The 121,896-nt window shown below is 38.9% G+C and overlaps 3 protein-coding genes and 1 long non-coding RNA gene across 4 annotated transcripts; 3 read left to right on the top strand and 1 right to left on the bottom strand.

Annotated features, from left to right (window-relative positions):
* Positions 1 to 721: 721 nt before the first annotated feature.
* Positions 722 to 8,816, top strand: LOC102051539 (transthyretin). Its single transcript, XM_005439519.3, has 4 exons — positions 722 to 896; positions 1,692 to 1,831; positions 6,503 to 6,638; positions 8,536 to 8,816. Exons 1-4 carry the CDS (start codon positions 828 to 830, stop codon positions 8,641 to 8,643), a joined length of 453 nt encoding a protein of 150 aa, XP_005439576.1. The 5' UTR covers positions 722 to 827; the 3' UTR covers positions 8,644 to 8,816.
* A 1,917-nt stretch (positions 8,817 to 10,733) lies between these two features.
* Positions 10,734 to 17,539, top strand: LOC102051370 (transthyretin). Its single transcript, XM_005439518.3, has 4 exons — positions 10,734 to 10,864; positions 12,604 to 12,734; positions 15,310 to 15,445; positions 17,223 to 17,539. The coding sequence occupies exons 1-4, from the start codon at positions 10,796 to 10,798 to the stop codon at positions 17,328 to 17,330; spliced, it is 444 nt and encodes a 147-aa protein (XP_005439575.1). The 5' UTR covers positions 10,734 to 10,795; the 3' UTR covers positions 17,331 to 17,539.
* Positions 17,540 to 18,596: 1,057 nt separating this feature from the next.
* On the bottom strand, positions 18,597 to 55,823 carry B4GALT6 (beta-1,4-galactosyltransferase 6). The gene is made up of 9 exons (XM_055704291.1): positions 55,567 to 55,823; positions 36,342 to 36,458; positions 35,863 to 35,976; positions 29,231 to 29,355; positions 28,597 to 28,713; positions 26,802 to 26,989; positions 24,374 to 24,496; positions 23,399 to 23,500; positions 18,597 to 22,221 (listed from the first exon to the last, which is right to left on the bottom strand). The coding sequence occupies exons 1-9, from the start codon at positions 55,679 to 55,681 to the stop codon at positions 22,074 to 22,076; spliced, it is 1,149 nt and encodes a 382-aa protein (XP_055560266.1). The 5' UTR covers positions 55,682 to 55,823; the 3' UTR covers positions 18,597 to 22,073.
* Positions 55,676 to 58,352, top strand: LOC129735549 (uncharacterized). Its single transcript, XR_008731260.1, has 2 exons — positions 55,676 to 55,791; positions 57,188 to 58,352. It is a non-coding gene; the product is annotated as an uncharacterized LOC129735549 (long non-coding RNA).
* Positions 58,353 to 121,896: the final 63,544 nt, after the last annotated feature.

The following is a 121,896-nucleotide window of genomic DNA, read 5'->3' as shown; positions in this document are numbered from 1 at the left end:
GATGTTAATGTAAGCTACCCATCTATGCTAGTTGCCGCTTCTTCTGGGGTACATGGAGCAAGAGAGGACTCATTTTATTTTTCTGAGACTTTTATCTTTCCCAAGGGAACAGATCTCTCCAGTTGTCTTCCCAGTGACTAAGAGAAAGTCTTTACGTCTACCTGAAGATTAGGCAAGATGAATCCTTAGGAGCTTCTGTTGAGAGGCAGATATTGTCAGATTCTATCTAAACTAGGTTTCAAAAAGAAACATTGCTCCTTTTCAACAAGCAGGGGAACTGCCTGGGAATCTGTCTCCCAGTATGGACCATTAGCACTGCTTGAGCCAGACAATGAACAAACCTCCATTACCCATATACTGAGTCTGCATCTATATGTGGGAACTGGTCTCCAGAAAGCACTGAACATTGAGAAGAAACACGGAGCAGGCACAGAGAAAGCATTGGGGCATTATTGTGCACAACCTGAGGGCAAGGTAAAGAAAATCTCCTAGAACTGGTTGGATTCTGAGCTAACAAAGGTCATTTGCATTATTTTCTGGAGGGCTTTCTATGAGTCTAATCTCTCCAGGCAAGGGTCATGTTTGTGTCCGTTACTTATTCTCTTTGCTTTGGTGATCCTGTAGTCTTTCCATTGACTGCAATGGCAGTGCTATTCATGGACTGACTCTAGGATTGGACTGTTTACTAAGAAAATAATCAGAATCAGCAGATTTGGAGTCATATGGGCACCCAATAAGCAGCCTGTTTTGTTGTCAGATTGGCTATAAAATCCCAAATCCCCTCAGCTCCTAGCTGCTGGCACCAAGGCTCACTAACAGCAGACAGAATGACCTTCCACTCTGTGCTCCTTGTTTTCTTAGCTGGACTGGTATTTTTCTCTGAAGCTGCACCACTGGTGAGTCTTCTTTTATTCAAACTCAATCATTACAAGAATGATAATCTAGAGTTTCTAGATGACTAGCATCCTCCTCATCCATGAAATTCTGTAACCATTAGGCTTTGCTGGAGTGTTATTTTACTACCATTTTTAAGTGGCTTCTTCAGAATTCTTAAAACTTTATTTTGCCATTTACCCATCTATTTTAGGTTATTATGAAAGGGTCAGGGGTCTAGGAGGTGTGACCTTTTATTTCTGTCTGTTTCTGTCATTTTGTGACTCACATCCCATAACTTCAATATAGACGTAACTTTACCTTCTTCACCAAAAAAATGCTTCTTTAAAGCACTAAAAAAATATTTTTTGAAGAATGACTAAGGATTTCTTAAAGTATAATGAAGCTTAAGAAACAAATATTCTTTCAGCCCTATGGATCTCATAGGTATTTCTCGTTTAGTTTCCTAGGCTAACACACTCTGCCTGCAGTTATAATAACTAACTACTGTTTAATTTGTGACCTCATTAAAAAGGTATACTTTACAACATTTTCCCAGGGCCATACGCAGCTCTAAATATTTATCAAGCAATCTGTTTGTGTATGCATGTGTGTGTGCATGTAGTAAAGTTATTAGCATCAAGCTCTAAGACACTCCACTATAAGAAACAGATGTTTGTGAACTAACTTTGAATACCATTTGGCAAAGAGCTTGCTTTTAAGTCAACGTTAATTCTGCAATAAGAACTCATCTTTGGAAGAAGGTTTTTGCAGGGCTGGTGAACAGCTCCTATACAACCTCTCCTGCTTTCCCCAAGGTCTCCCATGGCTCTGTTGATTCCAAATGCCCTCTCATGGTGAAAGTGCTGGATGCAGTCAGAGGAAGTCCTGCAGCTAACGTAGCTGTTAAAGTCTTTAAAAAGGCTGGAGATGGAAGCTGGCAGGACTTTGCTACTGGGTAAGTTACACGGTCTTATGGAGCCATTTCCAAAGTGCCTCAGGCAAGCAATTGAATGGAGCTCTGATTAAAAAAGCAGTATGTTTTTGAGCACATTTCACACTATCACTGTTAACAGCATGTGAATGCTGGTCTAAAATCCATCAGATTCAATTCAAGAAGAAATTACTCACAACTGAAATACATGCTAATCACAAAAATATGTTGAGATGCTCATCTTATCTTTGTAAGGGAGTAGGTTTAGTCATTATTTTTCTCCTAGCTTCAGTACTATATTTCTTTTCTACAAAAAAACCCAACAAACCCAAAAAAACCCAAACAAACAAAAAAACCCCTATTTACCAGAATTTTGTAGGCAATCTGGACTAACCTACTGTCTTCATATGCAATGGATATAGAGCTTTATTTGCAGCAGTCACAAACAAAATCCTCTCTGCGAGCACATACAAATAATGAGCACATTCGTCATCTTCTCCTGCATAACAAACAAGCTGGTTGGAAGAAACTCCTTGACCAGAGAGTTTTAAAGAATCCCATCGTAATACAATATAAAAACACAATCTCAGCATTTGTTTGTGGTCATTTCCATAGCTTTGCATGGCTTTTGCTAGAATGACAGCTTAATGCTTGCAAAGCATCCTCAGAACACCACTGAGGGGCAGGCAATAATAGCATTATCTTCAGTCTGTGGGAAAAGTAAGGGTAACAAAGGAATACAGCTCACTAACATTCAAATAGGTGAGGCATTTGAGTTTCATTGTGATAACTCATTGAATCACCTTTTTAAAGAAGTCAAGAGAAACCTCCAGTAACAGCAGAATAGTCAAGCACAGAATGCCAAGCAGAAGCATGGACAGCAGCCACCAGAGCATCCAACTGTCTTACTAGGATTTTTATAGCATGATTTACATAAAAGCTGCAGGGGGGAAAAAAAAACCAAGAAACAAACAAAACCATAAGAGAGGAGAAGACTACAAGAAGGACTTTCTCTACAAAGGACTTTTTCTCCATCTGAAGGGTTGATTTTTATAAAACTTTTCCCCATTGAAAAGGAACAAGAAAGGTTAGATTGAAGGAGAAATAAAACACCTCCACTTACAAATGCTGAGTGTTAACCTAGGAACAAAGGATTCTCAGAATGTATTTATGTACTTTAATAAAAAGAGAAACCCCATGAAAAAATGACACATTGTTTTCAAGGAAAGCAGAGACAAGGACAGTGTCTTGTCCTTAGCAAGTATTTGCCATTATTAGGAAACTCAGATTATTTCAAATGTTTCATCAAGTGTTCTTGAACATGTAACAAAATACAATTTACAGAGGAATAAGATAAATGCAACACCGGTGTTAAATGCCCTCACTTTTTGGGCCTGTTTTCTTGTTGTGTTTACAATGCTGCTCTCAAGAAGCCCAAGGAGACAAACCCTGCAGTTATTCTTAGCCAACCTTTGTTGACACTTCATGTCAGTACACACCCCTGAGAAAATCAAATCACTTCTTAAATATAAATTGAGAAGATTCACCTTAGGCAAGTGAGGACCATTTTTCTGGGGGAAGATAGCGGAGGAACATTAAATTACTAATTTTATTGCAGGTAAAGATTTTGACCTTTCCTTTGACTTGCATTTTAACCAAGGCTGCTTCAGCGATACCCCTGACTTTAGCTGATGACACTTGTTTGAACTGGGTTTTTGCATGTGATTGACGTTTTTTTCTTTTTGGAAAACCAGAGTTTCTCTGTGTTAAACCAGATAAAAATCTGACTGCAATTAAGGAACACAATCTCTAACTACTCCTGTCAAGTTAATAATATATTGAAGTTACGGTACCTAGCAGATGCATATGGAAAAGCTGCCTTTTCTACAAATGTTATTTTTTTACCTTTTTGTTTGTTTGTTTTTACTTTACTAATGCACTTTAGGGAATTAAACAAGTGCACCTAGCAACTGGTGAATTTGGAGTAATAGTATTTAAAAGGCAGGGAGGAAGTCAGCATAGCAACCGCTGACTTTATTAAGAGGCTTATTTCAATATTATCAATATTAAAGAGCCAAAAATTTGTAAGAGGTAACTCGAGCTGCAACACACTCTGAGGAAGGCTTTAGGGCACAGAGACCTGGGAAGCATGTGATCTGGGTTCTATATGAGCTCCTCCTATGACTAGTTTTGACCTTCTTACTACTTCACATTTTTGGAAGTCTAGGTCTTACCATGTAGTTCAAGAGTTGTATTCACCAAACGCTTGTAGGTCATTAAAAAGAAAAAAAGAAAAAAAGAAAAAAAGAAAAAAAGAAAAAAAGAAAAAAAGAAAAAAAGAAAAAAAGAAAAAAAGAAAAAAAGAAAAAAAGAAAAAAAGAAAAAAGAAAAAAGAAAAAAGAAAAAAGAAAAAAGAAAAAAGAAAAAAGAAAAAAGAAAAAAGAAAAAAGAAAAAAGAAAAAAGAAAAAAGAAAAAAGAAAAAAAGAAAAAAAGAAAAAAAGAAAAAAAGAAAAAAAAATCTGTCTATGTGAAGTGGTTCTCCCCCCACCCCTTTTTTTTTTAAACTCCAAAATAATAACTCATGATCCTGAGATATTTCTTCAGCAGTCTGCATTTAAAGGCAGAGCTTAGCTCAGTGCAATATGTCCCCCAAGAGTTCATAAATGTCGTGGCACGTGTGGTATAGATTTAACCTTGATACAATATAAAACTAAGGTCCAGACAGTGAAAAAGAGGATCAGGACTGCAGGTAAGGCTGGAGCCATAGCAACTTAACCAGTGGTTTGCAAATTTTTTGCTGGGAAAGCACAGCTTTTTCAAGCTAATTGTCCATCTTACAGCAGATGCCGGTAGTTCACGTCCTATTAAGAATAAAAAAACCACACTATAATTATTCCCCCACTCAGACAGAAATACAAATGCTATTCAGAAGGAATCACTTGTAGCACTTTGCTACCACGGCCGAATGCAGGGCCACCTCTGCCTTGTGCTAGCCCCATCCAAACTCTGAATTGCACACTGTCCTGTTGGCTGTCAATGCAGCAGTAATGCTGAAGGGTTTGCTTGTGAGACAGCTCGCACTGCATGGCTACTACTCAATAACTAAAAGTTATTGGAGGAAAGTGCCATTAACTCCTGGTAGTGGGCAAGAGTCTCCAAGTGAACTCTTGCTTCCAGTTTCCCAACTGTTCTGGATCTTTAACATCTGCAACTCTGGGTCAGCACCCATCAGGGAAACCATTCAAGCTGCATCCACAGTTTTCTCAAACTAAAACTTGTTTACCTGAAAAAAGATTTTGAGGCAGACACCATTTTTTCTTTTAATTGGTTTTTTGTCTAGACTATCGAACTTGTAAGAGATGCATGAATTGTTAACTTATATTGTTAATTATTGTTAACTGAACACTTTTGCAGGATCTCAGCAATTCTGTTTCATGGGTTCAAGGACACTCACAATTTAATTCTTCCTTTTACCTATTGCCTTTTATTAAGGCAATATAGTTTAAGCCAGGAAGTGCTAATTAAACCAAAAGAAAACAGATGTGTACACTTCACAAATTGCCTTTGAACCATGTTTCAAACCAAAATAAAGATGACAAATAAGATGAAGGAGGAGGCAGCAGCTGCAAAAGAAAAGCTGCAATAGCACACCTGATTCTGTCTCTGATAAGCAGCATGTCACTGCTTTCTCCCCTCCCTCTCTTCCTCCTTAGATTTTTCTGTTTTCTGCCCAGACAGCTACTCCTTGCTGTAAGATGGAAAATTTCCACTAATTCATCAAGTTCTTCAAGCTTTCTTCATTTTCCCTTCAACTATATCATGTGGTTATGAAGTGCTATAAATATCAAATAAATATTTTCAGCAGGAAAAAAAAAACCCTGGTAAAAAAACCAGAAATAAAATAAAAGGTGGGAAAATAGATAAATGGGGTTTAGGAGCTGAGTATATAAATATTTCAACAGCTGTCCTACAAAGCTTGCTCCTTTTCAAACAGATAGGGTGTAATGCCAGCTGTATTTCCGTCTTCTGGATTTCATTCACCCACATTTTTTTGTTATGAGCAGAGTGCATAATCTCTTTGAGCTGGGAATTCCTATTGCTAATTTATATGGCACCCAGTGGCAGAGGCCCCTGCTTTTTGACCAAGGCGTTGCAATTCAAATGAATAAAATCTTGTGATGATTAAATTGCTTTTCCAAGACACTAACACTTAGGGTTACATAAAACTGCATCAGTGTATAGGGGTAAAACCTACAGCCTCAGTGCTAATAACTAGAGAACAAAATAATTTTCCACTAAAATCTCTCTTCTCTCTTTAATTATAATTTGCAATTTGGCATCTTGCCTTTCATCATGACAACTAAGCTACTAACATTTGGTTCCAGAGGGCACTTAAACACAATATTAAAAAGAAGGACCTTAACTATAATCCCTGCCATAGCAACAGAAATGACCAAAACAGCCAGCCAGCTTTGATTTGCGATGTATATGGATGAGTTGGTAGCAAGGACAGACTTTGCAATACGGAAACATACACTACATAGGAGGAGGGAATTATTTCCGATGATTAGAAACCATTCAGTGTAGAATGTGGCTGTGCAACACCTCTGCTATTTGATATTCTACATGAGCCGTTTCTGTTTAGCATCTAAATGACAATATAAAATATTGATGTAGACGCGTTACTATTACAGGAAAACCACAGAGTATGGGGAGATCCATGAGCTCACAACAGAAGAACAGTTTGTAGAAGGAATATACAGGGTTGAGTTTGACACCAGCTCTTACTGGAAGGGACTTGGGCTTTCTCCATTCCATGAATATGCTGATGTAAGTATTTGCACACATACCTAATAATCTATATACTGTGTAGTGACATGAGCTGGAAAGAACAAATACAGTTCTTCAGTATTGTACAAATAAAAGGAGCAGCATCGTTCCGTGAAATGGTTCACTGCCACTTAACATTGGGCAAATAAAGGCAGCATATAGCCAGCTAAGGCAAAGGAAGTAGCCAACTTCTCTGCAAATACTGATGTGGCTCTTCTAAAGTGGAACTGTGCCCATTCACCCATCCAGACCATCAGACACCTTTGTTCAGAAAGAGTTACATTATTCAAAAGTACACGGTGTTTAAAAAAACAAGGGAAAAAAAAAGGGGGGGGGGGGGAATACTGTTGTTGTTGAAGGATTTGGAAACCTTAATTTTATAGGAAATAAGCTATTCTTTAATCAGAGGTATTTCCCTGTATCGGTCACCTGAAAATCCCTGAATTCTAGTATGACCTGTAATTACAGGGAAAACGAATTCTTTCTGATGTGGCTTTTAACAACAAGAAGATGCTCAGTACTGAAATATGCAATAGAAAAAAAAGGCATAAAAATATAAAGAAATAACTATAGTAGTTAAGAAAAAGCCGTCTGTTTCATCAATAGTCAAATTTCATAAGCAGGCTAGCAATATAATTGTGTCTTGTGCTTCCCTTTGATTTCAGCTGTACATTGATTTATTTATTGTATGCTCTATTCTATTACATTTACTTAGCATTTCAAAAAAAGTTTAAATTCTTCAGGCCCAATCTGCCATTAAATTTAAGTTTCCCGAAATTAAGTAGTCTGGAATTGCTACAGGTTGTGTTGTAGAACATTTTAAATCGCAATTTTATGAAGCTCTGTGGATGACTAAAACAAATGACTGAGGCCCAGGTCCACAAAAGTCTGAGGAGCAGCTTGGGTCATTTATGTCTAATAAACAAGCCTCAAAAATATTCCCAAACCATTTGGATGCCTGAAAGTTGCTGGGGCCTAGAGAAGGGGCTTCACCTCAAAAGGTGCTTAAAAGCACCTGATTGAGACCGTTCCAGCTAGGCTGTTAGAGAAGATTTCCTTTGACGTAATAGCCCACAGGTCAACAAATCATCCTGGGAAGTGGGCAGGGTTCAATGACTGCCTGTGCACAAGGTAACTGAAGGCTGTAGCTCTCACAACCCAGCAGCTTAGACTTTGGCAGGACCAGGAAGTAGGATGGAACTCTCCAGTCCTCTTGCAGAAAGTACGTCATAGTTCAGAAAATACATTAAATATTGGGCAAAATAAAGCCAAAGAATGAGGGAGCTCAACCCAGGTGGTGACACTTTCCAGGGAACTGAGGGTCCAAAGTTCCAGGGACCGATCTGGAAAGCAGCAAATTTGAATTGTCTTAGACAAGGGTCGCTCCTTGTTCTGGCAAGTCTAGCTACTCAGTTCTTAACGCAAGAACTGACCCACCACCAGCTGTGTTAAAAACAGGAGTGAGGCACTGAAGTACAGAAAGCAGCTTTGGGCTTCAGCTCCCTACTTCCCTTGGCCACCTCACACAGAGGTTGTATTTAAGTTCACTAGATGAGATTTCACCTCTCGATCTTTCTTACTAGTTGTCTGAGAGACCTCTCCGTCATCCTCCCATTCCACATCACAGACTAGTTTGCCTGACTCAGGTATATGCATCTCCACCTAGCTTCACTGCAGCTGAGGTTCTTTGTGGACCTTGGTCCAAATTTCAGATTTCTCAGTCTTCAGCAAACATCAGAAAGTAACACTGAGCATTTGGCTTCAGAACAGTAAAATTACGGACTGGACAGAACTGCTAGAGCATTCTGCAGAGGAAATAGTGCGTGCATCCTAATTCTTAATATGGTAGTTTCAAACATACATTGTTCATTGTGATCACAAGTTTTCTCTTTTCCAGGTGGTGTTCACTGCTAATGATTCCGGTCACCGCCACTATACCATTGCTGCTCTCCTCAGTCCTTTCTCTTATTCAACCACCGCTGTTGTCAGTGATCCCCAGGAATAAACATGTACTGTCGTTACACAAACACCTTCCTCTGCTAGAACTATTGTAGGCTTTTAGGAGAAAGGTTTTTCCTACTGCTAATGCGTAACTTTTTGCTACATTAGGGGGTTTTTTTCCATTTTGTAACCTGGCAAACTTCAGACAAGTCAATAAAATGTTACTTCTTTAAAACAGTTTTGATTCTATTGGTGAAGTTTTATTGTATTCTAAGCTGTCATGATTTGCATTCAAGTGCGATGGACATCTGGAAAACATGCGTGGCATGGCACTTGCTTTGGTTTTGTTATCTTCTTCCACTACCTTAAAAAAGTCTCATCAAATGCATTAGATCAAAATAATAGAGTTGTGCTACCTTAAAAAATTTGACCAAACACATGTACTCAAAATAAAAAAGTCATCCATGCTACTTGTACTTTACACACAGAAGAGAGAGTCCCACCATCGACTAGGTCACAGTGTATATAGGAGAAATTCTGAATACCTAGCAGCAGAACAAACAAAGCAGAAAGACTGTTGAAATATATATAAGCAGAGAACTGAAAGAGTTAAGATCTATGTACTTTTACTTAACTTCAGGCAAAGCTCAACACTGTCATTTCAAGAGGCAAGTTTTCTGCTCAATCTAGGAAGTTCTGAAGCAATTTTAATTAGCACCATTTTTAACAACTTTGATCTTTAACCCAGCTGGCTACTGTATTCAAGTGCATTCCAATTAAATCTGTAGTAAGTCAAACCTATAGCCATCATTAATAAAACAGCCCTAAAACAGAAGCAACATCTTAATATTCTCTTCATATTTTTAGAAACAGGAAAAGGTAAGCTGCGATACAAATGACGTTGTTGATAAACTGACCAAAGAATCTGGAGGGCTTTAGCAGTGATTTCTGTAGACTGATGGCCTATTGCATTTAAAACATCTTGAAGCAGAGAAATTGTTTTTTAATGGGATTACAGACACTACAGAGATAGTCACCGAAATCATGCCATTCAGAGACCATCAGCACTCATCTGCCACTGACCTTGGGAGCTTATCTCTACACCCAGAGCCTTCTGGGATGACTGCATACCAGGTGAATTCCAAGTTACAAAAGCTTGCCTTTAACATTTCACTATTTGGTTCCTTTTTTCCTTGATTTCTGGACACTATCATAGTTACACAACTCTTGTAAGCAGTGCAAATAATTTCAAAACAGTGCCCTTCCTAAAGCATACAGATTTCATGGAACTTCAAAACCAGTAGGTTTGATTTGCAGTGAGCTGTGCCCAGCCCTCGAAATAGGACATAAATATGTTCATGCAGGTGTACTCATTAAAAACTAACAAACTACTCTGCACAGTCATCCATCTGATGACAGGATAAAACTAGCAAGAAAGTCTATGTACAAGTGTCTAACCAAAGATCAGAAAGACAAATTAAATTTCAAAAAGTAACATTTCCCTAAAATGAAGCACATGCTTCTGGTGGGAGCCGATTTGCAGTTGTACAGGGAACATTCTGAACTTTCTAAGTTCAGAATCTAAGGATCAAGTAAAGTGATAGAATTTAAAACAGTTTAACTGTGTTTCAGAAATGGGTTTGTAGGTACCTGGTTATCATGCTGGAAATAAAAAGTAACATATTTTTCCTCTGGGGGGAACGTGTAAGATAACTAGATAGCCCACACGTTATCCACCTACCTTTTACCAGTGGTGGGGAGAAAACCAGAGAAATCTCTTAATAGCTAAACATGGGTGAGTCAATTAAGACAAGCCATAACCACAGAGAAATTCTCACTGAAATTGACAGGTAGACAAGAAATTTGTATTTCTCTCAACTATATGAGATCTATACAACAGTATTCCTCAACAAAAAGAGAAAAAGGAAACAGAATAGATGTTGTTCCCAAGAAAATAGATCGCTGCAGTTGAGCTAGGCAACATTCACAGTATTTCCACAGGCAGTGATAGAAGAGACTTATTTTTGCAGACAAGGTTCATGTTTATATGGGTTACTTATTTTCTCATTGTTTACTAAGTAAATAGTATGAATTGGCATGTTGAAAGTCATATGGGTTCTCTGGTAAGTAGCCTCAGTTTAGAGGCCTTGATATAAAAATCACAAATCTCATCAGTTTCTACTCACTGACACTGAGGCTTCCTAGTGGTAGGCAAAATGGCGCTTCATTCTGTATTTCTTGTTTTCTTAGCTGGCCTGGCATTTTTCTCCGAAGCTGCACCACCGGTAAGTGTCTCAGGATCGAGGTCCTTCATACTGATGTAGTCCCAGCTTTTTTTTTCTTTTATATTTAATTAGTATAAGTGAAAAAAAAAGAATATTTCATGTTATTGCAATTATTTTAGTTTTCCAGTATGTATTGACTGTAGTTCTCTCCTACTGCTCTATCTCTGGTCCTTCTTTCTCCTTCCCTAGTGATTAGTGAGAGGGCTTTATGGTTACAGATGCAGCACTTGTCATTAGACTCAGTGACTGTGTGAAAAACAATGTAAGACAAGAAAGGAAAAAAATATACTCACTACGCAAAAGCCTTGGGCCTGTTGAGAAGTAACTAACAGCCCTTAAAACACAATGAACAAGCTCCTGGTGTGAGGGATTTCATCTGCTATCATTGAGATCCATGCTGGAGAAAGCCCTTCTCTAGTCCTCTCCCTTACTCTTCTACCCACTACAGCTCTATCCCATGCAAGCAGGGAGGAATCTCAGCACGCATTGTTGCTAGCAAAGGAGAGAGTCAAAGCCAGGATCCCACTTCCACAGGGCTCATTTATTACAGCAAAGCAAGCTACAGACATGCTTCTGCCCAAAATTCTCCTAGAACAGGGCCTGTTGAGGGAACTTGGGAACAGGGAAGACTTGTCTTCCCCCCTTGCTTCTTCCTTTCAAGCTCTGATCTTTGCAAAAATGAATACCTGACCTACCGTTGCAAGGAAGTAAAGTGTCATTGAGCTCCCAGAGTGTAAAAGCCAGGAAAACAGGTGGTGGCACTACAGCCCCCTTGCCAGTGCCTCAAAAGAAACACTAGCAAGGAGCCTCTGCATTCCAGAAAGGGAACCCGGGGAGTCGGGGCACGCTGGCGGTACAGATAACTGTGACAACAATACATCGGTCCGATATAGGGCAGGATTCCTGCCCAACATCACAGCTCAGTACATCCCAGAGGCCTCTAAGATTTTATCACCGACATCATGATTCATTTTAAAATTATTAAATAGAGACCAGTGCTTGCTATTTTGAGATCCTCCCTGATTAGCACCTTCCACAAAGCTCTATTTCCTCACTTTTCAGCTACAAAATTAGGTAATGGAAGGTCAAAGCCCTGATTCAACTCAGCACTAGGTAAAACATCAGGGAATAAGCACTGCTTTTGATGAACATGTTGGGAGTGAAACTACAGCCGACCCATCTTTGAAGAAAGGTTTTCCTCTCCTATCCCCACATAGCTGCCAGGGGCTGACAAATCTGATCCAGCATGCTGCTAGGAGGCAGTCTGTATGCGCTGCTCATCAAGTTTACAGCAGAATTAAGTCCATGGCAAAAAGCTATCAGAGGCTCTCAAATCCAGAAAGCTGTGCTCAGATTGCCACTCCAAAATACAGAAAATGAGTTGCCAGTTTTTAAACATTCCTACTGCCTTTGATGATTTAACTATTTCCTGATGAGGTCACAGCTTAGTTACAACTTCACGCTGGAGATGATGTGTAGCTAAGCCATGCCAAAGAGAAACAGAAATGTGCTCACACATACAGCCGCAGGGCCTCCCCAGTGCTCCTGCCATCTCCCTCCCTGCTTCCACTGTACCCAGCCCACAGAAAGCTTCAGGCTACGTTTCTGCAGTACACAGTGATCTTGTTGAGAAAATATGGTATGTTCTGTAGATCTAAAGAGTAATAATTCTTACTGCTTTATTACGCACCATCGGATACCTTTCTTAAAACATAAAAATTCTCTCTTCCTATCTGAAGGACTCTGCTGACTCCAAGCATCCTCTTTTTATAAAAATTCTGGATTCAGTCCGAGGAAGTCCAGCTCCAAATGTTCCAGTTAAGTTATATAAAGAAGCTGCAGATGGATCTCAGGAACTATTAAGTTCAAAGTAAGTCATACCGAAATAATGAGTGAAAGAAGGGAAAGGCAATTTCCCATTCACATTCATTTCACATTCCCATTTCACTTAGTGAAAGTTTCACATTCACTAAGGTAATGTCTTTTTTACTCAAGTAACATAAGATGGAATGAATTTGTTGCAAATTGTCTTTTAACTGTGCTATACTTTCAACAACCCAAATAGTTTTATAATGCTTTGTAATTACTGTGAGCACAAGAAAGTATTTTAAACTATCTTTTAATTCAACTATTGCTTCTCTTCAATTTCATTACAAAGGATTGTATCACTTTTCAGTTTTTAGCATTGTTACTAGAAGAATCAGGCAGACTCTTAGTTTGTTTGAAACTTAATGTTCTGGTTGAGAATCCTACCTTTATTGGCTATTTTCCTTCTTTCTAAAGGGATTTTCATTTTGTACACCACCACAGCTTTAAAAAGAAAACAGAACTGTTTTGAACATATACCACATCATATTTGATAGCCTTCTTTACTTCAAGAAAAAGGAATCAGTAAAAAGGAGAAAATGAGAATAAAGCTTTCTCACCTCCTCCTCCACAGAGAAGCAATTACACCTAAAATAGAAAAAGGATCTCCCAGATATTTAAACATTGTCATGACTCTAAAAAAAAGAAAATAATTGTAGAATTTCAAATGTAGATGACTTTTTGAAATTGCCCTCAATTTTAGTATATATTAACACTTTAAAAACTTAAAAGCAATTTTGAGTTAATCGGAAATCAAAAAACTTCTTACAGGATACACAGAGTGAACACTACCTATTCAACATTCTACTTTCACACTTATCTCCTCAACACAGTTGCAAAGTCTCACCTGAGACCTATCCAGGTGTGTTAACAGTCTGTTCTACCTAAAAATGTGAGAGAAGGCTCATAAGAGCTAAAACTGACATTGTGTAGGAATTTCAATAGCAGGATCCCAGACTCAGATGCATTTCTACAAAGTTCATGAGAAACTATATGGAAGTGGCTCTTTGGTGTCATAGAGCAGTGGGCTGGCAGAAGCAAGAGTGCTCTCATATGTGTCCTTGAAAAACAGAGCTACAGTGAAGGCCGCACATATTTGTACAAGGTGGAGGAAAAAAAATCTTTCCATATTGTCCTACTTAAATTGCCTCCCACCCATCAAGTAAGATAGCTTTACACGTATTCTGCCACTGGAAACACATTACATTTTCCATTAAGAGGGTGTTCAGTTTACTTATCTTCAAATCTGAGCTTAGAGTCTTTATTATACTTAGCTGAGCAGCTGGATGTTGACTGAAGCCTTAAAAACATACTTAACGTTTGAAACAAGGAACAAAGTAACCTTAAGATGAGGTACACGAAAGTCATTTTAATATTAAAGCAACCTCTCCAGCTTCTTAATTTGTAAGTAACTGAATTGTAGCAAGATTCTGAAATAACTGTTCTCAGTTAAAAAAACCGATTTGGTTTTAGTCAAGAAAGCTTATTAGAGAAATGAACAGTTATCTAACAATGACCAATCTATGACAAAGAACAGAGAATTTGAATACATGAAAAAAAATCTGGTAACTTACTACAGAGCAACTTGTAAGATACAAATGGTGCTCTATGACTTCATAGTTATAAGCTATATTAAAGGACAAATCCTAAGTAATGCATTGGATAATGACACAAAAACATTCAATTATTTTTCTCTGCATGCAGTTTGAACAAAATACGTACAGATTTGCCAGCTAGAACACAAAACATTGGTTTGTGACTACTAAAATCAGGCACTAAGTGGCACTGTTACTTGCAGACAACCCACCCAATCAAACCCATGGTATTATCTAACTTATTTCACAGAAACAGGTTTCAACCATGAGACATGTTTGAGAGACAGCATTCAATATTGGTTCTGGAGCCCTAAACTGGTTGGTGTTCAAAGGTGTATAGTTTCAAGGCAGTACTATGTCCTTGGATAGCACTGATACCATCTTCAAATCAAACAAAACCATCTGTTTGTTGAGACTGGAAAACCAACTGATCAATACAGACAATAGGGAATTCCATAAGGCTGACACTGCTGGTTGACCTACACTCATTTCAAATAGCAGATCTCAAATTTCAAATAGCCAACTGTAAAAAATATTCATACTTATGAAACAATACATTTAAATAAGAAGATTATGGAAAAATCAAGAGAATTGACCCTACGTACTTGCACAGTAATTGCATCATGGAGTTTCCACATTCCTTGCAGTAGTGGTGAAGTCTTACCTCTGAGTGGATTCATTTAATTAACCACAATACTCTGCCAGGAGTCTGAACAATAACGCCAGCTTTTGGCTCACCCCCAAACTATTCAGAGTAGTGACACGGGCAGGCAGCCATCTGTTGTGGTGATCGTGGAAGTAGCAAATGCCAAGATAAGCTCTGAAGCATCCATAATACAGATAGACGTAAGCCATTCCAGATCAATAGAAGTATTCATCACATTACTCAGGCTACACAACATCACTGAAGTTCGTTGCCAAGAACTGCATTTTTCTCAGGCTTTTAATGAAATTATAGACACACATTTTTCTGCCGTCACACAGACAAACCAATGACAACGGAGAACTCCATGAGCTCACAACTAAAGAACAATTTGTAACAGGAATATACAAGATTGAGCTTGACACAGCCTCTTATTGGAAGAGACTGGGCTTGAATCCCTTCCACCACCATGCTGATGTGAGTATCCATTTTCTCCTGTACTTTAGTTGCAAATAAAGATACTTTGTATGTCTAGGCTTCAATTACTAATCACATGTGTTGAACTTTCTTTTTACTTTAAAATATTTTCACATTAACACTTTAAATCCAGTCTCAAAGCTTTGTAGCAATATGCTCATGAGAGAGCCTAGTTACTAGCTTCCCCATAACTCTTCAATAAGCTCTTAGAAGCATAACTAATGAGGTTTTCCATCCTTCTACCTCCACTTAAGCCTCTGATTCCTTCTGTGACTATCTAGACACCTGAGGAAGAACAAAAGGTGGAGTACTCTGTTAAGCCTTGTGGGAAAAGGATTTTTTTGCCTTTTGGATCCAGTTTTTCTATGGCTGCAGACAAAACTTACAATTTAGATTTGTAAAGATAATGGAAGTATAAACTGTGTTCTGGATGCTTGGATCCTCAATTTACAACAGAAAAAAGTGTAACAGGCCTTGGGACAGATAAACTGGTCAGATGAATGTGGTCCAAACCAGGTACCAACGGAGGCCAGCTGCAGCATTTGGAACTCCTTGCTTTTGGGAAGCAAGGGAAAGAGGGAAGATTGTCCCCTTCCCATCAACAGAATCAGCCCTTTCACATGGCCTTTCAGTAGTGGCAGCAGTGCTGTACAAGCTGTTTGCTGGGTCATGACAGATCAGTGAGCACCACCAACTGTACGGTTTGCAACTGCTGCTCCGATAGCCATTCCTCATCTCCTTGGAGAAAAGGTGGCCAACACCTGGGTTAAATTTTCTTTCTGCCTCCCCGAAATGGATGAGAGATGACATTCTTATTCTAGACAATAATGAAGGTTAATACTGAATAGTCTTGCCTTCTATGGTAACTGAAATAAAAGAGGCAAGATGAAAGATTACAGCATGCAAGTAAATTGATTATACATCAAGATAATGTTTAACTCTATATTCCAGACTAGAAATTAATTTAAACCAGAGTGCAAGAGCCTCCTTTCTTAAAAATAAGCTTCAGGAGGGACATTTTGCTCAGTTCACTGGTTGCTTCATAGGCATCTTTTTTATTAATGTTGAAATGAGCACAAACTATGCATCACAGAAGGTTATTAAACTGTGTATGTTGTAAAAGTTGACATCCATCGTCTCACAACACAAAATAATCTACTATGTAGAGGGAGGAATCAAAGGACAGGAGATGAACCGATGGGAGAGGTAGCAAAAGGGCTGCGGTAAATCATTCATACATAAGGTTATTACCACACTGTAGCCAAAAGGACTAATGCAGTCATTCTCTACTAGATATGTAAAAGTAAGGTTAAAGAAACATTGGCCTAATGATAGTTACTGTAGCACTATGTTTTATTCTGTTTCTCAAAGTTCAGAATTTCATAAAAGCAGCAATAAATACAATACTTGAAAGATGTTGGGTTTTTTTTTTTCTAATAAAGACAATCAATGGGGTTCCGTGTAGATCTTCAATTAAAAAAACCCCATCTTGTTGCCATGTTGCTATTTACTGGTATGAACAAGGAAACCCCAATATGGATAATAAATACCATTTTATAAAACTTTAAATAAGTGACATGAATGCATTTAACAAAGGACATTTAACCAGCGGAAAACCTCTGTGTGACAGGCAGTCACAGATCACAGTGATCAAATCACCACAAGAGAAGTTATTTCCAAAGTTTTGTGGGAAGTTAGATAAAATGATCACAATGTTTCCATCTAGGCTCATATCTAGAGATCACTTCTCATTTCTCTTGTTCTTTCTTTTTTCCAGGTGGTGTTTACAGCTAATGACGCTGGTTATCGACATTACACCATTGCTTTTGTCCTCAGTCCCTTTTCTTACTCAACTACAGCAGTAGTCAGTGAGCCAATGGAATAGAAGCTGACATTAAGCATGAAAATTTAGATGTGTAAATTAAAACTTCTATAAATGATAAGAACTTAGTTTCCGACTGTATAAACAGCTTAGGATTTCATAGTAAGTCACTAAATAACAGTCAAGTTGTTTATTCACTTTATTAACTTTAGGAAGAACGTGTATTGGCTTTCTTTTCAAATACTCTTCTGAATAAAAGTATTCTGTAAGTATTGCTCTTCTGAATAAAAGTTTAGGGTTCCAAAAAGCCACATTACACTTTTAAAAAATGCACTGAAATTCCACTACTGGGATTCTGAGAATAAACCAAAGTCTTCCATGAAGTTAATGAACTGCATTCCTATACTTGCAAAGGAAACAAACAAAACATACCTAAAAGGTGTCTTATGAAAAGTAAGCACACAGTAAATACAATCCACCACCTACTGTCATCTGTACCTTACTACTGACATCCACAATAGATGAAATCACGTAGGACTACCACCCAGGGCCCCATGCAATCATCAGGTAAACTCACATCCCAGTTCTGATTTTTAAGATACAGAAGCAAAAGCAGCTTAAAAATGACAGCAAGGTAGAAGACACTTAAGGATGCTAGATGTACTTAAAAGGCCTTCTTTCCTGCATTCCAAGATACTGTAACTGGTGACACTTTCAAGGAGAGTACATACTCAGCGTTGCAGAAAAGTATATGCAAACATACTTGAAGAAGTTTATTCATATATTTTCATAAAATCCTGCAAATACATTTGTCCCCAGTTGAAGCACTCCCAAAAATTACTTGCATAGCTCTAACACAATTGGACGCTTTCGTAATAGCTGTAAAATACACAGAAAAGACAGATAGTTGATGATTCCTGGGAAAACCAGCTCCCTATTTAATGCCAGGAGAAATATAGATGAATACTATTTCCCATTCTTGTAATCCATATATGAGGAAGATTACTTCTAAACAGAAGTATATAGAAGAGCCATTAGGAGATTCAACAGAAGAGCAACCCTATCTTGGAAAAGCATGCAAAAACATTGAGTAATTTAGCCTAATAAAAACAAAACCTGAAAGCATATGAATACCAATAAAGGGAAAACAAATTTTTTAGTCCAAGGCCTGATCCCATCTCAGCCTAACTTGACATATTTACTGGCCAGGTATCCCCTCCTTTTGTTGTTACTTTGAGGAACCCAGCACTAAAGAACTGAGCACTTTGTCTATAAAAAAAATACAAGAAGGTATGTTCTCCACAGAACCTTGGAATAAACAAACCAACACCATCTTTAGAACATTATATTTCATAAAAGACAATGATAAAAAAGTACAAACATTTTCATGAACAACAAAAAGCCGAAACTATGATAGTACACAGGAAATTCCCAGCATTTGTTTCAGTGCATTTTTCATTAAGCCTCTCTTACATACCTCTACAAATAAAATAATCTTAAGTACACTTCCTCTTGTTGATACGCAATGGATCCTTTTAATGTTTTTAAATAACTGGCTTGTTAGTAACCCACTACAATGCAGTCATTAGTAAACATAATGATAGAAAAATAGATTGGCAAGATCCAAGAAAAAAGTACAGTTTGCACTTGCTTTTCAATATACTGTCTATTGCAAAATGGATTTTATTATATTTTATATTCTACTCCTTAAATTTGAAATACAGCAAATGGGCTTAAAAGTATCTTAGCATATCAATCAGATTCCACTGTTAATATTTCTGTAATGTTTTTACTTGTTAATTTGCAAGACCTTCAGAATCTTGTAAAATACTACCTCTCTCTCTTCCTTCTCCCTCCATGCTCACTCCTTGAAGAGTTGTCCTTCATTTACCTTGTCAGCAATGCAAAAGCCAATGTGATTGGTTTCTCTCTGCGTTTTACAAGAATCATGAAAATATCAAAAGGAATGTGCACAACTCTTAAGCTCTGCATCGCATTTATTTTGTTTGAAGGCACTGTCTATGTTAAAATTTACTACAGAATAGTACTGAGTTCAAGCAGGTGGTATACAAACACTATTTTGATATAATTTAAGATGGCAATTTTTAAAACTTCCCAACAAAGTGATAAAAGGTATTTAGAGAAAAGTTTTGGTTAGCAATTTGTGATTTAACATCCATCACTTTGGGGCACCAAAATGTAAACTTTTTAAGAACTCAGCTATATGACATAATCCATTCACATATTGGTTTAAATCACATTTTTCTAAGACCATACATGATTAATCACTTAGAGCTGTAAAATTATATTAGTTCAGCCACAGCATATGTTATATAGTGTGTATATATGTATGTATCTATACATATATATGCATTAGAATTTTTTAAAATTGCACATTAATTGCACAAAATGCCTAACAAATGGGCACAAAAGCATGCTTCAGAAAACAGTATAGACCTACAGTACGAAAGGATGTTTCATAATCATAGGTGTTAAATTGTAGGTGAACTTGTACTGAAAACCAGGAATCACTTCAAAATTACATCAGGGACTTAAAGACTTATTCAACAGTTCTTAAAGAATTGTATTAGCCTATTATGAAATAAGACTAATTTTATTTTGAAGATATAATTGTTCATACAATGTACTATTTCCCCTTCATCCATATGGTTCAGAATATCCTATACACTCAGTTATAGAAAAATATATCAGGAGGTGATCAAACCACTTAAGCATGCTTTTGAAGGATGTTTTGTTCACTTTATGCGTGCTTTTTGTTATTTTCATTGCATTACATCATTCCCAAAGCATATTAGATTAACTGGTAAATTTTAAGGTAATTCCAATGCAGTTTAAAATAACCCTTACAATTGTTCTCAACTACTTAAATTAAATCATTACATTTCTACTAAATATCTGGGATGCCTACAACTAAGCTCATAACTTTCCTGAAGAACGGCTAAGGGAAAAATTTGCTGCTGGGATGTCAAAGAAATAAATGGTGTTCATGGCAAACAAACTCAAATATACAAAGCACCACACCATCTGTGGCAGCAGTTCAGGAAAACAACACACAGTAATGAGTTAAAGTTAGTATTCTTTGTCAACACTCTTACAGAACACTTTATGGATAAACAATCCTTATTATATGCCGCTTTCCATTCTTCATGGGAGCAGAAGTCAGTCTTTGGTTCCTAAAGAGTTAAGTAACTGTGACAAACAAAAGTTTAGTAGATCTTGGTCAATATCTTTGCATTAACATAGAAAATAAATGGTCCAGTCCTTTTCCTCAGTATTAACAAGGGATGTAAAAAAATATTAGGAAAAGATAATAATGCTTAGCAGTGGGATACTTTTAGGTAGCATAGCATTACAAGCAAACAGAAAATAAGATATGTTTTTCATTATAAGCCAAGGAAAGAGGCTAATTACTCATACATATAACACCACAAAAATAGAGAAACAGACAGGACCAATCCTTAGTGGGACTGTGCAACCTCAATCTCATTGAAAGTCATCGACTTGAGGATACTTAGTGCATCATAGAAGCACTCAGCACTCTACCAGAATAGGCCCTTAAGTAGCTATACTGATTAATATATTATGAGTGGAATTTTAAAAAGCACTTGGGATTGGCCTGCTTTCAGGTCCGCTTATGTCATCATCATCATCATCAGCGGAACAGTTTGACCAACACCGTGGTTCTGAAAACCCCACACTGCAAGCATTAGAACTATTAGAACTAAGTTTTATTATTTTCTTAAAAATCTAACTTTAATATTCTTCCAATGAAGACACATTTTTGGCTCTTCTGATTTTGGAGGAATAAAAGTGCTGTCTACTAGGATTTTTTTTAAAAAAGAACAATACCAAAATACTGTATGCACCCAGACACATTGTTTTAGGCATTAAAATCCCTGACATTGACACAAGTGGCACACTTGGAAACAGTTAAAGAGTTCCTGTAGATCATAATACGCAACAATCGCAAGATTTTTCGTAATACACATGCAATATGCATATAAATAGGTTTTAGATGGCAGGCAGGGTATCATACAATTTTGCTGGCAATAAATAAAATTAAAAGCTTTCTTTCTAGCAAGTTCATATATGAAATTGATTTTTTTTTTCTATACTGATATGCAGGAGGCCTAGAGCTCAAAACTAGTATAACAGTTTACAGTCATAGCTGGCCAACAATTAATATTTCCTTCATTTCACATAAGGTATAACCTTTTTTTTAAGCATACTTACATTTTACACTTGTTCTTTCATGCTAATAAAAACATTCCTATAGAATTCAAACAAGAACACACTCAAATACATACTGAAGCATAAAATATTGAGCAATTTAAAAGCAATGTACACACATTAATTTACATCACATATTTACAAAACACATTTTAAAAAGAAACAAAAGCATTCATTTAAATAGGGGGGGTGTGTGCAGTTCAGTATAAAAAAATTCCTGGAAGAAGAGGCCTCTGTCCCTACTTCCAGAGAAGCTACAAGTCTGTTTTCTGCAGTTTTATCTAGTTGAGTGGTTAAGATAGAGAATATGAAGAATGAAGGCTTCAACAGTAGTCTCATGCTGTAAACATCTGAGTGGTGGCTGCTGGCTTTTCTTTCAAAACAAAATGCATGGTACAGACAAACACTTCTCATCCCAAATATGCATCATCAAATGGTCAAAAATCTCTATTTGTAAGCTGCTGTTTGTTGGTTTTGTTTTGTTTTACAGTGTCTATTAGTAGCTTCCAGTGTTAAAAGTTCATTCTGGTAGGGTAGCTTGTCATTCCACTTCCATCAATAGTCTCTAACAGGAGCAAGTTCTGGTATGAGATTAACAGTTATATTTTTATACAATCTACTGACAAGTATTTTAGGAGTATATATTAAATTGTTCAACCCATCAATATACTGACGTTCTCTGGAATACCTCAGAAGTTTATATCTGCAGAAGGATTTAGAAGAAGAAAACATGAGAAAGATTTGCAAGAAGCAATTCAATTGATGTTAGGCATGACACTGTCATTTCATTTTGAAATATGCTTCACATTCTGAAACCTCTCAGCCCTCTGGTATTACCGAATTACCTAACTAAGCCTTAAAAGCAAGCCACTTTCTGTTTTTAATACACTTAAGATTTCTGTTCACATATACAAGTTAACATTAAGACTAAATAATTTTAATTTTGCTATAAAACTCAACTATGGAGCTTAGAGAAGATTTAAGAACCTTCAATGTTCATTGTACATTTAAATGCCTGAATTGTTTTTCATTTAATTCTTGAGACTCCTGCACTTGCAAACATTTCAATTTGAGGTGATTAGAAAAAAGTTCCTTCCTCTCCTCCAGATTACTGATGCATACATTTTAGTTTCATATGATGTATTTACTCACGTCTATTGTACATATGTATTTAAAAATTGTGAATAAAGCAAAATATAAAGATGTTCCCAGAAAGAGACCACCATTGATAACAGAATTGAGCAGTATTTCCAATTATGTGAAAACACATATCATAAACCCTTTATTTTACATTTCACATTCTAATTTTTAGGTCTAGCTCATCAGCTGCTTTCTGGTTGCTATTCCAATCTAGGGCAGCCAGAACCTACTGGCCAGTTAAAGTATTCTGCATCTTTGCAGCAACAGAAAGGAACCCCAAAAGAAGTTCATGTCAATGTAAGCAGGAAATTAGAAGACCTGTATCTCAGAAAATAATAAAATATGATGGAAGAAAGCAATCCTTGAGGAGTTTTAGAGTCTGTTTTCATGCAGGAGTCATTTTCCCCAGCTGTACTACTTCCTTTTGCAGAATATCCAAATTAACTAGCTAATGGAGCCCTGCCAGTACTAATGCGCAAACTATTAAGGAACAACATTCTGCATCAAAGATTATGACAATAATATCTTCTGACACACCAACTTGGTCTCTCTCACGGTTAAATAAACAGTATCTGAACAGCAAGCATAATGTGTTTAAGAAAATACAAAGTTTAGCACTAAAGAGGGAATAACACTGATAAGCACTGACTTCTTATTTGTGTGCAGAAGATTTGTATGTGTGTAAGAAAAAATTCTACATCTTTAAGTCTAATATTTGAACAGTTCTTTGTTTTTCTTACCGTCCTAAAAACTGGACTTCACCTCTGTGATGATGAGGAATGGATTTGTACTTCCCTAAATCTCCCTCTGGTCTCGTTACATTGTATCCAGCATAGTGAACCCTGCAGTATAATACATAAATATTTGTATGAAAAGTATTAAAAAGATGTTTTTACAAGTTACAGCAAAAGTTAAAAATATGCATCAAATCTTTCAAAGTTAAGTATTCCCATTCACTGACATTCTCCCCCTAAAAAGTCCCACACTCCTAACCCTACAACTAAACGATCTGGCAAAACCAGTGAAATGTGAAATAATAGTTTCATAATTAGTATTTCCTGCTTTGTTCTTAAAGCATAACAGCATAAAAATATGAAAATCCTAAGGAAAAAGAATAAAAGCATACAAGCTCTTCCTTTAAAATATGTCTCTTCATATATAAATTCATGCAGACACTGTTTCAACAGCTTAACTGGAACATTTTACACTCGTTTACTATGAGCAGTTAGTAATAGTGAGCATTGTTGTCCACTGTCCAATTTGTGACTGTCAATATAGTCACAACCTAACCCCTCTCTCAAACACTGCTCCTAGACAGCAAAGGTACTTAAACTCATTCTTACTCTACATGTCTGTGGGATGCTATTCCATTATGCTAGCAGCAAGAGAGATGTAACTTAAAATCAAAAAGCAACACATAGAAGACTAGAAGGAATGAGACTAAATACGCTTAATACTGTTATCTGTTGTTATATCCATTATTTGTTACAAGACCTCTCTCTTAAGAGCCTGTTAACTGTCCCCAGGCCAAGAAAAACAATCGTAATGCTTATCCCTTCAAATGGTATGTTCTGATATTTCTAAAGTGATCTCTTCAGAAATTTTAGGATTTGTTCATTTAAAACAAATTAACAACTGACAGAAAAAACACCTGATTGTTCTCAAAGGGTATACACCACAGATCAAGGAGAAAGACATAGGCACTGAACACGCACCTGTTCCAAAGATCATCATCTTCTCCACCCCATCCCCAAAATGCATTTGGAAATCCATTGATCTTCTTGAATTGTTCCACTGTCAGGCCACTTACACCACCGAAGAACTCATTGTATGGGAGACTGAAAACAAAAGACAAATTCTGCATTATTAGCTGAACTTACGATAGGTAGCCCTCCCTTTGAACAACACCTTTCCAGAAAACAAGAACCCCAAACTAAGGACACAAACAGATGCTGTATGTATTCACTAAGGGAGACTGGTTCACAGATCACTGGCATTAAGTAACATATGTAGAAGTTCAATAAAATGTTTGCAGTAGTCTGATTTGCATAAAAGGTACTCTTAAACTGTAGCTCACATTAGTGTCACCGCATGAAACAGAAGTCTATCACGTATTTCAGATGGCTGATTTAGACCCATAGCTGTTGTGTTAAGTGAAGCCCTCAAACGACTGTATTTTGACCCTGTTCAGCTGAAAGAACAGCTCTTTAAACAACTGAAATATTGCAAATCAGTAATGCATCAATTCAGTAATTTTAATTCATAACTATATTCTACAGAACTGTTGAGAGGAACAGTTTAACAGTACATATTAAACCACAGTGAAACACACACTTATTTAAGAAACAGTTTTCCAGTTTTTAGAAGTTACACTTTTGAATCAGAAGGATCTATAGGCTTTTTTGTCAGTAAGCATACAGTAATTACTAACACTTATTATTAAGTACTAAGCAGTTGGCCAACAAGAACAGCCACTATAGCTATATCACATAACATACTAAGGCCCAGGCAATGTGATTTCCAGTTCTCCAAACACTCTGTCAATCTAAATATAATAATAAAAAAAAATATTTAAGTATCTACATTTATTTCCATCAATATTGACTTGTACCCTTAAGCCAGAAGCTGCTGGAGTGAAGCGTGTTCCTATTTCAGAAACAGCACACAATTTCATCAAATAAAAGTAACCGAATATATTTCTCAGGAGATGCTTCCAAATCTGGGACCTTCAAGGAGTTAGGACTATCTACAAAAAGATTTACCATTGCTTAGGACACAATTGCCACACTGAAGGACAAATAACTCCAGAATGCAAGGGGAAAGAAAAAGAAATACACAGTCATGTAATTTCTGATCTCTGTGGAAACACAGGATTCAACCAAACCTTAACAGCTTTTGGGGAACGTTGTTACCATATATCCCTTTCAACACTTAACTGAAATAACAGGTGTTCTAAAAACCCAAAAGAACTCCAACCCCTGCCCCTGTCCCCCCAACCAACCAACCAAAACTCACCAACAACCCAAAAATGAACCCACCAACCAAAATTAAAAACAACTGGGGTATGACAGTTCATGGAACTGTTTGGGGTGTTTATTCATACGTATGTAAGTGTGGTACATGTGCACTTTTTTGTATATATACAAAAATATATATTTAATATTATATTTTATAAATGTGTACTTATATATACATCTATTTTGTAAATACATATTATGTAAATATTTATCTGTATTTAGACATTTTATAAATTTTTAGGTGTACATATAAATACACAAAGTATTTTATAAATACATATATAAACAGATGAAACCTCTTATATAATCAGGTGTGTTTATTTATATATTTTTAAACACATATAAAATCTTTAAAGGTTTGACTGCTGATTGGCTGACAACCTGAAGACCACACAGAGTCATGTTTTCAACGCATTGCTTTTGATCTGTCACAACTGACCAGGCTGTCAAGCTGATCAACTTCACAAATAAGGTTTCAGGATGGCAAATACACACATGTAGGATGCAATAAGCTACAGGTTTACATGAAGTCATTGGAAGAGTGTCATGAGACAGCAGAGTGTTAAAAAGCAAGTGAAACATCATTAATGTAAAATGGCAGAAGGAAAAGACAAAACTGCAGGACTCACTACATCCATCAAATATCAATAGTGACTGAATACAAGACACGAAATGGTCTAGCAGTAAGAAAAATCTTCTGTTTAAAAATCAGTACAAAGCAGAAATAAAGAAAAATTTTTCTTGTGGTAATTTGGTGCAGATTATCTGCTTAACCTTGTAAACAGCCACTGCAAAGTCTTATGTAGCAAAAGAATATTTCTAACAAGCAAGTTGTTTTTCCCCCTTGACACACGTAACTTTTTTTTTTTTTTTTAAGATCAACCTCACTGCAACAAGTTCAACACTGAAAATTATAAACAAAATCTTCACACTAGCAATATATCAAATGTAGACACTAAACTTAAATATTCCTTTTAATAACTAGATATTCATTTATGTAAAAGACATGGTAGGAGGCTGTTTTATTGGTTTCACCTACTTCATATACTGTCACAAAAATTCATACACAGTTTAAAGAATGTTTCTGGGTCTTTAAGAAACAATGTGAATAAAGCTAATTACTTACATGTACATATATTTGTCCAGCTTTGCTGCAAAATGGCGTGGCATTTCTCCACATCCATAATAATTTCGGTCATTTTCAGGTAAGTGATCCACATCATGAAATATTATGCAGTCCCAGACGGCATCTTTCATAGCCTCTTTGAAGCCAACATTAAAGAGCATTGCTCGATTAAAAGGTTGTGTACCTGTCTTCAAACAAAAAACAAAGAAGACATTGTAAGGATCAAGAAGAAAAAGAGAAAATTTCAATACTATGAGAAACACATCCTCCACAACAAAAAAAAAAGTCATTGACAAAGATGACTGTTATTCCACTGGCTAAGCAGAGCAGTAGCTCTGGTTAGTATCAGCTACATCAACCGTATTTTGTGATTTAGGAAGTCCAAATGTTCTCCCCTCTTACACAAAACTTAACGGCACTAGCAACACTGAAGTATAGAGATATGGGTGGTTTGGATTAATACAGCTTGACATTATGAGTTAAAAAAATACTGACATAAACTAAGAAAGAAACATTCTGTTCTGTTTCTTGTTAAAACAATCAACTAGAATAGAATAGACTATTTCAGTTGGAAGGAACCAACAATGACCATCTAGTCCAGCTGCCTCACCAATTCAGGGCCAGACCAAAAGTAGTATTATTAAGGGCCTTGGCCAAATGCTTCTTAAACAGTGGGGCATCAACCACTGCTCTAGGAAGCCTGTTCCAATGTTTGACCACCTGCTTGGTAAAGAAATACTTCCTAACTTCCAGTCTAAACCTTCCCTGATGCAGCTTTAGACCATTCCCACACATCTTATCACTGGGTACCAGGGAGAAGAGCTCAGCACCTCCCTCCCCACGTCCTCTCCTCAGGAAGCTCTAGAGAGCAATGAGGTCACCCCTCAACATCCTTTTCTCCACACTAAACAAACCCAGAGTCCTCAACCACTCCCCACAGGACGTGCCTTCCAGCCCTTTCACCAGCTTTGTTGCCCTCCTCCTCTGGATACACCTTTCTTGAGTTGTGGGCCCAGAACTGCACACCGTACTCGAGGCGAGGCCACACCAACACTGAACGCAGCAGGATAATCACCTCTTTTGACCAGCTGGTTGTGCTGTGTTTGATGCCCCCCAGGATGCGGTTTGCCTTCTTGGCTGCCAGGGCACTCTGCTGACTCACACTGAGCTTGCTGCCAACCAACACCCCCAGATGCCTTTCTACAGGGCCCCTCTACAGCCACTCCTCTCCCAGTTTGTACTTGTGCCTGGCTTTACTCTCCTAGGTGCAGAATCCAGCATTTCGACTTGTTAAATTTCATCCCATTAATCAAAGCACAATGCTCCTCTATCTAAATGCTTCTTGAAGGCATCCTGTCCCTCGTGAGAGTTAATAGCACCTCCCAGTTTGGTATCATCAGCAAATTTGCTAACAATGCGCTCAACTCCTGCATCCAGATTTTTGATAAATGTACTGAACAGAACTGGCCCTAGAATTGAGCCCTAAGGAACAGCACTGGTGCCTGGTTACCAGCCAAACGTAGCCCCATGTTTTTATCCTTGAAGACTTAAAAAGACAACAGATTCAAAGAGACTGTGATATCACATATGAAATACCAGCCTGTATTCGAAGCAAAGCAACCATGTATCCGGCCACTAAACTGGAGAATGGAGCTGAACTTTCCTTTTTCATTTTAAGTATTAGAACAGTGGAGTAAATTTTTAAATTCTGAATTCATTCAAATCTTGGTAAGAATATCAAATCTCTTTTTAGTAAGGAATCTTAAAGAGTCACCTTTCAAGTAAATGCTGTTACCTGTTCAACAACATAGAAGGCAAATTCCAGCCGCTGCTTCTGCAACATAGGTATCAGATGACGGAAAAAAATTGGAAGATGCTCATGGCGATTTCGAAAAGGAATAAGGATCGCCACCTTCAAAAAAATCAAATAGATTTTAAGCTACTATATTAGCATTTTAATTTCTAATCTTTCAATACAGATCAAGTTTCCCATGGCTTTCACAGGTTTTTCAACTTTTACATTTAAATTGGCTCTGTGTTTTACACTTTTGTTCCAGCTAAGAAAGAATTAGAATTTTGCTCAAACAATTAAAAAAAGAAAAAAAAAATCTGAGTAAAATATAAGTAATATTTTCCTTTTTTGTTCACTTGCTTCTAATTATACTTCAAGCAACACACACATAGGACAAGTTGGCATCCACATGATAAAGATGTTTAGTAACAACAGTTAATGAACCTCTGTAAGTTCTCTTAACAATCCATTTCAAGTTTTTTTCAAGCTTTAGTCTCTTCTTGAGCACAGATACATATCTTACAACATACTACATATTACATAAAATATATAGCAGTAAAAGACTGAGTGCTTGCAATGGTAAACTATTCTTACACACCAACAGGAAAAAAAACCCAACAGAAAAGTAGCATCTCACCTTCCATCGTGGCTTACAGTCTTTTGGTTTCCAGTGTCCTCCTGGTTTAATGTCTAAATCTTTTGAAAACAGTTGCTGAATCTCATCAAAACTAATTTCACTCATATTGACATCAATAAGGCCTCCTACAGAGAGGAAAAAAAATTAGTTACTAATTTCAATTAGGACATCAGATCTAATGTTACAAGGTATAGCATAGACAAACAGCATCAGAAAATTGTAGTTACACTACCTACAGATAAAAAATAAACAACTTATACTGCACTCTTAATATTCAGTTTTTACAGACCAAATTTCAGTATTTCCCAATATAAACATCCTTCAATAAATCCTATAAGCAAAATAATAACTTCAGAGGACACAAAACAAGCCAAGTCATTTGAATTCTGTAACTATTCCAGAAAATTAGCCACATAACAAAAATTAGTTTCAAGTACGTTTTTAACAATTTCACATCATCTGCACTACTGAACTGATACTTAAATTCTGAGTTTCTTCCTACCTGCACCTCCACAAAAAAAAAAAAATAATGCATCACTACATGCAACAAACTTCCTCCATTTAAATTCTAGGTAATAATGCACATTTCACATACAGCCTTCATCCACTAATTCACCACTGTCCACATCAAACCAATTTATAGTAAGTGGTTAGATTTGAGAATTACCACTGATAGAACTAATTACTCCAACGGGAAAAGCATTCATAAATGACCACTGATGAGAGTGGAATTCACTAAGATATTGAATAAATACCACAATATGTTACCAAAAAAATCATGTTAGTACTTACTATGAGAAAATATTTACACTTAGTTGATAGCTAAAAGTTGTCAGCCATTAGCTTATGCATGTATATAATTTCAAAATTGGAAATAATGTTTCACAGTAAATACCCTCAAAAGCAGAAATAGAAGGAATCATGAAAATCTAGGGAGAAGAGTAGTGTAATACTTAATAAACATAAGCTCAAGTTGTTCTTCAGCAATTACAATGCTAGATCGTCAAATAAAACTCTTGCAATAACTATCTGATAGACAACATAAAATATGCTACTTATTATTGTCTAAAAGGTTAAGTCTTTTGGTAAGGGTTGGAATTTTAAAGTCGATGAAAGAAATCACTCCCATTTTCTCCCCTGTGTCCATACCCACAAGACCCGATTTGCGTCCAAATGATTGCCTCACGATGTAACATTGTACTGATTAGCTATCTACATCTTTTGGAAAGACTGAAACTTTTGGAGCATACTAGGAATAAGTATTGCTTTCAGAAGGCAGAAGATACTGCAAGAGCTATTTTAGTTTTGGAGATGATTAAATGTCAAACTACTTGTAAACGTAGAAGGTAACTTTAAAAAAAAGGAAAATTATAGGAAAAAAAGGATCAAAACCAGCACAATAAAGAGATTTTTTAACAGATTTAAACAAACCAACTTTGATTATTTTAAAAGAAAAAGGAATTATACAGAGCTTTCAATTAAAAAAAAAAACAAACAGAAAAAAAACCAACAACAAAACTTAGATTATCATTATGGTTGTATCTGAAACTCTTCAATAACCTGAAAATGAAATCTTACAAAAAGCAGAAACAAAAGCAATCAACAAAGGACCAGTATATAGAGTATAAACATGTACAAATTAAATTTAAAAAAAATAAACCATTAAATCAATTTCAACTATCAAGAGACAGAGAAGCAACAAGAGACTTTGTTTATTTATAGAATCTAATAGGAAAATAAATAAAGGTCAATTAGTATGAAAAGAAAGCAAGCAACACATGGTGCAAAGGACTGCGCTGCCTTAGACTCCAGAGAAAAGTTTAGATTTGATCAGACTTTTAGAGAGTTTAGAAAAAAAACCCACAAAAAAAAAAAACAACAACAAAAAAAACCCCAACCCACAGAAACCAAGGAAAAAAAAAAAAAGGAATGGTGAAACAGCATTCATATAAGGCAGGTACTTCTAACTTGATGGGACATGATGAAAATCCATCCAGACTGTTTAAAAAGTTGCTACAGTAAACCATGACATACTGGTACTATCAAAAGTACACAAGAGATGGATAAACAGAAATCAGCAGTATTCTCCTGTCACTGGTGGGAGGCAGAAGGCATCTCAGTAAATGTCTGGCCTTAGTATTCACTACTTCCATTACTGGCTAGCATGCTGCACAAAACATTTATACAATCCACAAAAAAAGAAAGCTGAGGAAGCAGAAAGAATTTTGAAGAACGGAATCAGAAAACACAGTAATGTCAACAAATCAGATACATACTGAAATCAACAGAGTGAAATTAATTTAAAAAAGTATGGATTGTTACTGAAGGAGAAATGAAGCATACATGCACTAAACAGGAAATACCACGCTATACTGCAGTATACAGAAAGATATTTTGATGGTTTATAATGGATCTCTTATTAATATGGGACAATAAAGTGAAATGTAATTGCATAGAAATCACAAATTTCTTTCTTGAGTACATTAATGGCTGTTATATGAAAGACAGAGAAGGTAATTACTAGTTTGGTTTGTAACCAGGGTTTTAGCTGGTTATGATGCTTCAAAATGATTTCAAATTACAGTACAAAAATCAAGAACAAGAGCTTTAGAATCTATGTAGTCTAGAAAGGCTGAAAGTACTGGTTCAGCTACAAAGGAAGAGACTGACGAAAAAGTAAGTCTTTTGAAGACATAATAATTTGGTACATAGATGGTAACCAACTTTCTTCCAAGCATCAAGGCAGGCAAGCAGAAATCCAACTAACTTGCAGTGGGCTGAAAGCAGGTTGAGTATTAGGAAAAGCTTAACTATTCATTTGAAGGACTAATACAATATATTACTTGTGGGGACAGTAGAACTTCCTCCACTGATGACTTTTTTTGTGTGTGTTTAATACAGAATAGATTTTTCTAACATCTATTTTAAATGGTTTAGGTACATTCAATCACAGTGTACTGAGATGATCACACTGGAAGATCTGGGTATTTCTTATAGCTCATTAAGAGCCAGTTCTTAAGAAAACCATGAAGTGACTGCTTAAAAATTCTTAACATGAGGGGTTTATTTCATATAACTGAAAAAACTGATCTGCTTTCCGTCTACCTCTCAAGTCAGTGTTAAAATTATGCTAATCAAAGACACGTTTGTACTACTACTGTCTTGAACTAGAGGTGTCTTGCTTATGAATTAGCACAGCAGTGCTCAACCAGTGGGTTATAACCTGAAAGACTGAGTCACACACAAAATACCCTGGTTAGTCCTATTGTAAGAACACATGTACTTGGGACAAGACATGATTATACCATACTCCTTTCACGATACAAATCTGGAAAGTTGATGTAAAGAAGAGTAGTTGACTTCTGTAATAACCTTGGACTATTAAGCAGGTCAAAATAGATGTCAGTCAAGAAGCTTTCTTCCCTGGCTATCTCAGGACCACCTACAACATTTCACTGCATTAAATAATTTTCAGAAACTATAATCTAATAAAATAGATTTAATTAAATACATAAAATGATGATTAAAAAGGTATACACGAAAAACAAACCGTGAGGCATACCTCTCTTTGCTAAATAGTAACTTATCCAGTTATCCAGTTAGATATTTCCTATTAAAATTATGATTTCTCTATCAAATTAAGCAGGACAGAATAAGTACAAAGAGATGGGGAAAAAAAAAAAAAACATAAAAAGAGAACAGTAATAAGGGAACCTATAGACAAATTCTAGTAAAGTTACATATAGCCAATAAGGCTGATAGCAAAGATGGCAGAGTAGAATGCACTCCTACTATAGCAATTTTAAATACTTGTCACTGCAAACAAATCTGCATCAATGATTTAAGATAACATTCTATAAGAAGGCTGACCTATTAAGTACCTTCTAACTTGTCTCATCCCTCCACTCCGGGACAGCAAACTAATACACAAGTGGAACTGGCAGCAGAAGTCCATACAGCTTTGAACTAACTAACCTGGCAGAATTCAACTGCCAGATACTATTATATGCATTTTTCAACGAGCATAATCATCATTCTTGTTTCTCTGGTTATCCAGAGTAGGCATTTTTCAAACTTTTTATCTGTCTCCCAAAGTAGCTAAAATATTTACTATTGGAATAATTTAGTTTTATTTGTTTACATGTGCAATATTATAGAAATGAACATCCACATGATTTTTAAAGTCGAACCCTGTTTCTGGAGGGGAAGAGACTGAAATAAGGAAGTAATCACACTGTGGCTAACTGTAACTTGGCTTAAGACAGTTTTCTACATGATTAAGTTTATAAGCAACAGCAACTGATTTATGCTCTTGGCTCTATGTCTGTATATTTATGATGTAAGAGACAAAGTTTAGAATCTGGAGGTGCTGAAAAGACAGATAACAAGCACTGTTACTGTACTCTTCACTGGAGAAACTTCTCTGTTGGGATTAAAAAAGAAGTTATAATAGAACCTAGATTAGCCTAATAAAATCCACTAGTTTTCTTTGAAGAAAAAAAGATCAGCCATTTAGTTTGGCTGGCAACACTGGTATGATATGGAGCTCAACTGCTATAACAAATATTTAATTACTTGCTCATTGCTGAGTGACAGCACACAGCTTAAGTCAGATGTTAGTTCAAAAAACAAGAGGTTAGAATTCTGGAAGGCATCACAAGTATCTCCAGAAACTTTCAAATTTTCCCTCTTACAAATCAGTAGTTTACTTGTTTGATTTTAAATACAGCAAGTAAAATAAACATGCTAGCATAACAGATACTGCCAGATACTAATGATGTGTCACTTCTAGTAACATATTTACACTTATTTACAGAGAGTTGTTGATTCTTCTCTAATTGGTACCTTCTGACACCAAATGAGACTTTCCAATTTAACTGATTAGTTTTGAGATCTATACTTATGCCACTATTGGTTCTTCACTCAAAAATATTGTCTCTCTACAAAACATTTTCTAGAACTGAAGAAATTCTGTGGATTACTGACTCAAGTTATGATTTCTTCCAAATGTAAAGCACAAAAAAACCATTTATACTTAATCATCCCTTGCTTCCTACAACAACTCTGATAATACAACAACAATTCCTAACATTAAGAGAAAAAAAGCTGAAAACTCAATAGCAGTTTCTAAGAAGGAATTCTGTTTTAGCCAAGGGACTGCAATTTTATATAGGTTAAATATAAGAAATATCTCTAACAGCAAAAATCAGTGGTGAAGGTCAAATGGTAAAGCAGTCACCACCAGCAGTGATTTGCCTCTTTCTTTTTAATATTCAAAACTGATCTCCTACCTAACACTTCTTGATCTTTAAGGATAGGTTTCTCTACAAGCCAGGAGAGCAAACCGCCCAGAATTTTGTCTGAGTCTGAAGAATGGCAAGTCTGCGGGAAAGGGGAATTCACACGAAAATATACAATTCTTAACAAGAATTTTTAAGAATATTCCCAAATAAAGCTCTACTTTGTCTACACAAAGAAAATAAAAAAGTCATGCCGACAGCCTTTTGGCCACATTATTCAGTCAGCTTAAGGACACTGAATTACATACAATCATAGAGTGGTTTGGGTTGGAAGGGACCTTAAAGATCATACAGTTCCAGCCCCCCTGCCACAGGCAGGGACACCTTCCACTAGGCCAGGCTGCTCAAAGCCCCGTCCAGCCTGGCCTTGAACACTTCCAGGGATGGGGCATCCACAGCTTCTCTGGGAAACTTGTTCCAGTCTCTCACCACCACAGTGAAGAATTTCTTCATCATCAAGGAACTCTTCCAGTTTTGTGTAAAGCAGTTTGTGTAACTGCTTTAGTTGTGCAATACCTGCTTATAACACCTTCTACATACACTGGTATACTGCTACTCAGGACAGCTGTGATATTACAAGTTTTATAAAAACCCAGCAAACCCAAACAGCAATGCTACTCAAGTACTCAGTTTCTTATTTCTGCATGATTCCTCTGCAACTAAACACTTTCAAACAAAATAATTAGACGTTTAGATTCTAGGCTTAAAGATGAATTAAGTTAGGTTACCTAATCAAGTTCTATTCAATAGCTTGGGATCTTAAACATCTGGATTTCACAGGTTATTTTTAAAATTTCCTGATAATCACAACTTTTCAATTGCTATATAAGTACTCATTATGACAGGGCTTTAGCTCCTTTTTACCTCCATTAATTCTCACTTCACCATCTTATTCAGTTTCCTATATATTGAGGTAACTGTGACTAGCTGATGAAGATTTGAGAACTAGTTTCTGACTCATGAATCTTTGTATTAGGAATACCATTTCCAAAAAGCAAATTTTTAACTATTTATCAAAATATGCAACTCCGAATGCGTATTTTATATAAAGTTAGAGTATTCCTACATATTAATAAAAATATTTAGTATGTAATTTATAGAAAGTAAAATTATTTGTAAATAAAATTTAAAACACATTAGGTGATTAGTAACAATAACTGCAGGCAAAATTCCGCTAAGTATTATTGTCCATTCTTAGATGTATTTTATTCATTATTTTCTGCTATATATTTCAACTCCTTACAGTTACACTTTGCAGTAAAATAATTGCATTTCCTTTTAAGTACAATCCAATTTACGAGATAAACATTAAGGGGTCAGCTTAAAACTTACTCATGTAAGGCAGCTTCTCTGGACAAGCCTGGTAAGGAGAGTAAGTGAAGTTTTCTGGAAGATACATTGTTGTTTGAGCAACACAGTCACTAGAATTGTTTCCTTCAGGATAATCTTAAAAAGAGGAATTGATTTTTGAAAAACCTATGTTATACACTGAATTTGTAACACACCATCATGCAGGTGAGAGCATTAACTTTGTAAGTAACAAATTCCTAGCCACATGTTAAAAAAAAATATTACTATTACCACACTAAAGGAACAATAATTAAATTAAGAAAACTTTGTTACAGCTATGACAAATATTTCCTACTAAAGTGAACTGATAAACAGTAACTGTCTGGCCTTCACACCAGTTACAGAGAAGTAGCACTTGGGTCTAGGCTTTCAGTACCAAGACGAGTCATTAAGGTTTGGCCATTTTTATTTTTTTCCCTAATAAAACTCTTATAAAAATGAAATTAAATAAATATTCTTACCTGTGCCATTCAGTGTGGTATTTTTGTTAGTGTACAATCTGATCATGTGTCCTATTGTTTTTACATTTTCTCTCAACATTATACCACGAGCTTGTACCATGAAGAGATACGTGTTTGCTGGTAAAACAAAAAACAATTTTGAATTTGAATTACAATAAGGTACTTCCAAATTATTTTAACATCCATTTATAACGTGTTCAATATTTGTTGCTGTGTCTGAATCCATGACTGGTGAACATTAATCCTTCAAGATGAGGAACCACAGAGAGTAAAACTTAACAGCAACAAAACAAAAGAATAAAATGGGTTCATAACGACAGGCCTATATGAAAACCCAAAATTACAAAATGTCAATACACATTATATGACTGTCATTTCTCTTTAACTTACAAAAAGCAACTGACAGTGCCAAGAAACAATCAAATTTATCTATAAAAAGGTTGTCATACGTAGATACATCTCTCATATACATCATAGAATATAGGACAAAAAGCGTCTAGAAAGTATTTCAGTCCCACAGAACAGTCCCTCTTTTTACTCATTAGTTGACACAACTTTCAGTCAAAATGTACTGCTACTCATTCACCCCCAACAGCTGTTTCATTATACAACTGCTACAAATCACTACCAATCTCCAAGTATTAATGTTTGATAATTATATGTGGAGTATTTATTACAGGCATCAACGGTGAGTAAATCATCATTCTGAATAATTAAGCAACTCACTAACAACAACTGCATGAAGTAATTCCCTGTCTCAGCCTTGCACTCAAAGCCCCAACTCTGATGTCAAGACAATCCTTTGCCTGAACAGAGTATGTTAGAAAAGAAGCTGCATGTATATCTGAGTAAGCAAACGTCTATCCAGGACTCACAGAGCTCAAAAAATAATGTACAGGGAAGGGCAAATTCTTGGCAGAACAGTTTTTATGCTGATTAGCAAAAAGAATCAAAAGGATCATCTGTCACTTCACCTGTGCTAAGCACCCACTTGTCTGGCAGATATTTGGCTCACTGTAACTAGTAACCACCCTAACCAAAAAGGGCTGTGAGACTTTGGAGGAAAGAACCAAACAGAAAAGAAAAACAACAAATTAATCTTAATCTGGCCTGAAAAGATTAAAGAAAATTACAAAATTATCTCAGGAACTCCATCAGGTGACCCAGCACCAGTGGCATGACACTAACTCCAGATCAGTTAATATCTTCTTACAGCCCAACACAAAGAGACTAGAGCTACGGAGAACTGTTTATAAAGGACTGGGCATTTCCAGAGGAAAATACAGGGACTAATTCCACCACATTAGCAAACAATACTACTGACACTCACAGAGATACAAATACCAACAAAATCTTTTAAGGAGTATTATTTGCAAATTCTACAATAATATTTTTGTTTTTAAAAGAATGAATGGAGGGGCTCTCATGGCCTTCAAAGAACTCCTTATTAGAATGAAGAATATTATCACTAATAAGACAGGCTCTGAACATGTCAGGTGCTATGCGTGGTATGTAGTTCTCAAACTCTTAGCCAGCATGACTAGCTACTTTGATTAACAAGAGTTTACACATGTGTAAAAGTTACTCAGCTACTTGGATCCTGAAGTTGTCTCAACATCCTCATGCCACTAAAACAGAAAAAAAAAAAACCCAAAAAAAAACCTTGGCCTGATAACACAGGAAGGAAACCTAACAAGAATGATTCCTACTGGGATCTAAGGCAACTGGATCCAAGACAACAGATAACATTCATATTTCCTTACAGAAAACCTGCACAAAAACTTCTTGAATTTTCAACCCAATTCACTGTAAAGTAGTACTTTGGGGTTCTAATAATTTTCCTATATTTGTAGTTTTCCACTCAAACTCTGATTTTTTAGGATTAAAATGATGACATCTGTCTGTATTAAACATTTCCATTAATCTGTACAATTCTTGAGTTCACAGCAAGTTACCTACTCAAGAAACCTCCTTCTTTAGGAATCAATATAAAAGCAATTTGATCTGTTCCCCCCAAAACAATCATTTACCTTCCATTTCAAAATTCAAGACTACCCTGAAAGTAAAACTAAGTCGATTTTTGCCTTTCAAATAGGAAAAAAATTTCCCATATAACAAAGAATTACTTTATTCAAACTTTCAACATATTTTCAATTGGTATCCACCCTTCTTTTTTCTCCATGTATTACTGTACAGATCTTCTCTTCAATATCTTCCTCTTCCAACACTAAAATAATGTTCTTTTTCAGTACAAATCAGTTAGTAAATACTGACTTCAGAGATAACGTCCAGAAGATTGTGCTATGTTCTCCCTTTTAACGTAATACCAAAAGCCACTTATTTTGAGTTTTTCACACTGCAGAACTCACAACCAGGAGGCCAGTCCCCAAGCAACAGATAACTTTAGGAGAAAAAAGCCCACCAGTTCTATTGCTGAGATGCCGGTACTTGGTATGGAATACCTCTTTGGTCACTACACATCAGCTGTGCCAGCTTTGTCCCCTCCCAAACTCTTGCCCACCCCCAGCCTACTTGCTGTGGGGGACAAAGTGGGAAACATAAAAAGCAAATGCAGTTAAGCAACAGCTAAAACACTGTGTTTATCAACACTTTTTTTGGTCACAAGTCCAAAGCATGTGTCTTCAGAGACCTCTTTCTGATAGCCCATAAATCATTTCATTAGCTGCTTCTTGTTCCTTTTTCATCAACACTACAAGTCCCTGTCTACAAACTTGCTAAGAATACCATCTTCCTTAATGAGCAGATCATAGCTCTTTCTTCTGCTTAGGTGTTCACCACCCTTGTGAATTTTTCTGGCTGCTACCAAATCACACTGATTGCAAACACTTCAGTTGTTAAGAGAGGTAGATGTCACTACACACACAGTGACAGAAATTATGGACACTGTGCAGACAGTAAGTATACTCTCCAGACATGGTTGAGATGAAAGACCTGCTCCAGAAGTCATTGTAAGGAATATTAGAAAAATCTACTCAAGCATATTACTGTTGCAGTCTTATGAACATGATACAGTACAGAACTGAGACTAAGACCTTCAAACAAGTCCACAAGAAAGTCAAGAGGGCCACATAACTGTTCCAAGTTCCTATGGGAAACTTTACTGCAGTCCAGATAATGCAGACATAAACATTGATAAAACAGATTTTCCACAAAAGCATCCACCTCCCCTTTGTTGAAGGACAACTTGCTTCTGACAAAGAGGAGAAAAAGTAGAACACACACCTTTGTGAGAAACAAAGCTAGAAAAGATTTCTCTCAAAAGCAGGCATCATGAAAAGACAGAATTACAAAAACAACCAGGCAAAGTCTGCTGCCACCTTGGCCTAAGTATTCAAGAGCTGCCTCTTGCTAACAGGAAGATCTAGCCTTGCCATGTTTTTCATCAAGCTGTTCTTGCAGTCTACCCCAATCCAACACCTCCTCTTCCTGGCTGATCTCCTTGTCACCTCACAATCCAGCTATACACTAATATAGAAACACAATGAAACATCTTCCTTTCTGTGCACTCTTTGCCCCGGCTACCTGGGTCTCCAGCACAATCATGGTTACAAGGAATATAGACCTGACCAGTTTATTCCACTGGCATTCTACAGCTGCTTAGGTAGCAGCACATGCTCAAGTAGCCAATTAATTACTTCAGAAGCTAAAAGCATCAGGCAAAAATAAAAGATACTAATTTAGTCCTAAAATTAAGTCTCATCTACTGTCACAGGTTTGTTGGCAAAGACCTGTGGAAAAGAGCACAGTTCACATGTCACATCAACCAGCAGTGACAGCAACTAGCGTTCAAGAGAATCCACGAAGGCCAGAAGCATAACAGAGAAGCATCTCTTTTTCTGCTAGCATGGTGAGGGAAAAGACTGACAGCAGAATACCAAGGATGACTTCCACAACAATCCTCTTTTCAGCTGTCGTTGGTACTTTAATACCAGCCATCTTCCTGAGCTTGTCACAGGTTTCCACAAACCTTACCTATACCATCATAAGTATGACCCTTAACATGCTGGGGTGCCCCCTCAAGTGCCTGTACACTAATGCATGCACTACAGGGAATAAACATCATGACTTAGAGATCTGTGTGCAGTTCCACAGCTACAATCTTATTGGGATCACAGAGACATGGTGAGATAGTTCCCATGACGGGAGCGTTGCAACGGACAGGTACAGGCTGTTCAGGGACGACAGAAGGGTAAGACAAGGAGGGGGAGTCACCCTTTCTGTGAGAGAGCAGCTGCAGTGCATGGAGCTCCGCCTCAGGACAGAAGAGGAGCCGACTGGGAACTTACGGATTACAATTAAAATTACCTTTAATCCTAACCCATAAATGGGTGTCTGCTACAGTCCATCTGACCAGGAAAAACAAGTGGATCGTGCCCTCTACAGACAGATATGAAAACTGCCTTACATTCACATGCCCAAGTCCTCATAGGACCATGACTCCTATAGGTCTAGGATTTAGAGAACAAGTCTTACAAGGAACAGCTAAGGGAACTGGGATGGTTTAGTCTGGAGCAGATGAGACTCAAGGGGGATCTTACAGCTCTCCTCAGCTCTCAGGAGGTTTTACACAGATGGGGGCTGATATCTTCTCCCAGATAACTAGTGACAGAACAAGAGGAAATGGCCTCAAGTTATGCCATGGGTGGTTTAAATTGGATATTAGGAAAAAATTCTTCACTGTAAGGGTGCTCAAGCATTGGAACAGGCTGCCCAGGGAGGTGGTGGAGTCACCATCCCTGGAGGTGTTTGAAAAACACGTAGATGTGGTGCTTAGCAACATGGTTTAGTGATGGATTTGGCAGTCCTGGATTAACAGCTGGACTTGATCTCAAAGGTCTCTTCCAACCAGAATGATTCTGTAATTCTATAGGGGACTTCAACCACGCCAGTATCTGCTGAAGGGACAACACAGCCAGATCAAAGCAGTCCAGTAGGTTCCTGGAGTGCACTGGTGGTAAACTTCCTGACACAAGTGACAGAGAAGCCAAGGGGAGGTGCTCTGCTGGACCTCACACTCACCAAGAAGGTGGTGCTCATTGAGCATGCGAAGATCAAATGCAGCCTGGGCTGCAGTGACCATGAGATGGTAGAGTACAGGATCCTAGGGGCAGGAAGAAGGAAACGCAAGCTCACAATGCTGGACTTCATAAGAGCAGACTTTGGCTTCTTCTAATATCTGCTTGGAAGAATCCTATGGGATAAAGCCCTCAAAGGAAGAGGGGGGCAAGAAAGGTGGATAATATTCAAGGATCAACTCCTCCAAGCTCAAGAGAACTCCATCCCAATGAATACGAAGTCAGGCAAAAATGCCAAGAGGCCTGCATGGATGAACAAGGACCTTCTGGAAAAAAAAAATCAAACACAAAAAGCATACCAAAAGTGGAAACAAGTACAAATAATGTGGAAGGAATAGAAAAACACTGTCTGGGTATCCAGCAGTGCAGTTTGGAAATCTAAAGCCCAAATGGAATTGCATCTAACCAGGGATTTCAAAAACAACCAGAAGGGTTTCTATAAGTGCACAGGTGACAAAATGAAGACTAGGGAAAATGCAGACCCATTGCTCGATGAGACAGAGGACCTAGGTGCACAGGACATGGAAAAGGCTGCAGTACTGAATGCCATCATCGCATCTGTCTTTACCAGCAAGACCAGCCTTCAGGAATCCCAGGTCCCAGAGACCAGAGGGAAAGGCTGGAGTAAGGAAGATGTAGTCTTGGTGGAAGATGAGCAGGTCAGGGAATCTTAAGCAAACTGGACATAAGTCCACGGGCCCCAATGGGATGAACCCATGAGCACCAAGGGAGCTGGCAGATGTCATTGCAAGGCCACTCTCAACAATCTTTGATTGATCATGACAACTGAGAGAAGTGCCCAAGGACTGGAGGAAAACAAATCTCACTCCTATCTTCCAGAAAGGCAAGAAGGAGAACTCAGGGAACTACAAGCTGACAAGCTTCAACTTAATCCCTGGAAAGGTGATGGAGCAACTAAACCTGGAAACCATTTCTCAGGTACATGAACAGTAGGAAAATCATCAAGAGTATACAGCATGTCTCCACCAAGGGGAAGTCATGCTCGACCAATCTGATATACTTCTATGATGAAATGACTGGCCTCAAGCGAGGAGAGAGCAGCAGACATTGTCTGCCTGGACATCAGTAAGACCTCTGACATTGTCTCCCATAAGATCCTCATGGACAAGCTGTTGATGTACAGGCTGGATGAGCAAACAGCGGTGGATCAAAAACTGACTGACCAGGCCCAAAAGGTGAGGATCAGGAGCATGTTGTTGGAGGCCAGTGACTAATGATGTACCCCAAGGGTCAACACCAGGTCCAGTCCTGCTTAACATCTTCATTAGTGATCTGGATGATGGGGCAGAGTGTACACTCAAAAAGTTTGCTGATGACACCGAGGTGATAAGCCATGCTGCCCTCTAGAGGGACCTCAATAGGCTGAAGAAATGGGCCAACAGGAACCTTATGAAATTCAATATGGTGTGCAAAGTTCTGCACCTGAGGAAGAACAACCCCGTGCACCTGGTGCATGCAGCTGGAAAGCAGCTTGGCAGAAAAGGACCTGGTGGACACCAAGTTGAACATGAGCCAGCAATGTGCCACTGTTGCAAAGCTCAGTGGCACCCTGGACTGCATTAGGAAGAATGTTGCCAGCAGATCAAGGTGATTCTTCCCAGCCCTCACTCAGCACTGGTGAAGCCACACCTGGAGTACTGTGTCTAGTTCTGCACTCCACTGTAGAATAAAGACATGGACATACTAGAAAAAGTCCAACAAAGGGGCCATGAAGAAGACAAATGAATCTGAGCATGTCTCCTATGAGGAAAGGCTGAGAGAGCTGGGACTGTTCAGTCTGGAGAAGAGAGGGCTTAGAGGGATCATATTAATGTATATAAAGGGTAGGTGTATAGGTTGTGGGAAAATTACTTGGGGGGGGAATTAGAGAAAACTAGGACCTAACAGAAGCATAGGATTATAGAAAGTTTTTTAGAGTAAAATATAGCTATCACTTTCAGGGTGGTTGGCATGCACAGAATCTACTTTACTGCAGCTGCCTGAGCAACACACCTGCTGATAGGAGTAACGGCAGGTGGAACAGAGTGGAGACCCCACGGCCAGGCTCTGCTGTGCTCCCTGCAGGAATGGAAACTTGATGGCACCACACAGCTGATAAGCTGCACAGCAGTTGTCACGTGAACAGTATACGAGATGTCCACTGCTGAGCCAACCACTGTGGCAAAATTACTCTTCTCGGATGAAATAATCTCATTGTAACACTAACACACACCTCCACCAAAAAGTGACCTGCCTCCAAGGTACTACTACTCCTTACTGGGAACATGATATCAATTGGTAAAAAAAAAAAAAAAGTATGACTAGAGTCACTCAAGCTGCACCTGAATTTAAAGAAAATGGACTAGTCCTGGACTGGAGTAAGTCCAAAGGAGGGTCAGGAAATTGTTGTCAAAACTCCCAAACTACCACACACTGGTTCAGTGTTTTTTTACAGTTGTCACAAATGAGGGGACTTCTAACCAAGGCAGTCAGCCTTGGGAACAATGGGAAACAAAGAATGGATGATGAAAAGAACACTGTTAAAAGTTATGCCCATGGAAACCTCCAAGTGAGGAAGTTCTGGCTGCAGGAAGAGGTAAGTTGATACAAGTGTTGCAATCAAAGAAATCTGGTTGACAGTAGAACACAGGTAATGTGGTAGCAGGAGATCGTGAGCTCCAACTCAAACAGCCCCCCCAAAAGAGGGCAAATCCCTGACTGGAGAGCACACATAGTTAGTGAAAAACTTCAGCAGTGTTACCTGAGTATGCATACTAATTTATATTAGAAGCAAGAAACTTTTAACCTATCCTGTGATGAATATGCAATGTACTATGAAGTATAAAAAGTGGACAAATGCGGGGAGAAACTAGGAAACACTGCGTCGTAACTTCTGGGATCAGCTGATGGGCCAAACCTGTCTTCTCCCCCATAGGGATGCCTGCTGGATAAGAACTTTATTCTATAACTAGCTCATGCTAGCTGTTAAGTGTGTAGTTTTAAGCTTGTTTTACAGTCAGCATATTACCACCAGCAATCTTCAAACCTTACACTGTCACAAACTTGTATTTTGTAAAATAAAGATCTTCAGCTGAAGTTCATTTTTTATAAGTCTCCAGAGATCTGAGTAGTTGTGATAAGGGATTGGACTCAGTGACGCTGTCAGCGGAGATCCCTGAATAGATTGGTCGAATCACCCTCCAATACAGTGGGCTGTCAAAACACAGGTAGCGGACAGGCTGGTCAGACACAGGGGTCTCATCTTCCTTCAGAAACTGACAGGCTGATCAAATATAAAGGGTTTGAGGAAACCCCCCTGCTTCTTTACATGACATAGGTATATAATACATATGAAGGGAAGGTGCAGAGGACAGAGTCAGGCTCTTTTCAGTGGTGCTCAGCGACGGGAGCAGCAGCAGTGGGCACAAACTAAAACACGGGAGGTTCCACCTGAACATCAGGAAACTTTTATTTACTGGGAGGGTGACCGAGCACTGGCACACATTGCACACGGAGGTTGTGGAGTCTCTATCCTCAGATGCTCTAAAGCCATCTGGACATGGTCCTAGACAACTAGCTCCAGGTGGTCCTGCCCGAGCAGGGGGGTTGGACCAGATGACCTCCAGCAGCCTCGTCCAGCCTCAACTATTCTGTGATTCTGTGATCTGCTCCCACTGTAGTCTTTCTGCATCTGTACCAACCATCACTCCTGTCACAGTGCAAGACAATGCACAAGCCAGGAAGGCAAAATTCCACACTTAACCAAAGAAAACTTCTAACAGTGTAACCACCTAGAACTAGTTTCATTCATACTCTTCCTATTTCATTGCACATCGTCCACGGTAAGTAAGAAACAGCACTTCTGATGCAAGAAACACACCGAATCCAGACTGTCACAGTTTACAAGGTAAGCAAATGTTAAGTGTAGTGCAGGATATAAAACAATGCACCTACATAGGACACATTGGAATAAATACCATACTCAATGTTCCACCTAAAGCAACTGCAGCGTGAGCATGAACTCATACCTAATTCAGATGAAACTTTCACTAGTAATTGATCCAGATCTGTATCATCAATCATGAACACAGCCACACAACAGTCATCAAAAGTCCTGGGTTTAGGGCATTATTTAACACTCATTCTGATAAAGCATGTTAGGGCATTAAAGGGATCATCCTGTATTTCAGAGGAGATGTTAAAAATATCAGATGGATCATCTTTTTGTCTCCAGATTTTAGAGCTCATTAGTTATTAATAGTTTTATGTGTTAGACCGAAAACATTACCATTGGGGGGAGGGATGAATTAATTCTTAAAATATAAAAATATCTGTTAAAACAGCTCAATGTTTTTATGTCAGGTAGCTTCCTGTTATTTAAATATTCACCCAAGGACTACTTACAACTTTTTTAAAGAAAAAAAGTCTCTTCACAGATCACTCTCCATTAGGGAATCAAGCTCCTTCCAAGCAGTACACTTAAAATTAAAGCAATTCTCACAACACTGCATAGTTTATCAGCCCTTACCTTCACAGAAATAGCACAACACTCAGTTTTATATAAAAAATTAGTAATTTATCATGCTGTATAGGTACACTAAAGCAAAGCCAAAACAATGTACCATGCATTTAGAAGCAATCAATGTAGTAAATCATACAACAGAACAACTGAAGTTAAAACCCGATCAATGACTAACATTCTGAAGAACAGTAGGAAGTTAGAGCTGTGATTATTTTAACAAGACAGTCAGAAAAGCATTAACTAAATTACCAACTATGATATCTTAAATGCCAAGGAAAAGATGAACAGACTTGGAGATCATAAGTTTCATTTCAAAATGCAGCTTTTATCATACAAAGAAAACCCAAAACCCTAAAACACACAAGAAAGAAGCTTTATCTCAAGAATGCTTTCAAAGCAATTACTGAAAAAAGTTACCACTACACACCTTTCAAAAATTAGATGATCATCAGTGCAGCTATAGCAACATTATACACTGATCTTCCAGAAGGAAAAAAAAAAAAACAACACCAAAACAACCTGAAAAGCTCAGATAAGAGTTACTTCACAGAGAATCCAGGGATGCTGCAAAATTCAAATCCAATAAATGTATCTTTACAGAAAACAGGTGCCCCCAAAACTCATCTGCTAGTTAACACCTGTTTTCACAGGACTTTTGAAAAGCACATTCAACACAATGCATAAAAATTGATATGGATTCAACTAGGTTAACAAAATTCTCCACTAGTAATTGTAAATGGGGAATCATCTCATGGGGACGTTTCTGGAACAAGTCCCACGTGGATCTCTTCTCGTCTCAAGGTTATATGATATTATTCTCAGCAATACTAGAGTTATAAATACACTACTGGCAGAGTTCATGTGTGGCAAATTAACACAAAAGTGTTAAAGATTAAATTCTACAAACTACTCTGAACATACAATAAGTAGAGCTCAACTGAAGATTGCTTCCAAAACATTACAGTTGTGATTCTAGGAGCTAGGAATATTTTTCACAACTACAGGATAGGGACTTTAGTTTGTTAAACAGTCATTAAACAATTTTGCAGTGAAGAACAATACCCAAAGTACTGTAAAACTGCTGTAAACTGGATCCTAATCACAGACTGAAATACATAGCAAACATCAACAAATCCTATAGTAAGTGTTCAACTTCCAGTTTTGTTTGTTTGGTTTTTACACATTTACTGTTAGCCAGAAGTGGTTTTAAAGCACACAGAACAATCAGAGAAAAAAGCAGCAAAAAACCTGTATGCCTTCAAACATTTTTACTTGATTTGCTGTTGAATATTTAACACCAGTTTTTCACTATTTTTAATTTAACAATAAACCCCAACTTATTTCATAGGGATGGCGAGACTGCATTTGAGTCTGTACAGGTATACCTCCTTGTAAGCAAAATATATTAGAAAGATACAGATCACTTCAATCTGCTGAAAATAACAGCAACTACCCATGTTTTCGGAGCCCAATAAGGATCATTCATATGATGCAGATGTATGAATCTCTAAGAGCTACAACAGACAGGCTTCAAAATTGTTTTTATTGGTGGTGTTTTTTCAATACTCCAGATAATCTCTGTATACTCACTGCCACAAAGGACACGTCAAATGGATGAGTCCTCTGACTGCAAGTCTGAGAAATGGAATACATGTCAGTTCACTATTTATTGGAGCCAGTAAAAGAGGAAATCTCATTGATCAGTCTCCATTTATAGATGAAGAAAAAAAATTAAATCAAAATTTCTTTCTATCCTGGTTTCAGCTGGGATACAGTAAATTTTCTTCTTAGTAGTTAGTACAGTGATGTGTTTTGGACTGGTGTGAGAACAATGCTGATAACACACTGATGGTTTTAGTTGTTGCAGGGTAATGTTTATGCTAAATCAAGGACTTCTTGATTTCTTGGGCCCTGCCAGTGAGAGGGCTGGAGAGGCAGAGGAAACTGGGAGGGGACACAGCCAGGACAGGTGACTCAAGCTAGCCAAAGACGTATTCCATACCATGGGACATCATGGTGAGCATATAAACTGGAAGAAGAAGAAGGAAGAGGGGGACCATCTGGCATTATGGCATTTGTCTTCCTGAGTAACCGTTGCATGTGCTAGAGCTCTGCTTGGAGCCCGGCTTTCCTGGAGACGGCTAAACACCTGCCTGCCAATGGATGCAGTGAATTAATTCCTTGCTTTGCTTGCATGCACAGCTTTTGCTTTACCTATTAAATTGTTCTTATCTCAACCCTTGAGTTTTACATTCCTTTCTGATTCTCCTCCCCATCCCTCTGGGCGAGCGGAAGCAAGCAGCTGTGTGGTGCTCGGGTTTAAACCACACCACTTTCTCTAGCAGTATTTTTAAGCATGATAAATGATACGAAGTTTAATATAACTTCTAACAGATTTGATACTATTCTATCCTCCAATCTCAAGCTATTAGCTGATTATATAGCAAGGCAAAAATAATTTCTGAGAGCATATCCTACAGAAATTTAAAAATCAGCATCGCTGTAACCACCAACACTACAACTTAAATATTTGGGTTTTTCCTTCGCTTGAGTCAGATTCAAACAGGTAAATATTTTTCCTTTAATTTCTACTATAGCAAAATTTCAACTCCAATTTTAAAACACATAGTTAAATTTAAATAACACATTTTTTCAATGAAGACTGTTCTAGGCAGGTCACCTTTGGACATCAACATTTAAATGGTGATATTTTAAGCCTAAGCCTTGCCAATTCTTCCGTAACTTTGTTTTAATGAGTTCAGTTACTGAGAAAAGTAGAAAACTAGTATCTGTAAACTGAATATTCCAAGTATCATCATAAATTAAATTAAAAAAGAATACAGGCACAATGAAATGAAGGTAAAGAAGGACAACTGCAAATTTAAGAAAGTGAACTCACCATTGGGGATACCTTGCAAAAAAACATTTTTTACTTGAAAGTCCCAAAACCAACCTCTGCACTGTATTCAGAAGAATCTAGCACTGGATCTCACAAGATGCACAATTATTGCATGATACTCTCCATAATATCATTACATAATTTGAACACAAAAGATTACCCAAAACAGACTAAGCTGTACAAAAGTAAGCAGAGACAGTTACTTATAGAAACAGTCTTATTAATGCAAAGGCAGTAGATAAGCTATCTTTTACAACAGACAGATGTAGAAATGGTTAAAGCTTTGGCCGTATCAGTAAAGCACAATAGCTCAAATAAATATTTCCAGGGCATACAATTTCTCCTCCTCAATGGACAAGAAGAACACATCCAAATAATTGTCTGGCTTAAGTGAAAACTCATTTCCCATGAGGTCTCATAATTTGTCCTTCTGAAGTCAGCTGCACACCACAAGTGCTTGCATTATTTTTTTTCCGCTTTTCTGACTGAAAGTAACACCACAAGATGAACACTCCATGAATTCTTATGCAGGCAAGTTCCTTGACTAATAACTAGGTATACCTAAGGGCTTTAGAAAAACTATCAGATACACATGCAAAACAACTGATTCAGAAAGAAATATGCATGTTTAGTCAAAGCTTATCTCTTGGTAAAAATGAATGACTGAACTGCAATAACTTATTCAGCATCAGGTGCTAGGAATGACTGTGCTGGGCCAACATAATGGAAAAATCTTTGCAGAATAAGTCAGAAAACTTACCCATGAAACTGCCCGCGTTCATAATGATCTGAACCCTTTAGTCAGAATGCCAAGGAACTTTTGATCACTGGAAATCAGTGATCAAGCAGAAAAATGTGCAGAGGGGTATAAGACTTACACAAGAAAAAAAAAGGGAAGACCCTATTACTAAAGTCTCTCTGTTAAAGGGTTTGGTTATAATTTACGGAACTGAAGGGAAAAACTGCAATGCCAACAAGAAAGACCACTGCAGCTTATGAAAGTACTCCTGACTCCAAATTAAGCCTTTAACAACAGGTGCACCTTAATAAAGGAATATAGCTGAAAATAGCTCCCGAACACCAACCAGGTTTGTAGTACAAACATTCCCTGCAGGAATTATGAAACAAAGTGACAGACAAGTTTCATTCACTCAAGAAACTCACAAGAAACCCATGAGAACAATCCCCTAGAAAGGAGTAAAAGGTGGCGCTAGCAGCAAAAAAAGCCCCGTGAACATCTTCCACATCCTGCAAAACCCATCAAAACCCATCAGCCTTTTATCAGATATTTCCACACAGCATTAGAGGAGGAGAGTAACAAAGGATTTGTTTTGTTTTAAACAGGCTAGCTGTATTATTTCTATTTCAGTGCAGCCCTTGAGCTGCATTAAACTTATTGCCTTGAAGACACAGGCTCTATCACAAAACCCTTAGACAAAGTATTACCATCCGTGTATCATTGTGGCAAACAATCAACCGTATGTTGCCCCGTATTAGCAACGGCATAACCAGCAGATTAACAGAAGCAACTATTTTCTATTCAGCAACTTGTGAAACCGTATTTGGGGTACTGTGTCCAGTTTGGGAATGCCAGTAAGCAATAGAGATTAACATACCACAGCAAGCCCAGATGAAAGCTTCCAAGATGGAGCATATGATATATGAGTAGAAACTGAAATAAACAAGTTTTTTCAGTCTTAGGTAGAAATGGCTAAGGGAGGGATGATTTTTTTTTTTTTGCTGTCTTCAGCTATGTAGAAGTGTATAGAGATGATGAAATTGAATGCTTGGAGGTACACAGGGAAAAGACACAAGGCAATGAACACAAGGTGCAAGATGGGAAATTATGATTACATGTTACAATTTTCTCACAGTTGTCAAACACTGGAACAGGTTTCCTAGAGAAACTGCAGAATCTCCATCCCCAAGTTACCCAAAACTCAACTGGACATGGCCCTGAGCAATCTGATCTAGTAGGATCTGCTTTCAGCAGGAGGTTGGATCAGATGACTTCCAGAGGTTCCTGCCAATCTAAATTATTCTGTGATCAAATAGTAAGTCTTTAGAAATGCCAGAACTTCCACAGATGCCAGGAACAAAGGATATTAGCACAAAGGCTGTGCCCGTATCCATGGGCTCAGCACCTGGAAGCACTGGCAACCATTTATCTTGCTGACAGCATTTTCAGCTCTTTCCTCCATTTCTGCACACATTCAAAAAGGAGTGATATCACCCTTTCCTATTAGGAAAATTATTTCCTAATAACAGAATAGTAAACAAGTTGGTATCAAATTGTGAGTAAAACCAATGGAGACACTTCCAAATTCCAGCTAGCCTGTGCAGCTGCCCTTTGATTACAACTGCCAGAAAAGTAGTAAAGTTTTAATAAGAGAAGCAGAAGACCAGAAGAGAGAAAACAAACAGTAGCTGTTTTTAACTCTTCGACACCACTCCAACATTCAGTATTTCTAGTTACTGATGTCAAAGACGGACTGCATCTTCCCTGATGGCTGCACTGTTCCATAACTAGTTTTTATGAGAACTACAAAGGGCATCATGTCCAAGCTGGCCTAGTTAGGCTGCAATTTACTACAATATTTAGAGCTCTTCTACCCAATCCGGTAAAGGTTCTCTGCTAGAATTAGACAGAAAGAAATAACCCAGAGATGAGTAAGAGATCACTTTCTGAGATCAGTTATGCTGTCTAATGTGATTTCAGTTGTGAAGCTGATAGAAAATGGGAAAAGCAAAGAAAAAAAAAAATCTCTGGCAATACTCAGATCAGCTTGACAGTGAAATAAGACCAGCAAATCTTCTCCCAGTCACCACTCCCTTACTACTTTGTCTTATTTTCCTCACCTTTGGATTCTTTCCATGACATAAACTTGAACCTAATTATGTGTTCTGAATAGTTCTCGGCACCAGACATCAACTATTTGAGTCCTGTTTATTAGTACTGTTACCTACCACACGAGAAAAAGAACATATTGCTGCCAAAGATTCCTGCTCTCAGCTAGCTTCTTCAGTCTCTTAACTACAATATATATGGGTATTTGTAACTTCCAGTGAAGTTACAAGCCATCTTCACTGACCAATTAAAAACCAGCAAGTTCAGTTTGTATCTTTTCATTTCATGTAACAGAGAAGGAACACCAGGTAAAGTACTGTCAGAAAAGTGGCCTTTCTGGAGAAGTAGCACCCCGTTATCTGCTTCCATTAAACACATGAGAAATGTTTTCTATCATTTTACTTTGCCATCCTATTCCTCTAGGCTTTGCTTCAAAACATCCACTAAATTAACCGGGCAAAATGAAAACCAGAAAAATAGTTGTCTTCTATAATCACTAATTAGAAACTAATCTGCTTCCATGTTTGAGCTCCTCTGACTATCAAAAGACCACCTGGGTGCTGAGGCAGGGTCGCAGTCATCTCTACCTCATCCCATCTTCTATTCTTACAGAAGAGAGGAAAACAGGCACGTGAACCACCCCAACATGTTGTATGAATTCTTATATAAATATAATATATATAAATATATAAACCCTGTATTTTTAAATTATGTGATTATACATTGTAAGTCTCAAAACAGAACAGCGCCTGAAAACCTGAAATTTAAATGCTTTTCCTCTCCTCGTATTCTGAAATACATGGCATGGCATAAGTTTCTATTTCCCAAAGAACTTACATTCTGCGAGACCTCAAAAAAAAAGGGAAAGAAATCAGTGATGCACAAGTAATTATTGTGCAAATAAAAACATTTAAATATTTGACAGAAATTATTAAAGACCTTAAAATAAGTAATTAAGATTCTTCCCTCTAAACAAAACTGTCAGTATTCCAAATCAACCTGAACTGCATTTGTCATAAAACCTGCAATTTCACTACAAACTGCAGTAATTCTACTTTCTAATTAGTGTGAAGGACAGAAGGAATGTGATAATGACCTCTTTGAGAATTTCCCCAGTACTCATGGTTTACTTGTGCAGACATCTCCTCCCTTTGATAAGCCAAGCTTGCTAGGAGGGAATCCCACTCTATTAGCCCATAAGAATTCAAATTTTCACTCAGCTTTGTCATCTCAGGAAGCAATTCTGCTATATAACACACTTATTTTTCCCCTTCCACTTTTCAGTACACTGCTGCTCCATAAAACATTTGGGAATCCAACTTCTCCCTCTCTTTTCAGTTCCTCTGACCATCAGGAAGAGAAACCAGGCAGCAAGCAGCTCCAGTTCCCTACAACACAATTAGAACTCTCCTCCTCTCTGCCACTGTGACTTGTAGCTTTTTTAGGAAGAAAGTGTTCTTATGACCCAAAGTATCTTCACTAAAATGTATCCATACACATAAATTATGACAGATCCCAACTACGAACAGGTAAGGTGGCTAAACCTCCATAAGCAGCCTTAAGCCTTCCTTCTCTCCACACACAGCTTTGACTTAGATGCAACTATTTCATCACACTCAGGGGAAAGGAGCAAGCACACTGAATTCTATCACAGCATGCAAACGGCATGAGCATACAGCATAGTATTATTAGATGAATCATCTGCCTATAAACTTGGGGGGTAGGGTGTCACTGAGTTTTTTGAAAATCTTCTATTCTTATAACTTACATTTTCCTCAAGAATACTGCCAGGATGCCTGTTGGTTTTAAAATAATATTTGACCTTTGTTCTCTCCATTCTACACAGCAACGTTTCCAGAAGCAAATTCCTGGGAACTCACCACATCTGCAAGATGACAGGCTGAGATTATCAGTGTAAAACTCTCCTACTGTACTTTACCATTTTCTATATTCCCTCCCCCAGTAAGACCAGCATAGCATGGCAGCATGTCAAACTGGATCCAAGAAGTGCCACAGACAACAAGTAACTTCAATATCGTAAGGTTTTGGTTTGTTTAAACTGGATGAGTTCACAACACAGCTGCATACAGAATTAGGGCAGCACACTACTGATCAGTAGGCCAGAAAGAGCCATAATCTCACCCACTGAAGACACTAAACCACAGCTTGCAAGGGCTAACTGCAGTAGACATCTGAGATGGCAAGAGAAATCAGTTTCAGTATGCTTTTTTCCTTAAGGTTGATCAGACCTAATAACCCATTCCAAGAATACTTTTGGTGTATACTGTTGATTTTGTTTCACTCCTGGTACAAAGGAAACTGAACAGACACGTAAACCCCAAGACCTGAGCAGCAAGATGAGGTCGGGAAAGAAAAAACACTGGAGGCTCTGGTTCTGAACAAGATACTGCATAAGCCTTGTTTAGTAAGAAAAGACACCCATCGAAGAAGAAACATTTAAATAATGAAGTAAAACTCCAGCTGCATACATTATGCAAGATGTTAATAGTTTCACTTATAAAGATGTGGAAACTGCACTTTGCTTTCTAAATCATACACCAACTGCTTACAATTAAAGTCTGCTCTTGATACTGCACTCGTGTCTCGTAGAATATGTCTAAATGGACCCTAGCAGCATCATTCTCACAAGACTAAATTACATCCCTTTCAGTGGGGAAACACTGACAGACAAGAAACTCAAGAACTCCAATCCAAATCCATGATATATACCCTAATATTTTTTTTATATTTATTTGAACTGTAGTAGTAATTGACAGGCATGCCAATATTGTATGACGTGCTGTAAGTGTGGGAGAAGTAATTGTACCTTGAAAGGATTTTACAAGCTAAATGGAAGATTGTGAACAAGAGGAAGCCAAACAGCATAAAGACACCAGTCAACAGGAAACAATTCCTGCAAATTCAGTGGTCAAATCAATGTGGGCATTTTGTAGTGATGACTGCAGAGAGGAGCTTCAAGCACTGAGGACAAAGAGCAAGACAGTTTTACAGGTATTTAGGTAGCACCTGATAAGCAATAAGTGCAGGAGAAAGTGTCAATGTTCCCTGGAAAAGAGGGAAAGCATTGCCTAGCCAACAGACACCTAACACAGTGAAACACCCTACAGGATATGCAACCAGCTCCGAAAGGATCATCCAGTGAGAAAAAACCTGACGGTCTTCCCAGAAACAGCAGAAGAGCGAACTAAGGAAAACAGGGGTGGGTTTTTTTTCTGTCCGACACAAACTTGCACAGTTATTTTACATGGCTTTTCTTAAAGAAACTGTTTGTCTGCCCTCTGAAGTGGTTCTTTCAGGAGCATAAGTGAACAAACTATAAAACTTCTTCAGATAGATCCCACTGACATAAGTAAACAACAAATTTCAAATTACTTCTCAATTTCTGTTCACACGTGCTTTATTATTAAAGCAGTTACTAACGATTTAAAAGACGAATGCATTCGAGTAACTCCAACAGGCGGTTCCGCAGTCCTTCCCTGGTCTCTACCATGAATTTGTAACACGACGAAACGGTGAGCTGCTTTTTTGCCTCACTTTTCCGGCCTGGGAGGCAAGAACACCATTTACCTACCTCGGGATGGCAGCTGAATCTTCTAGAGCATTTGAAATCAACAGAACAAAGATGCGAGATTAACACGGGCTACCGCCGCCGCCCCGACCCTCCCTCGGCGGGGGGCTCGGCGTTTCGGCACCCGAGCCGCCCCTCGCCCGCCGCCGCTCGCGCCCCCCCCGCCGCCGTGCCCGGCGCCAGAGGCCGCCCCGCAGCGCCCGCCGCCCCCCGCCCGCGGCACCCCCCCCGCCCGCACCCCCCGCCGCCGAGGGGGCGGCTCCCAACTCACCGATCCCGGGGGCCACATAGATGAAGTAGAGGCAGGAGGAGGAGAAGGAGAAGAAGAAGATGAAGGCGAGCATGGAGCGATTGGAGACCCGCAACACCTTCCGGAGCAGTGGCATCCTCCCTCCGCGCCGGCGGCCGGCCGCCCCGCTCAATCCCGGCGAGCCGCGGCGGCGCTTCCCAGCGGGAAGACGCGGCCCGCTCCTCCCATGGATCGGGCAGCGAGAAGGTGACGAGGGGTCTCCGCTCGTCGCCCCCCCCTCCCTCCCTCCCTCCCTCCCGCCGCCTTCCCGGGAGCGGGCGGGCCGGCGGGGGCCGGCAGGGGCAGCGCCGCGGCTGGAGGAGGAGGGAGGGCGGCGGCGCGCTGCGGCCGGCCCGGCTGCCCCCCTGGCGGGCGGGCGAGCGGAGGGGGCCTGCCCTGCTTCGCGCTGCGCCTCCGGACGGGCTGAAGCGCCGCCGCGGCTCGCAGGTGGCGGCCGGAGCGGGGAGGGGCCCCTAGCGCCGCCGCGGGGCTCGGGGGCCGCTCCCGACGCTGCTCATGCCGCCGGGCGCCGCGGCCGCCCGCTCTCCCACCTGCTGCCCCCTCACCAGCGGCGGCGGCGGCGGCAGCAGCATCCCCGCCACCGGCGGGCAGTCACCTCCGCGCCCGGCCCGGCCCCGCCGCTCCCACCTCCTCCCGCACCGGCGGGGAGCGCGCTGCAGCCGCGCGACGCGGCCCGGCCCCGCCCCGCCCAGACCCGGCTACTGCGGCGGTTGGAGCGTGCGCGAGCCCCGGCGCGGCGGCGGACTGCAGAACTGCGGCGGGCGCGCGCCCGTCCCGCGCTCCGGCGGAGGGGGCCGGGGGGGCCGGAGGTGCCGCCGCTACACTGCGGCGGCGGCGCGCGTGCTGCCCTGCGCCCCCGGCCAATGGGAGCCCGGGGAGAAGCGAGCCCGCCCCCCGCGATTGGCTGGCGCGTGGACGGGCGTTTGTATCACCGGGGCGGGGGGAGGGGCGCGAGGCGGCCAGGCCCGGCGTGGCGGGGGTCCGGCGGGTGCCCGCGGGCCGGCGGTGCGGGCGGGAAGAGCCGTTGGGCAGAAGGGGGGCGCCCCGCGCCGCGCCGTGCCTGCTCCCCTTCCCGCTCCCCAGGCGCCCCCGTTGTGCCCGGCCGCCCGGCGGGGGTGCCATTCCCGCGCCCCGCCGCCTCGGCCTCTGGCGGGACGCGGCGGGGAGGGCCGCCGGACCCCTCGGGGCCTCGGCCCGCGGCGGCGGTGCTGCCCTGCCCGCCGCTTCCCCTCGCGGCCGGTGCTGCCCCTCGGCCGAGTGCGGCCGCAGGCGGGTCGCGTGGCACTTGAGCTGCGTCTAGTGCAGAGCAGTTGGGGATGGGGGTCGCCGCAGGGCAGATGAGTAAAGCGTTTCCTGAAGGTTTGGCCACACTTGCGCGTTCACATGTGCTGAATTCGGATGTGATAGCCTACGCGCTGCGTTAGCAGTCTGCCCTCAAGCCCGTTGCACGAAAAAGGCGTTTTAAAAGTCGGTAACATAAGCTTCACATCAAGTAGCTATTTCTTGCTTTAGCAACTAACCGCGGCTACCACAAGTTGCTAGGCGATGGGGTCGAGTCGGTAATCTCTCCATTCCTCTGCAGCACGCTGTCACTGACGGGAAGAGGTGTGCCAAGGGCTTGGCGGCGGGCCAGGATGTGCTTGAGTGCACCTGAGATGGCAGCGGAGTCCAGTTGTGTAAGAATCCAGAGCTGTGCTGTTAACGTGCCTGGACTTTATTCAGAGAATGAAGAGAACAGAGATGCAGAATTGCTTCCCCCCTCTTCCCCAAAATACAATTTCGTCTCAGACGTTATACGTGCACTATGATTTTTATGCAATGGGCATTAGTGACAACTACATTTTGTTTCAGCAATGACTGAGACAAGTTGGTTTTGTTCACCCAGCACAGCTTATGGGCAAGTAGAGTTTATCCTTTAGGCTGAGGGGATGACCTGATCGCTTCTTTCACTTCAGTCACAGGCAAAGAGCTTCCAAACACCCTGCACGTTTCCATATCAATATTTTTTTAACATAAATTTAAAAGCCTAAAGTCAGTTGACATGTAAATGTTGGAGCTAGAAATACAGAATTACAGGTTAATCAGTGAAGTAGTGATGCAAGTAAGTGATAATAATAACAAACCTGCCTGTTTACTTAAAAGACCTTTTTACTTAAACAGTCAAAAAGCGGTAGGTTACTTTGTCCTCCAGTCTTACGAGATGTTGAACAGGAACATTTCTATGTACAGTAGAATACAGTACGCACAGTAACAATCTGTAGCCACATCACGGAATTTCCTTATTGTCACTGCTTCAGAGCATAGACATACGAATTTCCCAGTAAGGGTTTCCATGGGAGAGAGAAATTCTGCTTCCTTCAGCTCTGAAACACAGATTTGTCAGTAATATTTTGATGGATGTTATTGCGATGGGTAAAAGATAGATAGACTGAGCAATGCATTTTGTCACAAAATTGTTTCTGAATTGCCAGCAGCGGCTATGTAACTTGATATATGACATTTATTTTATTGAGCAGAGTGTAAAACTAGCTATAAAAATACAACATTGAATTACTATATACATAGATGGCTCAAATTTGAAGCTTCATCTGACTAATACAGAGGGTCCTATAGACATAAACTTGGGATATGAAGAAAAACTGTATCTTTATGTCTTGCTACTATCTCACGTTAAATTAAAATTTGTGTGATGCAATGCTGTTACTAGTTTATTTTTATGTATTAAAGCTATTGATTTGCTCTAAAAACTGAGTGTTAATTGACATGTGCTTCTCTGGTATTCCATTTTTATTTGTGTTTTTGATGTTGTCTTGGAAGTTTTGTTTCTATGCTGCAAACATAGAGAAGGGCAGTAGAAGACCAATGCAGTGACAACTTGCAGAACCATGTTGGAGACAAGAGTGAGATCCATGGTACATGAAATCTTAAGACGGGCCCTAACTTTTTTTGGGGGGAAACATTAAATGGTGCCATACACATCACTGTCTCTGCATAAATAAAAGCAAGTGCCATGTCTTCAGCTCAACAGTATTAATTTTGTTTTAACTGCTTAGACTGTTAGCTGCACTTTTGTAAGACTTTAAATGCTACTGTGACGAGCCTGAGAAAACCTGTGGAATAATAAATTAAATATATAGAGACATTTGTGGAAGAATATAAAAATGGAATTTCAGAAGATAGAGGTATCATGTTTAAATAAATCTTCAGCAGCAAGACACTGCAGGAGCAGCAGCATGCCTCACACACAGTTGTGGTAGATGACTAGGCCCAGGTATCTGCTCTGAAAAGAATACTTGAAATGTCCTCCGTCTTCTTTAAATATTACTTTCTACAGTAAAAATGTTACCACACAATAAGTGGATCACTCTTTGAATGTCACAATATTGCAATGTACTTAATATTGTCAGAAAAGGAAATTCCATCAAATATGCATTGTGCTCTGCTCTATTTCATCCTGCAATGGAATTTATGCAGAGAAGTTCTTAAACACTTGTAGCTTACTCTGGAAGAAGGTCATAGTTCAAAAAAGCTCCCTTCTCATTCCTGTTTTCATTCTAACCATCCAAAAGTGAATTTTGTATGGATCAACAAGCAAAAAATCAGACAAAATCTCACCAGAGCAACAACTGCAAAACTCATGAATGTCTCCAAAGCTACAATAATAAACACAATCTGTCAGTCCTTCCAAAAGGGTGTATATTTCATCAAGTCCAGCAAATGCTGCCATAGGAAGTACATGCATGAAACTAAACTAACATGCTTCTCATGTTGCATGGGCACAGTTGTGCGTGGCGACGTTCTCTTAACAAAATCAGGGCACTGCTCTGTTGGAGAAAAGTAACAGCACTTTTTTGGTTACAGGAAAAGAGAGAGGTTTGATGCTTTTTCATCTGCTTCACTTCTGGAATCCATTTGAGAGTGATACCCTAAACCATTGTGGCTTTATAATTGTGGATATAGGGTGCTGTGAGACAATGGGCAGGAAGGAATGCCAGAAGACCTTGAGGAAAGCAAAAGTATCTCAAACTACTGTAATCACCAAGTGTAGAACCTGAGCCCGACAAAAGCGTCACTGAAGCTGTGTCACAGGTTCCACTATCTAAGGAAGTAGAAAGTGGTGTTCTGCTTAAATCATTTGTTGGACCTGGGGGTAAAACAATACACGTATGAATGTGCTGCCCATATAATGTCCAGTTTTACAGTCTGCAATACTAATTTAAAATCTCACATTTTGTTCTCCAGGTCACTTACTGCTGCATGTTTATGTTATTTCTTATTGCTCATACCCAGTCTTTGAATCAGATATAGTAAACTATTGTTTAACTAGCTGGTTTTTCTCTTCTATGTAACGATCTATCTTGAGTGTGTCTTTTCTGCAATTAATAATCCTCTACTACACATTGCCAGGTTTTACTTGGATGCCTCCATATTCGATATTGTTCAGGCAGAAAGATTGTGTGATTCCATCACAACTTTTCATGTCATTTATCTTTTTAAAACACTTTTTATCAACAATGATGTACTAAAGTACCACATAGATCTTGCAGCTTTTGTATTGTTTCCTTTGTTTCAGCAAGTTTAATCATTAACACCAGTATCATTGTGCCTTTCTTCCAATCTATCTGCCTTTAAATTCCAGTACAGTCATGTTTGTTTGCTTTCTGGTTGCTGGCTGTTGCTTTGTCTTCACTTCCAGCTAAGCCAGCCCAAATGCCTTATTTAGGCTGTAGTTAATAGCCCAGCAAGCAGAATGATGCTTGCACACTCTTTTTGCAAGAACTCTTTCCTACTCACACCACCTATACCCCAAACAAGGCTGGTGAGCTGCAGCCAAGACACAAACCTCCCTTAGTTCCAAGCAACCCCCTGAGCCACAGGCAAAAGTACATGGTCAGCTTTTTCCTCACTACAGGGAATTCCATTAAATCTTCCCTGGGGCTTGCTTTCCTAAATCTTTGCCCATCAGTGCATTAGTTTTCTTCCTTGCCTTTTCTGTTTTCCTAAATAGTAGTAATAAAAATGGATAAATGAGCATAACGTGACTTCATTACTAATCGTAGCAGTTACTTTGTTGGTTTTTCATTTACTTTGATCCAGCAGCTTGATTTTTATTGATAATGCTTTGTTATACAGGGCAGTAGCATTTCAAGATCCCATACAATAATTCATATGTAATCCTTCTTGCAAGGTCAACAAGGAGTTAAAATTATTTAAGTTAAAAAGCACAGAGCAAGAAGCACAAGAACAGGCCAGACAATTCCAAGAAAATGCACAGTCTGTGTAAGATTTTTAAGGATTAAATTTTTTAAAGATTAATTATGATTAAAGTTTAAATCAAGTTGTGTCAGGGTGATCTAGATTGTAATTTAGCAAGTAAAGTTAGTGTCCTTCAATGTGGCACACAAACACATAAAACTCACACCAATAAGTGCTGAGAACTAGAGTAATGTACTTAAGTTTTAGGTCATGAGACCTAACCTCTTTACATCAGTTCTAATCCTATAATTAAATCAGATGTCAAAGTGGAAGTATATTAAGAATGTTTTGGATTTTTCTGGTAGTACAACTTTGGACTTAAAACTTATTTTTAATAACTTTATAACTTTTAATAACTTTGAGTTCTACATTCAGAAGTAAGTTTGTAAGTGTGTTGTAGTTGCTACTACAGTAGAGTATTATCCAACAAGAAGGGTTGTGAATCTATTTTCATTCACAGATAGAATGAAAAAAATGAAACGTTAGGCAAGGCCTTGTATTCTTTGCTTCCAGCATTCCTCCCATGTTTCCCAGGCTGTGATATTTTGCAAAATCATGCCCTTTTGTCTTTCATTAAGTTAATAGGTAACAACTAGATTCACGTTTCACTCATAATTAACTTCTCTAGCTGATACTGCTGGTTTTGGTTTGAAGTAGATCCAGATGTCGTTTCTTATAAAAAGCCTTGGTTACTACTTTAGGGAAGATTACCTCCAGGGAAAGAAAGGCAGTTTTTTTAACTCTCTTCATGAATCTATAGATCACAAGCAGTGTCCGTTCTAGAGCTAATCTATGCAACATATTGAAGAGGGAGGCAAGTTGTTAGTTTTCATGAAGACACTCACCCTAGGATCTCATATTGTTTTAACACTGCAGATAACCCAAAGTAAAGTAATTTCTCTCAGTAACAGTTAAAAAATCTGGAGGGTTTTTTTGGAGGGAAAGGTTGCTTTTGATATTTTAATGTTAAATGTTAGAAACTACTTCCATTAAATGAATTTACTAACTGTTATATATCCATCTACCAATAACTATAAAAGATGCAAAACTCCTCAGAAGCTGTAACACTTTCATAAAGTCAAGAGCCAGGAATATATAATAAACTATGACATGTCATATTAAAGTTTTATGAAAGAAAATAGAGCATGTAGTTAGGGTATTTTTAAGTTTTAAACTCAACAAATGAAGTTAAATATTCCTTTTTTATAAGAATTTGTCAAGAATTTTCTGCCAGCAGAAGGCTAGTTCATCAAACCCAAAATAGAGGAACGTACCAGCTTAGGTAAAACTTTTCTTGGAAAATGTATCTGAAATTCAGAATGCCATTTCAGAGGATTTCAATCCTTATATCCCTAATTTCAAGTCAGTATCAAACGGACACTAGGCAGCAATTCGGCAATTGCAGAATTTCAGGAAGAGGCTTATGTCTGTCTGCATGTGTATCCACTCTACTACACAAGAATGTTTACAGACCGTTGCCTATGCAGGATTGGAGTTTGGTGCGCTGTAACTTTTGCCATTTTTATACTTTGATGGAATCTATCATGATAAGGAAGTCTTAACTTTCATCTTTGCAATGATAGAGCACTTGTGTTTGATCAGTTTCTCAGAGTTAGTTCAGAGCTGTTACTAACAAACTTCTGTAGTACCGAAAGGGGCAAATAAAGGGACACAGTAAATAATTAATTGTCAACTTTGGATTTACAGATGTCTTTTTTCCAAAATCAGTCGGAGCAGGGGATTGATATTTCAGGGTATCATATGATCAAATAAACCATTATCATAACAGTACACATCAGCAAACTCTATGGCTGAGTATGCCTCTCGTTTTTTCCCCCATAGTACAGATCAGAGCCACAGAACATTGTGCAGTCCTATATTGATATTAGTTAATAAGAGTAAAGAGAGGACTGTGCAATTAGATAGAGAAGATAATCCTATCACATAACCTGAGGAATTCTCACATAATCAGCTGAGAGAAAGAAGCACCTAATATACATTTTACAGGCTCTATTGTTACAATAAGGAGCCTCAGTTAACTAGGCTGTGTGGCTGATTATTCACCATGTTATCAGAGGTACATGAGATATCCAGAATCACAAATATTCAATCATTGTTGTGGGAAACCATTCATTGTCTTAACCAGTGTTGTCATGTATCTTAAAAAGAGTGAATCTAATAATGATTATCGTTTTGAGATTAGGTGATTTATAAATTTTTCTGTGTCATGGGTATAAATATTTGCTATGCCATAATATTGTAAGCATCTTATGTGGAAAAGACAGTATCTTGCATGTACAGATTCCTTTTAATGCTGTCTGCATAGTTTGAAATCTGCATAGCCAGGATGATGTGCCAGTAAAAAATATTTTTCTTGCTGTTAAGGGGTAGTATGAAAAGAGTTTGATAAAAATAGTAGGTTTAGTATTTGGGTATCATGGGAGTTATTCCACTGTAACACGTACAGGTGAAAAATAAATGTAAAAGGAGACATAATAACCACTAACTAACATCAAATACTATTGTTACAGAAATCAGAATTTAAATGGCCCAAATTACTGACATTGGAATTAGTGTGAAACCTCTATTTGCTACATTTCAGGTAATAGCTGTTCCTTAAAACATTTTTGAAAAAGGAATATGACTAAGAAATTCTAACAGCAGACTGCAGGCGAAACTTACATTCTTGGACTGCTTCCCTAACCTCACTTTTAAAGATGTCATTCAAGCCTTAAGAATCAGAGTACAAAACTAAATCATGCAGTTTGGCTGGTAATCGCTTCAGTGATGAAATAAATTACTAGAAGATTTTGCGGAAGGCTTGATGACTTTTCCTTTGCTTTGTTTTTCATGGCTAAAATCTTATCTCAGAGACGCAATTTCTTTGCATATATAAATAGAAACAATCTCGTCCCACTCTATACTGCAATTAGGAAAAAAGCAATCAGAGTGTGTTAAACAGACTTCAGTGAGAGTAGAGTCTTATGTCTCAGAAGACAGATGTTTTCTGATTAAACTTTCTATCACAGTCTCATTTAGAAATTGCACAAGTCACAGATAACTTTAGCAAAGGTTACAGTTAGTGCAATTCCACTACTTTGTTCCGTTCTCAATACCAGCTTTTTTTACTGTGTGAGACAGCATTTAAATAGTTTGAATCTTCTTAAGAACTAGAGCAATGCTACTGTCCTCAGAAAAAGCTCTTGGTGTACTGCACACCTGAATAATAAAGTCTAAAGTTTTTCTAAAGTGTCATCTTGCTACTTTTCTAATTATGCTATCTGAAAATGAAACGCTAAAAATGCATAATGTATTCTTATGAAAACAATCTCATTTACATTGAGGGTCATGTACTGCAGTTGTGTAGAGATGGTGATTGTGACCATAATTGTTGCTTTTCCTTCCACTACAAAATCTCTGTTTATTTGATTATAATTTAAGTGACGATTTGTTAATTTTAAAAAATCCTGCGTAAAGTGTCTTTCCTAGGTTGAACTTTTCCCAAACTTAGGAAGAAAATCTCTGTAGAAAAAACAGGAAGCAAAAATTCACTGAATTCTTCACCTTTCTTGCTACCCAAGAGAAAAACAAAAGACAGCAAGATACATCATCATAATTTAAATTATCTATATTTTGAAAGAGAAAGAGTAGCCTTTTACACCATGTGTTTGCTCAGTCATGGACATGAACATTTTCCTAAATGTTGCCAAATAGTAAGCATTTGAAAAAATGCAGTTCATTTCTTAGAACAAGTGAAATTCTAAAGATTCTGCCCCCACTGAGCATATGCCAACCTCTCAGAGCTTGAAGAACTGACAATAAAATTATGTTTGACAAAAAGAATAGATTATAACAGCATTGCAGTTACTCCTTGGGGAAGTGAGGCAGTCTGGGAGGAAAGGATACTATACGTATTGTACCTCATGTAACAAACAGCCAGTCCTTGGAATTCTAGAAATAGTGAATTCTGTGAATGTTCCAGCCACAATATGAAGAATACCAAACTGGATGAGTATTTTTAAAATCATATTTAGGTCTACATTTAAAATAGATTTTGGTTCACAATTCTAGCTTGCCTTAGAGTTAGCTAAACTACTTACTTCTGTGGGAACTTTCCATGCAGTACGTTTCCAAGTATGTCTGCCTGCTTATAGATGAGTGGTGATCTGCTGCATCATGCCACAAGACCTTTTGTCTCCAGGCCATAGCATCAATCACAAGAAATAAAGCTAAAAAAGGCTAAAATAGCCTTTGGCATAACCTACAGCCACATGAGACCCGATCTAGGACTGTACTACTAGCTGAGAGCCTCCATGGCTCGCTACAGGTGTTTGCTTTTTGTTAGTGGTATGCTTCCTATCCCACAGACAGTAAAGAACAAGTATCCTACATAACTCTAAGGCAGTCTTAGAATAGCCATCTGTTCCCATTATTTATTATTGGTATTGTGATGGTGCCTAAAAGTCGCAGTCACAGAAGAGAACCCTAGAATTGTTCTATGGTCTGTATTAACAAAAAAAGGAAAATACACCATACCTCAGGATTGTATGTCTGTTCTACATTCAGCATCTGGTGCTTCTGTTGTAGGTATTTATACACACGCACATCTACAACTTGCAAAAATACAAGTCTTTTCAGCTACTTCTCAAAAACGGTGATTTATTTGGATCTGAAACACAATGAAAAAAATGAAGTTTGTGGAGATCCATATGCATTTTAAGAACAACTGAAAACCGCTGTGGAAATCAGTCTGCCAAAAACTGATTGGAGGCTCTAATTGTGTATTGTTGCTCAGAGAGTTTTTCACAACTGAAAAAAGAACTTTAAAATTTTAAATTAATTTTTCCAAGTCCCTGCAGTAAAAGCAGTAATAAATATTGATTTTTTGTGAGCTGTGGTTGTGAAATTATTTTTGGTATTCTCAAATATAACCAAAACCAGGAAGGTCTTAAAAATATTAAAATTTATTTAGGAATAAAGATTTTTAAAAACCACTAAAGCAAGACCAGCATCTCTGAGAAATTCTTGAGTCTGAACATTTTCTGACCATGCGTCTACTTTTTTCCCCAAGATCTTTTGATAGAATGATCGTGTAAGTGTTTAAATACAAACTGGAATGAATAGACAATGAAAAGATACAAGGGAAATAGTTTCTGTATTTCATAACACTTTTGGAGACAATCAGACAGACCAAAGAATGGATATGAAATTATATTTAAATTGAAGATTAGTGACATGGTACCAAATGCACATGAAGTCAGATACAGGCAGTCTGGAAAATATGTTTTGTGATAGGGAGAGAAGGTCTTTTAATTCATAATACCTTCTACATACGAATGTAAATATTCTCTCTAGCTTATTTAGCATCTGTTTTCCATGGCTAACACACCTCTGAAGAGAATTCTGAGTTTTAGTGATGGCAGGACTTGACAGCATAGGAGGATGAGATTACCTAAGTTACTGTGTACTAAATTGAAAGACTACCATCCTTCTTTTCTGCTTTTTTTTCTATTATTCTGAGGATAACTTGGGCATTTTATTTACTTTGGAGTTAGAATTTGCTTTGTTTGTCATGAGGTTTTCTACAGCTACCCTTTTCATCTCACTGGGTACCCTCCCCTTAGTTTCCAGCTGATTGCCTAAATAAAAGGTTCCGATGCAATTCTCCTAAGGGAAAAACAAAGTGACTTGTGTGGAAAGCAAACAAAAAGTCACAGGAAAAGCTTTACATTACAGAAACTACGCACAGAGCAACCAACCAATACTGACACAGTTACCCAGCATCTATGTGCTCTGTTAGTTTGAGTTTCTAATTATTTCATTTCCTTATATTTTTTTTTCCTTCTAGTTTTGCTACTTAGGTGTTTTTCAGTATTTATTTATATATGCTGCAGTATTTGTGCTTTCACTGATTGTTTTTTAATTGTCTTATTTTCTTCCATGATCTTTTCTTTCTTTGTTTCCTATTTCTTTTTCCTGTACCATCTTTTTTAGTAAATACAGAAGTTTGCGAATAAACATGTGAACAAAAGAAGCATTTGAAAATAAATAGTCCTGTAACACAGAATAAAATCTGTAATTTATATTGTTTGTGGATCAACAGAAAATAATTTCTAGTTTTCATTTCCTGAAAATCACGTTTATTTATTTTGTGTTCAGTGTGGCTTAGTTCAAAATCCTTAGCTGATCATTTTAGAGCTACTTATGTTCAGCTAAATCTAGAAAGAGTTTAAATGACACAAATGCTTTAAAAGGCAATACTAAACTATCAAATTTCCAGGGCTGTTCTCACTATCCCAGATACATAGGGGATCTGCGGAAAGGTGGAGATGAAAATATCCAGAAAATATGCTGTTGCAGTCCTGCAGTGAACTTTATGATGTTTGTGTCTACCAGATTTCATTGATGGATCAGAAATTAAATAGAAAATGTATTTTTTTTAAGCGGTATATAAAAAGCTTCTCTTTTTCAATGGATAAATTCAGGGTTGCAGTGCTGACCATTCCACCTCCAAAGAGTATATATAACTTAAAAGGGTACAAGGAGAAGTGAAAAAGGCAGATCTGTGGGTGGCTTTTGTACAAAGGAAACTAAATGGGTCAGGACGCTTCAGTTTGGAATCTGACAGCTAAAACAAAGTGATTACTCTTTTTTTTTCTTTCTTCAAACACAGAAACCAGGAATCCTCCAAATAAATGGTAAGGCTGCAAGTTTAAAGCATACAAGAAGAAGTATATTTTCATACTATGCAAAATTAAACTGCAGAGCTTGCTGCCACAGGAAGTTACAGGGGGCAAACGTTAATGTGTTTTGAGAAAAATTAGTCAAAGTCACAGGAGATACATTTAATAATTACCGATGGACTCAATGATTTGCTCTGAATTTCTGGTTCCAGTAACCCCCAACCTGCTGACCACAGAAGCTGAGGAGTTTCTGTGTCATGGAGAAGCAAACAGATCCACCCTCTTTCTTGACATAGCCTCTCTGTCTCAGACAGCACGGTGAGCTAAATGAATCCTAACCTCTATGAACATTTAAACATCTTGCAATCACAGCAGGTTAATCAATAAAATAAAATAAACACTCTGTTAATGGAACACAGTAACATTTTAGTTTGGAACCTAAATTGGTGAACTTTTTACTGCTTTTGGCATAATCAAGTTCTTTCACACATACAGGAGCCTTGTTACAAAGCTGTTGCACCACACAGATCTAGAATATGGAAAGCCAAAGTTTCAATGGAAGTTGTCAGACAACTTGCCCCTGGACTGGGACAGTAAGGATGAAGCATTACATTTTGAAGCAGGATGAAATAAATTGCAAATATATTACCCAGCGTTATTTATGTTCTTGGAGTCCATGAGCCATGCTGTGACTTCTGTGATTAGATCAGTCCCATGTTCATTTTTAAATAATTTTATTTGAACATATCAGCAGCTAAGAATCTGTATTACTCAAAGCTATAATTATTATAACTTTATTGAATAGAATAGAGATTAAAGATTACAGATCAGATCGAACTATTATGTTTGGCACACACAACGAGACAATACAAAAAGTAATCACTTCAAATGATGAGATTACTTGTAAAAGAACAGCTTCGAAAGAGGAGCTATGTCAAAGGCTCACACTTAGAACCTACATGATTTTGTAACTGGCTGGACATTAGGAGGGCTTACAGTAACTGAATACATATGCATTCTTAAGCCCATCAAATGAAAAATGCTAAGTGGGATTGCATAGAGAGTCTGTGTCAAGGCATATGTTTGCTGTTGTCTGGTCCTGCTCTATGTTCTGTGCAGCTGAGGAAAAATCAGCAAGGTCAGTCAGTGTGTTTTATTGTTGAGAAATAATCTTGGGTGCCAAAGCTCAGATTCATGATCTCCCATTTACTCTTGAGTCACCTTTGTGTCTAAAGACTCCTCCTTCTTCCAAGTCTATTGGTATTCGTGAATCTGCATGTCTAAGTCAGGATGATGCAGTGGAGAAAGAAAGGTGGCATCTCTTTTTCCTAAAGAATGGGCATTAGAAGAAGAAAACCTTCCAAGTTCCTGTCACAAAAGAGTCTGTCCCTCTCCACTTTCAATTTTCTCCTTTTGTCCCTCATGAAAAATTATTAGACCTGCCTCTTCCATTAACTTAATGCAGTTTGTCCACACTCTGGCTCTTTCCTCTAGGCTTGGAGTGCCCCACCACCTTGCTGAAGGCCACACCCAGAAATAGGATGCAAGTATCCATAGCATCTAGGCATCCATTCTGTTCCACCCTTACTTAGCTAAGCTGCTGAAGTCGCAATCATCTTTTGGCTTAGGCTGAGGAAGCGCAATAACTTTTCAGGCATAATTGCCATTCATTTTCCAAACTTCCATAAAATAACATAGGAACTTCCCATACCTGAATACAGAAATGCTAGCTACACAATATAGATTAATATCTTTTAAATGCCTACTTTTTATTTCAGGAGGATCTGCTGACTCATTTGATAGTATGTTGTTGTTTGTTAGCGTGCTGTAAGGTGGTATGCCACACCAGCACAGCAAACAAACTGATCATCAATTGCCACAGACAAGAAAGGGCCACTGGCACATTAGCACCTTCCTTCCCTTTACCCCTTCTCTCCACCTGCTGCTTGTTCATTAGCCATGAACATGCTTCCAAACCTTTATTCAGGTATCTGTTGCTATAAAAACTGCTATATACTGCTATATATGTATCTATAAAAACAGACTTGCACTATGCTAATGGGCAAATGAAAAACGGAGATGTTTGTCACTGCAATAAACTGACAACAAAGGCTTTTTTATCAGTTTTGGAACTGTCAGCTCTTGAGTTTCTTGAGTTTTCTTATCAGGGTACGAGCTGAGCACGTCAGCCTTGCTGGTGATTCAAGTCTCATCTATTCTGTTCCAGACGGCCTGTCCAGGCAAGAGAAGGACAGATAGCTTTGGATGTTTTGATGGTAGAAGCTAGCAAGAGAGCATATATTCTCCTATACGTGCTTTGTTTCCCCAATTGTCTTTTTTCTGGAAACAATCTTTGTTGCTGTGAGACAGTGAGTGTTCATTTAGTCCATTGCCCTTATAGCGGGCAGACTTCAGGCCTCAGATAGTGGTTGAAATGTCTATAACAATCACAGTCTCTCAGATTTTTTTTTTTTTTTTTTTTTGTTCTGTGGTAAGGTTATATTCTAGTCATTAAAAAGGCATATGTGAGAGAGGAAGAAATAAAATAATTTATCTCCAATTATTTTTTTTTCTTTTTAAATCCTGCTACCCAATCAACTTGTTCCTGCCAGGAATGCAGTCTTACCTGCGGCAGTGAACTTTGCAAGGTTAGCAATTCTAAATTATTCCCAAATTCTTATTCATAAAAATTTGAAAAACTAGTAAGAGCTTAAGGGTTTTCCCACTACCATCCCACCCCCAAAAAGCAAAACAAAATCTGGACTTCTGATCATCATAAACAAATGTGAAATGCAGTGGCAGGGCACATCAAACTCTGAGTTACAACTCTCACATCTTCATAATCCAACAAAGATTTAAATCTGTTCCTCAGACACTAATTATAGGGTGATTTGTTAGTCTTAAGGTAGATAGTTCAGCCTTCACTGGCTCCTTTTGCAGGCCACCAGCTTCTGGCCTGCAAAATGGACATCATGGCATTGCTATAATGCACATGGAGATCTTCAAATGGAAAGGCATGGTATCAGCTTATACTTCTAAATCTTTTATTGGTAATGTTTAGCTGTCATTTCCTACATTATATAGTAAGCGTTGAATTGTTTTCTGCAAACACTGCATTTTGGGACATTTGCTAGACACACAGCACTAGCTTTTCAGAGAGGAAACCAGAAATCAGACTTGAGACTCAGCTGCTGTGACAGCAGTAAGCGTCACAGTTCCAGTAAGCCAAAGATCAACCAGCCTGTTCAGCAGATTATGGAACACGAACAGAAATCCACTTTTTAGCAAGGGTCAATATTTGCAGTTGCCTCAGTTTATAAATGTAAAATGTCATAGTGTCTGTACAGAAGGGAATAGCCTTTACAAATAAGAAGAGGGAAGGAGCAAAGTTGATAATCTTTATTACAGAATGCTTCCCAGTGAGAAAGAAAAAAAAACAACAAACCCAACCCTGTGATAGAGTCAGTACGCATATTAGGAAGAAAAAAGGGAAAAACAAAGGTGTTCTATGGCAAAAGGAGGGTGAATTCTTAAATAGCATTATTGTGCATATAGTGCTGTAGTTTCCAGCAGAGATAAATAGAACATTTTTTCCTGCAAAGCAACTGGATAGATATGATATCCATCCTTCAATCTATGGAAACAGACTGAGTTCTTAGATTAAAATATTGTATGAATAGTACATAAGCAGCAAAAATATAGAAAAAAAGCCCTTGGTTACTGGAGAGCTGAAAAGAGAGCTGAAGGAGAGAAAGGCACCCCATTCCTCCAGGATGCTAAAAGCTAGAAATTATTTAGTGGTGAATAATCAATTTGAAACCACCACCAGCCTGACTCCATTACCTTATGCCATGTAGATCAACAGGAAAGACAGAGACAAGTATTTAAATAAAAGATAATTTTCACTCAGCTTGCATAAATGAAAGTCATACCTATGTTATTTGCCTCTTCCTTGAACAGGGCAATGAAGTTTCACATTTCTGGCTTTAGAATTCTGAAATATTTTAATTGTCTAACTTAGAATGAGATAAATAGCCTTCAGTAAATGTTTGTGGTTTTTTTCTCTCTCTGTTTTTCTACTCACTGTAAGGCCTAGGCAACTGATTTAAGCATTGCAGTTTAATCTTGTCTTCAGAGTTTATGATTTTTATATATGTCATTTTTACACTTTTCTAATAGACGGCCAGGCAACATCAGACTCTTTGGAAAGACTGAGGCAAGAATGAAAGAAAATTAAAATTGGCCAAAATAAATTGTACGTGTAATAGTTGCAAATGGCTGTATGTTGACTGAAGTTCATTCTAGGGCCAGTCCTATCAACAGAATTACATTCTTGCACAGTGTCTTCTTCTGATCCCATCATCTCCATTGATTGCTTTCAGTTGGCCTTTCTCACCTATCATTAGCATACTGCAGTACCATTTCTAAAAGTGTGTTTTATTTGCCATGTTTATTTTGTTGCATTTCAATTTTGTGTTGCAGAGATCCTGTGAAAGAACATTGAATTTGTCGTCACAGGTCACACTTCATAACCTCAAGACACTCTTTAATAGACTACAAGGTGGCTAAAGCATAAAAGACATTCTAAAAGCACTTTATGGGAGTTATTTGCAGCATGTGCCAATTGTTAATGACCCAACACAAAATGTTGCCGAGATTCCACATATTAATGATCCCTTGTAACCTAGGTAACTTATTTTAATTACATTTGCAAGAACGGAAATGCCAAGTCTTTAAAATGAACCAGAAAGGTGGTGATCTTACTAATAAGCCTAAAAAGTAACTATAAACTCCAATAACATACAACCGACCTGAAAATTTGAAGCACCTACTTTAGTGGTATGTCAAATATCCTTCTATTTTCTCGTCTTATTCTACTTATCTTTCCATCAAAACAAAATGAAAATTACTAACAGATAATGGATACATCATCATAAAAATTGCATGATTTGAAAATTATTTATTTTTTAATAAGACATATGCCTGATTTTTTCTTTAAAAATCTCACATACATGGTTTGAAAGATTAGAGTCCTTTGAAATATTGTAATATATTAAGACAGTAGGAAAGGAAGCCATCTGAATTGAATTACAAAGCAATGATGTAGGTTGCCTTGTAAGCTGATCAAAAAAATTGTCTCTTATTAGTATTTGTTAGTGTTTCATGTTGCCAGTCCTACTCCATGGATCTTTATGGGACTTTTTGAATGCTTAGTTTATTTGTCAATTAGATAACATTTCATTAAAATATGCTTATACATCCACCCACATGTATATTTGCTTTTTGTAAAGATCAAGTAAATAACTGGAGATACTGTCTACACTGAGAAGTGGTTAAATTCATTAGTTAGCCCCAAATCTACAAGCCTGTTTCTTTCCTACTTCAGAGCATTAAAGATTTAAATGACAGATTTCTCACTTATCATATTTATTACATTATCAAACAGAAATTGAAATCCCATCCCAATAGTAATTTTCATACACACTGCAGAAAATAAAATTTACCTTGAAGAATTTTTTGTTTAATAAGAAGTACCTTATTGTTGCCTTCAAATGTAAAAAAAAAAAAGTTAATTAAATCCTAGATATTCTACACTTCCCTTTTCCCCTTTAAAAAAAATATAAAATACTGTACTGTGTTTACTCATGTCTGTCCTTTGATTTTTTAAAAACTTTCTGCACCATTCAGGGGGGGTGGAAAATCTGCCGACTTTTTTTCATCAGTCATGTCATGAAGAAAACACAATTGTCAACAGCTGAAAACTAGACAAATGAATATTATTCCTATTTTATAGGTAGAAGAATCAAAGCAGAACTAAAAAGTATATACAAATATTCAAAAAATAGACCAACCATAAGTTCATTCTTCTTTTCTGAAGTTTTAAAAAGGTACTATTTGCTGACAAAGTAGGTTGTTCTCAATGCTTATGTACAATCCTTTTCTCAAATAAATGGGTTCTGCTATCCCCCACCCACCCCCAACCCCCCCAAATAAATTGGAGGAAATTCCCAAAATACAGATAATTTTGTTATCTGTTAATTTATTTCTGGACTTGATTGTTCCATGTTGTGTCTGAGTTATTTAAATGTAGAATCAGTAGTATTACAAATTAATCCCTTACTTTCCACATATTTATTATATTCCTCTGAAAGACGAGACCATTTTTTCTGGAAAAATTGTTGCGTGCTTGGGTTTGACAAGAATGAGTTTATTTTAGCTGCAAAGAGGACACAGGTAATTATTAAATTAGAAGAGAATAAGCTGTGTGGTCAAACGTGGAAAGCAAGGTGAAAAGCTCTGGACATGGTTGTTGGCAGGTGAATTCCAGGAAAATATTTTAAGTGTGGCACTGGGACTAATGGAGCAAAGCACTGGTTCAAGCAGTTGCAGCATTTTTTTGTGGACTTCTGTTGTTAAATTAAGTTGGTGAAGGTGGTTAGGGCACAATGCTTAACCTAAGCTCCAGCACTTCTGAACATAGATATATATGAAACACCAAATATATATATTTTATGTATATAAAATAACCAAATGCATATAATAGAGAAGACAGCAAATTGACACATAAACATTGATGGTCAGGTTAATGACAGCAGAAACACTGGTTAGATGCAATTAATGTTGCAGTGGCACAGACCAATTATAGTAATTAAGGAAATCCTTCTCTGATTTTAAGACATAGTGACAAATGTACTAATATCTTTCTAGAAAGTTAATCTGGGATGTTGCTTTGTGTTGTCCATAACTTGGCTACTGGCCACTGAAAAACTTCTGATTTAGACTACCTGGATTCCCCAGATTTATAGTTTTGTGTGTTGGTTGTTTTGAAGGTGGAGAGTTTGTGTGGAGCCAACAGTCTTCCAAAGCAATCCAGTCAACTCCTTCAGGCTCAGGTTTCCCAGTATTGCCCCAAACAAGAGGATGGGTAAATTTGTGGATAGTTCAGAAGATCATTGAGGTTGTAAACCTCTTTCTCACTCAGTTAAATCAGTTAACTAGATTGACTCTGGATGAAAATATAACACTAGCATTTCTAGCATTTCCCAAATATGAAAGGGATCAGATAACTTTTCTCTAACCATTCAATAAAACTCTGAGAAGACCAGCAATACCATTCCTCAATCGTGTTTAATTTGCTTACCCTTTCTGTAGATTCAGGCAGAACAAGAAATCATTCTGCCTGCTAAGAAGATTAAACATTACTTATAAAGGGCCTTGTTAGCTATGACTTCAAAACATTTTCATGAAGGTATTGCACATAATAAAAGATTGCCACATTGGTTACACAACTGGGACTTTAGGAAAATTAGGTTCTGTTTAGTATGCTTGCTTAAGCATATTTTCAAAATTGCTGAAATAGGCATAAAATTAGGTCCTTCAGAATGATATATTCCTAATCTTTTCTCATTTCCAAGTGTAAATCAGCAAGAGGAACTACAGAGAAGTAATGAAAACACCCTCCAAGTGAAGCACCCTCTGCAGCAAAGTCCCTTTCAGCTGACTTTGGAAAGGGAACTCGGTTCTGTTACCCTGCTTGTGCAATCCTGCACCTGGCTTTGATCGAATTAGGTCACAGACACAGCAAAGTGGAAGTATTGTACAAGTTGACTGCTATATGAATAAGCATATGCTCATGTATTATGAAGAAAAAAATTAATGCACATCAAAGACTAATCAGCTGTAACTTTGAAATAAAACAGGGAATAATGAACTTTTTTTGCCTGGCCAAGGGTATAGCAGATATTTTAAGACAGTCGCAAAGTACAGCTCTTAAAGGTAATTATATATGTCCATCTGTTTACAGGGAACTTAAAACTTCAGTATCTCCTGAGTATACCATTCATATGAACAGTCACTCAGGAACAGTATACATGTATACAGTATATCCTAAAGGAAGCAACCCACAATAGTAGTGTACAGGACAAAAGACGAACTTCAGCTGCAAACACCCAACTGTAACATGAGCCATTCCTCATTTTTTTCTTTTAAAGGATAGCAGCAGTTCACTGCAGAAAAAAAATTCAATAAAAATAAATTCCAGATAAAGCAGCTTTCTGATTTTCTGTATTTTTCTGCACCTTTCTAGGTTTATATGACTTCTTTTACCATCTCAACAACACTCCAGCAATTAAATCAGCACAGGGCACTTCTTTTAATGCAAGCAAGAAAGAACCACTTTCTAGAAAAAGTGACATATTTTTGCAGATGCCCCTTTTCTCCACTCAGCTACTTCTTTGTCCTCATCAGCCTCATCCTTTTCAACTGTTATATTATTTTGTTGAGGAAGAAGGGGGTGGCCAGGGCTATTTTTAGAAGCACTGATTCAGTCTTTTATGTGTCCCTATTCCCATCAGACTCAGATGAGTGCTGGTTATTATTGGACTACGATATCTGGTGTACACCTCAACAATACAGCTACAGCATCATCTGAAATTACCTTAAGACTTTGCTAAAACAAAACCCCCCACACTTTTAACTAGAATGTTGTGGTTTCTTTTTAATGAGTTAGATTCATAATTCAGAGTTTATTTTAAATAAGTACTTAGTACATTCTTTCCTTCCAGCTTCATTTATGTCTGAAGGGGCTCTCAATCACTTGCATAAAGGAGGAGATCGTATCATTGGCTTTGTCAATAACCTTAACCAGGTGAAACTAGCAGAAGCAGAGACAGAAAGAGGTACTGAAGCAGAAGTTATTTCTTAGTCTGCAGTATTCATTAATATTTTTATTCATTTTTGTTCTCAGCCAGTCAAGTAGAATACATTTTGGTTTTATATAGCTTCTTACTGCACAAATCTTTCTCTCTGAATTTCACTTACACTTAATTTATAACCTCTGGGCCAGGCTCTTCTTTCGCATTCATCTTCTGCTGGGGAGCTTCATTAATTTCTGTGGAATTACTCCCAATTTCAAATGAAAGAAGAGTGCATCTTCCCTTCATTCCCTCTCCATTAGAGCAGAGAGTGAGCAGCAGCTGTGCTCCTGCTTATGCTCTGCAGGGAAACATCTAATTCTGCCTGACTTAGTGAGGTAGATATAAGATACCAACAATAATGTTACTCAGTTTAAATACGAATTAGGAAACTATTAAAAACAGACAGCTGTGCAAGGTGTCGCTTGTTTTAGTAATTGTACACTCCTCTTTGCCAGGGAAAGCAGGAACATCGCATTCAGAACAGTTCATCCCACTTAACAAAGCAGAGGGACCTAGCTTTATCTCCGTTACTTCTATAGTACATAACAATCAATACTTCTCAGCTGAATTTTTCTCATTTGGTCCCCATCATCAGTCAAAGGCAGAACAAGAGCTAATTCCATTATCAAATTTAAGGGAAGCTGCCAGTTCCCATGATTGTCTTCAAGTAGCTGGCTCACGGATCTTGATTACATCTAAATGCTGCAATCTTGCACAAAGATTGCTCTTAGTCATTACACTGGAATACAACATGTTCACTTCCCAGTCATTTTGGACCCCGCTATTTTTCAATAAAACAAATCAGACTTAAAAATCCGATATGGAGAGATGAATGTTATTCACAGAGAGTGACATGTTCTCCATCTATATTTCAGTTAAGAAATGCCACAGCATTATACCTGGGCCGATCGAAGGACAAAAAAGAGGACAGAAATTAAACTTCCTCTTATGCATTTGTTGTGCACCCACGCATAAATACACTGAGAAATCCTGAATTGCAGTCACAGAAAACCCGCCCAAAACCATGCTTTGGCATGGCTCAAAGGCCGAAAACAAGAGGAAGCTTGGAGACTAGCTCAGTGTAGGGTCTGATTAGAGTATACCTAAAGCTAATTGGCAAATCTGCATGTACTGGCTGAACTTAATAAAGACAGATCTTTTCTGAGAAGATTCAATTATGGTATTTTTACCTGACATGGGAATTAGAAAGTCACATATTAATTGCTTCAAACTGTTCAAAATGCTGAACATCCTCTACAGCTTAGTGTGTGATGCTTATTACAGGATTGGCTATTGCTGAGTTCTGTGAAAGTTTTTAAATGGTTCCCACCTGAGTTAAGAAAATGGAAAGTCGTGATTTAAGACAACTGCAGCTAGGCAGCTTGCCTGCCTGCCAAGCAGAATAGCTTTGCAGTGCTGCAGTGGTATGGAATTGATCTTGTTCTCCTTTTAAAAAGATGAAAAATATGTAAATGTCTTTAATACATATGATAAGCCCAGGATATTAGCAATCTTTTACTTTAATGTAGTGTTCTTGCAATAGGTATTTTCCATGGTCAGTGAATAAAAATGGTTCAGGCCATTAATTTCCTTTCAGCATATTAAAAGAAAAAAATGCAATGCAAGATCAAAATATACAATAAAACAATGCTTGACTTGAACTGCCAGAAAGTTTTCAAATAAGATACCAGATTTACCTCAGATTCTGGATAAAGGAAATTAATATGCATGATGAACTCTGTGGGGTAACTTGGACAAACCCACTCACTCATTTGTTCTTTGTGGCAGTCAGCCCTCACCCCCCCACCCCCACCCTAATTTTAACTTTATACACCCATACAGAGTCTAGCTGATTTCAGCAGGGCACTGCAGAGAGCAGAGACCCACCCATTATGACAGCACTAGACTGTCAACTCAGTATTTATCAACATGAACCTTCTGGATATACGCTATTCTCCCCAGGTCTCAGTAACTCAGTGATTTGTGTCTGACTGAGAAAACCAAGCAAACAAATAAACATAAAAACAAAACTGGTAAATTTAGAATAATTAAGGAAAATAGTCTGTGAGACTCTTTCCTCTAATAGAAGTCACATTTCCATGTGTGCTTGTAACTAGTATCAAAATCTTTTTTTATTGTATTAACTGCATCATTCTTTCCTAAAGAAAGGATTGCGACTGAAATAAAGAGTCAGTTCTCTTTGGCTTCCAAAGACTTGTCAGGCTTCACAAGCTTAAAGAGAGATTCGCTGGTCTGCCTGTATTCCTACGTTTTTCCACACGCCCCTGCCACGCCTGCACCTTACCCCTTTGCGCCGCAGCATGGTGCAGGGTTGCAGCCCATAGCAAGGTGCAGCAGAGCCGCAATCGCCCTGGACAGTCCTGCCTCTCAGAGGGGAGAGGTCATTGCTCTGTAGCTAGTGAGGGATATACGCAGCCAATGTATTGCAGGAAAGCTTTGCACTCAAAGGGGCCTTGGCACGCTCCCTACTGTGACCTGTGTCACAGGTGTTCCTTCATCTCATTTTGATGACCTTATCACGTGATTCAAATTGGGTAAAAAAACATGTTTTACCAACATGAGGCAGCGTGATGAGGCTTACACTTTGGGAGAAAAATTTGTTAAGAAATCTGGAAGTATCAGGTGGCTTCAAGTAAATTTTATGTGTTTGTGAGTGTTTCTTCATATGCTCTTGCTTGTATGTCAGAAAAGGGTTAGGTAAGGAACCATAAAACCTCATGGAATTGTTCCAGAAATGGTAACAACATAGGACGTGTTTTGTCACTGCAGTTACCAGAGATGGTGATTAGCCAGAGATTAATTCCTCCAAAGACATTATACCAATTGCATGTATTTCCAAATTTAACTTTTATTTAAAATATTTCTTACTGTAAAATAGAGTGTGATATAATGTCAGATTGGTTATCAGTACAACGCTGAGGACTGCAGTGAGCTGAAGGACCAGCCTATCCAGCAATTAGGTAGGTAAATGAGCAAAATGGCATCCTCAGTTTCAGCATGGTGTCATTTTTGCCTGTTTTCACAGTCTCACTCTACATCTTTTCTTTGTGTTTTATTATCCAAATGAAACCCCTACAGAAGCCAGCCAGTGCATGTAAATACCCAGCTGAACATGCATTTTAGAATTTGTGTAGACAAACTGGGCTTCTTAGAACAAAACCTTTGGTAATCAGTGTGCAGTAAGCATTAAAAAGAGCTTCAAGATTCCCTGTTTTCTTATTCAGCTTTTAATATTCTGTAGGAAACAGTTTCCAGAGTTGCTCCAACGAAGTTCAGCTTTAGGTCTGCAGAACAGACACTTACCCTAGGGTTTTTTTTACTGAATATTTAAAGGGTTTTCTGCCCACATCCTTAACACAGAACACCATTTCCCCCCTGAAACCCTGTCAGATCAGACCCATACTATTTGATACTGACATTTTCTGACCTTTTCTGTGACTGGTTCTCTTGTAAGCAATGCCCACACAGAGTGAATCAAACCAAACACTGAAATACAGACAATCCCAATATATTCCTTCCAGGCTTCCAGTTCACATCTCATTTTCTCTGTTCTTGGCTATTCATTTGTAAATTCTTTGTCTCTCATACATTGCAGTGTTCATTGCTGTCACTTAGGAAATGAATAAGGGTGAAAAAAGTTTTGTGTGCACTGACTATGCAGAATGCCTTCTATCTGAAGCACATATTGGCTCTCCAGCCTCGCTGTATTTGAGTGTGTCATGATATTGAATATATCCTCAATACCCCTGCATTTTACAACTCCCTCTACTCTGTAGATGAGGATCTGAAAAATAGAAATAGAAAGGTTTAGATCTGCCCAAGAAACTTAATATCAAACTGTTCTAGCAGCCACATCAGGGTGTAAACCCCCATTTAGAATCTTGACTCATGCATATCCTAACCCTAGAAACACATTAAGTCCCTAGATAACTAAGTTTGCAATGTGAAGGTCACTAGATACACAAGTTTTCCTGAGGATGCCCCAAATCATCAAACCCTTTCTAGTGTCAAGTAGTTAAGATCTTGGGATTCAGAAACTGAATGCTTTTCCAAGGGTTTTATATGGCTGGGTTCCACAAAGTGTTCCTAGACAAATCTAACAAGAAACTGCTGTGCAGACTAGAGGGTTATGGTAGTCTTGATCACTGAGCCAGCCTAGATCCAAAGCTGCAGGAATACCAATACCAGTGCCACTGTAGTGATTGGTAATATCTCCACATGTTAAAAAAATAACAAGAAATTGAGACTTATCATAGGACAAGAGTAATGATGCATTATCAAAAGGCTTGAGAGATCCAGAGCAGAAAACGTATTTTACCCACTGAAGAAGATCCCAGGTAAAATTTGGATGCTACAGAGATTACCAATTTCAGCACAAAGTGCTAAACCTAAAATTTTTGTAATGCTGTCAGGTCACTTACATTTCAGTTTTAGCACCTGTGAAATAATGTGGTGTAGCTGTACAGTTGAGTGCTTTGAAGTCTGAGGGTTGAGTGCTGAGGGAGCTAGCAGATGCTGTAGCCAAGTCATTCTCCAGCATCCTTGAAAGGTCACGGAGGACAGAAGAGGTGCCTGACTGGAGGAAAGCCAATGTCACTCCAGTCTTCAAAATGGGCAAAAAGGAGGACCCAGGACACTACAGGCCAGACAGCCTCACCTCCATTCCTGGAAAGGTGATGGAAATAGCTCATTCTGGGGGTCATGTCAAAACATATGCAGGACAAGAAGGTTATCAGGAATAGTCAACATGAATTCACCAAAGGGAAATCATGCCCGACCATCTTGATAGCCTTTTATGATGGATTGGCTGGCTGGGTAGACAAGGGGACAGCAGTGGATGTTGTCTGCTTTGACCTCAGCAAAGCTTTTGACACTGTCTCCCGTAACACCCTCATAGGTGAACTCAGACAGTGTGGTTTAGATGGGTGGACAGTGAGGTGGGTTGAGAACTGGCTGAATGGCAGAGCTCAGAGGGCTGTGATCAGCCGCACAGAGTCTAGCTGGAGGCCTGTAGCTAGCGATGTGCCCCAGGGGTAAATAGTGGGTTCACTCTTGTTCAAAATATTCGTCAATAAGTTGCTTGAAGGGACAGTGTGCCCTCAGCAAGGTTGCTGATGATACAAAACTGGGAGGAGTGGCTAACACACCAGGAGGCTGCGCTGCCATTCAGTGAGGCCTGGACAGGCTGGAGAGTTGGGCAGAGAGGAACCTCATGAAACTCCACAAAGCCAAGTGTGAGGTCCTGCACCTGGGGAGGAACAACCCCACGCACCAGTACAGGCTGGGGGTGACCTGCTGGGAGGCAGCTCTGTGGAGAAGGACCTGGGAGTCCTGGTGGACAGCAAGCTGGCCATGAGCCAGCAGTGTGCCCTGGTGGCCAAGAGGGCTGGTGGGATCCTGGGGTGCATCAGGAGCCAGGGTCTTTTCAGTGGTGCCCAGTGACAGGACAAGGGACAATGAGCACAAACTGTAAACCAAGACGTTCCCTCTGAATATGAGGAAAAACTTCTTTGCCTTGAGGGTGGCAGAGCACTGGCACAGGCTGCTGTAGAGGCTGTGGAGTAACTCCTTCTCTGGATGCATTCAAAACATGCCTGGATATGACTGTGCAGCCTGCTGTAGGAGAACCTGCTTTAGCAAGGGGTTGCACTAGATGATCTCCAGGGGTCTCTTCCAACCCTGACCATTCTGTGATTCTGTTTGTATAACATTACATGTAATTATGAGAAATTGTTTGGGGAATACAAAACCAGTCCTTATAGTCTTGTAACTTCAGCATATTCTCCTATGCTTTATAAACTTGTCCCCAAGACATTTTCACTATGGCACATGTATTGTATGCATAGTTATCAGAAAATGCTGCCTCCCTCACATATTCTTTTACCTGCTTTTTTAATGAGCACTAAAATACCTAACAGTGATCTTTACAGTACCATGACTGATGTCCGTACCTCTCCACTATTGTTTCAGTTCTCTACAGATTCAGGCAGGTATACATGTAATGATTACATGTCCATTGTATTCTCACAGGTTGCTTTTAAACATTGCAATTACAGAGTCAGCTTTTCTTTTGAAATGAAGGCTAAACATCGGGAGAATAATCTTTGGCTCTGTGCAGGTGCCCTATCCTATAAAGGATGCATTCTCATTATTTAGGTCCAGTGTGTGTTCAGAGGAAGAAATGTGATTGGAAAAAATCATTAATGTAATGAATGTACTTGCAGTTTTCAGTGAGAAAAGCACAATTCTGTTTCAGCCATATATGAAATTGTATACTTGGCAAAAATAATGTGAATCTTCAACTGGATTAAAACTTACTTTTTGTCTCTACTTTTAGAGATAGAAATTACTTTTTATGTCTCTGCCATCCCAGTTCTCTCTCAAATTTCTATTCTCAAGAGCTTGTAGCATTGGCTTCAGTATTAGACATGGGGGAGAAAAAATGATTGCATCTTGTTAGGATTGACCAAATACAGACCTTCTCCTGCTAATGCTAAACATGCACGAGGTACTTTATGAACTCTTTCCCTGTTCTACTCTGCTCTGTGAGTCAGTGGCATGATTATGTTGAATAGAAGAGGACTGCTGATTAACATTCAAAAGGGAGGCTTTGGGCCTCTGTCAAACTGTGTTTTCACAATATAGGTGAATTTCCATTCCTGATCAGGAACCTGTTTTAGGGGACTTTTACAAATTTTTTCCCTGGGTATATTCCCTAGAAAAGAGAAATGGTAGATTATTTCCTGAACAATAAACTCATATTGAAAAGTGGGGTGCAATCCTAATTTTGAATTCCCAGAATCTCAGAAACATATTTTATTGCTTTTTCCCTTTACACTAATGCACTGTTTGCTTTTAATCCTAATTTAACTTGCTTTTCTTTCAAGTTTTATTGTCTTTGGATATGCTTTGTAGTCCTTTATATTTATGTCTTTCATTAGGGGGCAGCAAAGACAGAATCAGAAGGTTATAGTTTTTTGCTTCTATTTTTATAACTCAACATTAGAACCTGAACTAGTCACTAGATGTCATTCTAATACACCAAATAATTTCTTTGAAATTAGATAATTTTCTACTAGAAATGCTACCTACCTGTCTCTTGAGTGTCCATTTAAAGCTAAATGTTTACTGTACTAGTCTCTATTCATTGCAGCTGCAGCTAATTCAGTATTCTAATGTTCTGACAAAAAAAAATCTTTAAAATTGTTGGAGCTGAGTGATTAATAGCAAAAGCAATTATTGAGTTGTCTGCTAAGTCTCATTAAATAATTAGCCACTATAAGTTCACAATATTTCAAGGATTTCCTAAGTTCTAACACATTTGAACATCATACACTGAAAATGTATTATTCATATTATTTCATCATATCGGCCATCCCAGGAAAGCATAGGATTAATATTATGCAACTTCGATGTCCATTATGCTACTTGCTTGAGTAGTCACGGGAAACAACCCTCTTACAGATATATTTTTTTTTTTTGAGAAATAATAAATCTCTGTTCAAATTATGTATGTCAGAGGAATTCAAAATCAGACATGGTGCCATCATTCTGCAGTGGAGGAGGATTGGGCACTGCCAGGGGCAAAATAGCTGGGAATTCTGGAGTTTTAACTCACTGGAGGAGGATTGCCTTCTCACTGCCTGTTTTTGCTCTTGGATCCCTAGGGTTCTTCCTCCGCTTGTTGGTATTTAACATGAGTGTGATGGCCTGAAACATGCACCCAACATTAGTAGGTCAGCATGTACCCAGATTTGAGATTGAAGAGGGTTGAGAAGGGACAAAGTCAGTTTATCATTATATTCGTTTCCCTTTATTTTCTTCTGTTTCTTGTTCCTCTTTCAATCCTCATTCATTCATTAAGTCCCTGTGGTGTAAGATGGCTATTTTCCAGCTAGATCTATTCAATATTGCAGTCATTAAATTCCTCAAGATTTCCTCCAGTTGAAACATTGCCTTAAGCTCCTGCATGTGACTATATTCTCTCTTTACAAATCAGTAGCTGATGTATTTGCTGAAGAAATTCCCACCCTTGTTTGTTCAGGGTTCTTTATTGGAAATTGTCTCCTTTCAGTGGAAGAAAATGTGTGAAGATGGTCAAAATCAGTTACTTTACATCAACTAATCAATGAAGTCTCAATAAAAGCAGCTGGTTTTGATTAAGGTAACCTAGGCATGGTTCCTAGAAGCTCTTCAGTAGAGAGGTGGGGAGCAGTATGGGAAAGTGAAGAACAGCTGAGGGTAGTCAAGACTCCATCCAACATGGATCAAGAAGGGAACAGATGGCCACAGAAAATGTGGAGAAAAAAAGACTTCTAGAGAAAGGCTTCAATGTAAAAAATATTTATAAATTCAGTTTAATCTAGAGAAACCCCAGCTTGTTACATGCACCAAAAGTAAACTGAACTAAGCACACTGAGAAATTCACACATTGAAAGCTTGTTTCTCTGTTCACATTTTGCTCCTGACCAATCTTATGACAGATTAAATCTTCCTCCTGGTAATCCATGGACTACTGTAACAGGGAAGAGTGGCAGAAATATTAAACTATCGGTAGGGTCTCATAAACAATTGTGCCTGTGCATTTAATTTTTAAGCTATTATACTGCATATTTTTCTACAAGTGAATAAAATTTGTACCAATGACCAAAGCAATTAAAAAGAATGCCTAATAAAGGTATGAGGCTTGTACTAGTTTATATGTAATCTGAATCAGTGCAATTTTTAAATTGATAATTTAGGAAGATATATATACACACAAACACATTTTTATAGAACATTGCAAACCTACAGTGTGACACCTGATGATTTACAGCTACCTAGAAGGTCCATGAAATTAGTTTGCTGCAGAACAATTTCTACACTGAAAGTTACTTATAATTTTGTTAACGGAGGACATGGTGGCAACCTAAAAGCATTGCATTTCTATCCAGTTCTTGATTTGTGCAACCATTCCATTCTCATGAGAATTATATTGTTGACAGGATACTGTTGACACATGATAAAGGAGGAGACGGGGCAAATATTATTGCAGTAAGGGAAGGGGAACTTCTAGCCTATTCATATTCTATGTAGAAACTCAAAACTCATACTTTAATCATTATTTTTACAATAGAAATTACCACAAATTTACTGTTGACAGTCACTAGGCTCAAACCAGAAAGGCACAAGGACTTTATTCATGCATGCAGCTAATTCTTCATTTCAAGAATTTCTGTTTCCAAATGTTGTTGGACACAGAGTTCTCTCAGACTACCTGCACAGCGTTACAGGTTGCTTCTAGTGATTGAAAATGGAGTATGAGGTTTCCTCTCATCTTTTCTTCCATGAATTTCCTTCAGTGGATGTGGGGTAGGTGCTGCATTTCCTAGAACAGCATGACAGTAATGTATAATTCTGCTGCACATCTGGAATGTATATTCTGAATTTTGCCTTCTTTATGTGGGACCCAGCCTTTCTGGAAGGAGGTGTCTCCATACGACATGGAACAGTACTTTGTGAGGGCTAGAGGGGGGAGCAGGATTGATCTTAAAATGCACATTACGGTTTTTGTTGTGTATGCCTGAAAACAAACTGGCCAGAAATAGCCTATGCCCAGTTGTGCATGAAACTGTCTTAGTTGAACCACTGAAATATTTCAGGGTCCTAACTGGAAGAGTCACAGCAATGAGATTCCATGACATAAAATTGTTTCTCATGCTGTTTGTAAAGAGGACAAAGGAACACCAAGTCTGAATGCAAGAACTACAAAGAAGTCATCCTTCAGATACAGTGGTTTTGTCTCTCAGGTAATACAGAGCCATTGTTCTAACCTTACTGATTCTCACTAATGCAGTTTGAAACCAGCAGAGTTAACTGTCTTAAATTAATCTTTCTTAAATCGTAACTTTTCTTTGATACAGCATTCATAATCCTATTGAAAAATTTCTGAGATTAAATTATCCTCCTAGCAGCAGTTGTCAGAAGCTAAACAGGAATCAAAGAGATTAATTACATAATTTTCCAATGAAATATAGTGAATTGTTGCATAGTTTTACATTTTTATTTGTCATCCTTTGCCAATTTAATGTTGTCTGCAAAATTATTATATCCTGGACACTTCAATCTCAGCAATTTATAGAAATAATCTTAGAAATATCGCATGTTGAATTTACAAAATCCATCAGTGTGGAGCTATTTAAGAAGGCAATCGTTATTTCAAGCAATAATAATGACCAATTGGCAGACAAAAGCTTCATTCTTTCGTGGAAGAGAAACTCTCTGTTAGTGTAATTCAGGGCTTTATCTAACAATTCTATAAGTCTAGAAAACATTTTGCTTCCTTTCCACCTACACATAGTTAAAGCTAACTAAGGGCTGAAATGGAATTCTGACATACACATGGGATTCTTCAACATGTACAGATTTCTCTGGTTTGAGCCTTTTTTACATCCCAATTACAGAGTTGCTTCTGGTATATCTCTACAAACATAGTTGTGTTGGAGATATGCAACATTTGCAGAAAAAAAAAAAGATTTTTCACTCATTTAACTCTTCTAGCTCTCCAGGATCTACAAGCAGCTGAGCCTTGCTATATGCACAGTAGGCAATGGTATTATTTTGCTGGCCAGCTGATATAAGTCTAGGGTTTAGGCCAACACCACCCAGTCTGAGCACTGTAGGCAGAAGCTGTATTTCTCTCCTCTCCTGGCAGACAGCTATGTTATCAGAATCCTCATATTGAGAACAGAAATTCAGGCCTTCATTGTAGGCAAAAATTTTCCATGTTGTCAATGCTAGTCAGATAAAGTGAAAGTTTTTTATGCAAAGTAGTTTAAAGACTTGGGCCAGGGTTTGAGGGAAACTGTAGTCAGTTTTCACCAGTTTTTTGACTTTAAGTGTATGTGAGTGAAAGCTTTAGGACTTTTGATCTTCCTCTTGTGCAAGTGAGACCCAATCAAGTCTCTTGGGCTACATGTATAATTGCCAAAATTATTATTACTTTTAATTGATGAGCACATGAAAAGGTGGCTGATTCTAATAACTCACCTCACAGTACCCTGTACAGTTTTTAAATTACATGGAGCCCTGCTGTCAATGATCATGATATAATTGCTGCAGCCCAAGGGATTTGAGCTCACTTGAGTATCAGGAACCTGAACCAGGCCAAGAGTATATCTTCATTTTGTTGACTCACAATGGTAAATGTACCCTGGCTGAACATGAGAAGATTGAAAAAAATGCCATCTGAGAGGAAATTGCAAGATGGCACAGAATAACAAGGACAGAGAAGAAGTTTAGCTCATGCTTTGGCTTCACCATTAATTTTTTTTTCATTAAGTTGCTAGCTTCCATTAAATTACCACCTGGACAGTCATGTACTTCTTTTTTTCTTTTCTTTTGTAAGAAACTAAACACTGCAGCTCATTCCATTCCCTTGCATCCTACTGGATGTATATAATTATATATATAATATATACACCCTCTTTCCCACCTTTCCTTCTTCTACAATTCTGTACTTTATTTGAGCTGCTTCTGGAAGGCAATCTAGAAGTTCACCGGCTCACTTCCAAGAGATTGTTTGTAGCAACTTAATGAAAGAAGGCATAGAGTAGCTATGCAGTGGCTTTTTCTTTTCATAGATAGCAGGAAAAAGCAATGTAGATTGTTTCTAATGAAGCTAAGGTTACTACTATTCAAGGTTGTTGTCAGGATGGGGCAGTTAAAAGTGTGAGCAGCTTTTCCAGAAATGGTAACTCTTTGGCTTAAGCCAAAGACCAAACATGCTAGGAGAGACCTTGCCACATCACAACAGGAAAGTGGTTAGATGGTGAGGTTCATCCAGGAGTGTGCTGGTACAGGGCCTCTGTCCTAGGACAGGCTGTATGACAAATGGAGGAGAAACTGTAGGAAAAAACACACCACTTGTTAGCTGGGCGAAGGCAAACTTCCTTGATAGCAGGGGAGGTACCTATGAAACAAAGTATCATACATTTGGCTTCTGCGTAGGTAAAAATCCCTGTCATAACAAAGAGAAAAGAAGAGCCTTCACAGAGCAGCTGCTTTCCTTTGCAAAGCGCTTGTCTTCTATTTTCCTAGAAACTCGCATAGGAAACTGGTTTGATCACTGGCAGAAGGAAGGAAGCAATTTATCCAGTGGTAATCTTTAGCCATATAAAGACTTCAGGTACTGTTACTCCACACTAAATTGGCTCTTCCAACAAAGACAAAAATGGGTCCTGTTTATTTTAAAAGCAGAGCTTTCAACTGCTTCAGCTGGAGGAAAGCATTTGCTGCCTGTCACCACGTCGTGTTGTGCAACTGAGCAGCCTGATCTCACCGAGCCGAAGGCAAACCCCTGCATGCACACAGGCTAAATCACAGCATCTCCTCCCAGACAGAACAGGCCACCAACACTGCAGCTACAACACGTTGCTTCAGCCTGGTGGTGTCCACAGAGCACCAAATTGGTCAGCTATGTAAGATGAAAGTGCTTCAAATTCATCCCTTGGACTTTGCACTGAAATTGGCTTGGGGTACTTACACAGCCTGTTACAGCTGAAAGGCCCCCCACCGCCTTTGGCAGAGAGCTACTGTTTTCCAGCTAAGAGCAATACCTGACAAACTGGGGGCAGACTCGGCGTGTCCAAAAAGATGGATCTGGTGCATTAAGAAGCCATCTATAAAGGAAGTCTCAACTATCTCCACACATCTTGTGGGGTCTCCTTATGGTCAGGCAGAAAGGCTGACCAAGGAACCAAGCCCACAGCACCTGAGTGCAAAGGCAGTGCTTTAGGCACTGAGCCGTTTGTCTTCTATTTAACCGAGAATGGGGAAAGAGTGAAAATATACATTTATTCTGCAAGAACTGATTTAAATTTTTAAAAATCCAGAAAGCTGAAAACTGAAGGCTTTGGTTCATGGCTCTGTAGCTCAAAATTAATTGCTAAAACTGCTACCACAATTAGGGCTCTCTGGTTCCTTGAGCACTAGAGGACACGATCATCTGACTTTGCTGTTTGTATACCGCAATGTACTGAAAATAGAAAATAAAAGTTACACATGACAAAGTATTGATTAATTGTCTCCAAAAAACAAAAAGACAAAACAGCATTAACCAATTATACAAATCTTTAAAAGGCAAACTCAGGGAAACAACATTTCCGTCTGTTGCAATTTCATTTGGAACAGCAGGCTGTGCTCCTGAATTAATTTTACAGCTGAGACACAGCTAATCCACAAATAAGCCTGTTACAGTTGATGGGCATAACAAAAGAAATGCTTGCCAATAGGCGCACATGACATCTGGAGCCTGAAGACATTTTCATGAGGAATATGTTTGGCAATATATTAAAACTTCAGGAGTAGGTCCCCATAGAAAAATGTATCCACAAAAGATCTATACCTACTGTAGATCCTTATAAAAGCACACGCTCACAGCACATCTGCAGACATGAGCAAAGCTATTTTTATGATTCCCACTGATACAAAATTCTGTATAAAAAAAAGTAAGAACTCATGCTTTTCTTATTCATTGAGTGAATTTCTTCTACAGAGACAACTACAATGGTAGACTAATTGTACTGTGCTACTACTGAAATTTATTTTCAATACATTAAATATTGAAATACAGAAGTCTTTCAGTTTGAACAGGAGTGTGTAGTACAGGTGAGATCCTGGCCTTTTTTTAAGTCATTGGCCCATCTCCTACTGTTTGTAAGGAAACCAGAATGTTATCCTGCATATTCAGGTCTGTGTAAAACCTAAAGGTGATGGGCGTAAGAGGAATTTACTCTGGAGCACTTGCAGGTATGTAATTTCCAAGAAATTTGGAAATTCAGGAGTTTCACACTTGGAAAAGGAAAAGTAGGGTCTTTCACGTCTTCTCCCTGTCTGACAGATATGATGCCAATCAGGAGAGTAACCTCACTGCATGAGTGTTGGCGCTTACTACTCCCAGGCAATGTCAGATTTTTTAAACATCCATAGGGCAATTTAACACCCTATCCTTAGTGTAGTGATGAGGAAGAAATGAGATGCTAGCAGCAAGGAAAACTACATCTGTCACCTAGATCCTGTACGTACTGCTCTCCTAATTAAAATGACATTCAGACAAACACTTGAGCACGTGCTGATTTAGGTAATGGCCTTAATAGAATGATTCTCATGCTTAAATATTACATGCATAATGAAGTGCTTTAGGAAGTAAATCTGTCACTCCAAGAAAGAGGTATGAGGTGATTTTAAAAAGCTTGTGGTTAGTAGCTTCTCAAGCAAAAAATATTTCTGTGTTGGTCAGACTACAGAGTTACACATCAGTAGAAAGGATTCATTCTCAGCATGTATGACTAAATTCAAGCCATGTGAGAATGGCTAATTATAGTCCTATTAGAACTATGTGTTCCACATCATTTAAGGAAAAAAATATAAGAGGATACCAGTAACATGAAACTTAATGACAAGAAGGAGATTCCTAGTTTATATGGGAATTAATTGCTAATAAGGGCTTTAATGTGAATAAAATGATGCTAATTATTTAATTCCAGTGTGTATTGTTAAACTTAACTGCTTGTAAAAGAGCAACTATAACTTGAAACATACTGGCCTTTGCCCAGTGTCCTGGAAAATGCACTGCACGGTCAAAATCATGAGCCAACTGTGTAAAACATTTTGATATCGTACCATGGGATGAGCTGTATGATTGCTATTGGAACCAGTGTAAGTGGCAGGGCTCAGTATCATTTTTGCATTGCTTTGATAATGCTATCCCTACAACCCACAAAATTTCTGGTAAGCTCAATTTTTAAAAACCCTGAGTTTTTAATAACTCCATAAGTCCTGAACACTTATGGAGAAGTTTGCATTACATTTATGGATGCTCTGCCAATAGCATTTATGCAATAAAATATTGTTAATGATACTAAAACATTTGGTCTTGGCTTAAGACATTGGTAAGTTCAATTTCAACGTATTTGACTGCTTGTTACCTTTGTGGGTCTGCAATAGAGGTGATCCAACCTCTCTTTCTGGAGCATCACTGGAGTAATGTAAAAGCCAGTCAAGCCTCTGACATCTCCCAGAAAAGGGTTTGTTTATCAAGGATATGTAAAAAGAGGAGTTATAAGAAACAGCTGTGCCAGCTCTGGAACTTCCTCATGCAAAACTTGCTGTGAGAACTTCACAAAGACCCTCACACATTTGTTTGTTCTTGCTTCAGGTTTGAATGTGATATATTGGGTTTGGGTGTCAGTAGTTTCTCAGGAGAACATTAATTCTTCTCTGGGCTGCGCTAACTTGTTCGCAACAACTACACAGCAAAAGGGTGATAATTTTGGACAAACACATGCCATTGGGACAGCTCTTCAATGTCTTTAATCTTCTGATATTTGCTTATCTTTTCCTAATGCAAGAACTGCACACAGCATAAAATAACCTGAATTAGTAGTTGGACTGGAAGCTGTCCATTGCCTAGGAAGCAGCAATTGCATTCTGTGGCCAAGCTGGTGTGAATCCATGCTGATAACGTGGTGTGAAGCAAGCACTGGGCTGTTTCAGAGTGGTTAATTTCTCAAAGCTGATGGAAACTTTTCTTCCACGCTTATGACGGTCAAGTATTCAAACAAAAATGTGAGTGAATGTACATCAGTACAGAAGCTTGTTAGGGCTCTGTATGGTGTTTAAATCCTGAAGTAAGAGAAGCTTTGCAGCAAAAGAAATCCTGTGACCAGATAAACACTCTCATCCTTTGTATGCAGCTCTTCTTTTCATCCTCAGGCAGTTTCTAGGTTTAAAGCAGTTCTCTATCATGGAAGTGAAGAACAAGATCACAATTCCCTTTGTGAACTCTCTGAGCTGTCTTCTCAGCATCAAGATGAAGAGATAATCTGTAATAGATCTTTCAACTTCTAATTAAAGCTAACTTCCCAGCATGGAAGCAACCAAAATCATGTTCTTGGGGAGCTTTTTAAGGTAGTCTTTGTAAGCTGATCCACAGATCCAGCCTTTAGATATGAGAAAATACAGTGCAGTGCAGTCCAGAGTGGATCTGTACAGTCAGTAACGGTAAGGTACTTCTGGTTGCTGATTATATCTCCCAGCAATCCTATGACTAGTCCCTGAGCCTCTTTTAATATGCCCTACAAGATCATGATGCCAGCAAGGATTAATATGGATTCTCCATTTAAAAATCCAAGATAATAGGAGTTCAAATATCTATAATAGTCCATGTGTACCATAAAGTGGAGTGAACTTAGCCTGTTATGGCAGCAATCATTCAGTGAAAAGAAGCAGAACAGTTTAGGATTTGTATCTGGAGACACCCATATTTAATTTAAAAAGCGTATTGAGAACTAGCCTTCTATTGAAAGACCTTACATCTAGCTTTCCCAAGTTAAAAACCTCAGCACTGTTTAAAAAAACAAAACAAAACAAAACAAAACCCAAAAACCACACCACACAGTGAATTGTGGTATTTGATGCATCATACCAGTAGTTTATTTTGAGATTTCTTTTCTACAGATATATTGCTTTTGAAGGAGAAGGTGCCAGTGATGAACACCTCACTGAGTTCCAGCTATAGCACTTTCTTTTTAAAACCTCTGTGATTGTATTTGAAACCCACTTCAAGATAATTGAAATCCAGGCTTCTGTAATGATTATGAAATAGTGTTTTACAAATTTCAGAATTTTATAGACAATTCTAGTAATTCAATTATTTTAGCAGCAGAAAACCTGGATCTGAGGAGAAAAATACTGATCTGTAAATGATTTTTTGGCATTCTTATCCACTAAAGTAGAACAATCTTATCTGCTCAATGCCAGATGAACCTTATCTTACTAGTAAATAAAAATCAAATTTCTGGTTAACTTATTGAAGAGTGTCCTCTTCAACACAGAGAAACAAATTTACGTATATATCTATTAATAGCCATCTCTCTGTTCATCCTCTACAAAGAACAACTCTTATAGAGTGCATGTATTACCCAAATGCCTCATCATGGAGATTAAAAAAACCCACAACAACTGACTCATTCAAATTAATTTAAAAACTTTGATTCTTGCTCCTCTGGTTTCCTTGACTTCCAGTTTTGTTGCACAAAGTAGAATGATTTTGCTGTTCTTATTTGCTGATGATCTCTTTTTCAGAGGTCAGGACTGCTGCCCCTTTTTTCTCTCTTAGCAGCTTTAAATTGTGATGCTATCAGGAGTATTTCCAGTCATTTTTCAAAGAAGCTGAAAAAAAAATCATCAATACCTTTACTAGCAGCTAATAAAAAGTCTCACAGATAGAGCTAGTTAACTGTGAAAGGACATTGGCATGTATCTTGCAATTTCTCAGCTTTAAACAGCAGACTGAAGCAATCTATTGAAATACTTGCTTTCTGTCATGAAAAGAAGCATTAACACCTTCTGGTCATCTGAGGCACGGAAGTGTAGCAGGCGGCCTCAAATTACCCCACAGAAAGAGTGGCTGTGAAAAAAACTTCGAGAACGGGTAAAACCTTGGGAGTAAAATAGTGTATATCTGTAATACCTTTTTAGATTACTAGATCCTCTGGTGCTTATCAGTAAATTCCATTCAAAGAAGCTGTAAATTATATAAAAAAAAAGCATAAATTATGGTAAAATAAGACATAAGAATCATAAAATAGTAAATCCCTCCTCTTTCTCGTGTCTGGTGCCTTTATCCAAGCAGCTCTCAGTTTGCATAAGCAGTTTCAGTTTCAAGGACATCTATATATTCTTTTACTTTTTAAGTGAACTCTTTGAACTACCGCTTATAAAAAGCAGACAATATTGCTACAGGTCGTAGAGTTTCTCCCCTGAGGAAGTCAAGTGCTTCTGTTTCTCTTGTACAGGTTTCTCAAAAGAAGTGTCATACCCAGGCAACCTGCTTCATAGATATATGAAATGATAACACACACCAGACTCAATTCCAGAGGGCAGAAGTCTGTAGGCACTCAGAAAAGCTTTCTCCTTTTTGAAGAAGGACTCAGACTCCATAAATTGTTTACTACAGGAAAGTTTTGCACTTCTCAGAGCACGCAGTAGACATGTGCTTCTCTGTTTATCCCTATTACAAGTAAAATGCATCACAGCAACCAGAGTCTATTTATATAATTCAACAGGGGAAAACGGAATGAAGGCTTTGCTCATCTGTTGCAGCAAGAGTGGCTTTTAAGGTTTTTCTTTGCAGAAATGCATAGACCTAATTTCAAATTAAGAAGGTAAGTACATAAATAGTGCTTTTCTAAGTCAAAACTAAGTAGCACATTCTTTTCAGTAGAGTAATTGTAGGATTATGAATGTCTCCAAAAACACAGATTTAAAGACAGCATTCTGTTTGCTATTCATTATGTTAATCCTTCAGTTTTCTTTGTTTAAGTTCATATTCTGAATCTTATTCCTGTCTGTATGATTTGGGTGTTCACTATATAAGTAAAAAGTCAATCCATTAGTCATTTATATATCAGAATATTTGACTGAGCACAAGAGTCAAATACTGGATTTTTATATAGAGGAAAATAAAATATACCAGCAGGTGTGAGCTAAATCCAAGTTTAGCTTTAGCCACCACTGAGAAATGTTTATAATGAACAAATACATGATTATTTGCCTGCAAGAAATCTTACTTCCTACTAGTCAGAGTGTGGCAAGTGTTCTTGAGCAAGAAAGTTTATTTTCATTCCAGAGCCTTGTACCTTTTTTTGTTTAGGATAATTACATAGTTTATTATTTAACTCTGTATCATCACCTGTTAAAAGTAAACTGTGTAATAGATTCAAGAAAAGATGTAGGATCAACATTTCAGTTTCCGTTCAACCACAATATCACTGCCTGTGTAGACACCCTCAAGAGGGATCATTCTATGGTTTTCTTGTTTTAAATTAACTTGTGGTTCTGCATCACATTAGTTTAATTATTTTAAATGCCAGTAAGTCAAACAGCTGTAACAGGTAATTATGCAATTACATATAATTACTTCACTGAGATGAGTTATGAAGTAAGCATTCTTATTAAGCTTGAAAGTCAGGAAGAAAGTGGTGTGTGCAAGCATTGGCCTGGTATCAGCCAGCCATAAGATGTCTCCACATTGATTCATGCTTCATGCATGGGTTGCAGCCATACAAGGAGACAGAATCAAGTAAATGAATATTAATTTAATGATCTCAAGTACTCAAAGGCACACTGAATTTTTTGAAGAGCCATGCTAGTCATTTCAGTCTGTTAGAGCAGGCATTCAACTCAATGCTTAGGGCAATCAAGAACTACGCTTCTTGGATAAAAGGATATGTATAAGGCTATTTTCCCTATGCATTTCTTCCTATTGTGACATGAAAGTAAAACAAAATAAATTTGAAATTATTCTCTGGCATTTCCCTGGAAGATGTTAATGCTTGAGCTAGACAGAGAAAAAATGAAAAGAACAGAAAAAATCCCCAATTTGGCGTCTATTTTCATAAAACAATGGAAAGTGTGAAGAATCAATACCACCTTCTGTCAATAAAAAGTTAGTTAAGACTTACAGCTATTCAGCCAAATACTGTTGAATTCAAGCATTTCTCATGTGAGTAAGTGATCTGAGACTGCCATAATTGTTCTGCTCATCCCAGAAACCACTGTGGCCTAACAAGAAACAGTGAAAATCTCAGCATGTGTTAAGAGAATGCATTAAGTTACATAAACCTCTGCCACAGAACTGCTGATGGGAAAGAGCACCTGAATTGTCTGGTTTTATTTTAATAAGAAACCTAGGTTTTGCCTTCCCAGATAAGTCCAGTGACTCATTTAGGAAAACCAAAACCTCTCCTTGCATAGCAGACAGTTATGAAATACTCTTTACACAGAACGTCTTTTTGCAATCAAGTTAACTTTTTACAACATAAAAGTTTACCACAGAAGCTCATTCTATCACGTAATCAATTGAAAACAAACCAAAGAAAATTATTTTTACCTGTAGGATTCCCTACTACACGATGTTGCTTCTGCTGATGCAGTATCCCAGCAAGACTGGACAAATTCATGGAAGAGAAGTCCATCAGCAGCTGTGGAAGTCCTGATTTATGATATAAACCTGAACTCCGGCTTGGGAAGTGCCTTAGAGACAGACCAGTGGAAGCAGACATGGAAAAGCAAAAGTATGTATTTGCCTTGCCATGTTTTTCTCAAAGTATCTGCTCCTGAGCACTGTCAAAACCATGGTACTTAGGTAAGGAGTCCATTCACCTGAGTTGCATTAAAGAATTTACCCTTTGACATGGGACCATAATGTCTCCCTGCAGTCCAGGTGCTGCTTGCCTCAATGATTTCTCTATTTTTTCTCTTTATCTCTAATTAATTAAACTGTTTTCCATTCTGAGCAAGTATCCATAACATTCAATTTAGAAATAATCCTGGCAATCTTCCCTCCTTGCATCTACCTGTGTGTTCAGACCAACATTATAAGGAACACATGCAACTACTTCAGTTGCATCTCCAGTCAAGATACAATGCTATTCAACTTACTGAAAATTTGACCAAAATGAAGGGAGAAGTAAAACATTATGCTGGGGGTTTTTGTTTGAGTTTGGGGGTTTTTTTTGTTTGTTTTTGTTTTTGTTTTCAAGCTGCAGGCTGGCCTTTTCAGTTAGCTCATTGCACAGGTCTCAGAAACTGGCTTTACTGAATAAGCTTGGTTAATGCAAGCACCAATAGACAACCCGAAACATTGCACTGAGAAGTTAAATTTACTTTTTGTTCTATAGAATTAACAGGATGAACCACAAACCATCTAGTCAGTGCTTTCTGGAGTACAGTTGTGCTCTGCTTTTCTCTTGTTTATCAAGAAAAGAGCTCCTAAGACAAGGGATATACAAGGAATTCAGATTTGACGGCTATGGTAGTGCAAACGTCTTGGCTACAACACGCATCAGTATTGTTTTTGGCTCCACAGAGTGCAACGCCAGGAAGGAAGCCCTATTGTTCCCTGATGTCCCTGATTAAAGAAGTCTAGCAGACAAGATCTGGGGTGATGGCTAAAGTGAAGTGAGAAGCACTGCTGTCTTCCTGGTCTAACTTGATACTAACGTGCATCGCAAGAGTGAAGAGGGAATTTCAGATCTCCACAGCTTTACATAATACAAATTGCAGGCTCCTTCCTCTGTGGAGTTACTCCCTCTGCTTCCAAACCAGAGCAGCAGGAAAGGATATGTACAGTAATATGCTGGAAGTCGGGGCTGAGCTCTGCAATAAATGGTCTACAACATTTATTGTTGTAGCAAAAAATGCTATAACACTAGTTCAAGGTTGAGGAACCAGAGTGCTGGAAGTGCTTCCTTCTGTCAGCTCAGGTTACAAGTGGTAACCAAAGAAAGGGCAGAGGGTGGGGAAGGGAGACATCAGTTCTTTTAAAGCATTCTGGGAAAAACTATTTGCTACAGCTTCTAGCATGTATCTCACTGTCAACATGAAAAGGCAGAAAGTTGATGGTTTTTTTCTTCACTTTCCACACCAAATTACAATTCAATACAATGTAATGCCTGTAAAATGTTGTTTCCTAAAGTCCTTTAAAAATACTCTTGAGAGATTACTTTGGCTTAATTTAGTTTACATCCACATGGACCTAGGGTGCTTAGTTATAAGCCTGTCACATTAAAATTAGAGGTGAAAGAAAAGCCCACTGAAAGATGCAGATTTTAAAATCCATCTCTCGCTTAATGTAGTATGTCATGCAGTAGCACAGCACAACCACTGGGTAGATACATAAGCCACTCAGAAACATAGAGGCAAGATACTTGCTTGGAACAGATCCAAGAACCCAGCCTGGGAAAACAAAGTTGTCTTTCACAAGAACTGTAATAAATTGAGTATAGGTCTTTGGTACTTCTCTGGGAATTTCAACTTGCCACTACAGATTGTGATTCATAGTTTATGGAGAAACAGGAAAATTCACATATCAAAATTTTATTATCACTAGGGTCTTCTGCTACTTCTCTTCATTTCCCTTTCATAACAACTTCCCTCCACCCTCTCCTTATGTAAATGAACAAGGTCTCCTGTCAGTCAGGCCAACAGCATTTAATGCAATTTATTGGATATGCATTGTAAATTGAAACCATCTTAAAATGAAAACAATTTGCATGAGAAGATATAGGAAAAACTATTACTTATCTAGAAATTAATGTAGCTGTGCTCCAATTGGCTTTATTGCGGCCAGTGTCTGACATTTTACTGATAATGATCAGATCAGTTAAGCTGGCAGGAAAAAGGCAGCTATTTCATGAGGAAGACACATAAAACTATTAGATAAATATTTCTTGGCTGACTTTGTATGTAGTCCACTAAATTTGATGTAAATATTCATACTGACTTTTGGATAAGGTCCATGTAAGATCTTAATGAGTTGGTTCATTTTAATATAACAGAGTTCTGGATAAAAGACCTCGTATCTTGTTGATAACTAAATGGCAGAATCAAACTAATCCTTGGCTTTGGATGAAACTGAAAGACATACTGATTTGTGGTTTGAGCCCTGTTCTTATCATATATTTTGCAGTAGACCAAAGACAAGCACAGTTGAACGATTTTCACTGGTGATCCTTTGGATAAGATGCAATTTCATGATAGTTTGCTTTCCATCTGAGCATGTGTGCAGAATATGTGCATAATGTAGCACAAGACAAGGGTCACCAGCAGAGCTATTGTTAAAGCTGGAAGCACATTTTGTAGCACAAGTGGTAAAATCATGAGCTAATTATCCTAAATATACTTCTCTTAGGTCATGTGGTATTATTTCCATATGGCATTGCACAGTGAGGTCGTTCCAGCAGATGCAAGCTCTTGGACGTACCTGTACAAATTTGCACTGTGCAAAGGACATCACTGTTGCCTCCAAGCAAACCCAAAAACATTAAATCGAATTAAGATTAGAAGATTTACTGGGATATTAAATATAAAGGGCAGAATTTTGCAGCTCTCTTTCTTTGCCTTCCAAACAACTTCCACTGGGATCTTCAGTTCTTTTCCATATGTCTGTTGATGCAGGCCACAGTTTCTGCACTAAAATACCAAAACATTTGCATGTAACAATGGCAAGTACAAAAGGGCACATGTCTATGTAATTAATGTTTGCAGAAAACAAGCAACATAGTGGAAACAGATCTGAAAAGAAAAGTGGTTGCCTGAAGTTCATTACAACTGATGGTTAAAAGTTGTTCCACTAGAAGGGAAGAGCAGGATGGGACATTATGTATCTACATCTATTTCAGTGTGCATATGTATATATGGAGCAGAAAAAGTTTTGAAACTGAAAATACCATTCCCTTCTACAGAGACAATGACAATTCAGGATCTCGGGAATTTTAATGACCATGGATAAAATGTCTAAATAAATTAATTACATGGGAAGCTAGAAAGCATCTTTACTGTCCACCTCACCTCATTAGCTAACAAGATGATCCACTGCTAAACGTTTACTAGATGTACTTTCCTGTGTCATAATGCACAGGAAAAAATGTTGCGTACTCAAAAATCACCGCAGCCTAGAGTCACTCACAGAGATTTCACCTGGCTTTTGTACAATTTCAAAAAGTAATGATGATTTGTACACATAGAAAGTACTGCTCTTTGAAGTAACTGCTTATCGAATCCCATGCTGACTGACAAAGGAGTGTTAATTACAACATGTAAAATCAGCCATTGCACTGCTCCCCTGGTGATGATTACATCTCCAAAAGATGTCCTCATTGCAATATACATGATTGGGACTCCAGAGGAACCATTTTCTGAAACCCCATTTTTGGCATAAGTGACTAGGAATACACATGTATGCTAAGAAGTGTTACTGACACTTGTTTCAAGATACACTACCAATTACCCCCAAAACAGCCACAATAGGATTGCAATGTAGAAGAAGCTGTCTTGGCTAAAAGGAGGCATGGAAACAGAAACAAGTCATTTGAAGAAGTAATATGGGTGAAAAGAAGTTAATGGGTAGAATGATCATTACACATTAGATACTGGCATTCAGTAAATGAAGCTGAAGGAAAAGAACAGAGCCTAAAATGAAGAAATAAAACCCCAAGCCAGGAAATGCAAACCTGTGAGTCTAGCTGGGTCTTAAACCAGGTAGTATAACAGGAATTTAAGATTCCATCAAAAATAACTTAAGGTTAAAAATATCATGGCTGCTAGTCAATGGGGTTTCCAGGAAGCTCAGCCTTGTCAACAATGACAGAATCTGCTTGCAAGCAGATAGGCCCAAGGCTGGCATTTTGGCCTGTCACAATATGATACCGCAATTAGCATCCTAGATATGAATGGAAAACTTCTGCTGATAAAGTTTTCAGAAGATGCAGAACAAAAGGGTCATAAAGGGGATGTTTCTGAAAGAAAACCTGATCTGGTGAGATGGCCACTATACAAATATATATATATATATATATATATATATATATATGTGTGTGTGTGTGTGTGTGTGTTTATTTTTTTATACATATTTGAATATAAATGTATACATACAAAACCACACACACATATATACATATATAAAAATCCAGCCATATGAAATTTAAAACATGCAGAACAAGAGCTACATTGTCAGTATATGGGACTGTTGTGCCACAAAGGGAGCGGGGAAAATACTAGCAGAAGTTTGGAGAAAATCCACAGAAACACCTTAGAGCTCTCAGAAGCCTGGTCAGGTGAGGAAACCATGTTTTGACCCTTAAACAGAAAGTTTATTTATTCAATAACTTCAATCACATAAATTACTATACGTAAAGCAAAATATTGACACTAAATGTCTATGTTGTAGCAATCAAAACAGAATTTGTTGCAATTTGGCACTCATGTTAATAGTACTTGTCTTTGGTTATCAGGTGCCTGTATAGCTTAGAATGAAACAAATTTTGGTGGTTTTTCTTGAAAGGAACACATTATTAAATATATGAAAAAATATAAAACCTTAAATCAACAAATCATCTTGGATCAGCTAGCTAATTAATTGCCAAAAACCTTATTAAAAGTCAGCATGTGTGTAAATAATGAGCACAGTGTTAAAGTGAGCTGTTTTATTCTGATTGAAAAATAATCATAGGCAGCGATATATTTAGAAGAATATATAACACTGGATTATAATTTGAAACCTTTACTGACATGAGTCTAGGATAGGATAAGAAAGTGTTGCAGGTATTTTCAGGCAAAATTAGCCTGCCAGAGAAAGGTAATTTTGGTTTAAGTTTTGAACATTCAGGTCAAATACAGGGAAAGTACCAGCCCAGTCACACATGGAGGTACACAGACTCCCTATTAAAACTTCCTTGCAAGGACTTCCAACCATAAGGATTTTCTACACATGTATATAAAATCCATCCTTCTAGCACTGGAGTCAGGCACCTAGCAAGAGAGGTTGTTGCAGGCAAAAATCATTCAGAAATGGTGGACTCTGTGCAAGATAAGAACTTTCCAAAGATACAGGCTTAATATAAAGTCAATTTGTCCTCTTTCTCTCCTACTGTTTAATACAAGTTTCAAGTTCTCTGAGGCAGATGCAGCTCCTCAGTACTTATGAGACAAATGTAGGCAATATTTCCTATGGTATCATCAACCAGCTTGTTGGATGAAGCTCATGTGAGCCCTGCTGCAGTGTAATCTTTGTCATAGTCCTGTCAAGACCAGGTTGGATGGGGCTTTGAGCAACCTGTTCTAGTGGAAGGTGTCCCTGCTCATGGCAGGGGGGTTGGAGCTAGATGATCTTTAAGGTCCCTTCCAACCCAACACATTCTGATTCTACATTTCTATGATTGTGTGATACATTTCTAGGATAGTAGTAAATTAACCAACAGAAGACGGAGTAAAATATGGAAAAAAAAAATCTAATAAAAGGGAAAAGAAAGGAAGTATTTTCACAGTAGATCAATGAAGTCAAGCCTAAATGAGTTTAAAAAACTCCAAGCACTCACTTGTATTTTCAGGAAACCAGGGATCTGTACACTAAAAAGGGCACCACCTACCTTCAAGGATTTATCTTCATTGCCAACCAATGCTCTAATGCTACAGGCAGTACCCAAAGACATCACTGAAAGAGTTGAAAACCAAGTACTCTTACACTGCAGAAATACAAATAGACACATCTTAAAGATGGAAAGGTGGATGGTTCAAACATACTGTGTTTAAAATTCCAGGATTAATGTTACATTTATCAGCAATTTTGCTGTCATTCTGAAAGCTCTCTAGGACTAAGCATCAGGTAAAAAACATGTTCTTTACTGCTTTGGTTTGCAGAGGCTTTGAGCAATGCAAGTGCTGTGTTAGTTTGGTCAATTAATATGGTACAAATGCGTAGCTAGTATAAATCAAAAAAGACTGGAAATCAAAATACTGTTTTAATGTCTTAGGTGGTAAATTTGCCAAAATCTGACGTAATTCTTTAATACAATATATGAATCACAGAACACACAGGTCTGCATCCAAAATCAACTGAAGTCAGTTGAAGTATTGCCATTAATTTCACTGGCTCTAGATAAGACCTATGTCTTCTGACAACAGCTAAATATTAATTTTATAAGTAAAAAAGTAGCCCCCATTATACCTGGCTGTCCCTATGTGACCCTTCCCTTGGGGGCATACCTATACATACATTTTCTTAATCCATGTAAATCAGCATGCATTAGTCAATGTAAATTAGGGCTGCATTATTTTTGATCGATAGATTTCTGTCCTTCATTCCAAAATAATGAAATGAGTATAAATGTATATAATTCCATTATACTTCTGTAAGTCAGCAAATTATTGTCCCCATTTTACTTAGTTGCTTCAATACAAAGTTCCGGACTGTCAGGGATTTTTAACCTCATAACCCTCCCTGACCTTGATCATCTTAAAAATGCAAACACCAGGCTTTTTTTCCCCCCACTGGAGTCATTCCTTTTCTGACCTGTGTTGGGAAAAGTGAAGGGATTTTCGCATCAATACAACATCAGTAGATTTCTGCATCTCTTTCACAGAACGGGGTATGGGCCTCTATCTTCACTGCAGTCACCTGCTGTTGTAGGTATAAAAGGTGCACATGGAGGCTCACAGAATATAAACAGTCCACAATGTTTCGATTTCCAATATTGAAGCCATCAAGAAAAATAAATATAGCAAAAATATAAATGAAAAAATCCTAGGACTCCTCTTAGTGCTAATATGCTACTTCTCAAAAACATTATTTGCCTGTTTTGTGCAGCTGGTTTGCTCTGCATTTACGAGGTGATATTTCAGTAGTTGTGGGGTTACGTGCTATGCAATCCAGAGTTTTTGTAAAAGTTAAGTTCTGGATGCTTTTTGTTTAAAAACAGAATATCCTGTGAAGACTGGTTCAGACATCTTTTAAGATGAGCACCATTTTCTGGAACACTGGATAAAGCAAAGCAACCTCTCTGATGGTCTTCATCCTCTCATAACTATCATCTTCCATGTCAACAAAGGCAATGACTGTCTTCATATTACCGGTCACTTCCCTCCTACCTTTGTGATCTTAATGCAGATTAAATACCAGAGCAAGATAGGATGCTCTGGAGGCTGGTGTTGTGTACCACAGAGAATAAGGGGAACAAAACATCAAGTCTTACCAGGCAAAGAGGAAAATTTCCCAGCTGTGGGGCCCAACCCCTCATCTAGATTGTATCCAGGAAGAAGTTATATTTTTGCACAGGGAACCTAATGCCAGAACAATTATTAACATTGTAAGAAGAGAAAGATCAGCTATGAAGCAGTCCCTCTGCTTGACTGAGCTGAGAATTATTCTTGTACCAACTTCAGCCCTCCTGTTTCTATGTCCTATACGCAGCAAAGCACCCAATTTACTGTTTTGCTGTTCAGCTCAAAATTCTGTGGCATGCCAGAAGGGTCAAGAACATTTTTTCCTCTGAGATTTGTTTTCCTGAGGATTAGGATGGTATTTTGCATTCATACTGTAACAGCCCATAAGAAGTAAGCCACCAGTACAAAACAATTTCTAAATTAAATCCTTCAATGATAAGAAATGTATTTTTACATAAAAATCAGCACATCAGAGGGAGACAGAGGAAGAGGGAATGTATACAATGTCAGGATCTGTAGGATGTGCCCCTTTTCCACTGAGCTGTTCAGACTGGAAGGGACCTCTGAGGTCCTGTAGTCCAATCTCTTGTTTCAAAGAGGAACAACTTTGAAGTTAGAGCAGGTTGCTCACACCTCATCCAGTCTAGCCTTGAATGTCTCTAAGAGTGGAGATTCCAAGGACTCTCTGCTCAACGTCTTTCAGTGCTGAACCCCTTTCATGGTGAATAATTTTTTCGCTTACATGCAACTGGAATTTCCCTTGCTTCTTGCTGCAATATGTGGTCATTGACCCTTGTCCTTTCATTATATACTTCCAAGAAGAGTCTGTCTTCACTATAACCCCTCCTTCAGTCACTGAAGACTGCACTTAAACCCACCCCTCCCTAGTTTTCTTTTCTCTAGGATAAACAAACCCATGGTGATAGTACAGCACCCAGCCCGAGGTTATAAACCTTGCATGGAATTAGCAGCTCAAACTCAATGCCAGGGTATCACAACTGCTTTCATTATAGATTAGAACCGGCTTGCATCCTTGTGGTGTAATCTGCAGGCAGAGCAGGCTTATACCAGCCTGCAGTCTCTCAGGTTGGCAAAGCTGTAAGGATAATGTTGAGTTTTTAACAAATATTTAATCTGGTGGCACTCACTAGAACAGAGCATAGTAATAACTAGTTTTACTAGCTGAGCAGCATTAGCTGCGTGTTAACAGTCTAAGCTGCTGGAACTGAGCCCAGACACTCTGCTCTGGTAACACTGCTTCAGTTTAAAAGGATCTACCGTGAATCTTCATCACACTGGAGAAAATAAATAATCCATTATTATTATTATTATTATTATTATTATTATTATTATTATTATTATTATTATTATTATTATTATTATTATTATAGATCTGTAGTCCTGTAGCAGTTGGATCTCCGCTCCCCTTCCCCCTCCCTAGTTTAGGTAAAGACCGAACAAACACGGAACAAAAAGTTGGTCCCCTGTCAAACACCCTGCAACTCCTGTACATTCTAAAAAATGTGTTATAAATGAGAAGAAAAAATAGGCTTTAATCTTCCTTTGAGAGAAAGGTCAACACATTACAAAATACTGAAACTGATGTGCCAAGAGTACCTCGACAGCATTACAAAACAAGTTACTGATTACCAAAGAGACTAGTTAGATTTTGTTATTGCTTAAGAAAAAGATTATCATTGCTGCAGGACAAAGCAGATAACACCTCTCCTGACTTGTAATTGCTTCTTATACAAGCAATTAACAGAATATGTAATTCATCAACTCTTATTCAATGAAGGCCTAATTAGATTCCACCTAATTTTAAAACTTCAGTAGCAACAAATTGTGTCACTTGATTTTCCCATAATCTCTTTAATCATATCACTAATGTAGGCTTTTCTTGAGGTTGTCAGAGGGCATTAGGTATGATTTGAATCATACATTTTATTTCCAATTAACTTAATTCAGTGGAAATACTTCCCTACTGTGCTCTGGCATTTTTGATAGTTTCTGGCACTCCAAGATTTTGTATATCAAGACTTGCTAGTTTTCTAAAACTTTTGTAGTATTCAAGGTGGAATCAATCTCTGAGGAATGAAGAAAGGAAGTACCAGACTGTTGGCTTTCATAGCTACCATTTTCCATGAAGCTGTGGAAGTGAGCGTGCACTGGTGTGGAAAAACCTTCTATTCCTCCTGACCTGAATTTCATGTAGTATGAAATAAGGCAGCATTGTTACTACACATACCTCCCTTCTTGAATAAGTCCCTATATCATTTGATGAATGTGCCAGGTAGGTTTGCTGCTTAAAATAGCATAGTATCACCCAGAGTAATGTCTCCCAAGATTTTCTGTAGATCAAGCACAGATCACTAGGAGCTCTGTGCAGTTACAGACACTGTACAGTAGCAACATTGGGACATTCTGGCTGGACTAACTTGACTTGCTTCAAGCACGTTATTGCACAGACTAACACTTTTGGCTAGCAGCAAAGTATTATGGATCATAGTGTCACTTTTAACTGAAACTAAGACTGCACTTGTGAATCTGCAAGTCTGAAGAGGGTATCTCAGCATATCATCTCTGCCAGCTCCCACCTGAATGATTGTTGGGCAGACTCTTTTTTATTAGGACAACTGATGTCGTAGGAAGTCATTACATGCATGGGTACTTGCTCTAGAAGTTTGGTTGGAGGCTTAGTCACAGTATGTTGGTTCTGGCAGGCATGATTATTAACACAACACATCATAAAAATTGGCTTACTGGTATCATACAGTAACAAAATCACAAAAAAGCTATGGCACACACAATGGATACACACAGATCTCAAAAATTTCATCCACTCTTCAGCTTCAGAGCATCAAACAGCATCAGATGAGAGGTACTTCACATTGGTGCATGAAGATGTGGACCAAAAGCCACATTCTTCCTGTGTAACTTCTCTCCCACTCCTTTTTCCTTCTCCTCACTGCTGTTCTAAATCAATAAATTAGTTTTACTTTAAAAATACCAGAATTAAAATCTTCTGACTTGATATTTCAAATGTAAATATGCAAAGCCAACAGTGAATACAAGTCCAAGAACCAGGAAAGCATTTCCAGCATGCTTTCAGTTATTGGAACACCCATATGCATCTTCATTCTCAGAAATATGTATTTGCTTGCCTACACAAAAGCTTATGGCTGTCCCAGCCAGGGTTCCTACCTTATTTTCCTATTTATTGTATTATTGCACCTGACTGTTAAAGATGACTAAAATCCTTATAAAGAAACGCTGGGCTCAGGGTTTCACTGATCAGATTTCTTTGAGAAGACACCCCTTTGTAAAGCTGGCACGCAGATTTCCATCCTCGGCAGACCAGTGTGTGCATTAGGCAGCTGGAATCTATTGCTGACCCCACTCAAGCTTCAGGCAGACAAACCAGGCCCGCAGAGGTGCAATCTTCTCATGTTCCCTGTCACAAAGAAGCAATCAGAAGTGCCATTCTTAAGTGGTGTTCTTCCCTTCTTGCCAATGTTATCTACAAAAGTAGTACCATTTAAATATAAAATTAGCACTTGAGAATTTATACAACTACATTTGCCTAAATATTCCCTAGGCTAAGTAGCCAGATTGGGCCAAGAGATGCAGCCAGGTTTTTAAGGCAAAAGGACCTTAGGTACTTCTTCTGCCAAGGCTGAAAGAGTTCTTACTGTAGTCGCTGAATTCAGTAGGTTTGTCCAAGACTTCCTGCTGGAACTGATTTCAGTGTACCTTCCCCACACCTTTGCCAGAAGTTCCCTCCGGGTAAAGAGAATAACATCTCAGAGCAGCACAATGAAACCTGACAGTGCTCATGACATCAGAGCCCTTAAGCTGCTGCTGGTGCTGCAAGGAAAATACCTTTTTGCCACACTTCCTGTGATGCATTAAACATCCAAAAGAGTGACGGAGGTCTTGGGTTCCTGTTTTGTGAAAGGACACCTCCATCCTGTCTCCGACACCTCACCTGTCTGTGCCAGCAACTCTTCCTCTCACTGCTCATTTCCCTCAGCCTAGAGAAGCCTCCAAGGCCCTTTGGGGGGGATTGTTATTACACTAGCCGATGTCTCTGCCTCCAGAAGCAACTCTCAGACTTGAATCTTTATGGATTTGACTGTTCAAAATGTCTTACTGTGTTTATAGGCTACAGGACACTAGGGAAATCAGTCCTAATTATTCCATTTTGCAAATACAAACATGTTCTTTTATATTACTATGAAGTTATATTCCAGAGGCTCTGTGAAGCCTTGTACTTGGTTAGAGACCGATGTCACCCAAGTGATTCCTCAGCGGGCTCTGCCCAACAAATTATTTTGAACATTTTTTAATTATTTCAAGTTTAAAAAGACCTTGTTTGTCTTCAGTGTGAATGACAGACAACACTGACAAGTGTGGAATGGATGGCAGTGTTTTCATATAACTCTGAGAACTCACTGCCACTCAGTATGATAGGTTGCATGATAAATACTATGGCAGTAGAATCAAAGAGTATGTCCCTTATTCCCAGGCACATGTACTCCATTGCAACACTTGCCCATGAATGTATAAATTCCTGTAGGTTTGTCCCTGTGGCTAGGTAAATTGTAAGGTTATTCCTTAAAAGACTAGCTTTTGATATCTTCTCAAACTTGAGACTGTTGGCCAAATATTATGCTACCAATATCCACTAAGGAATGTTTAAATAGAGTCAGTTTTTGTAGAGAATATAGATGGCAAAACACTAAGTGACAGAGCCATACAGTGTCTGGGTGCTGACAGAAGTCATTTGCTCTCATTTACAAATACAAATACAGCTGTAACTTGTTGACATTAAGGAAAGAGATCTGTTATTTCAAGCTAGGAATATTTTTATTCTGGGGCAAAAACTAGCAGCCCAGTCATCAAAGAATGATGGGAAAGACAGCCTTGGCAGTTGCTACCTTAAATCTAATAAGTGAAGAACAGAGTTTGTGAGGAAATGGTAAAGACTGAGATTATTGGGTTTCCCTGGTCATGCCCAGTTTAGTTGTACAATGGAACACTTTAAAACTGGAAAATGCTATACATCAAAGCAAAGGTGAGTTTGTTCAAGCTTGACAAATCCTTTTATATGTATACTAGTGGTTTTCTTTTATACCTGAGCTGACATACAGAATCTGTTATGCAGAATAGATCTTGAGGGGAGGTTTCATGTGTTTTTAATCTCTTAAGTAATCTGATGGAAAAAGAAAAAGGAAAAAACAGGAGGGAAATAAGCTTTCACACAAAATCCGGTATCATTTTTAATATGTTAGTTAAATCAGAGAAATGTGAGTTTGGGAAGATTTAGTATGCCAAATTGGCCTTGCTCTCACCCCTCAGCATCATAAAAAAATCTGAGGTGAGAGGGAGGGGAAAGAGAGTTGGTTACACTTTTCTTGTCTTTTTTAGCTTGCTGTAGTTGAATAAAATCCTACATAGTCAAGCTTTCCATGTCTAATCTTCCAGCTCACTTGCAAGTATTCTGATTAGTTGGGAAAGACTGAAGCAAAGAACTGCCTTTTTTCCTCAGACGCATTTCTGCTAATTCACTCAACCTCACTGTTAGGAGTGTTTCAGGGTGGCTGAGTAAAAGCTGTTTTCTCATAAAATGCACTGCTTTGAATCAACCTGAACAATTCTTTTCCCCTTCAGCACTCAGAAGTTTTCACTTTGTTAACCCATGGGCAGTACCTATAAAATAAAGTCTGCCTTGCCCCAAAGAATTTACTCTCTCCTGTTTCCTTACACCAGCCACCATGGTACATTATGCTATTCTTCTCACATTAGAAGTTCTGGTCTAGAAGAACAGCTAGACAGTACCAAGCCACCCATTTTTAATAAATTCTCTAAAATTCATGAGAGACATAGGAAAGAAAAAAAAAAAACCAAACCCACCTTTACTTAGTTTGAGAATTCCCTTGCCTGTGAAAGGCTCACTTTTACACCTGAATTTTTGAACTTTTATCTGTGTACTGTATCTGCTTATTATGCTTCTAGTAGAGTCTGGGTCCTAGACCTTCTTGCCCCTGGAAAAGGGCAATGGGACTTTAAAATGAATTGATTCTCTATTCACTTCAGCTTGCACATCAGAAGTCTCAGACAAAGCATAGTGCAACAAACCAAATGGAAATGAGGAGACTTCCTATGTTCCTTGCCAGCTACCACTCTTTTGAAAAATTCCGATTAGATATTCTACAGCTGTATATTTTTTAAATCAAAGTACCTTATGGAGGATTGTCAACTTCAATTAACTTCAAGGTTAAAAGCCAGGCAGGTTACCAGTGAGAAAGTGCTTCCCAGACATCTTTTGTACTCCACCTTCTTTCCTGCCAAAGTACTTGGCAGGTTAATGAATTGTCAAGAGACTAGAAGATTTCCAATTTTTTATTTCCAGGTAAACCAAACATTGAACTGCCTTGGACCTGAAACCCTCATAATTTTCTAGTCCCTAACTCCAGGAAAATTGAGCAATTTTATTTCACAGAGAATTACACAGTTGTTGGGAATGCATTCTGGAAAAACATCATGAAAGAAAACTAACATCCTACATGTTCCATCTTTCATTTTCATCTCTGATATGAATATCTGTTCTTGAATAAGTCATCTGTAGGCTTATGTACTGGGTTTGTGTGGCCAGGTTTTGGTAGCAGGGACCTACAGAGGTGGCTTCTGTGCCAAGCTGCCAGCAGCTTCCCCCATGTCCGACAGAGCCAGCGCCAGCCGGCCCCAAGATGGACCCGCCGCTGGCCAAGGCCGAGCCCATCAGTGACGGCGGTAGCGCCTCTGGGACAGCGTATTTAGCAAGGGGGGGATAAACTGAGCAGCAACCTGCAGCCAGAGAGGAGTGAGGCTGTGAGAGCAACAGCCCTGCAGCCCCCCAGGCCAGCGCAGAGGGAGGCAGGAGGTGCCCCAGGCCCCAGAGCAGAGGTTCCCCGGCAGCCCGCGGTGAAGCCCCTGGCGAGGCAGGCTGTGCCCCTCAGCCCGTGGAGGGCCGTGGTGGAGCAGATCCCCACCTGCAGCCCACGGGGACCCCAGGCCGGGGCAGGGCGATGCCCCGAGGAGGCTGTGCCCCGCGGGCAGCCGGCGCTGGAGCAGCTCCTGGCAGGGCCTGTGGCCCCGTGCAGAGGAGCCCAGGCGGGAGCAGGTTTGCTGGCCGGGCCTGTGCCCCCGCGGGGACCCGCGCTGGAGCCGCTGTGCCTGAGGGGCTGCGCCCGGGGGGGGACCCGGCTGGGGCGGGCTGGGAAGGGCTGCTGCCCTGGGAAGGGCTCGCGTTGGTTGGAGAAGTCCATGGAGGGCCGTGTCCGTGGCAGGGACCCCCGGCTGGAGCAGGGCCCGAGTGTGAGGAGCCTCCCCCGAGGGGGCAGGAGCGGCAGAGGCAGCGTGTGATGGACTGACCCAGCCCCATGCCGTCCCTGTCCCCCTGTGCTGCTGGGGGGAGGGAGAGAATCCGGGAGTGAAGTTGTGCCCGGGAAGAAGGGAAGGGTGGGGGGAAGGTGTTTTAAGATTTAGTTTTTATTTCTCATTACCCTGCTCTGATTTGATTGATAATAAATTAAACTAATTTCCTCAAGCTGAGTCTGGTCTGCCATGATGGTAACTGGTGAGTGATCTCTCCCTGCCCTTATCTTGACCCACAAGCCTTTCGCTATAATTTCTTTTCCCCGTCCAGCTGAGGAAGGGAGCAATAGTGCAGTTTCGGTGGGCACCTGGCATCCAGCCATGGTCAACCCACCACAGCCTCTTACATACTAATATTAAGTATCAAGCTGTAAGCTGTTTCAAACTATCTAGCAGATAGCTAGCTAAAGAGGCAGATAGGATGTTTTTGTGGTCTCAATAATATATTTAAATATAAAGTGGTTGGATAAAATAAAATCATAAAAGCCATATGAAATGGCTCTTCATTCAAAGAGCAGTTCATTAAAATCATGCTCTAAAGAAACATTGAGCATAAGGAAAAAGTAGGACAATTAGCCAAAAGCAATTAGGACAAAACTCAGGCCTGATTGATTGATATGCAAATGTCCTGGACTGGAGACATTATTCATGGCCAGTGACCTTTTGGATAAAGTTTTAGTGGATATCAAAGAACGTGTGTTTCATCCTCTGGAGAAAATAAAAAGCACAACTTTGACTATGGATATGAATCAGTAGCCTCTAGATTTAACTGTCATGTTTTAAAACTGCAATGGACATATTTATAAAGATGAGACAATTTAACTGGGGAAGAATGTCTCCTACTAGTGGCATGATACCAGTTTACTCTTTTTTTCACTTTCAGAGTCACAAACTCAGTTAACATCTCCGCAGGGCTGATGGCTTTCCCAACACCTGTCATCTGTAACTGGTGTATAAGCTGGATGTGAAAATACTCCAATTGTCAAAATATTTTGATAGGTCTTTCCATATTTGAAATACCTTCCCAGTTTGACATGAGTTCACCATTTCTGTTTCAGAACTATATTCTTCCATACAGTGATTGTAAGTTTTGGTGACTACCTTGTTTATACATACTGCCTGCTTTTAAGAATGCCTCCTTTTAAGAATGTCATGGAAGACACTGCCAAAAACTCTGCTAAGTCAAGTCAGAGTTCACCAGTCACATTTTTCTAATTCACCAGGCCAGACACCTTGTCAGGAAATTGGATTGTTTTACTGTGCTCTGTTTTCAGTAAAGCCATTTTATCATCTTGCAAATCAAGATTAATAACTTGAGCAGAATCTTTCCAGTGATCAAAGTTCAGCTGCTTAAAAAAATCAGAAAGCTATGGATCTTCTGCCTTTTAAAAATGAATAATGTTGATCCTTTTCCAGTCTTCCGAGACTGTCCTCTATTCTTTCCCTGTCCTCTATTAATTCTCCATATAAGTGCTAGTGGTTCACAGGCTACATTGGCTGCTTTTTTAAATTCCCTTATAAGGTGCTTTTTAATGTTGCTTTGCCAATAAAGTGGAACACATCTCTAGTAGCTAAATGTACTTGATTCTGCTCTTTAGTCTCTTGTGAATTTATCTCCCTTCTATAACCACTTAGTTAAAAAAGTATCTGATTGCATTAGATTTTTTAAAAGACTGAAGCAAAGAAATAATTGGATTTTTCAACATTCTTTGCTTCCCCTCTTATCGGTTCTTTTCTTTTTGCTAAAGACCAGTAGTTTTCTTTCACTTCTAACATGATCTTTTTCATTTTTGTCTCTTACTATCTGAGGACTACTATGCACCTCCACTTTCTTTATATTCTTGAATTACTCCTTCATAAACACAGCTTGTTTTCAATTCTGATATAGTTTTGATTTTTAGGTCTCCCAGGTTCAGATTTATCCCAGAAATTCCCTCCCTGCCAGCCTCATGGAAGCATTGCTTTTTTGAAATCCATTCTCCTTATTCTATTGTTATTCCTCTGTAAAATTTTGTAAAAAAAAAAAAAAAAACAAAACCAAAAATTTAAAATACAATCATTATCTTTAATCTACACTTCCTTCCACTGTGGTACTTTAGTCAAGTCCTGCTTACTACTTGGGACCACACAGAAAATAGCTTAACCTCATACAACATCCTCCATAGTTTGAACAAGGCTTTTTGTCAGCTTGTTTTGAAAACTCTGTTCTATTACTTTTTTAATGTTCGCCTTATAAGACTTTTTTTATCTCCCAGTAGTTATTCAACTATTTCAAGTCCTTTAATTTGCTTAGTGCTGCATACCTACTTACGGGTTCAAACCAAATCAGACACCTTCTACTTCTTCCCAAATAGGCGATTTGTAGCCAGTTTCTTACCACAACCTCATGCACATTAAATTTCCATTTACCTTCATTCAATGCCTTTCAAAAAGCCTTTTCTTTCTGAGATAAAAAGCAGGTATTTTTAGTCTTGATATAGAGCACAAATCTCTTATTTTTCTGGCATTTCTTTCCCAAAGAGTATCATATTTTTATGCTGAAAATTTCATCCTGCAGGTCAATTGTGCCACCTCTTTTGATCCACTTATGTCATACCTTTCATTTTAGTTTCTTCTCATTTCCCCGTGTATATAGAGGCATCTCAAAAGGCCATCACACTGCTGTTATTTTCCTCCTGCAGTTCCCCTCTGCCTCCCTCCCCCAGTGTTTTAGTCTAGATTTATATTTAGCTAACAGTGAAAAAACAGTGCCTGAGGAGTTTCTTTTTCACTACATGAGAACATCCAGCGTTCACTATGTTAAATATACACCGTTGTTTGGACACCCACTAGTTTCTAACTTCCACGTTTATTATTGAGTATTGGGTATTGAGAAAAGTCCACTTTGCAAAGAGCTTAGTGGTCTGGGAATGCCTATATTGCCTTTTGAGCAAGGCATAAGGGAAGCCTGGATGTTTGGTTTTCATAGATGCTCCAGGCTCTCTCCAAATTGAGAATGATCAGTATAGTCAGAGGGCCAAAAAGGCAGCCCTCCCTTCCCATGCTAAGCAGATGCTGATGGCAGAGCCTTGGACCATCCCTCTGTACCAGATTAAAGGATTGTGATGAATCAGTGGAAATGCCTATCTCTGAGCCCTCTCTTCCACCCTCCTTTACTGTCAAGGGAATTATTATGGCCTAAATCCAGTACAACATAACAGGGGAAAAGGTCCCTTCTCTTTCTTCCCTTCTAAAATATCAACGTACGCTTTGCAGTCTAGTGGAAACAAAAATAATTAACATTGTTAATGACTTACGATTCAACCTCTTTAGATTCCCTGCAGTATAACTCTCAATAAAAATTCGTGATTGGCAGAATGATGTGGAAAATATGGTTCTACAGAGGTCTGAACTATGTGGGTGATCTAATCTCAAATGGGTTTATGATAACTTTTGAAATCTCTGGAGTAAATTAGCCCACCCCATACATAACATCTATACATAACATCTATTCACATAGCTAAGAGCTGCAATCTGAACACACACTTATTTAATGCAGCAGCCTAAAACAATCACTCCACACAGAGGTAACCAATTCAGGATCATGTCTCAGAGGCAGGGTAAACGTACAGGCATCAAGATGCAGGCAACAATACAACAGCCCTCATTTGCACTCCGTAAGACTTGGGAAGTGAATGAGGACCACTGAAATGAACTAGCCAAGTCTTCTAGTCTTCCCAACATGCAAGTATTGGGATTTTCTAGGCACGTAAAACCCCCAGGCTTTCAAATCAGAATCACGTTGTTAAAAGATTTAACAAAGACAAGAACTGAATCAAGCTTTTGTGGCAGACCATAAAGGCAGAGGGATTTTGCCCTTAGCTTAAGCAGTCTGCAGTCCTTGCCAAGACAAAGTTCCTGTAGATGTCCTTGCAGATCTCCCATATTCCTTCTTTATATATGACAGATCACTTAACAGGATGGAGGTTTTAAATCCTTCATCCATGCTGAAAGAAAAGACATTGTCTTCACTTCTCTAGCAAACACTGAATAATGAGTCATGTTTCCAAAGGAATACCCCAGGAAAAAACATGTTCTTCTACCTTTTGTTAAGACTCGATAAATAGTGAATACATAACTAAAATGGTTTGCCTTTTTCCAGTCTTGTTGCAGTTTTAGTGTATTAAATAGATCACTCAGTAGCTCTAGATTTTGCTTCACCTATCTAACCAGCTGTCACCACCCTATCACCACCTATGTCACATATCTAGCATATAAAACTTTTTAAATTTAGGTAATAATTATGTTCACTATGGAAACATTCAGAAGATGCACAATGTTACAACAAAGGGAAATAACAGTTTCGTAACATAAGCCATAGTGAGTCTGCCCTATGTCAGACAGTACGATCTGTACAGCAAGCACATCTTTCTTTTATTTCAGTTCTGTTTTTCTTTTTTTAGCTAAATTTGTTGAATACCGATACCAGAAATCTGGCACCAATGAATGCGTTTGGGCCGACACAGCAATCTGCCAGGGCAGAGTGAGTTGCAAGAGCAAGACCACAGATGTAGATAGGGAGCTGATAATTGAAAGAAGCAGAAGAAAATCAGCTCCCATTCAGCTGGGCTGGGCAGAGACCAGACTGAAAAGAAAATAGTACTTAATAGTGTACCTTCTGGGAAATCACTTTGCCTTACGGTTTGGTTAACACCTTGGTTTCATTGGCTTGGTCAAATTGGGTTTAGCTGGGAGTGCTGTTGATTTTGATCTGCTGAGCAGGCAGCGCTCTGGTGCAGGCACCGGGGTAGCATAAAGCTACTGTAGAATTCTCTCTGTCTCGCAGTGGCCAGCTGGCAAGGTGAGCAAAATTCACCTAGAAAATCCACATTCAGAGCAGATGTTGTAATGTCACTGCTTTAAGAGTATTGGGAAAAAAAACCCACCTGCATGCAGTTTTGCTGCCACAGATATCCTGACTCAGGGCTGTAGAGTTTGTAGGAAAAAATGAAGGCAGAAAATTCATTTGCAATCAGGAGTGGAACTTAATCCACCACAGGTAAGAAATGAAAAGAACCAAATATTTTTTTTGTAGGGGAAATCACCTACATAAAGCTGTACAGAATGCTTCCTGATACCTTGGGCCTGGACCAAACTTTCTCTGCAAAAGGATTTAAAAGGGGGTTTTTTGCCTTCCAGCTTTCTGGCTCTGCCTCTCTACTGGAGGTGCAGCCAGGGCATATTGAAGGAACACCCTTCCCAGGTAATTAGGCTGTTTGGGGTAGGACTGATGTAAAAAGATTTTCAAAACCCAACAAAGTCAGCTGTGGTGAGCTGCACTGGGGGGAATCATGGACTGGACAGCAAATGAAAAGCAAAGCATTTTTAAGCTGTGGACTTAGCTAGTGTTTTAAAACAGCATAGTCATTTCTGTTGTACGCTTCTGTACATCAGAGAGTACACTGACTGTGACCACAGTCCATAGAGAAGTTGTCTGTATTCATGCATATAGAATTGGAAAAACTGCATGTAGAAAAAATGTCATTTTCCCCAAACAGCAGGTAATCAGCATTCAGCAACAGCCTTGTCTCGGCATGAAGCCTGAAAGAAAGCAGTGTCACAGCAGAGAAATAAGATAATTGAAAAGGAAAATGTGTCAGCGCTCAGGACGACTTCTGCCAGTCTCTCTGAACTAAATCTCAACAACTGACTGGCAGACAGTGTCTGCTAGTGTCTCTCTGTCAATGGAATAGGTTGTCCCTGACCCTCTTCAGAAAGTGAAACACATCAAACAAAAGACAACAAGACTCATCCTCATTTCAGCTCACAGCTATTAATTTTATGGTGTGACTACTCCAAATAACATATGTGTAGCCAGAGCTGTGCCCAGATTCCAAGTGATGGGAGACCAATTTCTAGCACCTTGACTCCTCTAATTACACTGACAAGTCTCCTGAAATCTCTGCTGTGGTTCTTCATCTGAAACAAAAATGCAGATGATTCTCAATAGTGTCTGTTGAGCTGAGAGGAATGAGAGGATTAATTAGTTGCAGTTCATAAAACAATAAGATTAAAATTCGTGAGTAACTGCAAAGTGTAATTGGCAATAACGATGCAATCACCACAGTGCAAGAAAGACAGGATCAGTCCCAGATATCCTACATCTGGAACAAAATATATTGATTGCACTAAGACCACGGACAAGCTCAGATCACCAGCTGGCTCTTCAGCTCTGCTGGCCTGGGCAGCTGCCTGCTTCATTCCAGGGCTGGAACGCCAGCAATAGAGCAGCTCTTTAGCAGAGGAGCATTGCCTCTAAACCTCCAGAAGTCCATGGGTCTTACCAGCTGGGGAGGCTTATGGCTAGCTCTGGCCTGGGGGCTTGTAAGGTGTCCTGTGGAGGAGAGATTGTGCAGTTTTAACCCTTCCCCTGCCAGACCCCCCAGGTGTGGTGCAGGTTGTGGGATGCTGGATGATGAGGCTGCTGCATGGCTGCCCCCAACAACCTCTCAGGCACCCTCAGCCATCAGGCATCACCCAAAGACAAAGGGTTCGTCTGGTTTGACACCTTCTGAATGGTACCAAAACACCTTTATGATTCCAGACAGAGAAAATCAAAGCTTTTCACTTCAAAATTGCTCTATTGAACAGTTTTGACATTTCCAGCAGTGTTTCACACACCACCACCACCACCCAAACCATTCAGTGCTCTCACTATCTCACAATTGCATTTTGAAATTCACTGCAAAATACATCCCATGCTTCATGGTCTTGTTTTTGGTGAGTGAAGTGCCAGTCTGTTTCATCATCACACTGCTTGCACCGCCCGACCATGCAGAACTGGCCCAAAGTACAGCTCCTGCTTGCTTATGCAAAGATTGTATGCAAAGAGTCTATTTCTAGCCTTCCTAGGGGTACTAAACTTGTAGGATGCCAGTCATAGACTTCCTGTCCAAAAAGCCTCTCTTCTTGGCTTTTCTTTACAGATGTCCTTTACCGATGACACAACAAGAAGAACATCACTGAGCTCTTTGTTAAAAGCCCATTTTTAGGAAAAGGTGACTTTCTCTCACAGAGGAACCACAGCATGAGAAGCATGTACTACAGTAACGCCTTTACTCCTTCTCTCTGCAGATAGTATTTTTGTCTAAAAGGGGAAAAATAATGGAGCTATCCCAGTGTCCTTCCAAACCTATTGCAAGAACATGTCATCTTGGCATGTGTGCTAGAGAAAAGCTTTCATGGTACCTTTCTAAAATAAAGCCAGAGAGTCAACAAGAGGGAAAAAACCCAAAAATTAAATACATAGCATGTGCTTCTGGCCTCCACAGACCAGAATCACAGAATTGTAGAATGATTTGGGTTGGAAGGGACTTAAAGATCATCTAGTTCCAATCCCGCTGCCTTGGGTAGGGACACCTTCCACCAGACCAGGTTGCTCAAAGCCTCATCCAACCTGGCCTTGTAAATATCATTTTGGTAATGAATGGAAAAACAAAATCTATCAGTCTCAAAGGTTTGCCATTGTGCACAGAAACCGGGCTGCTCACAGCATTGTACGACTCTGTTGGGTGTAATGAGAGTGCCAGAGCTTCCCGGGGGTGCTCTGAGTACCAGGGAGTGAGGAGGAGGGGAAGAAAGATCAGAAAAACAAATAGGAAGATGAGGGAAGGCAGAGAGCAGAGCAGAGAGGAATGAGAGAGCACAGCAGGAAAGGACACAGTGTAAAGGAGGAAAAGTGCCACAGGAGGAGCAAGAAGGTGGCAGACAAGTTATGAAGAGCTATTTCCAGCTCTTCTGGCTGAGGTAGGCCAGCTAGTTCACACGCTTTCTACAACCCCTGACAGACTCCTTCCACTGCAAGGACATCACTACCCAGCACATGGAGCAAGGGTGCTGTGGTTATGTAGTGCAGGCACACACACTTCCAGTTCCTGCTGTTGTGGCCCAAGGATTAACCATCCTCATCCCAGAGCCACTAGTTCTGCCCTGTTCTCCTCAGCTAAGCCAGCTGAGTCCACTCATCCCATCAGTGCAAGCAAAGAGGAATATTTTTTGCACACTTTCAGTACTAGGTCTTTGCTAAGCAATATGTGTGCAGTGAAATCAAGTTATCTGTAAGCGCATGAGCTGTGCCTATGTGCATCACCAACAGTCCCACCAGGTGGGAATGACTTTTGGTCCCTTCTGGTCAGGAGCAAGCTTAGATCAGTGATCTCTCTCAGCAACTGAGATCTAGAAAAACAATGTTTCCCCTTGAAAAAGTATATCAGGCAATCAGTTCCTGCTACATCTTCCATGATATGCTATGCTACTCTAGCAACCTCACTGGTTTGCCTTACCATTTCTGCCACTGACACCATAAATGTTGAATTCAATGTACTTAAATACATTTTTGGCAACAAAAATGGTAAATTCACTTGTCAGGTAAGAGTAAGTTTTATTGTTTTCTCTTTAAAAACAAACATTTTGTTTAGATATGTTACTAAATTCCAGTAATCCTTTACCTCTTTCATCAGACCTTAATGCAGAATAACAGAGTCCCCTGCAATCAGTGGTATTTGATTTATACACTTAGTAGCAGTAACTTATGACTAACCATGATGAACAACAGACGGAAAAATTCAAAACCTGGCAGGTTTGTTGGAGACTGTCATTGTTATGAAAAAACTACCCACACAAGAGGGAAAACTCTCCCTACCCCTGCAAATGGTAACATAGTCTGAGTGCACTGTCATTCATAATATGTAATATATGGGGAATTCTCTGCAAAGGCACAGTGTTCTTCCCATTAACTTATAAAAGGAGCTGGCAGGGATTCTTCAGTCATTTTAAAAACATTACAAGTTCTACTCAAAGTTGAAAGTGACCTTCTACATAAATATTTTACTCTATACTGGGAGCTGACCGCCAGGTTCAGAGAGCCCAACACCGATTTGAAATAACCTTAAAAGATATAGTGGTTTTTTTCTTCACATTAACAAATAGACATTATGTAAATATATGTCCACGTATTTTTCCACTTTAAAAAAGTAGCATCTAGTGCAAATCAGCCTTGGCTTCCACTATAGGGAATACTAAATTGAAAGAGACTATAAATCCAGGCACGGACACTTCAAATTCCTGAGTTCCCCAAGTAGATCTATTGGAAAAACTATATCTGTGGCTTAGACTAGTAGCTCATGATATTATCTCACCACATAGCTAACTAGCAGCACAGCTCAAAGAGCAGTCATAGCACAAACACCCTCCCAACCCACCCACCCACCCCCCATTTTTCTGATCATTTTAAAGAGATGCTTTATTGGGTTTGTGTGGCCGTGGTTTGGTAGCAGGGACCTACAGTGGTGGCTTCTGTGCCAAGCTGCCAGCAGCTTCCCCCATGTCCGACAGAGCCAGCGCCAGCCGGCCCCAAGATGGACCTGCCGCTGGCCAAGGCCGAGCCCATCAGTGACGGCGGTAGCGCCTCTGGGACAGCGTATTTAGCAAGGGGGGGATAAACTGAGCAGCAACCTGCAGCCAGAGAGGAGTGAGGCTGTGAGAGCAACAGCCCTGCAGCCCCCCAGGCCAGCGCAGAGGGAGGCAGGAGGTGCCCCAGGCCCCAGAGCAGAGGTTCCCCGGCAGCCCGCGGTGAAGCCCCTGGCGAGGCAGGCTGTGCCCCTCAGCCCGTGGAGGGCCGTGGTGGAGCAGATCCCCACCTGCAGCCCACGGGGACCCCAGGCCGGGGCAGGGCGATGCCCCGAGGAGGCTGTGCCCCGCGGGCAGCCGGCGCTGGAGCAGCTCCTGGCAGGGCCTGTGGCCCCGTGCAGAGGAGCCCAGGCGGGAGCAGGTTTGCTGGCCGGGCCTGTGCCCCCGCGGGGACCCGCGCTGGAGCCGCTGTGCCTGAGGGGCTGCGCCCGGGGGGGGACCCGGCTGGGGCAGGCTGGGAAGGGCTGCTGCCCTGGGAAGGGCTCGCGTTGGTTGGAGAAGTCCATGGAGGGCCGTGTCCGTGGCAGGGACCCCCGGCTGGAGCAGGGCCCGAGTGTGAGGAGCCTCCCCCGAGGGGGCAGGAGCGGCAGAGGCAGCGTGTGATGGACTGACCCAGCCCCATGCCGTCCCTGTCCCCCTGCGCTGCTGGGGGGAGGGAGAGAATCCGGGAGTGAAGTTGTGCCCGGGAAGATGGGAAGGGTGGGGGGAAGGTGTTTTAAGATTTAGTTTTTATTTCTCATTACCCTGCTCTGATTTGATTGATAATAAATTAAACTAATTTCCTCGAGCTGAGTCTGGTCTGCCATGATGGTAACTGGTGAGTGATCTCTCCCTGCCCTTATCTTGACCCACAAGCCTTTCGCTATAATTTCTTTTCCCCGTCCAGCTGAGGAAGGGAGCAATAGTGCAGTTTCGGTGGGCACCTGGCATCCAGCCACGGTCAACCCACCACAGCCTCTTACATACTAATACTAAGTATCAAGCTGTAAGCTGTTTCAAACTATCTAGCAGATAGCTAGCTAAAGAGGCAGATAGGATGTTTTTGTGGTCTCAATAATATATTTAAATGTATATATTCCACTCTGATTTGATTGATAATAAATTATTTTTTCCCCAAGTTGAGTCTGTTTTGCCCGTGACAGTAATTGGTGAGTGATCTCTCCCTGCTCTTGTCTCAACACGCGAGCCTTTCGCTATGTTTTCTTTTCCCCGTCCAGCTGAGGAGG

This window comes from Falco cherrug, chromosome 3 (assembly GCF_023634085.1).
Source record: "Falco cherrug isolate bFalChe1 chromosome 3, bFalChe1.pri, whole genome shotgun sequence".
Lineage (NCBI taxonomy): Eukaryota > Metazoa > Chordata > Aves > Falconiformes > Falconidae > Falco > Falco cherrug.
Note: the sequence above shows the minus strand (reverse complement) of the source record. Positions and strands in the feature narration are given on the sequence as shown.

Coding starts and splice junctions, on each gene's coding strand:
- LOC102051539 (XM_005439519.3), top strand. CDS start 828: ATGACCTTCCACTCTGTGCTCCTTGTTTTCTTAGCTGGACTGGTATTT. Junction 1,832..6,502: donor TGGCAGGACTTTGCTACTGG/GTAAGTTACACG, acceptor TTACTATTACAG/GAAAACCACAGAGTATGGGG. Junction 6,639..8,535: donor CATTCCATGAATATGCTGAT/GTAAGTATTTGC, acceptor TCTCTTTTCCAG/GTGGTGTTCACTGCTAATGA.
- LOC102051370 (XM_005439518.3), top strand. CDS start 10,796: ATGGCGCTTCATTCTGTATTTCTTGTTTTCTTAGCTGGCCTGGCATTT. Junction 10,865..12,603: donor TCTCCGAAGCTGCACCACCG/GTAAGTGTCTCA, acceptor TCCTATCTGAAG/GACTCTGCTGACTCCAAGCA. Junction 15,446..17,222: donor CCTTCCACCACCATGCTGAT/GTGAGTATCCAT, acceptor TCTTTTTTCCAG/GTGGTGTTTACAGCTAATGA.
- B4GALT6 (XM_055704291.1), bottom strand. CDS start 55,681: ATGCCACTGCTCCGGAAGGTGTTGCGGGTCTCCAATCGCTCCATGCTC. Junction 36,459..55,566: donor CTATGTGGCCCCCGGGATCG/GTGAGTTGGGAG, acceptor TTGTTTTACCAG/CAAACACGTATCTCTTCATG. Junction 22,222..23,398: donor GAAGTCCAGTTTTTAGGACG/GTAAGAAAAACA, acceptor ATCCTTCTGCAG/ATATAAACTTCTGAGGTATT.